Genomic DNA, 144,179 nt, shown 5'->3' on the forward strand with positions numbered 1-144,179 from the left:
AAAAAAAAATCGGATGTACATTAAAATATTGTACATCTGTTATAAAGTTATCTTAAAACGATCAAAAGTTACCCTTAATGAATGAAAGTTACCCAGTATATATAAGTTACCCTAATATTAATAAAAGTTATTTATGTTGTATTGATAAAAATTACCCAAAAAAGTCTAAAAGTTACCCTAAATTCAATAAAAGTTACCTCAATGTACAGTAATATTACTGTATATTGGATGTATACAAAAGTTTTTATTCCATAAATAAGTGATAGGATATCGTATGTCTAAATATCCTGCTTTATCAAAAGCCAAAAAGTTTATCCTACAATTTTATCAACAATACGGGCATTGCCCGAGCAGAGACAGCGACACTTCGCATTTCAGTTTTTCGCAAGTGTTGGGCCACGCAAGTGATAAATAGAAATTATTGTGACACATATGATGCTAAGCTAGCCAATTTGGATAGATTTTTTAAGATAAAAACGTTGTATAGAGTTTTATTATCGATATACTTCTTATATTTCATATATACAAAATTATTATAAATTATTAATATATATCCTATAACTCGGTTCTATTTTCATCATAAAATTTAGTTTAAAAAGTTATTTAAAATAAGATCCATTTATAATATTTTTAAAAAATAATAGAGAATCAGTAAAAATAAGTTTTAATCTAATTTTAGTATGATAAAAATATTTTCAGTTTCATAAAAATAATTTTAGTTCAATAACAAAAATCTCAAGTCAATAATAACATAGATACCTATTTACTATTATATAAATATAAGTGATATGAAGGTCTATATTAACGTTTTTAACATTTAAGCCAAAAAGTTTATCATAAAATTTTATCAACAATCTGGGCTTCGCCCGGGCACAAAACTAGTCACTATAAATAAAGTCGGTCTCGCAGCCAGGCCACGAGACAACGACACTTGGCATTCCAGTTTTTCGCCAAGTGTCGCGCCACGTAGGCGACAAATAGGTTTTATTGTGATACATATGATGCTAACTAAGCGAATTTTAGATAACTTTTTTAAGATAAAATTGTTATATAGAGTTTTATTATCGATATACTTCTAATATTTCATGTATACAAAATTAATCACAATTTTTAATAAATACCTTATAACTCAATTCTATTTCCATTATAAAATTCGTTTTAAAAAAGTTCTTTAAAATAAGATCCATTTATATATATTTAATTTATTTAAAAATTAATAGAGAATTAGTAAAATTAAGTTTTAATTAGTAAAAATAATTTCAAGTCAATAATAACGTAGATATCTTATTTTATAGTATTTGAATAACCTGTTCAAAAAAAATATTATTTGAATAATCCTTTTTGATAAATTAAATATATTTTTTAAAAAAGTACACTATCATATCAATATCACTAATAAATAAAGCCGGTCTCGCAGCCAGGTCACGAGACAACAACATTTGGCATTCAGTTTTTCACCAAATGTCGTGCCACATGGGCGACAAATAGATATTATTGTGACACATGTGATGCCAAATAATCGAATTTTAGATAAATTTTTGAAGATAAAAATGTTGTATGGAGTTTTATTATCAATATACTAATAATATTTTATATATACAAAATTAATCATAACTTTTAACAAAAATCTAATAACTCGGTTCTATTCCCATCATAAAATTCGTTTTAAAAAGTTCATTAAAATAAGATCCATTTATAATATATTTAAAATAATAGAGAATTAGTAAAAATAAGTTTTAATCGGTAAAAATACTTTCAGTTTAGTAAAAGTAATTTAAGTATGATATCGCATGTCTAAATATCCCGCATTGTCAAAAGAGATTATATGATCGTATTTAACATTCAAGCCAAAAGGTTTATCCTAAAATTCAATATACAACCTAGGTATCGCTCGGGCACGACACTTGGCATTCCAGTTTTTCGCTAAGTGTCACACCAAGTAGGTGACTAATAGATATTATTGTGATAAGATTATATGCCACATTAGATTAGATTTTGTAAGATAAAAATATTGTATAGAGTTTTATTATCGATATACTACTAATATTTCATTTATACAAAATTAATCATCACTTTTAAATAATATCCTATAACTCGATTCTATTTCCATCATAAAATTCGTTTTAAAAAGTTCTTTAAAATAATTATCCACTTATAATATATATTTTTTAAAAAATAGAGAATCGATCAGTAAAAATAATTTTAGTCCGGTAAAAAAAAAAAAAAAATCAGTTCAGTGAAAAATAATTTAAGTTCAATAAAATTAATTTCAAGTCAATACATAGCTTTACAAACAAAGCTGCCAAAAGTAGACTGTTAAATAAAGGATATGACCTTTTTTAACATTCAAGCTAAAAAGTTTATCCTAAAACTTTATCAACTATATGGGCATCGCCCGTTTTTTCCCGATTTTTTAAAGAGCCATGTAGTTATTTAATTTTTTAAAAAAATTTAGAGCAACATGTAGGATTAGTATTTTTAGAGCGTTACATGGGATTATTAATTTAAAGCGCCACGTTGGATTAAAATTAAAGGTTTAAATTTATTATAAAAATAACTTATAATCTTGTAAATTTGAAAATTTTATCTAAGAGAATTTATTTTATTTCGCATATATGTACAAAAAAACTATTTAAATTAAAAAATGAAATTCACGTTCAATTCATTTTTTCAAAACAAAATTGGATTAGATAAAAAAAAAATGAGAAGTGATTTTAAAAATATTCTTTGCAAAATAATACTAATTAAAAAAAATATTAAAATCACGTTCAATTATGAAAATATCAGTTTTAGATTAGATACAAAAAATAAGAAAAAATCATTGAAACTAAATATATATGTTTTCTCTTTTTTCGAGCAAAAAAAAAAAAGTTCATCATTTATCATTTATTCGGCCAAAAGATTTAGTTCTACGTTAATAAAATTTATCATATCTAATAAACTTTATCACCGCTTTTAATTTAGTATTTTTTTAAATCCTATATAAACTCATCTAATGTTTCACACAATTAAATAGAAAACTTCTGCACGCAAAGAAGCATATTTTAGAATTTGAACACCATGAAATTCTTGAAAGGATGTTAATTTTGTAATCAAGGGGGCGAGTTTAATTATGCAACTTATCAAGTGGCACGATCAAGTGGAACTTATGTGAACCTTAATTATATAAGACCAAAAAAAATAGTAATATTGTGTATTAATATTTTGTTATTTAGATTAAATATTAAGTGTTAAGTTTAACTATGAATAAAACCCATGTATCGCACGATTCGCACGGGTTTAAATCTAGTATATACAAAAAGGGGAGTTTTTTCCCAAGTTTTTAGAGAGCCACATAGGATAAAAGTTTCTTAACACGCCATGCAGGATTATAAATTTTAGTTATAACCAATCAAATAAGAGATTTGTAAATTCTTTTAGAATTAAATAACTCAAATACCACATAAGCAAAATTGGCGAATGAGATTTTAAAGTTGAAATTAATTAAATGTAATATATTATCTTTTGAGATTAGGAATTTCATCTAAATGTATAATGAATGAGAGGAAATTTACAATTTATTTTAAAATAAAAATATTAAATGATATACTATGTACAACGAATAAAATAACAAATTTATCACATAAATACAAAAAAATATTTGTTTTAAAAAATACGAACAAAACGTGCGTCGCACGGGGTTCATCTAGTTGATACTAATACGGAGTAATAATATAGCTAACCAGAATTTTAATAAAAATCATAAAATGATGACATCATTTATAGTCTTGGAGGGAAATTTTATTAATGGGCAACATGACATGTGTCTGATTTTATAATAGGATGATATCAACGGTTGCTATTTTAGTATTTATCTATTAACCTATACTAAAAGCGAATCCTTCTATGACACTCGTCATTACTGTTTCGGGGTTTTCTGATGTCCTACGGGAGAGTTACAATTCCGAGACTGGAACCGGACGCCTGTACCTGCAAAACAACGGAGACTCCTGGTGGTGGGAGCTCCGCCTCCAACGGTCAAGTTATTACTTGATTAAGGAGTAATTAATGCGGAAATTAAAGTGATTAGGTCTCTCTAGGTGAGAGTGTTTAATGTGAGTTTTTAGCGTAATCTGCTTTGTTAGCGTGATCAGCCTGTTATCTCCGTAATCCCCCTTAATAAGGATTAAGGGAGGTATTTATAACCTTGGGAAACGTGCCAATCTTAGGTTTAGGTTAACCTAGGGCTGATTGGGCTTCCCTCGTAAGTTGGGCCTGGGTGGCCGGTTTCTCCATTAGGCATGGAGTATGCCACGTGTCATGACATAATAGGTCCAAGGTGGACGAATAAGCGTGTGCCACGTGGCAAGCCCTGACAGTTCCAACTGGGGGACACTTGGCAGGACCTGATTGGCCCACGTGGCGCACTCCGATTGGTGGGAGCAAAATCCCCTAATCATTTGCCTTGTGAAGGATTTTCCCACCTTTTTCGCTTTTTTTTTTTTTTTTTTTTTTGGTTTGTTTTTGCAAAATTTATAAATAAACTATTTATACCTTATGATATTTTGTTTCCAGTTTAACAATCATATTCCATATATACCCAAATGAAATATTTCTGAATATCTTTTATATACTTTATTTGTAATATTATTGTCAAAAATATTTAGCAACTTTAACCTAGTTAGTTATAGATTTTAATGTTTAAGTTTCGAATACTCTATCAATTTTTTATAATCTATATTTATAACTCCGTAGTAATCAAAGATATTATCAGTCAAAATATATTTGTTGTATTATAAGTTTTTAAGGATATTTTAAGTGTGATAAATGATGTTCATTATTTAGGAACCAAGTTAAAAGTATATGTTTTGTATTAAGCAAAGCTTAGTCTAATAGAAAAATTTGCATAATAAGTTGTTGGATCAAACTCCACTAAAGGTATTTTGGGATGAGATTCGTTCCTTATTCTCATCCCCATTCGCAAAGTGTCTACCTCGCTAACCCAAACTCAATAAGAACCTTTTCCTTACTAACAATAAATATGTTAAAAATATATTGAGGTGTATATATATATATATATATATATAAAGGGTATATTCAAAGGTATTATTATAATGACAAATTTATTAATTCATGCTGATATAATTACTCCTAGTAATGAGGACGCAGGATTGCAGGGATGAAAGGTGTTTTAATTTTTATTTATTTATTTTTTTAAATTTATTTTTTCAATCCACTTGAACCAAATTGAAAGGTGTTTTAATTTTTATTTATTTATTTATTTTTTAAAATTTATTTTTTCAATCCACTTGAACCAAATTTTCTAATTCAGTCCCCTCTCCTGTTTTTATCTCACAAGTTTTTGTTTTTCTTTGGATCAAACCAAATCACCCCAAAACTTTATAGCAAAAATACCCTTGTAAGTTTGTACGAAGGATATACGTAATATAATACTGTTAAATTATAAACTTTCTAAACAATACATGTAAGTGTCCCACATTGATAAAATAAGAAAGATTTATACTTACAACTTTGTAATGTTATGGAGCTTATCCTCTTATTCCCATATAGTTTTGAATGGTACCTCTTTTGAACTTGTGAAGTGGACTTTCTCTCCTAGTTGCAGGTGCGATCAAGACCCGCCAAGTCCTCATAACATAAATTCATACTCCATACATAATTTGTCTAATCAAATAGAAACGTAGCCACATGGGAATAAAACGAAATACTTCATAATCAAATAAGACCTATCCTAATGGTAAATATTTGATCGTGTAATTTCCCCCCTCATAATTCTAATCCGTGAAGAAGAAAATTGATTAGTAAGAGATATTTTAGTACAGTACTTATTTTTTTTTGAAAGAAAGATATATTTTTTTCTTACCTACATACACAAAAAATATAATTACTTCGACTTTCTATTTTTTTGATTTAGATGTAGCCGCCAATACATAAAATAAAATCATTACTATTTTGATTAATCAACAATCAAATATTTTAAAAAATTGACAATTAAAAAATATTAAGACAAATCTAACAAGTTTTCACATTTTTACTTAGTATTCATATAGTAAAACATACTCATATATACAAAGGGCTTGTTTGTTTGACAAAAAAAAACATGGAAAGTGAGACTTGCTAGGAATTGCAAGTTTTATGTGTTGTTTGGTTGACAAAAATTTGTTGAAATGGAGGTGAAACTTCCTAGGAATTTTGAGTTCCCACAAAATATAGGAACTTACTTACTTAACCCCCCTAGGTAAGTAGAAATTCCCATGGAAAGTTACTAACCTCATTGTTAACCAAACAATTTTATGAAATTTTCATGAATTTGATTATAGGAACTTAATTTCTATAAATTTGCAATTCATGGGAAGTTCTAATTCCCAAGTGAACCAAATAGCACCAAAATATATAATTACTCCGTACAATTGTATAACTATATAAAAAACGGAGAAGGTACGTTGCATTACCTAAGAGCACTAGCAATGGTGAGTTTTTTTTTTTGCTCATGAGCATTTTTTGTGAGGAAAAAAAATACTCAAGGCTTACAATGGTGAGGAAAAGGAAAAAGGGAAAAAAAGCTCATGAGCATTTATAAAAAAGCTCAAAACTTGAGCATTTTTTGGGATGAACAGTAACTTAAGTGGGCCCCACACGTGGCTGACAAAGCAAAAAAATTCGGACACCCCACCATCAAAACGACGCGTTTTGATGGAGCTGCCTCAAACCCACGCCTCAAAACGAGTCGTTTTGAGGTTGAAATTTTTAAAAAAAAAAAAAAGCTTCAGCTCTGACGCGTGCAGCAGTGACAGCGAATCCGGGCGCGACACGTGGCGTTGGCAGCAAGCTAGTCAATCAGAAAATACTAGCCGTTTTACAACGATTATTTATTTATAATGCATTTTCAGAAAAATATACTTTGTAAAAGAAAAAAAATTACCAACGGTCATAAAATTAAATTCTCTATAAATAGACATGCATTTTGATATAATTTCGTAAACACTTTAAAATCCTCGAAATTTTAATTTTCTTAAAAGTATCTTAAATTTGTGGAAGAATATTGTTCTTGCAATTCAGCCATATTGAGGTAAAAAAATTTTATTTAATTTTTAAAATCAGTTACATAATATAAGTAGTCTATGTGTGATTTTTTTTAAAAATAAAATAAAATTGTAGGCCATGTAATTATATTGCAATATGTAATTAAACAAAATTGTGTATATTTTGTCCATAAATTTCTAAATTTGTAGTTATTAAAGTGTTGCAATTATTGGTTAATTTTTTTTGCTATATATAAATGTAGTTACGTAATAAAATTAGTATATATTTGATTTTGTGGAAAACAAAAATTATAGGCCACGAAATTAAATTGCATTATGTAATTAAACAAAGTTGTGTATATTTTCTCCATACATTACTAAATTTGTAGTTATTTAAAGTGTTGCAATTATTGGTTAATTTTTTTTGCTATATATAAATGTAGTTACATAATAAAATTAGTATATGTTTGGTTTTTTGGAAAAAAATCAATATGATAGGCCACGAAATTATATTGCATTATGTAATTAAACAAAGTGGTGTATATTTTCTCAAGAAATTTCTAAATTCATAGTTGTTAAAGTGTTGCAAGTATTGATTAATTTTTTTCTTTAATATGTACATGTAGTTATGTGTTAAAATTAGTATATATGTTATTTTGTGAGGAAAAAAATATATTGTATGGCATGTAATGTAATTGCATTATGCAATTGAAGAAAGTTGTTGATATTTTTTTGCATTATTTATCATTTTAATTTGTTTTTTGAGTAAATGTTTGTAACGATATTTATCTTTTGTTTTTTTATGCAGAATCTTTTAATGGATCCAAACAACCCAAATTTCCGTCAACAATTTTCGGGTTTTAGTGATGATTTCCTAACTAATCCCGAGTTTCAATTGTTCTTGCAAAGAATGGCAATATGTCGTCGCAACCACCTCCACTGCATCAGACAACCACTGAGGTTCCCCTACAAAACCGTGCTAATGAAGATCGTACACCTGAAACTGATCTTGGTAGTAACACACTCTTCGATGAGAGCGAAGAGGAAAGCGTACCAAAGACGCCGCAGTATCATCCTCCACCAGTTCGCTTGTTGGAACCCAACCAGGTTCCTGCACGAGTTACCCGTATTTGGTCTGTTGCGGAAGATGAAGCTCTGATTGGGTTGTACTTGCAGATTAGCGAGGATGCTATTAAAAGTACAAGCCAAAAAGCAACTAGCCTATGGCGCAATGTACACGCAGCATATCAAACTTTGCATACGCAGAAGCCGCATATAATTCCGCCAAGGCCTATTAAGAGTCTGACGTCGCACTGGAGAAGGTTGGCAGCGGACACACTACAATGGATATCTTGCTATGATGAAGCAGGTAGACTTCCGGAGGGAGGGAGTGGTTACAATGAAGCTGATCGTATGAAAAGTGCGGCGAAGTTTTTTCATGTCACCCAAGGTCGCAATTTCACTTTTCCACACGCAATTGAAATGCTTAACAAGGATCCAAAGTGGAGACCAAAGCTGAGATGGTCAATGTCCTTGAAGGAAAGAAAAGCCGCATGTGATGCTGAGGAAGAAGGTAGTGCTGGAAGTGGGAAGAGGTCCAGAGATGATGTAGAGGATGATACCCCTACGGATGGTTTTTCATCTGGCGGTTTACAGCGACCCGAGGGTGTCAAGAAGGCAAAGGCGAAGCGTAAAGGGAAAGCAGTAGCAACAGAAAGTGGTTCGTCTGAGCTTAGCGAACGAATGAAGGAATTCGCTATAATTCGCGAGAGGGAGGCCATTCTGAAGGAAGAGAGATTAAAAATTGAAAAAGACAAGGAACAGAGGAAAAGGGAGGAACTTGACATCCATAAGATGAAAACCTGGTTTGATATGGTGCAAGCTATGAAGAATTTGCCTACGCCACTCACTCCTGAAGAAGAGTCGTACAAGAATTTTTTACTGGGTAAATTACAAGGCCTTTAAGCATATTTGGTTGTAGTCTCTTATTTATTAAGAACAATTTAGTCTTTTATTTTTAAGTTGTATTAGTGGTGTGGTTAATCTCAATGTAAGATGTACACTTGTATTCTGATTTTCCAATATTGAATGACAAGTTGTTTAACAAGTTGATTTAAGTTGCCATTCATACCGACATAATTGCTTTAAATCTTTGCCATTGTGTAGTCACAATTTTCTAATTTCACTTTATCAGAATGCTTTAACCTTGTGTCATTGATACCGACAAAATTACAATAAATCTTTGTCATTGTATAGCCACGTTTTCCTATATTCACTTTATCAGAATGCTTTACCTCTGTGTCATTGATACCGACATTATTGCACTCAAGACTTGTCAATGTCAACTAGCATAGTATACCTATTCCGTGGTTGAAAATTTGATTCCTGTACTTGGCGTGGTCATTCAGATTTGTAACCACATATTCATTTGATATTTTTGCTGTATATAGTAGGCATGGCACATATCCACAACCACACCCCTTCATCAAGTAACAATTTAATACGAGATGTATTCTAGACCATCATCAAGCTCAAGTTCAAGCTCATCTTCTTCAAATACTGAAGAATATGACCAACTTGTTGATGAACTCTTCACATAACCAACCCCCATCTGTCCTCATGCCCCAAACACAATCCCAACACTCTTCAAAAAAACCTAGAGGGGGTACGAATAGAAGAGATAGAGAAATTGGACATGCCAGGTTGTTTAATGATTACTTTTTCGATAATCCTGTGTACAGCACCACCCAATTTAGAAGAAGATTTCGTATGCAACGACCTTTGTTTGTATAATGAACAAGGTCGTTGAAGGTGATGTGTACTTCCAGCAGCGTAGGGATGCAGCTGGAAGGTTAGGTTTATCACCTCTGCAAAAATGTACAGCGGCGATAAGAATGTTAGGCTACGGCATGGCTGCGGACGCCGTGGATGAATACGTTCGGATCAGTGAGTCAACCGCTCGAGTTGCCCTTCAACGTTTTTGTACCGGTGTCATTGAGCAGTTCGGAACCGAGTACATGCGAAACCCTACAACTGATGAATTGGCCAGAATACTGCATCAAAATGAATTGCGCGGTTTTCCAGGCATGATAGGCAGCATTGATTGCATGCATTGGGAATGGAAGAACTGTCCAACGGCATGGAAAACGCAGTACGCCGGTAGGAACAAGAAAGCAACGCTAATACTGGAAGCCGTTGCAGATCAGGATTTATGGATATGGCATTCCTTCTTTGGGATCCCTGGATCTTGTAATGACCTAAATGTCTTATACCGTTCCCCAGTGTTCGATGAGGTTCTGCATGGTCGAGCTCCTCCGGTAAATTTTTACCGTTAACGGCCATGAATACAACATGGCATATTACTTAGCCGACGACATTTATCCGAAGTGGGCAACTTTTGTTCAGGGTATCACAACCCCTCAACTTCAAAAAGATAAATTGTTCGCTGACCACCAGGCTGCTGCTCGAAAGGACGTTGAAAGAGCATTCGGTGTTTTGCAAGCTCGATTTGCAATAATACGAAAACCGTCACTGGCGTACGATGAGGACATACTACGAGACATAATGAAAGCATGTATCATTATGCACAACATAATTGTTGAAGATGAGCGCCACAACTACACTCGAGCCGAAGTTCTAAGAGCCTTCTACGAAGAAGATCAACAAGAATCAACACCAGCATCAACATCTACAACGCCACCGTTTGAATTCAACGTAAGTCGACCTACCAACTTTGACTTCAACGCATTTCTACAACGAAAAGCTTCCCTCCGTGACAGAGAAATTCATCTATCTCTGAAACGTGATTTAGTCGAACATATTTGGCAACGATACGGGCCACGTAATTAGGGAGAATTTAGACGACTTAAATAAAGCCAAGTACTATGGCGTAGCTATTTTTCCGTACGCAGTCGAGTTATTTTTTAGTTGTTGTGTTTATTTTATTTCCTAAGTTTAATTACGCATGACGTTGCAAATGTAATTGTTCTCTAGTATTGTACCGCTTTTAAAATAAATAAAAACATTTAACAAATTATGAGCGATTTTTTACAATTTTTTTTATATAACATACTTAATTTTACGACAAATTTTAACGATAAAAAAGACAAAAATAAAAAAAATAAGTTACACAAATTTAAACTAGTTTTCATTTATTTGGAGTAACATTGTTAAAATATAAATGAAATAAATAAATAAAGAAGTGTTGTGTAGGAGAGAGAAAGTAATGGTGGGGTATTGAAAAAGTAAGAGAGAGATAGTGGTGGGTGAGCATTTTTTTTTGCTCACCATTGGGAGAGAAACTGTAAAAAAAATTTGCCCATGAGCAAAATTAATTTGTTGAGAAAGAGAGTGGGTAGAGAGAGAGAGAGTGGGTGAGCATTTTTTTTGCTCACCATTAAGAGTGGTCTAATCGTAATTATCGGCAAAAATTGACCCATGAGCCTATAAATTCAAGAGAGGTACAAGTACTCGTGGTAAAAGAAAAGGGCAAAAGTATAACTACCAAACTAATGCTACAAACCATAAATGTAAAAATGATGAGAAAATTGTCCACACTCTACAACGTACTACCCATACCCATACCCATACCCAAACCTTATACTAAATCAATTATTTCAATTTTACCAATCTCCATAAATTTATTCATTAAAACAGCAAATTATTTATTTTCCAAAATAATTAATTAAATTACTAAAAAAAAAAAAAAAAAAAAAAAAAAAAAAAGAGGGATCGCTGTCAAGTCCAAAAAGTAGTAATAAGGGTGGCGTCTGCAGATGCTCAGACTCCTCTCTCTCTCCTCCAAAAAAAAAAAAACAGAGCAAGAAAGCGACTTCTCTCTCTTTCTCTCTCCTCTCAAATTTCAATAAAAAATTAATTTTTAAAAATACTCAGAAAAAATAATTAGTAAATTTAATTTATTTATTGCTATTTTTACCAGCTGAGCTCCCCTATATACTACAAATTTAATACAATTGTCTGAGTTTTAGAGGAGAGAGAAAATTTGTAAAAAGCAGAGTACTAGCCTAGCTGTGTTGTGTGATAATAACCCAGAAATTTTGCAGAGCTGAAAAACTAGTCTTTTTCTTCTTTTTAATTATACAGTGACTACTTCCTTTTATCATAATTTTCTCTTTCTATCTCTAGAACATTGAATTGGGCACTGGGTAGATTTGAAGAGGAGGAAATGCAATGTACATTGTGTTTAAATGGGGATTTTTGTTTGTTGTTTTATGAGAGAGAATTTCCCAATTAATTAAATTGCCAAGTTCTTCGTGATTCTTCTGTTTTCACTCTTTCTCTCTCTTAAAATAGTAAACCCAGTTGATAAATTGTTGATTGAACTTCATTTTACCCAGAATTCTGTTGTTTTCTTTAGTGGGTATTTCTAAAAGTTCAAAAAATGGTGGGATTTTTTCTGGGTAGAAATGGTTGATTGAGCTTGAGAAAACCCAGAAAATTGTGGAATTTTAGTGGGGTTTTTTAGCCTTTGTTATTTAAAAAAAGTGAAAAAAATGGAGGTAGGATTTTTCTGTGGGTTCCAACAATGGCGGCATTGTCTTCCAGCTTGGGTTTTTCTAGCTTCTCTTCTACTCTGTAGTTTGGGTTCTGTGAATTCTGACGATGGTAAGTTCTAATAATCTTCATCTTCTTCTTCTCTCTCATATCTGAAATCATTTTTTAATTGTTTTTTGTCTTTGTCTAAACATTGTTAATTTACCTACTTTATGTGTGATTAATATAATAATGTCACTTTTTTGTCCTAAATCATCCTCTTGTTTTGTCCTTAATCATCTTTTTAATTAATGGTACGACTCGTACCAAGACCTCGGATCGAATCCCGTCTATGTTACTACCTTTGCGGCTCTATCCGCTTACTTTTTTTAAAAATAAATTGGCTTTTGATGGATTTATATTTTAGAAGAGGGGGTATAATTGTCGTTGATATAGGTAACAACAAAATGAGCCGTTATTTTAATTTTTTAAGAGATGGAAGTACTTATGTTTAGTCTTATCATTTGAGAGTGATTTTTAACTCTATCTTTGCTTTTTAGATTTGTCAAAGTTTTATGTTATTTTTGCTATTTGTTTCCCTTTTTATTTGGGTAGGTGAAATGCCTTTTTCTGTCTAGTCATTTTATTTTAGTGAAATGAATTTATTACTTTAATTAAGTTGTTAACTTGTTTTCGCTTTTGGGATTAATAAAGGTGCAACACTGTTGGAGATTAAGAAGTCAATTAGGGATGTAGATAATGTTTTATATGACTGGTCAGATTCACTATCATCAGATTATTGTGTATGGAGAGGGGTCACCTGTGACAATGCCACCTTCAACATCGTCGCCTTGTGAGTCTTCTAACTGTATCTTCTTCCCCGTTGGGCTCGGCCGGAATTAGTAGTCACATCGATGGTGTAATTTGAGCTAATAATGTGACGACTAATGCAGACATGATATATGTGCTTCTTGTTCTTATCTTATTAAGTTAGTCAAGCCAAGTCATTATCATTATATTTGGTTGTTTTGCATGCTGGATTTGTTTGTTGTGTAAAGTTTATAATGTTTGTCTGCCTTTTGGGTGGTGGTATCTATCTAGGAATATTTCAGGGCTAAATCTTGATGGAGAGATTTCACCGGCTATTGGAGATCTTAAAAGCTTGCTATCAATGTACATTGTACCACCTTTTGCTATACTTTTCCATTTTTCCTTACCTTGTATGATTGAGTGCTGATATATGTGATGGATTTTGAACAGTGATCTTAGTCGAAACAGGCTATCAGGACAAATACCTGATGAGATCGGTGATTGCTCTTCATTGACATACTTGTATGTTTTATTAAATAAGTATTGCCCGTTGATTTCATTACTTGGACCCTAGGATGCTAGCTCTTCCAACTGTCTTATGTGCAAAGGTTATCGTGACTAATTTGATGAACATCTGATCTTAGGGACTTGTCATTCAATGAGCTTTATGGAGATATACCATTTTCAGTATCAAAGTTGAAGCAATTGGAAGAATTGTAAGGAATTTTCTGAAGAACTGGTTGCTTTGTTATTTTGCAGAATAAACTTTTCTTATTTTTCATGTCTATTGTCTTCCAGGATTTTGAAGAATAATCAATTGACAGGCCCAATCCCATCCACCCTTTCACAGATTCCAAATTTGAAACTCTTGTAAAGCTCTTAACCTGTCTTTTGAGTTGCAGCCGTGTGCTTATCTGCACATAGTTGTTCAGAATTTGACTAAACTACTAATTCACCGATTTTCTACAGAGACCTGGCCCAGAACTCTTTGACAGGGGAAATTCCCAGGCTTATATATTGGAATGAGGTTTTGCAATATCTGTAAGTATACCAGCTTTTTGTCGAAGCTACTTTAGAGCAAGTTTATGGCTACTTGTATGATTGTATTGTCTATTTTAAATATTTGGCAATTAACAAATTATTACTACTTAATGAAATATTTATTCAATGAAATTTAGTGGGCTTCGAGGCAACAATTTGGGCGGATCGCTCTCACCTGATATGTGCCAGCTAACTGGGTTGTGGTACTTGTAAGTCATCTATAATGTTGGCTCTATAGGGAGTTTAAGCATTTTTGTCACCTATTTGTATTCTAATATCATGATTTTTTCTAAATCTTGCAGTGATGTTAGAAACAACAGCTTGACAGGAACTATCCCCCAGAGTATAGGCAATTGTACTGCCTTCCAAGTATTGTATGTCACTAACCTTCACTTAAGATACCTTATGTTTATTGCTCTGCGGCTCAATCACTGAAAGAAGTTTATCTTAATTATTCTGTAGGGACCTGTCATACAATCAGCTTACTGGGGAGATTCCATTCAACATAGGGTTTTTGCAAGTTGCAACTTTGTATGAAGATGCAATCTCAGCTCTTTAATTAATCAAATAAAGGTTTTTATTAAAATAAGTTCTAACCAAATCGCACTCCTTGGATAGGTCATTGCAAGGAAATCAACTTTCGGGGGAAATTCCTTCGGTTATTGGCTTGATGCAGGCTCTTGCAGTATTGTAAGTCTTCCTTTAAGTGAATCCAGCGCTCTTTATGGATATTTGGAGTACCTTTTTTAAGGTTGTTACTATTCACTCTTATCATTCTAATTTGCTGCTTTTTTTTTTTTTTTTTTCTTTTTCTTTTTCTTTTTTTCTCCAGAGATTTAAGCTTCAATCATTTGACTGGGACAATCCCTCCAATATTGGGGAATTTGAGCTATACTGAGAAACTGTTAGTACCCACTCAATTCCTGGCTATTTCATGTTTGTCAATCTGCTATATGGGCTGTTTGAGTGAATGTTGTATTTTGCAGATATTTGCATAGTAACAAGCTAACTGGTTCAATACCTGCGGAGCTAGGAAATATGACAAAACTTCATTACTTGTATGTGTTAATGAACTCAACAATTGCCAGATTTCTATGTCACAATTTCCTTGATTGTAGATGTATTTATATGTTCAACTCATTACTAACATTGTCCTTTCTCCTTGAATCTGATAGAGAACTAAATGATAACAAGCTCTCTGGACATATTCCTCCGGAGTTGGGGAAGCTTACGGACTTGTTTGACCTGTAAGTTGTATCATGCTAATTTCTGCTGAGCAAAGGTTGCTCACATCACTTCCAAGTGTCTTACACTGTTTATTTATAGGAATATTGCCAACAACAAACTCGAAGGACCCATTCCTGGCAACCTTAGTTCGTGTGCTAATCTCAATAGCCTGTGAGTTACATTCAATACGTTGGTCCCTGCAACTATTTAATGTCTTGGAACATCTATAGGTAACTTTTATCTTTTATTATGCGACAGTAATCTGCATGGCAACAAGTTAAATGGAACAATCCCAGCTGCCTTCCAAAGGCTGGAGAGTATGACATACTTGTGAGTGTTTAATCTGTTTGACTTAATGAGAATTTAGCGAGAAGAATTATTTATCTAGTATTAGTTTTCAAGTTCTAACATATCAACTTGGCGGAGCCAATCTGTAGGAACCTTTCATCCAACAAGTTAAGAGGTCCCATTCCACTTGAGATCTCTAAAATGGGGAATCTTGATACGCTGTGAGTTTCTATGTGCAGTCTCACTTTTTGAAATATCTTACTTGTTTCCTATAGAGGATGATACTTATGTACATTTTGATCTTGTTCAGGGACCTTTCTGATAACATAATCAGCGGATCCATTCCGTCACCTCTTGGGGACTTGGAGCATCTTCTTAAGCTGTATGTATGCCATGTGGTGATACTAATCCTTTCAAAGTTTAAAAAGTTCATTAATGTTGCTCATTTTGTTCTTTGTATTGTAGGAACTTGAGCAGAAACCATATAGGTGGATTTATACCAGCTGAGTTTGGAAATCTCAGGAGTATTGTGGACATGTGAGTTTCCTATCTGCAGTCTATTTTACTCTATTTAGATTAGTTGTTTCTCCTGACCTGAAGTTTTCCCGTGCGTTTCAGAGATCTTTCTAGTAACCATATTGCTGGTACAATCCCACAAGAGTTGGGTCAGCTGCAGAATTTGTTCTCACTGTAAGTTTTGCCTGATGATAACTCTAATTCTATGCTCCTTGCTATTTGTTCTGACTTATTTTCTGACAAAATGATGGCAGGAGTTTGGAATTTAACAATTTGTCTGGAGATGTGATGTCACTGATGAATTGTCTCAGCCTTGCCACTTTGTAGGTTCTTTACCAAGATTTTTACTTTTTTAGTCTTCTTGTTATGCCCCCTCCCCATCTTCCTCAAGAATTAAAGGCATCTCTAATCAAATATGCCCTATATGTTGACTTGTTGTGTCAGCTGCTAATCAATTTATGTGTTTTATTGCAGAAATGTGTCGTACAATGACTTAGTTGGTGATATTCCAACAAGTAACAATTTTTCAAGATTCTCACCAAACAGGTAAAAGCTGTTGCCCTGTAGGCTTGTACTTGTATATGTTTATCAGTTTATGTAAATCAATTTTTTTGTGCTGGGTTTACTTTGAATTTTACAAAATTTCTTCTGCTCTTCTCATGTTCTTATCTTGTAAGTTTCTTGCCATTGTTACACAGCTTCAATGGAAACCCTAATCTATGTGGATACTGGCGTGGTTCAGGTTGTCATGATCCCCCTACTGCTAGCAAAGGTAAATGTTTCAACTTCAAAGCATGTGAGCTGGAGAGATGTATTAGGTAGTCACGACTCATGTTTTGCATATTGTATATTATGTTATTTAGATATTTCTGTAGCTCTTCACCATGAGATCTGTATGGAAACCCTCTTGTTTAGCAATATTTAAATCTTATAAAAATCCTTTCGCTTTAAATTCTTTGTCAGGGTGTAATTTTATGTAATTTGACGGTTTTCCAATTCAACCCTTACCTCCTCGGATTGCCTTCTCTAAGTTGAATACATGATAGAAAAATAAAACTCTATCCATGTGGTACACTTACAAATGGCGATATCTGTGAACAAAAGGGATTTTCTATATGATCCTCTAATTGAAACAGTGCGGTTCCATGTGTTATTATAATCTGTAACTTTATCATTTCATATTTCATTTTACCGATCAGAAGTTGATTTCCATTTCTCATAGTAACCCGTGTACTTTTTCTCGTGATCATTTGTTTTTTCCTTGAATGAGTTGCTGTTATTTTTGTTTAACCTGAAGGGTACTTTGAGTTGTATTTTGTTTATTCTCTCATGTTCTTTTGGTGTGTTTGCAGTTTCTATACCGAAGGCAGCCATTTTAGGGATTGCTCTGGGCGCACTTGTGATTCTTTTAATGATTCTAGTTGCAGCTTGCCGTCCTCAAAAACCGGCTCCATTTTTTGATGGTTCGATGGAGAAACCAGGTTACTTTCGATACTGCTCCACAAGTTTAATGTAGCCATATTTCTTTACTGCAGCTCAATTCTTGTTTTGGGGATTGGGGTTCAGTGGGAATTCTTAAAAAGGGATGCACTGTAGCATAGATTTAGGTTGATAGGGGTCATGCATCTTGCCAAGGTTAGCAGTAGGTTTGTTTGGACACTACAACTATTAAGGATAAGAAAATGGTGAGTAGGTCTATCTGATACTCTGATATTACTGATGGGCATCATTAATTATACATTTAAATAGGAGAACAGTAAGATTTTGTTTCTCTTTTTTCAGTAAATGTCATCTAAGGGTTTAATGCTTGAAATTTTAAACTTGGTAGAATTATAGATTGCCATGTTGCTTGTTCTCTCATACTTAAGTTGTTTAACGCATGATTACTGCCCAATTTCAGCTGTGGTCAGTTATTCTTCACCAAAGCTAGTGATCCTTCACATGAACATGGCACTTCATGTATATGATGACATCATGAGGATGACAGAGAACCTGAGTGAAAAATACATAATTGGCTATGGAGCCTCCAGTACTGTGTACAAGTGTGTGCTGAAGAACTGCAAACCTGTGGCTATCAAAAAGCTTTACTCCCACTACCCTCAATCTTTAAAAGAATTTGAGACAGAGCTTGAGACAGTTGGGAGTATAAAGCATCGTAACCTGGTTAGCTTGCAGGGATACTCCCTTTCCCCATCTGGAAACCTACTTTTCTACGATTACATGGATAATGGGAGTCTCTGGGACCTTCTTCATGGTAACCTTTTTTCATTATCCTTACAAACCGAACATGTCATTTTTCCATCTGTGCAAGTCTTTGTTTCTGTTGAGGCTGTGTTCCCTTTTTTCTTTTTCTTTATTCATGTCTAGGTTCCTCCCCCTCACTTGGTCAGTTAGACCCCCTAGTTTCCTAGTCACATTTGCTTTTATTAGTGGACTTTCAAATAATGTCGCTCAGATTTATGCTTATGATGACTAGCATTTACTTGATGTTTGGCCGTCTCAAAAAAGTTTATATAGCACCTTCACTTAATGTGTATTATTACTAATACTACTGCATGTCTAAAGGGTGACCTTAGAATTTTGAGAAAAATGATGGCACTTTCATCAGTCATTGTGCGGCTAATTTCTTCCTTCCATTTTCATTGTATTTCCTGTTGCTACTTGAATTATGGAGTGATTTGCTCCACCATGTTGCACTTAATATTGTTGGACTAGGTTTTGATTTTTCTGCTCTTTGGTTTACCTTTTACCTAGGGCACGCAAAGAAGAAAAAGCTAGACTGGGATACTCGTCTTAGAATAGCATTGGGAGCTGCTCAGGGACTTGCATACCTTCACCATGACTGCAACCCTCGTATAATCCATAGGGATGTGAAGTCATCTAACATCTTACTTGACAAGGACTTTGAACCACATCTCACCGACTTTGGTATTGCCAAGAGTGTGTGCGCCTCAAAGTCCCACACATCAACCTATGTGATGGGCACAATTGGATACATAGACCCTGAGTATGCTCGCACTTCACGGCTCACTGAGAAGTCTGATGTTTACAGCTATGGGATTGTTCTGCTTGAGTTGCTGACTGGAAGAAAAGCTGTGGACAATGAATCAAATCTGCATCACCTGGTCAGTTTAGCCGTCTATCTTTAATCTCCTCAATGCTTAGTGTTCCATTGTCCTTTTTAATCAAGCATGTATGCATATTGAATGAGATGAAAAGGACTTTTATTCCTTGAATCACAATTCACATCTTGCTTTACTCTTTCCTTTGCTCACATTAGGATCCTCCCGGCCTAAAAAACAATTTCATTACCATATCAGCCTCATCTTTTAAATTAACCCCCACTGCTTTTGGTCAAGTATCTCCTAGTTTCCGTGATTAGTAACTAAAGGGACCAAGGGGAATATGAATCATATCTCAGAGAATTTTAGTACAAGCAATCTTTGGGATTGACCAATTGTCAACTGTCAACTCACAAATAGATAAAAGACTACAAGTATCTTTTATATGCTCTTGATTTTGTTCTTTTATATACTTGCATTGTCCAACGAAGAAGTTTGCGTAGGGGTAGATAGCTTTAATCACCTTAAATCAAAATTCTATACATCCACATTCTTTGACTCCTTTCTCGCATGTTTGAAAGCGATGCTTGTGTGGTAGATTGTAAAATTTGTTTCTAACCAAAAGTTTACTGATGTGGAGATGTTTATTGGCTAGTTGTTTCATAGTAGTACTCCTAAGTGTCTTTAAGTTAGTTTCTTTCTGCTTCATCTATTATTGCATAACCTCTAACAATTTTACACCAAAAATTTGTAGATCTTATCCAAGGCAGCAAATAATGCAGTCATGGAAACTGTTGATCCAGAGATCACAGCCACCTGCAAAGATGTTGGAGTTGTTAAGAAGGTTTTCCAACTCGCGCTCCTCTGCACCAAGAAACAGCCCGGTGATCGCCCCACAATGCATGAAGTTACCCGTGTACTCACAAGCTTCGTTCCAGAAACGCCAGTCAAACAAGCAGCTCTTAACCCATTACCTCTGCTCCCACCATCGCAGATGCCCTTGTACATGAACGAGTATGCTAACCTCAAAGCTCCGCACATGGTCAACTGCCCTACAATGAGCACCTCAGATGCCCAGCTTTTCCTCAAATTCGGCGAAGTAATATCCCAGAACAGTGATTAGATATATCTTAGTAATATTAAAACTAGACCCAAAAAAAAAACAATGAAATGTGTATATTTTGGTACCAATTATTGCAAGCTAGGAATCATCAAGAGATTTAGTAGTACTTTGTAGGAGAAATATCAGATATCTAAAATTATCACCATGTGGTGTAAAAGGCTGTAAAAAAAGGAAACATTTTAGAGATACCATACCAACTGATGGTAGTTTTTGTAGTACTCCCTAGTTTGAAATTGAATATATGTGGGGTCTCTATTCTGCTAAATTCAAGCTTTTCTTGTGATCATATAAATTATTTTCTGACATCTGATTCAGTATGTTATCGTATTATGAAGTGCAGTGCAGCAATAATGCACTGTGGAGCCCTAAACTGTAAGTACTTCACTGGTAAATTTTGTTGTGTTACATACAAATAAAATGCAAACTGCCATCTTGTTACCTCCCAAGATACCACCTTAGTATGAGTCATGAGCTGTTTGTTATTTTCTGGCAGTAAACAGTAGATAGCCATGTTATTTCAGAGAAAATGCCATTTTTACTAATGATCTGGTATCTTAAATGCTTTCATCATTTTGACCATATTTGGTTATTGAATGTAAAATTTTGAAGGATTGGATTGCAGGCTGTGAATTGTGTAAAATGGTGGGTTTTTGAACCTTAACAAGTTACATGTTAAATGGATGAGTAGATGTTGATATATGTCAATACTCTTATACTCCTATAGTCCTATGTGTTGATTTAGCCAACATACTCCCTAAATTTTATCAATGGTTTTGCTTGCTTTTTCTTTTCTTTTTTTTCAATTATTTGTATTTGTATTTTTTTGGGTAGATACTCGCTTTGTTTTTATTTAAGTGTTATGTAAAATTTTGACTCTAACATCTTTAATTATCAATAACTATAAATTATAACAATTGAATATTAATAAACTATTTATTGAGATAATTTCGACAAATACCAATAAAGCTATATATTTTCTTCTGCATATCACTAACATTGGTCAAACTATGTCAGATGAGTAGTGCAAAAAGTCTAAATGGATACACTTGTTTGAGTAGCACACTAATTGATTATACGAGTAATTGATGATCATAATTAATTGAACATATCACATGTGAAACTATTTTTTTGCCCAATAGATATTTGCACCGATAAGTCTTGTGTAAGGCGGACTTTATTGTAAGACGGTCAATATAAGGGTGACTTTAACAATTTTTATGGTAACTTTAATTCCTGTAAGGGTAACTTTAATTTGTAATGAACTTGATTGCATTTTAATATGTAATTTCTAATGGATACAACATAATATGATTAATCTAATACATTATAAGTGTTTTTTAAGAACAAAATTTATGTTAGAAATATGGTAACTTTTGTATATATAAGGGTAACTTTAAAAATAGTTTTAGGATAACTTTAACTTGTCTTAAATTAAGTTATTAAAAGTCCGTCTTAACCATAGTTTGTGTATTGTACAAAGATTTTATATAAGTGTAAAAGTAATATACTGGTGTCTAAATTATAATTGCCCAAAATACGCCTTCATTTAAATAACAATGTAATGCGAATTGTTTTTTTTTCATATCTTTTTGGACAGTTGAGCAGGTTTGGGCTTTAAAGTGCTCTAAGGTTCAATTGGAGCCCAAACTATAGAGTTAGTGGATTCATACCTTAAAATGGAATTGTTACTACTGTACGATATATAACCAACATTGGGGTTTAACATAATACAAATGTAATTTTCAATTGACAGATCTCCAAATGAACAAAAACTGAGTATATATTTATGTTGTCGATATTTACTACGAGGTATTTAGTTGAAATATAATGTGTGACGCGATACATCGCCATGATGGTTTTTTATTTTTTATTTTTTATTTTTACAATTACGGTGTATAGACAGACAATAAATTTTACCTATAGACAATAAGTCATATATAGGAAAGTGAGTCTAATGCATCAGGCAATGGTTCTCAGATTTTGGTGATGAGTTTTGGATTTTGGATTTTGGTTTTTGAGTTTTAGGCCACGAGTATCGTATATTGGAAAATGAGTCTTAGACAATTAGACATTGAACATAAATTAACAAAATATCTCTGATTTTAAGCATCAAGTCTTATATAGTTATATATATACTAGATTTGTTTCGGGGTTTTTCGGATGTCCTGCGGGAGAGTTACGTCACTAAGTTTGGGTCCTCGCCGGCTATACCTGCAAACAAACGGAAGATCTGGGGGTTCGGAGTTTCGCCTCCGATGATCAAATTAGAAACGGTCGAAATGAAGTAAATGTGCGAAAAGTAAAAGTATCTTCTCGGATCCCGAGATCTAGTTTTTTCTCTGATCTGATGTGAGAGAATTGAGTGTGATGTAATAAATAAACGTGTCCCCAAATGGGGGTAAATCTCCTTATTTATAGGGTCATAAGAATCAGTGCCCCCTAATCTAGGTCATTAACCTAGATAAATTGGCCGCGCCATTTTAACGGCGTTCTCGGGATTTAGGCCTTTGAAAGCCGCCTTTTCCCCTGATGATTGAGAATGCCACATGTCAACTGGTGATTGTCTTGACACGTTTCCAACTTTTCATTACCACGTGTGCCAACTAGAAGTGATATAAAATCGAGTCGAGCCGGGCCTTTGGATGAAATTTTGTGCCCAAACCCACAACATAATGTCGGACCTGCTCACCAAAATGGGTCGCATTCAGGCTTTGAACTAAAAATGTGTTTTTATGTACTTTTTCGGATCGGGTCAAATCGGGCCACCAGGCTGGGCCATTGATGATGATCAACTCGAAAACTTAAAAAAAAAAAAAAAATAATATTAATAAAATTTACACCGAGATGATTCAAACAAGATGTCACAAGATTATGTTTTATCGTAGCTATAAATCACAAAACAAGTCAAAGTACAGTTTGTGAATATTGTCAAGGCAACCCACGTCAATTAAAAAAGATCGGAAAAAGTATAATTTAGATAAAATAATAATACCTTTGTTAAATATTAGTTTTATATCTCACAAATAATATCCAAAATTGCAATTAATATTTAATGGAGGTAGTATATGTCCAAATATGTTTAGACAAAATAAGAATGAACTGACGAAAATACAATTGTACTCTGTCCATTTCAACATAAATGTATCAAATTGTCTTTTATACTATTTATATGTGCAATTCTCACTTCCGTTTATGCTTAATATATAAAATGAAAATATAATCATATGAGTACTTTTTGGAATCGCTTCAATGTATAGTTTTTTAATATCAACTTATATATTCCGTAATTATTGATGATTAAATATACGCAGTATTACTTTTTTTTTGTTTGAAAAATATACGCAGTATCAATACTATATACTAAAGTATTCACCAGGATTCTCCATAAAGTACACGTGTTGCGTTTACAATAAAGTTTTTCCTACCAAAACCTTTTTTTTTTCCCTTAAATAAAAAGAAATTTGATAAAAAGAAATATGCAACCTACAAAATAGAACAATAACAACAACATAAATAAATACAATATTTTTTAATCATTAATCTATAAAATGTGTATTTCCTTTGAATCTTTATTTGTATAAAACGTATGGTTCATTTGCTACTACAAAAAGATTTCAACTCGGTTTTAAATTAGAGATACATACTCTACATTAGTGTATCTAATCTATAATAATTTGATAACATTAATAGATATACACAATTTATAAACAGATACTTCGTACAAACTTATAGTAATTTATAAAAATAATTTTTTTTCTTGTGAATATCCGAGTGTTCGAGCGTTAAAGAACTAGTTACTGATTATAAAGTTTTGCGTTGGCAAATATATCAGAGCTTGTCGACATTTTCGGGCAACATTAATTTTGAATAGAGAGAGTACTAGCAAACTCTACGTTCAACCGAGTATGATATCGTGTGTAAGAACTCCGTATTAATACAGTGCTACCGACCACATCATCCTTTAAAAAGTCTAAACAAAACGGGCAGCAGGATTTGCAGAATATTTCAATCAAATTTCAAAAATGTTGACGTGTCTCACACGAACATTTCTCTATTTTCATTTTTTATTTTAATTTTTCTCTCTCTTCGTCTTCCGTTTCGTATGTCTTTGCCCATTTGTTTTGTTTTTGAGGGCGGGAACTTCACACAACTTTGCCCCTAATTTAACCCCCATTCTCTCTCCTCTAGGGTTTATTCAACTTCCAATTTCCCCCAATTTAACTTGCAATTCTACTGGAAAACTGTCGAATTCTAGGGTTTTTGATGTTTTGAGGAAATTGTGGAGGAAATTGTGAAGTATTTTGCTGAAATTTGAAGGATAAAAAATGAGTAGTATTCGAAAAGGTGCAAATGTCTGGGTTGAAGATAAGGAATTGGCTTGGATTCCAGCTGAAGTCATTGATTTTATTGGAAAGGATGTTCAAGTTCTTACTTCTTCTGGAAAGAAGGTGAATTGCTTTTTGTCTTTGTTTTATTCTGCTTGGAATTATTCTGATTTTCTTAAATAGTTAAAGTTGATTTATGTATAAAAAGTTGATATAATTATGTTTTGATATGTGAATCGTGTGATCAATGATTATGTCAAAAGTAAAAATTAGTTGGAGAGCTGAAATTGACTTCTGGTGGTTGGCGATTTTAAGTTGAAGTGGTTAATTTTGCGAATTGTGACGCATTTGGTGAGATATAGTTAGTGGTTCGTGGTTTAGTCGTTATTGAATTCGAAGAATATTGATTATGATGAATTTAGTGGACTACATGTCGAGTGCAATCAATAAAAAGTACAACGGACATTGCTGTTAAAGCACAATAAGCAACAAACTTTGTATTATTGGAATCAGTTTTAGACTTTATACCTCGGACTAGTTAATGTGGGATAATGCGGTGATTTAAAGTTGTGCGGGAAAGAATATCGTGTGATTGGAAACTAATCTTCTGTTCTTTGATGCACGTATGCAGTATGTCACTCCTTTTGATTGGCTCTCGTTAACTTATTTTATCGACCAATCAAATGAGTGGTGTGGCCTTAATATTTTGTATTGGTGTGAATGCTAAGCTAAAAAAGTACGATATAAGGTTTGGATTTGATTTATTGATGGTGTTACCTGCATGTGTTGTATGAAGCGAGGGCGCTCTTGTGGTTACGTACAAAGAATTTAGATTTACAAGAGTTACTTAAGCAGTGCTTATTAGTAGGGCTGTGAGGTTCCTATAGCTACGTAAGTCATTGATGCAGTCGAGATGAACCAACATGGTAGTTAAATTGCCATTTCAGTATTAGTACTAAGCCAGTAGGGATATAATGCAATTGAAGTGCATCACATGTCTTCTTAACAATGAGATAGTCAGCCATTTGTCGTCGTATTGTAAGTTGTCTATGAACTCATGGTACCAATGGAGTGCGTTTGTCCTGGTATCTTTGGATTACTTATAGCCTTAATGTCAGTTCTAGAAATCTTGAATGGTGGAAAGTTACGTGGCAGTCTACTTTGGCTGTCATCTGGTAATATAGTTGAAGAGGAATGATATGGTTTGTTTTCTACCCAAATTTTCGAAGTTAAGTAAGTGGTGTGTCTAATTATACTTCGGTCCCATGCTCATGCAGTTTTCCTGGAATGCCCTTGTTTGATGTGGAACTTAAGTTGCATATATTATATGAAGTAAATTTTTTGAATTGTTTGTAGACCCTCCCTTTATGTAAGCGGTTCTATCATTCAATGGCAAAGACAAATTGACAAATTTATATTATCAATAAGAAAAATCCCTAGTGCCTTAAATTAGAAAGATTCCTAATTGCTAACTGAGATTTTGAAATTAAATAAGTAGACTAACAATTTACTGTCTGTCTTTAATTACAAGTCTTGATCTATTTGTTTTTACAATTCTACCGTGGGCATTTATCTGTAGTTTCCCTCCAAGTTTTAGCGAGTTTGGTTTTGTTTGTCAGGTTCTATCTTCTCCAGAAAAGTTACTTTTAAGAGATCCAGATGCCGATCTTGGTGGAGTCGATGACATGACCAAATTGACGTACTTGAATGAGCCTGGAGTTCTATATAATCTAGAGAGAAGATATGCATTAGACACCATATATGTAAGTTAATTGCATTTATTGGTCTTTTCTTATACTTCGGTAATGGTATTTGAAATAAATATTATCTGAATGACATACTCTGGTAGTTCCTATTATATACTCTTTGTCCTTTAAAAGATTTCTTGTAATTAAGGAGGCATTAATTATTATGTCATCAGATTGTATTAAATTGTTTTATTTGCTTACTTTCACTCGTATTTCTTTTCATGAAATGTGACTAAAATAATGATATATTCAATGGGGCAACTCATTGAATAAGGGCCATTTGGAGATCATATAAGATTGTAAATTCTTTTGCCATAGTTACAAACCTTATCTGTGTTCTTGAAGTATGTAGCATAATATTAATAATTTGATTGTGATGGGAGGTTTGAGGAGGCTGGATTTGGAATGATAAAATCAGTGGACATTTAGAAGGATATTTTAGCTGTTTTGAAATCTGAAATGTCACAACATGGTGACCACAGCATAAATAATTCGACGGATTGCTTGTGGGTCTATTTTACTTTGCTTCTTAGCTGGTTGCTTGAATATAGAAATTAAGACCTTTAGTGACATTCTTGACTTAGCGCATCCTCTATATCAAATCCTTCAGACCTCATATTTATATATCTTTATATTTGTTTTATTTATTTATTTATTTTTTAATTTTTAATATATTAAATTTGTCCCCAACTATACTTAATATCTGAAATGTTCTGTTCTTATTGTCGTATAAAAGTAGATTTATGTATATCACTATAATCTATGGTTGACTTCTTTATTATCGAGGATAAAGAGACATGTATTTTTTTTTTTTTTTTTTTTGGGGGGGGGGGTATGGGTTTATGGATAAATTCAGTGTTTTTGGGATAACCTCACATGCAATTTTGTCCTGTTGTTTACATTTTCTTTTTTGTTTGTCTCAGACTTACACCGGAAGCATTTTGATTGCCGTGAATCCTTTCACTAAACTTCCACATCTTTATAATGTGCACATGATGGAACAATATAAGGGAGCACCGTTTGGTGAGCTGGATCCCCATGTCTTTGCAGTGGCTGATGCAGCATATAGGTATCCTCTAATAAAACATAGATATTAGACATGCTCATTTGTGGAATTTTACCTATGAGAATGAGATGATTGGCGCTTGGATTGGCCCTCATAGACAGATTAACTTGTAAATTACTTCAGAGAATGATGTACTTGGATTTTGGAATGGCCTTCATGATGCAGAGCAATGATTAATGAGCATAGGAGCCAGTCTATATTGGTCAGTGGAGAAAGCGGAGCTGGGAAAACAGAGACGACAAAACTAATCATGCAGTATCTTGCTTATATGGGTGGCCGTGCTTCTAATGGTGAAAGATCAGTTGAGCAGCAAGTTCTAGAAGTATGTCTTCAACTAGTCTTCTTTTAATGTTATGAATTTCCATCTTTTAGGGTGTTAATTGTTAATATTTTCTGTATGATTTCTGTTTTGAAAGTAAATAAAAGCACTCAACCCTCTTGGCAGTAAATTTATGTTTATTTGATCCTCTGTTTCACTTAGGGAGGACTCTGAAAATATGAATTTAATGATGCTCTTTTGTATTCCTTTTGCATTCGTGTAAAGTAGTTGAGATACTGGGACTTGTAGGAGCTCTTGTGGCAACTCCCACGCACTTCTAGCCATTAAGTCAGCTTTTCAAGTGCTTTATTCCTCTGATAGCTGGAGGTTTGCTTGATGTATTGCATGTGTCACTTAATATGTTTAAATTGCTAACTTATGTGTTTTTTGGGTGTGTGTGTTTAGTCAAATCCACTCTTGGAGGCATTTGGTAATGCAAGGACTGTGAGAAATGATAACTCAAGGTCTGTGTGCACGTTGTGCTTTGGTAACTTTTTTTGTTGTATATTTCTACTATATTTTGTGTCGTATATGTGGTTTTCCTACAGTCTTTTGGTTTTTTTTAATGTGAATTCAACTTAGTTCCTGTACCAATTATCTCTATATCCATGCATTGCACCTCTTTAACTTTAACGGAACTTATTTGAAGTTTTTAGAATTTATCTGCCCTTTTGGACTTTTTTGTATTAAACAGTGTTTATTTGAGTTGGAACTTATTTTCCCTAATTTTTTCATGCTAAGGTGAATAGTTAAAAGTTGGAATCTTTCCTTGCTATCATTAATTATATATTTTTAGAAAGGATATTATGGTACTTATGTGAGCACCTTTATAACCTACTCCCTCTGTCCCTATTTTTTTTGCCCCATTTGGCTTTACACGGTCTCCAAGACGCGTTTTATAACGTTTATAACTCCATTTCTATATGCTTAAAAATTATAAAAACTTGATTTTAATAAAATATACAATGAGACAAATTCAACAAGACCCCACTTGACTATATTATCTCGTATAGAATAATGAGAATTTACGGTCAAAGTATTTAAAGTTTGACCCAATAATTTGCAATGGGGCCAAAAAATAGGGATAGAAGGGGTAATGATAGGGAGTTGCAAATTTAGTTAGTGATAATGAGTATTCCTTCCGTCCCTATTGTTTTGCCCCTTTTGTGTTTTTTTGGCTTCAAAAAGTTTGAAAACTTTGACCACAAATACTCATTCGCTAATCTATAAGAAATATAGTCAAGTGGGGTCTTGTTAGATCCGTTACAACGTCCTCTTTAAGAATATCAAATTTTTACAATTTTTGCGCGTATAAAACCGGAGATATTTATGTTTCAAGGCATATCTTGGGGACTGCAAAAAATCAAATGCGGCAAAAAGTTAGGGACAGAGGGAGTATTTAATCTCTTATGTGGATGATCCTGGTCGTGAATCTCTGTCCTCTAGGACATTGTATGCAACTTTCCACATATACTTGTTAGTTGTTCTTGTTACCGTTCTTTCAATTTTCAACCCTCTACTAATTCGACAGTTGGTGTAAATTGTTGAAGGAAGTAGGCTAAATGGGTTTGGCTATATATATGTGCATGAATGGATCCTATCCCTTTGCTGCAGAGATATTTATTGCAATTTTTGATAGTTGGTTGGTGTTCAATATTTGATATTGATTTTGCATAGAAAGCAAAAAAATTCGGTTATGTTCAATAGTTAATATTGATTTTTTGGTGTGTGTGTGTGTGGATGTTTTTTTTTTCCTCTAAATGTGTTTCTATTTCCAGTTTATTATCTTGTTTTCCTTTATTTTACTGGAAGTTGGTTATTCTTCTCCATTGGTTTTTGCAGTCGTTTTGGCAAATTTGTTGAGATACAATTTGACGATAATGGTAGAATATCTGGTGCTGCAATTAGAACCTATCTTTTAGAGCGTTCTCGTGTTGTTCAAATTACAGATCCTGAAAGGAATTATCACTGCTTTTACCAACTTTGCGCATCTAGAGAGGTAATTTTGAGACTTTTCATTGACATTGATGACTGTGAAGGTCTATTAGCAATTGCTGAAGTTTTCTTGAGTCTAGTAGGTTTGTCATGCTGTGATGTACTACCTCTGACTTTCTGAGTTTTGGTTCTGTTTGTCACGCTGTGATCTATTATCTTCTGAGTTGTGATTATGTTTGTCACGTGCCTTGTGTTCAATCATCTATTGTTGCTAGAGAACCCTTCCTATGCCAATAAAAAGAAGAAAAAGTAAATAAACATAAATGGTGCTTTAGGATGGCAAAAATAGCTAGATTTTGTACGATTAATATTCTTATTTATTTGTTTGTAATATACTTGTAGTTCTGTGAGCTTTCCATCTTTTCTACTTCCCTCTCTTCTTCCGGTTATCTTTTTTACTTATTAACTTATTGCCTCCTTCCCTTGTTTGAATTGTTTGATACAAATGGTTGCCATATCATTTCTCATCTGAATGTTGTTTGTCCCATGCTTAGAATAATATTGGATTTTTTTTCCCCTTCTGTTATAATGCTTTGTTCTGATCAAGACTTGGCTTTTTATTGGGGAAAAAAGTTGCTAGTTCAAGGCCTTGATACCTCTTCCTTCAATTCTTCCTTGGAACTGCTGATTTTGCAAGGAGGAAGGTTATTTAGGTAGCTATTCTTCATCTCTTGGGTGTGTTGGGTAGAGAAGAGGTCATGGTGTCACAGTTGAGAAAGTAGCTAACATCTACAATTTTCTGTACAGAGATGATGATTCCATGAGCTTTATGTTAGAGGGTCTAGTTGCTCTGTTCATTTGTCATTGCTAGTGAATTGGTACTTGGTTTATTGGAATACTTATAGGAGTAGTGAAGTGGAAGTGGTGATAAAGCATTACACTCCATTGTTTGTGATACCAATTTGTTGTACTTGCGTGAAGGAGAAAGAATTGTATATGAAATAGAAGATTTTCTAAAATGGTATGTTCAAGATTTTAAGTGCCAATATCCTGTTATCTTAATGTAGCATGTATATTATTGTTGGATCAACAAGTCTATATTTATTGCTCTATTCATCTGAGTGGGGGTGAAAAATGTTGCAGTTATCTTCTCTGTGACAGATTGTTGATTTCATTACTACTCTGCTTTCATCTACTCCTGTTGCTCTTTCTCTACTGTTAAATTTGTTAATTACTTGCTGAATGGACAACAAATTTAGGGACTGGAGTGCTTGGCATGAAATCTGACTCAAAAAAAAGGAAAAAAGTTGGATAGTAATTGCACTGCATACTGTATAAAGAACATTCCAGAAAAATCCTGAAGCAAAGAGCTTCAGAGAAGCAAAAAATTGAGTCAGTATGACCGGGAATAAAATAAAACCTGCCTATATTTGTCAAGATGGCAGGATGGAGCTTATTTCCTTCTATGACCAAGTTAAAACCTTATGGAGCTAGTGCTCATAGCTTCTCCATACTTTGGTAGCTGTTTAACGTGTTAGTGCCAAGTGTAGTGGGATGCTGCATGACATACTTTCTCGAGTTTGCTATCTTTGGTTGGTAGAACTAGAATCCTGCAAATTCACAAGCCTTTTAGATCATTCTCTTGGTGTGGGTTGCTTGTGGTTGGTCTGTTGTTCACCAATTAGCCTTGTTATCTGTGTGCAAATGAGTGATCATTTAAGTGATACGACCTATGTATGCTGTCTTTTATTTTAGCTCACATATATTGATTGAAAGTAATTGTTCGTTAAGGATTGAGGAAGACATTTGATTCCCTTAATATCACTATGACATTGCATTTTTATGTGCCTCAAGTCATTTCTATGTGGGTTAATTTTTTTTTCCATCTTTAGTTGAAGCATTTAATGTGGACCTGTAAGCAGGATTCTGAGAAGTACAAGCTGGAAGATCCAAGGCAATTTCACTATTTAAATCAAAGTAAAATATATGAGCTAGAGGGGGTTAGCAATAGAGATGAATACATGAAAACTCGAAGGGCAATGACCATTGTTGGCATAAGCGAGGATGAACAGGTTATGATGGTTTTGTTTAGTTTGCAATCTTTGCATTATTTGCTCTTCAGTTTGCTTGATAAACTGTTATTTGTACAGGAAGCAATATTTCGTGCATTGGCTGCTATTCTGCATTTGGGTAATGTAGAATTTTCTCCTGGAAAAGAGCACGACTCTTCAATAATAAAGGACCAGACATCTAGCTTCCATCTTCAGATGGCTGCTGACCTCTTTCAGTAAGTTCTTTTTGCCGAGCTATGTGTGAGTACATCTCTTAAAACAAGTATAAGCTCTATTATTTGTACATGAACATTCAGCTTTTAAAAGTTCCTATAGTGAACTGAACTTGGCTAATTTTAAATCCTGATCTGTCTGGAAACATGATTGAGCAGAAAATTGGTCCTTTAGTTTAAAAAGGTGACCTGATAATTGGCCTTTAGTTTAAAAGAATGGAGTCGGTCTTTATGACTCTGTTTGTCTGGACAGAAGATATTTGCAACTGAAAACAATTTTCAATGAAAAACGTATTCTAAAAGATTATGGAATTGAAGATTGTTTTTCCTTTGTTTGGTTGTACAGAAAATTTTCGACTACAGCCATCTCAACTCCATCTAGTTGAGTTGGTAAGCAAGAAGCAGCAATCTTGACAAAAAAGTGGCATTCCTCCTAATTGGTTTCCTTTTTTCATCCGGTTAAAACCAAAAAAGGAAAGTTGGAAAAGAGTGGAAAACACTTTCCTCCAAGTACAGCCTAAATAAAAAAGATGTTAGAATCTTTTATAGCTAAAATATCAAGTAACAAAAAATATGAACCTTTTGTGCAAACAAGATGAACCTGAAAACTGAGATTCTGTTAAAAAAATTTATTATTGCACCTGCTGTTAGTTTTTAAAAGTTAAGCCTGCTGTAAAAAAAAAAACCTTTAGTTAAAAAAGATAAACTTTATGTACTCATCTTAAGAAATAGGTTTCCTGTCTTGTTTTGATTGCAGTGCAATGTTTAGTTTTTCAGTTGATTGTAATGAATAGCTATGGCTCTTACAGGTGTGATGTTAATCTTTTGCTGTCATCACTTTGTACACGATCGATTCAAACTCGTGAGGGAACCATTATCAAAGCCTTGGATTGTAACGCTGCTTTGGCTAGTCGTGATGCATTGGCTAAGACTGTTTACTCTCGTTTGTTTGATTGGTATGCTTTCCATTTTGAAGTAGTGGAAAGATGTGATTGGGGAAATGGAGATTGAAACTTATGTTTTGTGGGACTTGTTCAGGCTTGTTGAGAAGATGAATAGTTCTATTGGGCAAGATTCGAGTTCTCGTATACAAATTGGACTCTTGGATATTTATGGCTTTGAATGTTTTAAGCATAACAGGTAGCTGATTTTGTTTTAATATTTTGCAACTGATATAGCCGAGATTATTATGGTCTTTTTCCTAGATGTGCTGTCATACTTTTTAGTTTTTGTGTTATTGCCCATAAGCATGTATGATTGACAGGGAAGTAATCTTCTGTTGTGTATTTTAGATGAAGGCAGTTTCTATTTTGATCCACAAATACCCATGTACATGCACCTTCAATTTTACGACATACTACCTCCATTTAAAACCTTAAATTGTAGCACTTGGACTTTAAAAGCTCATAAATTTTGGAAAAAACAAGGCTAATTATATATAATACTCCATACTGTTGTATGAGCTACACTTTATTATGTGGTTATAGGAAGTGAAAAGAAGAGCAATAATGAATATATCAATCAATCATGCATTGATTTTGTAAAGAAAATAAAGGTACGATTTACCATTTTTGCAGAATGTAGGGAACACATAATCTTATTGATTACTTCGTATTTATGATATAATTCCCAAAAATGAAAATTTGCACCTCCAGTAACTAGTTTACATTTTAACATGTTTTAAGGCCTTTATAGGATGAGATTGTAAGCGTGTCGTTTTCTCAGGGCTGAAATTAGGACTGCCACCCTTCCCCCCAACCCCATGAATGACAAAGCTGGGAGCTAGGTACAGAAAATGAGAGACATCCTCTACTTTCAAGCTTGTGACTCGTTTTATTGGACTTTTATTCTCTTAAACAACCTTGAATATTTTGGTTTTGATATGCTAGAAATTTTATTGTACAATCTTGTTTTTGTTTTTCAATTAGAATTTTGTGCTGTGTTTGTATTTTGTGAGTGTCTGCAATTCTGCATTCCGATTATATGCTTTTCATATATTTTTTTTTTCAAATTTGTCCTTGGTTTTGTGCTGTGTTAAAAAGACTTAGATTTTCATTTCCTTTTTCAAGTTTGTGTGGCTTAATCTGCTTTTGCACAATCTTAGATCACCAATGCTTTAATTCTGCAGTTTTGAGCAGTTCTGTATTAATTTTGCAAACGAAAAGCTCCAACAACATTTTAATGAGGTATGTAGTGATGTTAACTTGAATTCTCTATGGCCCATCTGTTAATGATATACTTCTTTCCATTAAATTTTGTAACTGCTTTTCTCTTTTCCAGCACGTATTTAAGATGGAGCAGGAAGAGTATAATAGAGAAGAGATTAATTGGAGCTACATTGAGTTTGTTGATAATCAGGATGTTCTTGACTTAATTGAGAAGGTTTATCTTCCCATGCTTTTTTCTCCTTTCGTTTGCATGTTTTTAATAAATTTTTCTTTTTTAGGAAGGTGTGGGTTTTTTGGCCATTACATTGTTCCATATTCTTTTGTTGTCCCATTTATCCTTTACGTAATTTCCTCATAAAGTTATGTAATTCATACTCTGATGTTATGAGCTTATCTATAACCTGATATGTAATTTGAAACATCACTTTGTAAGCTTTTAGACTAGTTATAAACTTATAATATTAGGGCCTATGCTTTGACCAGGCTTGACGCTGAAGGTTTTGTGTACCATTTTTGGTGATATAATATTAGGGCCTATGCTTTGACCAGGCTTGACGCTGAAGGTTTTGTGTACCATTTTTGGTGATTAATAATTTTCTACGTAGTACTGATCTGCGTAGTGCATATAGTGTTGCTTCATTTGCTTATGAATTTTATGTATCTAATTTGCAGAAACCAATTGGGATAATTGCTCTTCTGGATGAAGCTTGGTACAATTTTGTTTCCTGCTTGCTTATGGTTATACATTTCTTGAAGGAGTTTTGCTCTTTTTTTTTTTTTTTTTTTTTTTCTTTTGGTTATTTTGGTCATTTTCCTGGTTCTCAATTTGCAGCATGTTTCCTAAATCAACACATGATACATTTACTACCAAGCTATTCCAAAATTTCCAGTCACACCCAAGGTTGGAGAAGGCAAAGTTCTCACGTACGGATTTTACCGTCTCTCATTATGCTGGCAAGGTCTGGCCGTGATTCTATTGCTTATTAATTTTTTGTTCTCAAGTTTGTTTTAATCTTTTCAGTCTTGTTCTTATAAGCGTTGCAGTAATTTAATATATATATATTTCCCAAATATCTGGCTCTTTGTAGGTTACGTATCAAACTGAAAAATTTATTGACAAAAACCGTGACTATGTGGTTGTGGAGCACTGTCATGTTTTATCCTCCTCAAAGTGTCAATTGATTGCCGGTCTTTTTCCTTCTATATCCGAGGAGACAACACGTTCATCATACAAGTTTTCTTCTGTATCCTCGAGATTTAAGGTATGACGTATTAGATCACTTCTCTAATGTTGAGTGTGAATTTGATAATTATGTCCATGTTGTCTACAAGAATTTTTTTTCAAAGAAATACTTCATCTATAATTGCTGGAAGGCTTAATGATCATTTATTGAGCTGGTATTGAATCAATCAGACTAAACAATTTTTATTGGTTGCAATCTATATGATTTTCTAAATTACCTGTTGCATAAATGAAAACAAACTTTAGATGTGGTGGTTGATTTATAATTTAAAATGTCCGGGAAATCAATAAACTGAATTTTAGGTTCAGGACGGGGAATTATCTTTTAAGAGTATTTCTGATGGATCCAGAGGGTGAAGGAAGAGGTTTCTAAATCATGTATATAAAAAAAGTAACTTTGTCTGACTGAAATTTGCAACCTTGGTTGGTGCAGGAATGTTGTCTTCTAATGCAATTAATTAATATGTAATTAAATTGAGCTTTTTATCTGATTGCCTCTGATTATAGATAAGAGGTATATGACATTTTCTTTTATGATTGACACATTTGCATGATTTACCTCTATGACCATCCAAATCATTTTTTTTTGGCAATCATGTCTTATTTCTCTTTTCTGTGTAGCAACAACTTCAAGCGCTGATGGAGACTCTAAACTGTACGGAACCTCACTATGTTCGTTGTATCAAGCCAAACTCGTTAAATCGACCCAGTATATTTGAGAATCGGAGTATATTACACCAATTGCGCTGTGGGGTGAGTCTCAAGAAGCAACTTACAGCTTTGAATGATATTTTCGATGCAATGCATACCTATTGTGTATAAATGAGAAATAAAAACTCTTGCTGTTATACTCCAATAAACCTTTTTTTTTTGTTAAAAAAAAAATATTTATTTATTTATTATTATTATTATTTTTATTTTATTTATTTATTATTTTTTTATTTTTATTTTTATTATAGGAAATACATTCTACAAAGTTTTTAGCTTTTACAAATATTTTGGTCTGCCTTGACTTTTGGGGAGTTAAGACAACTGCTCCATATTTTTTCACTCTTTGTTTATTACTTCCTCTGTCCCAATATGAACGCTACCCTTTCTCTAACACGCACATCCCTACTTATTTTCTACATCTCTTTTTGGCCCACTAATATTATAACTGTGTTTTTTTTTAATTGACATTGGCACACCAATATATTTTGATACCCTCCTTCCTTGTGAAACACACTATCTATTTTCAAAAGTGGTCCACATGCTATTCCTACGATATAAAATACTTTTCTTTAACTATCATAGCTAGTACTCTATTATAATAACGATAAGTATGCTAACCACAATTTATCTTTTGAAGCTCTGTAAAAGCTGGTGTAGAAGTCAAATATGGGACAGAGGGAGTAGATTTTCGTTGTCGCCTAGTCTTTTTGCTTTGTTTTAAATGATCACGAACTCCGTATCCAATTGATATGCTTATGCTGTCTCACTGTTTCTTTAATAGCTTTAAGAGCTTTAAAGCGTAAGAAAAGCCTTTAAATTCACTGGGAACCTCTCTCTTAAAGCATATTTAAAGAGTGGGATTAGCTAAATTGAATATGCTAATCTAACTGTAAGATAGTCAAAGAAAAGCTCCTGAAATTGTCGTAGGGGATGTTGCTAGTGATATCGAACTACTGCTTAAAGTGAATTTATTTGCATCGTGACAGAACTCAGATTATGGTAGAACACCCCCTCCTTTTATGAGTGAGGAGGAATTGTTGCTGTCAGAATTTCGTTTGGATGGGAAAGAGCTGTCGTAGGAGCTTATAATGGAATATCTTTGTTTATTCTGTTTCAAAATTTATGTTGCAAATCATATTTCACCAAATGTTACAATAGTCGAAAAAAGTAGCATGCTTACATTGCTTGTAGTTATTTTTTCATTGCATTCGATATTTAACTGCAAAATACCTGTTTTTACCTTGTTTGGCTTTAACTCTGTATTCACATATGGCTGTCACATCAAGCAAATCAGGCTCCTCGATGTCCTAGAATGGTGACAGCTTTTTTTTTTTTTTCCTTTCTTTTTTCCCTGGTTTATATTCCTGTCACTTACTTTTTGATGTCTATGTTTTCAATTTGGGAAAGCTTAGTGGTCAGTTACGTTTTGACATCTATGTTTTAAATTAGAGAAAGCTTAGTGTTGCCTCAAAAACTGTGGAACCCCTTAGGGTCCATATTAGGTCTAACTTCACATTCCGCTTGTATATCATGTTTGAAGTGGCTTAATGCATTAATTATATGCAGGGTGTCTTGGAAGCAGTGCGGATAAGTCTTGCTGGTTATCCAACTCGAAGGACTTATGCTGAGTTTGTTGATCGCTTTGGTCTTCTAGTGCCAGAAGTTATGGATGGAAGGTTTGTCTATCACTTTATTTTGTTTCCATTCTATTTCTTTCTCAAACTGAATGTGATGAAGCCATGCTTTCCATATTTTTTCATAATCCTAGTAGGCTAGTAGCAAGATTATGAAATCAGCTGTTTCTTCACTTGATAAGTATTGTCTCATTACCTTTTCATTTATTTTTGTATGTATATTTTTGTAAGGTGAGCTAATAAAGCTTTTTGCCTCTGATTCTCTAATTTGGCATTTTTTTCTGTCTATTGATGATTTTCTTTCTTGAAAGTCTTTATATCTTATGCGCATTTTTCTGTAGTTTTTAAGTATTGTTGTTTTATGTCATATAACCGTTTTGAGTACTGAAACCTTAAAGTTTTATACCCTTAACTAAAATTTTATGTACTTGTACTAATAATGCTAGCATCTTGCTCTTTGATATATATATTTTCTACCTTGTAATTTATATTCTTGTCTTATATTATTCTACATTCTTTTGCAGTTAAGTTTAAGTGAAATAAATTGATCTGTGCTATACTACCTCCAATATTTTTGTTCTACTCGATTGCTGTATATACATAGGTTCAGAAAATTCTTAAAATTCTGAAAGAGGTGGATAAAGTAAGAGAGATGGAGTATAAAGGTCGGTGAGTTTAATAAAAAGGCAGATAAAGCAAGAGAGATTGATTGGAAAGGCGTAAATATTGTGGGGGTAACTGGTGTTAGATAGTATAGGGGCTTTGCTAAAATTTGAATTAGGTAGAAGTGATTAAAACCAAAAAAATAAAATAAAAAAAATACAAAGATAATATTATGTTTTATTTTTCTCATTGATTATAGTTTAGCTTTTATTTAAAATAATGTATGATTACACAATCTGTTTAGAGATAAATGGTATTCCTTATGTTTCTTTTTTATTGTGTTATTTCTGTTTTTGCACAATTTTCAATACACAAATTCAAATGTAATTACTCCCTCGGTTTTTTGTAAGTATTACACTTTAACCGGCACATAATTTAGGTAATTTAATTGACTTTAATATAATAAGATGTATGTATGGCAGTCGGCGAATTAAAAATTCATAAGAAAAAATAGTGGAGTTAATATTTATTGTAAAGTAAGGGATGTGCGAGGGAAAGAAATCTTTTATATAATTGCAGAGTCATTTAACTACAGTCCTCCAAAAGCCCAATTCTCAAATCTCTTGCATTTTAATTTATTTATTTATTTATTTATTTTTTTTTGCTATAACCTCCAATTAAATAACTTCCACTTCTCCATTTTTTTATTTTTTTTTATAACTTCCACATCTCCTATTATTTTTCTTTCCAAGTATACATGCTACGTATATACCCGTGGGTTTGGGTGGGGATCATGAGAGGAGAGATGTAGAATACTAAAATTTAGTAGTTTGCCTAAAATGAAAGTGTAACACTTAAAAAAACCGCCTCATTTGTTACGGGTAACACTAAAAAAAAGGAACAAGTATCTTCAATTATGTATTATAATCATAAAAGGAAGTTTATATTTTGCAACCACATCGAGATGAATCAAACAAGATCTCACATGATTACGATTTTCATTGTATATCTGTTGAAAGTATTAGATTCCATTTGCATGATAATCTATAAAGATTCCAAGTAGAATGGTCAAAAAGAAATGGAGGGTATTGATTATGCTAAGTATACTTCCTCAGTTTCGTTTTTTGTCATATTAGGACTTGCTTCTATGTTGTGAATGAATGGTTTTGCCAAACATACTTTCCCCTTTTATGTGACAACTTTTTTTTCGTTTGTGGAATAATAATAATCGAAAGCATTGAAACCTTCCAGTCATGTTTGTAACCAACCGCTTCATAACTCGGCCAAAGGGGGAATATTACTCCATGGTAATTCTCAATCAATAAGGTACTTTAAGGACTTGTTTGGTTGACAAAATAAAATGGGGGTAAGTGGAGAATCATGGGAATTGGTAATTTGTATAGTTGTTTGGTTTACACAAAAAAGCAAAAATACTGGGAGGAAGGGAGAATTTATGGGAATTTCCACTTTCCACAAAATATAAGACGTAACCGAGGTCCCACTTGGTCAATCAAAATTCATGGGAATTTCAACTTTCCATTGTCAAAACCAAACAGTTTAAGGAAATTTCTAGGAATTATTTCCCATGAATTACATCCTAGAGGAATTTAATTTTCATGTCAACCAAACGAGGCGTATTAAGGGGCACATTATACTATATATGGATCATTATTTAGCTTGTCAAGTAGGCAGATGCTGATTAACCTAGGGACTAATACATATCTTAAAATGGTATATTCGACATGGAATTTATGACAAAAACACGAGTCAATTTGTGTCATTGACTAATTTGTTTTTCTACATTGGGATATACTTCCTCTGTCACGAAATAATTGCATCTTTTTAAAATGGCACATTGTACAAGGAGGACTGGGAATGTTAGATGACAACTCCATCCTTGACCAACCAACTCACCACAAAAGAGGCTGCCAGCCCTTCGTAAATTATGATCCACCACCATCTTATACAAAATCTAACCGCCATTACAATTCCACCACAATCTGCTCTACTACACTCATCTACTCAATCCAGCCACTATTACCTTTAAACTGCTGCTGTGACCTTTATTTTTAGGGTTAAAAGGTGGGCTTTTACATGTAGCAACTGAGACGATTTCTTGTCCTTAAATCTTTTTGACAAGTTCTTCCCCCTAATCGAATGGCTCCGATCTGGTGTTGAAACGGATTGAATATGCGGAATTCGAAATCAAAGGAGTTGAATTATGAAGGAATTGATGAAGTTTGAAGTTCATGGCGGCGGCTTGTTGGTGCTTTGAGGTGAAGGGGAGTTGGTGCTACTGACGTTGCTTTTAGTGTGACCAGGGGGCGCGATGGCGGGGCTGAAGGTGGTGGTTGGAAGTAGTGACATTGCTTTTGGCGTGAAGGGGGTTGGCGGTAGTGGCAGCTTTTTTAACAGTGCTGGAGGTGGTGGCGATGCTTTCTGAGGTGAAAGGGGGTTGGTGGTGGTGTAGCTGGGGACTGGGGTGAGGGGGGCTGGTGATGATGTTGGTGGCAGCCATGGGAAAGGGGAATGGAGAGGTGAAGAGGGTGAAAATGCAAAGAGGGGAGTGGAAGGTTAGGTAATTAAACTAGGAAGTGCACTTTGGTCTCATGATTCTTATCATTAAAATTATACTAGTAAGTAATGGTGCAACTATTAATTAATGAAGTTTCCAAAGAAGTAATGTGGTGTGATTTGATTGAAATGGAGGAAGTGTAATAAATTCTTAAACATAGCTGCTCTAAGGGCTTTGTTTACGATTATAATATTAATGGTTATGGTGTGCTTTGGCTCTGCTGATAGGGGTTCTGAACTGCTGCTGTTTTTCTTAAACACTACTATAAACATGTAGAATGAGAAACTAGAAATAATTAAGTATGATGGTTCTTAGATATCATTAAAAAATTATTGTAACTTGGTTTTTGAATATGTAGTAAGTGTTCTATTTTGTTTCACTTTTCCCATATTATTTTATAATACCTGGTATTCGCAATTCAGAGATGAAATTTATGCTGTTACTCTGTTGATGTATCTCCTTTAATGTGCTGCAGCTATGATGAAAAGACCATATCCCTAAAAATCCTTCAGAAATTGAAGCTTGAAAATTTCCAAGTAAGTTGTGTGTTTATAGTTATAGATATGTAACTTGGCAATTCATTTCACATATTACATATCCAATAACATTCAAAGTTTGTTTATTTGTGTTATATTTTATACTTTCAGGTGAATTGTATGCTGTTTAATCAGCATCTAGCTTTGTAATATGTTCTAGCATATATTTTAATGCATTTGCAGGATATTTTGCCATCGTATCATGTTGGTGCATTGGACTTGTGTTTGTCAAAAACTGTTAAATGCTCTTACAAAACAAGAATTCATAATTTTGCCGTGCTCTTTTCCTTAAGTTTACATTTTTTATAACTATATCACGTTATAAGAATGGTTGGCACATATTGCAACTTCATATGTAGAGTAAGAAAATGTTGAATAAGGTGAGTGTAAGAAATTTTTTGATAAAGAGAGATGGGGTAAAAAGGCGGGTGGACATTAGAAAGAGGTAGATAAAGTAGCAAAGAAAGTGTGGAAAGGTGTAAATTTTATGGGGTAAGATGTAAAGGGGATAGGAGTTGCCAAAAATGGGATAAAGGAGAAATGAGTAGAAAAGGCTGACTTCCACGAAAGTGAGTTGGTAAAAAACGGAGGTAGTATACGTTTTCAATTATTTTGTTTATAATTATTGATATTTATGGAAAATCAATTTTAAATTTTGGAACTGAATATCTTCTACTTTTCTGAATATCAGACTTAAAAACTTCGGTATTTTTGGTTCTGTTAAAAGTATTATGAAACATCATTGATCTCTATTTCTTTACCCTTTTTCTCTCTTGTTCTCACAGGTTTCGTTAAATGATTTATTTTCTTTTCTGTTTGCTTAGGATGCATGGTTTTCTGTATTTACCTCATGATCTCTCTCTGTTTTCTTGACAGCTGGGGAAGTCAAAAGTTTTTCTCCGAGCAGGTCAGATTGGAGTACTAGATGCTCGAAGGACTGAGGTCTTAGATTCTGCTGCCAGGCTTGTACAGGGTCGTTTTAAAACGTACATAGCACACAAAGATTTCATTTCCACTCGAGCTGCCGCATTATCTGTCCAAGCATATTGCAGAGGTTATATAATATCTTTACTTGTGCTCCGTTAGCATGATGCTTTAAATACAATTGTCCACATTACTTTTGACGATCAAAGTTCTGGCCTTAAATGATTGTTGTTGGTTGGTTTATGGAAATGAATAATTTTAACATTCTGTGCCTCTTACAATACACCTTATATGATTATGACTAAATTAATGTTGACTCCTGAAATATTGAAATAATTTTAATTGTGTTATGATTAAATTAATGTTTACTCTGAAGTATTGAAAGCCTTTGAAATCATATTAGTGTGCACCGAACTGTCTCAGGTTTCTTAGCTTTAAAATGTAATCTCTGTTTAATGCTTTGTATCAATCATGTGCTTTATTGTTTCACTGTGGCATACGGTCATCTATTCATCTGTTTTTAATATTTAACTAATTTGTACATTACCCTTCGTTATTCAACTCAAGCTTAATTGGGGATTATATGTAATGCTCTTTTGATGAACGTCTCACTTGGCTTTTGTACTCACCTTTTGATGTATCTGTAGGCTGTCTTGTGAGAAGGATGTATGCTGAAAAACGGGAGACACTTGCTGCTATCTATTTGCAGAAATATGTGCGCGGATGGCTATCAAGAATCGCCTACTTACAGCTGTACAGCTCGGCTATTGTGCTTCAATCTTGCATACGTGGGCTCTCAGCTCGACAAAGATTTTTGTTAGGGAAGGAACATAGAGCTGCAATACTCATTCAGGTCAGCATCTTTCAAATCATGGTCTGTCTGTTATAAATTGTTGTTCTCTCTGCATCAAGAACTCTATTTGTTCTAATTATATGCCTGTAAGAGATGTTTAATAATTTGCGTTTGTTTGCTAGATCCCCTTCTTCGCCAATTTTTTTTTGGGGGTATTAGATCAATAATTCAGAGCAGTATATGCTAATACGCTACTATCTTAAATCTTAAACAAAGTCTTACTTAACTCGTCTGCCTAGTGTAACCAATTTTCTTTGTTAATGTCTGTTTATATACAGAACTCGAATTCCCTTGCTCCTGCACAAAATAAGGCCTTAATTAAAATTGCTACCTAACTGGTCCGTGTTCACATATCTGCTTATCCATGCATTTCCTGTGATTATTCATATTTGTGAAATTATTATTGTTACTGCGCTAAGTTGCATGATTAATGAATGCTATGTCAAGTATACAAACTATGTAGGGACTACTTAGCTTCTACGCAAGGTACGGATTTGGTAAATTTCTGTGAGTTCGGGAATAGGCATATGATGCTTATGATGAAGCATTGATACCAATTGTCAAATAACGAGAAAAAAGGATACCTGAAACAACAATCACCCGCAGAAGTTTCTGTCTCCTCTAGTGTTGGTTGACCTAGATGTTGTTTTTGGGTGGTTGGATTACTGAGCACCATAAGCCTAGATTTGGCCCTTTTATAGACAGCACCTGAATGACATAGATTCCGGAGTCCTTGTGATTAATGGCGACGATGATGAAAGAAGAAAGGCTATTGTGGAGGAGCACTGTGATAGATGAGTTTTGAGGTTGTCTGAGTTGGGAAAGCTTAGGTGATTCGAGGATCATGAGGTTTTGTTAATCTACCAACTACAAACTAAACATGTAAACATAGAGAATGGAAGTAATTGTCATTTTTACTTCCCAACTCCAAATGAATGGCCCCTTAGATGATCCATATTTGATATCTTCTTCAATTCTTACCTTTTCCTTCACTCCATATGAATGGCCCCTTGATGATCCATCGAGTGGTAGATTTGTCTTTCTGTTATGGCCTCACCTTGTGGGTAAAGTTATTCTGATTATCGATGTTTTAATCAACAACATGCTATGCTATCTAAAAGGCATTGCTGGCAGATTTTTGTGCGAATTGCCTGTAATGGGTTTGTCATACATTGGATTTATTGTAGTCATAGTAACTCTTTAATATTATTCCCTCCATTTCATATTGTCTTATTGTTTACATTATGTAAATTAATTACGGATCTGGTAGCTACATAATTGACTTGTTATATTTCATTGGTGCTTTTTAGTGACAAATTGGTAATTTATTTGCATTGTGAATGTATAACGGGCTTCGCGGTAGATATGGTTTAAAATAGCTGGCATAGTGAACGTTGTGGAACAGAGGGAATAGTATTCTTCTGAACTTGTATGGAACATGTGGTCAATGCTTAATATGTTCTGGAGTTGGGGGATTTATGTTATTTTACCTTGGCAAAAGAGGTGATACTTAAAGTTGAATGAGCAGTGTAAAAGCTTCATTTTTCGAATTTGTTATGGATTTAATTTCTGTTTTATCTGTATATTCGGTTGTGTTACTGAAACAGCATTCTTGTGTGTGTCTATATATCTGTTCTTTAGGCGCGATGGAGAATGTTCAAGGTCCGATCAGCTTTCTGTCAACATCAGAAATCAATTGTTGTAGTACAGAGTCTTTGGAGGTGTAAAATGGCAAGGCATATGCTTAGAAGGCTCAAGCAAGTATGTCTAACTGTTTTTCAAGTGTTGTTTGACATTTAGCATTTTATCGTTCATTTTCTCTTCCGTGTCTTCTGCACTGCAACCCAATCAACGTTACTAGATTTTTGCATAAAAATAACCTCATATTCATTAACAGCCAGAAAGGTGTATTGGACAGTGCCTTTATTTTATTTATTTGGTTTTGATCTCATGTGGTTACTTTTTCCTTTTTACCTTGGTCATGTATGAACTAGGTGTACTGATGATGGTGCATTAGTGGGTGAAGGATTCTCAGCATAATTGGGGAAGATTATTTATTTTTTCATTTTCATACTAAAGTTTGAAGTTGAGTGATATGAGGGGGCTGGTTTTCTGTTGATGGTTGAAACCCTTAGGGTCTTTAAAGCTCTATGGGAATTTCTATTCTATAAGTGTTTAGAATTCAGGTTATGTAAATGTGTATAATTAAAAATTCTAAGGTGGATTGTATGATCTCTACCTACATGAATTAGGGGAGAATTTTCTGAGTAGAATTGACCTTGGTGAAAAGGAGAGATGATTCTGAGGAAGAATGGGTATTGGTATGGTTGTGATGTTCCTCTCAAGAAGGAAATGGCTTTTAGGATGATCAGTAGTTGGTACAGTCATAAATAAATGAATGAGATGCGGTAGCTGGACTCTTTCTCCCTATAGTGCCCTGGGAAGAAATTTTTATAAGTATTGTAACTGAGAGCACATTGCTCTATTAGTGGATTCTTTGGTGAAGTAGCAACTTCAAAGTATTTCTCCCTCACTGTAATAGGTTGTCTACTGTTCATTGTACTCTTATTATTGCTTGGTGGGGAGTGGGACAATTGCCTTGATTCTTTTAAATATAAAGGAAACCATCTTGTGTGGGAGTAGGGACAGAGTATAAACTTGTTTGACGTAGTTTAATCTTTTGTTTTGTTGCTTTGTCAAGTTAGTATTCGTCGAGCTTCTTTTTCAGTTGTCTTGTTAGAGATACCTATAATATTCCTAACTCGCAGCATTCTTTTATGGCCACCTTAATTAGAAAGACTATTGTTTCAAAGTGGGTATTGAATTGGGTCCAAGCCTCACATGGTTGCTAACTTCCTGTTAGCAAAGAAATTTAATACTGTAATTCTTTTCTATTTTAGCTAATGGAGATATGGGAAACCACATTGTTGTACTGTGGTACAGCGTCTTTTTTTGTTATTGTTGGATGCAGTATTGGAGGATTGGAAGTTGTAGGGTACGTTTTATTTTGTGAAACAGTAAAATCTGCTGGGGTTAAGTGTCTTCATTGATAGGCTTACAGTGTCGGCCCTGTTGGGGTGGCTCTTTTGGATGTAGCTTTAATGCTTGATTGGAGATCATATATGTCGTATTGCTTTAGTTTGGTGTACTTCTGGTTTCATTTTCTTGTGTCTCACTTTCTTTTTTTCTTTTCCCTGTCTAACTACGTTTTCTTATCTTAAGAAAATAATTTGGAAAGTTGGGTTGGTGGGGGAAGGGGCAAAGGAGACGTTGATTAATTTGACAATATCTTTTTAGTAACAGTTTTTTTTATAAATAATTTAAGAAAGGAATATTGTCAAATTTCGTAGTTAATTAGTACAAAAAGTCAAAAGGGTAAGATATTGTGGGATAGAGGGTGTAAATGATGTAAATATTGGTCAATTTTAATTGCAGGTGAGGAATAATTTCTTTGATTAGCATTTAGATATCCACTTTACCTGTATAAAACAAGTTATGTCTAATTGTTAATTTTTCAGGAGGCCAATGAAGCTGGTGCCTTGCGCAAGGCAAAGACTAAACTTGAAAAGCAACTTGAAGATCTTACCCTGAGGTTGCATTTGGAGAAGAGACTACGGGTATTGCATTCTCAACTATTTACTGCTTCTCTTCTTATCAAACACTGGCACCTTCAAATTCATACAGTTGAGTATGATTCTTGAAAATTAATTTCATTAATGGGCCAATGGGGACGTGGTGAGGGTTTCATTGTGTGGCTTGATTTGTGCCTAGTTTCGTTGGCTTTTTCTGTTTTTCTCTTTTTGGTGCCTATTTTTGCTTCTCAGAATCTGAGGATCACACACCTGTTTTTATTTGTTTATATATTTAAGTGCTTTTTAATTAAAGGTATCTGTAGCAATATCTAGGAAACTATTTCATAGCATTGGTGTTGAATTTGCAGAGTTCTTAGGTGGCTATTACATACCAAAGTGTTTGTTATATCCTTTTTAATCAATCGTGTCTGTTGACAGTAAATAGCGTCAATGTTGGAGGAATATTTGATTATTTGTAGTTTGTATATATTGCTCATTTGTAACCGTGTGTGTCAGAGGAATGTTTGTTCATAATGGCCATTTGTAACCAAATCAAATTCCCAAAATACAGGTCTCAGTGGAAGAGGCAAAGGTGGCTGAAATAACAAAACAGCAGAGGGTTATAGAAGCTTTAAATCTTGAGTTAGAGGAAGCTAAGTCACAGACCGTTAAACAGGGTAGTAAAAATGCGCAGCGTCAGAGTGACTTGGAATTTTCAATGAAAGAAAAATATGAGCTGCAAAAGCAACTTCAGGACATGGAAGATTTCAAGAAGGAAAATGCAATTTTGCGGGTCAGTATCTTTGTTGCATATATCTGATGAATAATACAGGACTATGATAGTGAAATGTCAAAAAAGACAAAATCATTTTGGCTGATGTAAATAAAGCTATCTTGGATGCAAATGTTCATTGAATTGCCTATTGTTTATCTAGCACTTTTTGCATTTTTAAAAAAGAGCAAAGCACTTTCAACCATTATGTGGGGGTATAGTAGTACACAGCTGTGGAGGACGGGGCCCATAAATGCCACTCCAACGTCTTGGTCATCTGTTTAAACTAGCTCTACACAATAGTTGCGGCTTAAAATTGATTTTTTTTTAAAATTTTTTTTTCTTTTTTCTTAATACCACCAGGCACACCTCAAGACCTCTCTAATAATGGGTAGTACTGTAGTAAAGCAAGTTCACCTAAAAGATTTTTCATTATAGAAATGATGCATGTATTGTAAAACATCCCAAAGCAGAGTACTCGTATATATCATGAATTGAGAAATAATCAAGTATTCCTTAATATACCCAAACTATTGTTTCAAACTTTCTGGTAATATCTAAAAATAATATTTAACATTCCTAATATGATAGGAGCTAAAAAAACCAAGAGTATAATTTTCTCTAATATGTATAATGTGATAAGAGTCCCATTTTATTTTTGTGAGCAAGAGGTGAGTAAAACAGTAGGTTCCTGGATGGTGGAAGAAGTGAGTAGACCAGAGACATTGCAGATGGTTTTTTTTTTTTTTTGTTCATTTTCATTACTTTCTTAAAATATTTCATGTTTATTTCTTTTGGAACTTGTGTTACAAAAACTTCATAGTTGTGTGTTTTACCTTTTTTTACACAGACATACCTCCGTAATTCTAAACATTACATGTTTGCCTTTCATTGTCTTTTATTAATTTTTAATTATATCATCTTAGTTTCAAGTACCTGTGGTTAAAATTATGATGTAAACCTTTTGCAGAGCTCTTTAGAAAATTTGGAAAAGAAGAATTTATTATTGGAGACTCAGCTGGCTAGTGCTCAGAAAGAGAATAGTCATACCATGCAAAAGTTGCGTGATGTTGAACAAAAGTGTGAACAACTGCAACAAAACTTGCGAAGGTCCATATCGTGACTTTGCTATTTGAAAGTATACTATTGAGATGCATTTACATATCTTGGTTGCATAGCATATCGTTTACAAATTCAGTTGAGTTTTTAACCCTTCTTGCTATTTTCAATTATATTATACCATACATTAAAACTGTAGGCAGAAAGCCATTAAATCAGATTATTTGTTTCTTAGTCTCAACATCAAATGTCACCCCCCCCCCCCCTCTTCTGTTAAATAACATTATGAAACTGGCAAAAAGGGAACATGTTACGAAAATTATAAAACAGAGGTAGTATTTATGTTTTGTTGATGAAATAGTTTCGGGAACAATATGAAAATTATCTGGCACACTAAATCATGTTGTTAGCATTTTATATTTTTTATGTTATTTGCTATTGATTATTTAAAGATCTGGATGCTTATTTATTTGCACATCAATTTTTTTTAGTTGACGAGATTGAAGAAAGACCATATGCATGGAATCGATATTTAGGGGAGAGGCATATTAGTCATAATCTTTTAGTAGTAACTTGGGGAATAAGCTAAATAGGCCTCATTAGGAAGAATAAGGACATGCTGAATATTGAGTGGTTTGTAATTGGGAGAGAGTGAGCCTCTTGAAAGCTCATATTAGGAGAGAATCCACCTCTCAAAAGTGGAATTATCATTCGAATTACTGTAATTCTCATATATCAATATAATCACCATTTTTCTTATGTTTTTCTGCCATTATTAGTGCTGTAATTATGTCAGTTCCTAGCACCATATGATTGAGTTTGTTTAGTATCTTTGGAATTTTGGTAATGATGCCTAGCCGCCTCTGAATGACAATACATTCGTATGTTAAATCGATTTTTCTTCTAGTCTTTTATTTAAGCTTCCCATTTCTCGTTTGGTGGGTAGTGGTGGTACCTTGTCGGCTGCTGTATGGGTTTTTTTACTCCCTCACCCACTTAATTCAGGCTTCTTTCTGTTTGGTATCATGTACTCTATATTGTTTTAATTAGTGCTGACAAATGCAATGAATTTCTCTGCTGTAGTATGGAGGACAAGGTGTCAAATTTGGAGAATGAAAATCTTGTGTTGCGGCAAAAAGCACTGAACATGTCCCCGAAGAGAAATCGACCAGGTTTTGTGAAATCATTTTCTGATGTAAGTATAGTCACTCAGCTTTTTATGCATTTTTTAAAAATGTTTTAACATTGTATTTGGAAAAATCATAAGTCAAGTTGTGTTGTGCAAGGAAACAGAACTATGGAACTTTTGTTTCAGATCTACTACTATTGTTTGCACTGTATACCCAACAATATTTTGAAAGTTTGCACTAAATTATTGTTTTTGTGTAAAATTGTATTGTTGCGACCATATCCTTTTTCAGCTGTTTTTCCCCTTCATGCTGCTTTTATTTACTGTCTTGTAGATTTTACATGCTTTGTATTGAGATGTTTTCACCATTTTGTTGTTTCCCCAGATGTACTCAAGTGCATTGAGTCTTCCATATCAGGAAAAGAAACCCATCTATGTAAGTTCTACTGTAGCTGCGTTTTCAATTTGAAGCTTTCTGATATAGGTACATGTGTTTATGCTTAAGGGTTGATTTGAACAGGAGACACCCACACCAACAAAACATATCCCAATTACTCAGGGACTATCAGAATCACGTTGGTCAAAACAAACTGTTGAAAAGCACCAGGTTGATGTTAGTCATGATTAAATTATTTGTTTTCCACGATTGAACATTTCATGACCAATGTGGTAAAGCAGAACTTATTCTTCTAATCATGTTAGTGCTTTAAACTGCTGTCTTGTTTTGCAGGAAAATTATGAATTCCTCTCTAAATGCATCAAAGAAAATATGGGATTCCAAGATAATAAACCTGTGGCTGCTTGTGTCATCTATAAATGTCTTCTTCACTGGCACGCCTTTGAATCAGAGAGGACAACCATATTTGACCATATTATTGAGGGCATCAATAATGCCTTGAAGGTAAGATGTCTGGGATTTGTCTCATCTTTACCTAATTCTAGATGATACCTGAAATTGGTTTTCTCTGCGTGTTGTTGATTGATTCCTCTTTCACATAATGCTTTCAGGTTGGGGATGAGAATGACACATTACCCTATTGGCTATCTAATGTATCCGCACTTTTATGCATCCTTCAGAGGTGTTTAAGGTCAAATAGTTTCTTAAATTCAGCTTCCAATCGAGCTGCTGGATCTGCTGGTATAAGTGGAAGGTTTGCACAAGTAAGTGCATTGTTGGTAACTAGTTTTTAAATGACTTTGGCTGTTTCATGCATCTTTTGTGACTCAACTTTTCCTATTCAATGCTGTTCCCAGATAGGTATGTGGGAAAAAGATGCTACAAAGGGAATTTACTTTCTGTACTTTTCAAATTTGAGGCATCTATCTGGAAAGAATTATTGTTTTTCAAGTTTGTGGGATGTTGATTATTTAGAATGGGAGTTGCTGATCCCTTCCATCATTTGGGCCTGTTCATGAAAGCCTTAAGATCATATTAGGAGGGAAACTATGATTTAGCCTATATAGAATTTGCAGAGGCACATTATTTGAATACGAAGAGGATAATTAGAATTATGAATAATAATAGTTATCTATATTCAAGTTTCTATATTTATGCTCAATTTTTATATGATAGGGTATGAAGACTCCCCTGAAGTTTATTGGGTTTGATGATGGTGTATCGCACATTGAAGCAAGATATCCAGCGATCCTGTTCAAGCAACAGTTGACTGCGTCTGTTGAGAAGATATTTGGCTTGATTCGTGATAATTTGAAGAAAGAAATATCTCCTTTGTTAGGAGTTTGCATACATGTGTGTATATGCCCCTCTGTAGTTATGGTGCTAAGACAGCAAATAAGTCTTTTTTTGTTGATTGTTAATTGGTAATTTACTGAAGTATTTTTTGTAGGCTCCAAAAACTGCACGAGGTGGAAAGTCATCCAGATCACCTGGTGGTGCACCACAGCAGCTGACAAATAATCAATGGGATAGCATCATCAAATTCTTGGATTCCCTCATGAGTCATTTACATAAAAATCATGTATGTGGCAATTGTTGTCCTTATCCTTATTGCTAATATTCCGGCGTAGTTTTCTTTGATAACGAGTGTCAACCTATATGCTGTTTAAAATGGAATATGACTGACATCAATGACATTTCCAATGCATAATTGACAATTGAAGAGAGATGATGCATGTCCCTCTATTTCTTTTTAGTTGACACATTTTTTACTTTTGGCACTTTTCACAATAGTTACTTTGACTTCTATTGGCAGTTTATTCTAAAAAAACAAGTCATGTGGGGTCTTGTTAGATTCATATTTTCATTTCAATGTCTATTTTCCAATTATAAAATTATTATATATTTTGCTTATAGATAATTAAGCTATTAATATATGTTGTGCGTTGCCCAACGTGTCTAAAAGAAATGTGTCAACTAAAATGAAATGGAGGAAGAGTGCGCGCGCGTACATGTGTCTGTGTGTGTATGTGTGTGTTTGCGTGCGCGCACGTGTTTGTGCGGGCGTTTGTGTGTGTCTGTGTGCGTGTGTCTGTTTGTGTGGATGCAATCGTCTACTAAATTTTTATGCTGATCTTGAAACTTGTTTTAGGTGCCCTCCTTTTTTATCCGCAAGCTCATTACCCAGGTTTTCTCTTTTATCAACATTAATCTATTCAATAGGTAAGTACTTTTATAGGTTTGTCTTATGCTGTTACAGATGTAGTTCTGCTTTTTATGCTAAAGGAAATGTTTTGCAGCCTACTATTGCGACGTGAATGCTGCACTTTTTCGAATGGTGAATATGTAAAATCTGGTTTGGCTGAACTAGAGAAATGGATTGCAAGTGTGACAGATGAGGTAAAGGCCCCCTTTTGGCTCTTCCTTTCAGTTTTTGATCTTTACTTAATAGAGTGGCTATGTCATACTGAAACTTCTTTACTGTTGGTATTGTAGTTTGCTGGGACTGCCTGGCATGAGCTGAACTATATCAGACAAGCTGTTGGTTTCCTGGTATGTTTTGTGTAGTAGTAGTAGTATGTTTTTGTTTTGCATCTGGGTTTATTAAGATTTCTAATGTATTGACTTGTGGAATACTCAATAATAATCTTTAGGTAATACATCAAAAGAGGAAGAAGTCTTTGGAAGAGATTAAGCAGGATTTATGCCCAGTACGATCCTTTACCCTTTTAGTCTTATATTCAGATCTTTTCCTCTTATAGTTTTATTTTCCCGTTTTTAACCGGGTCTTGCTTCACTATTCATTTTGACGTTGGATTTTGGTGGAAATATTTTTTTTACCCTTTTTCAGGCCTTAACTGTAAGACAAATCTATAGAATAAGCACCATGTACTGGGATGATAAATATGGCACCCAAAGTGTTTCCAACGAGGTTAGCTGCATTCCTGGTTCTTTCTGTTTAAATGATACTGCCCGTGTTTTGGCAACAACAAATGGATTAATATTGTAAATGTATTATCTGACTTGTTGCCTGGCATATTGTCTAAAGATTTTCATTTGAAAATGCACATGAGCTTGGCAATAGTTTTGTGTTCCGAATATGTAAAACTAAAGTATTGTGGGCTTATTAAATTGGCTTTGGCTGTCAGGTGGTGGCTCAAATGAGGGAGATGTTGAATAAAGATAACCAGAATCTAGCCACAAACTCATTCTTGCTGGATGATGATTTAAGGTATATGTGCTTTTTGCAGTTTAATTCACTCTGAACGTTGTTATAGTTGAGCTGCTCGAGTGCTGGGTATATTATGTCCCAGTTGAACCCCCCCGCCCTCTCTCTTATGATCTAACAAATTAAACTGTTTTATCTTTTTATGTCGTTCATTGAAGCCTGGTCCTTCCTTCGTTGACTTCAATATGAACACCGAAAGCTTTATCCACTCTAAGCTTCTACAACAGCCTCCCATTTAGTAGCTACATATGTTGAACAGCAACACACCACAATGCCAATTTCTCTCACCAGAAAATATCAATTCTACTGTACTACCATCCCAAATCAATTAATTCCCTGACTTTCATGCTGGGAAAAGAGAAATGATAAATTATAAGAGGATTCAGTTCATAAAAGTGTGAAAAAAATTGTGAGATAAATGTATGTGAATAGTATGCCAATTTAATAGGGACAAATTGTAGTAACAGGAACAAATGCACCACTTATGTGGTTACTTTAACCTTTGGGATGAGAACCTTTAAGATGGATTAATGCACCACTCTTGTGAGAGGAGGAACTTTTTTACGTTGTAGGGTCCCACATGTGTGGCTCTGTAGGAGATGATCCGAATAAATATTTTATCATTAAGGGGATATAGCAAAACTCAAATAAAATAGATGAAAACGGAAAGTGAGTAGAGCTCGGGATAACTGAGGCACTACTCCCCCGATCCTAAATAATCTTCCCATTTTGAATCGAGTCACTATTCGTAACTATCTTCAAAATTCTTTCCAATACATAAGAAAAAGGTCAAGTGGGGACTTGTTTGATTCGTCTCGACAAGTACTTTTAAAATTTCAAACTTTAATAAATTTTTACAAACATGTAATTAGAGATATGATATAATGTGCATTGGCAAATGTGTCAAAGTAAAATGGGAAGAACATTTAGGATCGGAGGAATTATAAATAACAACACTAGGTTTTATGGTTTTCAATTATTGTTAGACATCGATTTGGCTTTTGGCCTTCAAGGGTGAAGGCCAAAGTGCCTTGAGTTGCTCTGTAGGCTACCACCTATAGGCGATTCCTGTACCAAGTCCTTGACTAACTCTGGAAGCATTGACTGCAAATTCAGAGTTTACTAAAGCACTCTCTTTCTGATCATCAAACTCTTGATGAATTTCATTTTGTAAGGTCGGCCCTATTACTTGTTAATCCAAATGCATAAACTTTCTAGTAAACCCCCAGTAAACCATGATGGCATCGTGGTATTGAATCAACAGTAAATCAACCTTACAGTAAACCATAAGTCGCATACCATATTGAATTAACCGAAATCTTTCTGGCATTATGATTAACTTCTTGTGAACTTCCTTGCTGATCTGATGTGAAATTATCTATTGCTGCCGATTGACCTTGTGTTTATTTCTGACTTCTTCTGCAGCATACCCTTTTCTACTGAAGATATATCAAAAGCTATCCCAGCTACAGATCCAATGGATGTCAAAATCCCAGCCTGCCTATCAACTGTTCCTGCTGCTAAGTTCTTACTCGAAGATACTACAGAGACTTGTTTGACACCTCTTGCTGCTACTTGAGTCAACAGTGTACTTTCAGAGGTATGATCTAGCTCTGTATGCAGAGCTCATGACACTTATTCTTGTACAAGTATGTACATGGAAGACAACAGGGAATTCACTTATTCTGGATAAATCATAACAGGATAATGGTATATCATTGGCAAAGCCTTTCTTCTGTGGTCTCCCGTAGCAAAGTCCTATTTGATGAAGGGAGAAAGGGTTTGCAGGTTTGGATGAAGTAAATTTGTGTTAGGAATTGTCAATATTGTGAGGTTTATTTCGGTTCCACAGTGAAAATCAAGGTTGACCGTAGTTTTTTATCATGGCCAGCCTTATAAATGAAGTAATATCTAGTGTTCATACACCAGATCTGTAATTTACTTGTCAATTTGTCTGTACATATACTTAGGTATTGCAGCAGCATTACTTTGTAGAAGAATAGGTGTATGATTCTAATGTAAATATTGGCGCATTCAATATCAGGGAAATTCGGATACGCTTGATGCTAATGAAGCTTCATTTCATCTTCACTAGCTTGTATGAAATAGGATCTTACTCCTTGCATTCTTTCATTTATACCATTCTTTGGTCTCTGAACTTGTAACTTGTTCAGCAAAACCTGTTTGTGCACATAATTTACTGTAATAAAAATTCTAGAAGCTACGACTAAGGTTGATGATGCTTTGTTAGCATTATTTGAAATTGTTTGTACCAAAAATCTATCCGTTCTTGGTTCATCGTTCACTAGCTTGTCTGAAATAAGTCCAAACGTTATGCAGTTATGCATTTGATAAAAAAAATCTGGTTTCTCACTTTCTCCATCTGAGGGGAAATTTTTGTTAGCGTTTATCTAACTGTTAGCATATGCTTTTCATCTAATGTAGCCTAATTACCAGTACAATTGAATACGATTACGTTTGATTCGATTTAATGTGAATGGGTTGAGTTCAGTTTTACTAAAAGAAGTGTGGAACGAGAGATTATCAGTTCAAACATGAATAACCTATTTTTGGTTCGATTTGGCTACCAAAAAAGGTGAAAGAGAACGCATTTGGTTTCTTCTTTTATCAAGTAACCTTTATAAATTACTAAAGTAGTTAATTTGTAGGATAGTTATACAAGATAAGAAGAGATTTGGTTCTAGATAAGCCACTAAATAGAAAAGCTGTCTAAAAAGCACTTTACTTGTCTGATCATCTGATGTTGTGTTAGGTTCACATTTCAATCCATGAGGCAACTTGTTATAGAACTACTCTAGTTTAGACCATCAATCTACCTATGCCACCTTATAGAGATTATTATGAAGCAGTTAACTTGATAAACTTTGTGATCTTCACCTTCAAGTCTTTGATTACTCGTATATAGGTCAGTAGGTAAAAAGTCCATATACACCTGAATATATGCATGTAACATGGCAATTGTGTGTTTTAGTGCTCAAACATGCAAAAAGATTGTCATGATGTGACGCTTTGTATGAAAGATATGGATTAAGGAGATAATAGTGAGATAAGGATAAGAAATTATTGTGAGAGGATGATATGATTAATATTCTTTGTTGTTGGATGTTAGTTGGAATAAGATAGGGATAAGCAGGAAAGTAATTTAAATCTATTGTCCCTTCCTAATGATTTATATCTTATTGGTAATTCGAATATATAATCTCCGATTGAACTAGATTTGAGTTAGACAAAGCCTCAAATGAACTGAGATCTCTTTCAACAAGTAGTGTAGATCTTAGGTCCAAATTTAAAATCTCTACTTAAAGTGTGTTCTATTCATCAGATTTTCAATTATCAAAACTTATCTTATCTGAACATAATAGACTTTAGTTGAACATAGATAGTCTTTATCAAAACTTATTTTTTCTGAACTTATCTTATCACATGTGATTAAAACATGCCCTGAAATTCAATAATTCCCTTGTCATCTAACCCATATAATTATTTGCACCCGACAAAATTTTGGTAAGATATGCCCTTAAAAATGGTTTTTATCAACATCTCCACCCCTATCCCATTATTATTCCGAATAAAGAACAATGTCTATGATAATTACTCTCAACTCCATAATTATAAACTATTCACATTCTTCATATACTCATTTCATTATATTAGGAACAATGATGATTTATAATGAAAGAGGTTGTTGAAACTTCAAAGTATTAATAGTTGAAATTATGCACTATTATCAAGCATGAAAACAAAGTATCTCAAGCACTATATATATTATGATTCCAAATTTTGAAAGGTTAATCAAATTTATAGAACCTGAACTAGTTCTACAAGTGGTAATCCTAGAATTAGATACTTCGTCAAATATTTAACCTTTATCAAGCTAAATAAGCACTTTCAACAGATGATTTTGCCTCGAATACTAATACTGTTGTGCATAAAAGTCAACATGCAGGTTGAACACTGCCTACTATATATGATTGTTAAATGTCATTAACAAAAGCCTACATTTATCTGTCAAGATACTTCATCATGTTTATTCCTTTTACCAATTAAAGGTGAAGATAAGTTAGAGTTCACAACACTAGCACTAACAGCGCAATGCTGCAAATCAGCAAGGGAAAACGACCGCCACGGCGCAGGAGGAAGAGGAGACAATGGTGAGGAGGGTGAAGTGTTTTTCGCCTCGCTCCTCCCATTCGTTTCAGTAACCGGACCATCTTCATCGGCATGAGACTCACAGTTTTTCATAGCAACTGCAAGTGCCAGTGTGCTCCGGCTAGAGTTGGTTGGTCTTTTTGCTATGCCACCTCCAATCCCGGAACCTACTTTGAACAATGATGTCCTGCCATTGTCACAGAGAAGATTATATGCAAGAAGGTTTTTACGTTTCCGTGAATAAGCATTCTCTGGTTTCGTTATCTCTTTGATAGACGTACAAGCTGCATCGGCTAAACTCGCAAATGACTTAGATTTACCATTGTAGAAATTGGATATTCCTCTCCTGCAAAATTGGAAAAATAATTTCAAACATGTTAGAGAATATTCAGAGGATATATACCATTCAACAACAGGCAACGTTATTAAAACAAAAAAGAACAAAAAATAAAAAACCAAATTTGAGCAATAATAGAACCTAAAATGAGGCATTGAAAGTTCTTTTCCTCAAAAATAATATTCTTTGGTGACCTTTTCTGAAGAAGGCATCATTCCTTCAAGCATTTTGATGGATGCTCTTCAAATTATTAGTGACCATTTAGACCATAAATGGTCAGAATCAATGGATTAAACAATACCCAATATGAAATTTTACTAAATCTATTCGCCGCGTCGAATCAGAGTCATTTAGACAGATTCCTAGTAATTTTCATTTTCAAATGCACAAAAAGAATCAAAGCCAAGGACATTATCACTTCAAAGATCTCAATTTGATTGTAAATTCCCAGTCCAAATTCTGGGGTATAGAATGAACACCTTACTAAACATCAATTAATTGAACATGTAATAAAGTTGTCACATTTATTTTGACTATTGATATCAAATTGGTAAAATTTCTACAATTCACAACCCCAAAATCATATCAGTTCAACTTGTTCTAAATCAGCAAAATTCTAACTTCAACCAACAAAATTAGTAACCCTTCAATTCTATCAAAATTTAACTCCAATTTCCCAAATTAACACTCAAATTTTCCATATAAGCATAACAAACCTCAAAAATTCCTCTATTTTTTAAAGCTACAAGATAATTACAACAATTCAGCCCCATTTCAGATTCAGACCAGCAACCAAATTAAGAACTAATTGGACAAAATGAAAGGACAGCTTAATAAACTCTAATCTTACAATAAAACTCATTAAGACAATCAATCAAACCAAACAAATCTAACAAAATCAAATCAAAGCAAATCACAAAAGTTAATCTTTAATTCCAAAATACCCAGGAAAAAAAAAATCACTTCAATTTAACAGGATAAACTTCATTACAATAAGTAAATAAAATGAAAAAAATTACTGAAATAAACAAGCAAAATCAAATTTTTAACAAAACCCCAAATCAAAAAACTCAAAATCAACCAAAAAATCGAAAATTTAAGGAAAAAAACCTGATGGGTAAAGCTTGTTCTAAAGCATCAACAGCAGAATCAAACGAAGTATTATTCAATTTACTCTCAACTTCATTTTCTTCATCAATTTCTTCATCATCACTATTCATTCCAATCGAAGAAGATGAACTGCATGGATCTGAAAACCCATTTTCTCTCTCCTCCTCTTTCACAACCACCCTTATCGCCGCCCGATCGCCGGAATCTAAAATCGACGGCAGATTGTACGGCGGAGACATTTTATTACTCCGTCGCAAATACCCACTTGAAATATGTTCAACACGATTATTACCCAAAGCAATTGACATGATTTTTTGGATAATTTATAGATAATAATGTAATAAATTTTTGGAAAATATAATAAAAAATTGGGAATTTTATTATATTTTGGAGGAAATGTTGAAGAAGAAGAGTAAAGAAGAAAAGTTTACTAACATAATTTCTATTTTAAGAGAGAGAAAGAGAAAGAGAAAGAGAGGAGAAAAGTGGGATAATTTGAGGATAAATATAGGGTGTGAGATAAAAATCTAAAAGATTTATGTAAACGAAAATAAAATAAAAAATAAAAATGGTAGAAATAAATATTTATTGCAATAAAATAAAAAAAGAAAAAGGACACGATGTGGTGTTCTTATCCATTAGACTTATCCACTTGCTTGCCCCATGTTAGACGGGAATAAATTAATGACGATTTTTTTTTTTTAATTGTTAATTTGATGGATTAAATGTTAGGTTTAGGATGATTGATTGATGAGTCATTAGACACATCGAGTCGTTGTTTTTTTATTTTATTTTTGGAAATTGTCTTAACCAATTAGGATTATTTCTTAACATATCTTATTGAAATTATATATCGACATGTCATGATTATTATATCCGGATATAATGGGAAGTTAGAATTTTGGATTCACTTGTTTATACTCCCTCTCTTTATTTTTGCCCCATTTAACTTTGTGTGGTCTTCAATACACAAGTTAAAACGTTTATTTCTCTATTTTTACACGTGTAAAATTTGTAAAAGTTGAAATTAATTAAATTTACAATAAGACGAACAAAATAAGATCCCACATGATTATATATATTTTCTTTTGTAAATTAACGGAAATTTATGGTCAAAGTTTATAAAATTTGACCTATATTTTGACAATGAGGCGAAAAAAAAATAGGGAGGGAGGAAGTATTATACTCCGTATCATTGATATGGAGTAGATTTGTATTTGTATTTATGTACATGATTAACTGGTAATCTTAGGATAAATTAATAAATTACATCCTAATAAAAATACATTTTCTTGTGAAATATGTAAATTATTATGGATTATTTGAAAGTTATAATAGATTATTGATTTGATTCCAAAAATATCAACTGCTAAATTTATGGCAAATTATGATGGTTCACATATAATCGGAAGTTATATAGATAATTTTTAATTAGGGTCTTTTTTACATCCTATTTTAACTTATTTAATCTTGTTTCATACAAAGTATAAAATAAATTTAAGACGAACAGGGCCTTGTTCACTTTCCCTTAAAAAACAATATTCATATAAATAATTTTAATTCAGTAAAATTAATTTCAGTTCAGTAAAAATTATTAACTTTAAAGAACAATATAATAGATAATCAGAAAAAAAAAATATTTTCAGTTCAGTAAAATTAATTTTAGTTCAATAAAAATAACTTTAGTTTTTGTAAAGATAATTTCAGTTCAGCAAAAATAAGGTAAAGTGAACAGGGCCTAACTTCGGCTAAGTTCAAAGGAAATAAGTTTTGAAAAAATCACTTTAAATATAACAAGTTCACCTTATCTTTACTTATTTCATATCAGATTTTGAAAAATAAATTTAAATCAGATCAGAAAAAAATGAGTTCAAGTCGATTAAATAAGTTCTGACATATTTTATCGTCTTATGTGTGATTTTTAATCTCTAAATATTTTTATTTAATTGCTTATTTGACCTTATCAATGTTATTGTCTCTTCTTGTAAAAAAAAAATGTTAATTGTCTATTTTCTTGAACTCTTAAGAATAATGTGCGGACATTTATACCTCAATTTTTTATTTTTATTTTGAATTCTCAAGAATAATGTGCGGACATTTATACCTCAATTTTTATTTTTATTTTTGTTTACATATTTTCCCTCATTAATGTCGTTAACAACTAAAGTTATGCCATAAGACCAAATCGAAAGAACTCCCTAAACATGAATTATTATAGCACGCATCGCACGTGTTAATCATCCTAATAATGTCAAGTTTTTGAGTTACGAGTACAATTCTTACCTCTATTAAGGAATAATAACATGCTAAGAATTTTAACTAGGCTTTCATAAAAAAAAATTAAAAAAAAAATGTTAATAATTGCAGTAGACTGTTACAACAAATTTGTGTCCAACTACCACCCCAAATACTTTTAAGTTTTTATATATATTGACTTATTATTAGAGCTTATTTAGTTATTAGTTTATTACAAATATCCAAACAATCCAAAATTTGGTGATCGCAGCAAATCATTTGACTATTTTAATCAACCGATCGGTTTATCACCTCTATTTATAACGGAAATTTTATTTTACATGAGATTAGAAATAAACTACTTTGAATATTTTTTTGTTTAAATATAATAGGGATTCCAACGCACGTGTCCTTTTAGAAGAACTATTACCGATGTTCTTTATATCCTATGTCTGTTTATATAATATTTTATTAAAACTATTTGCACATAGACGATAAATGTGTTGGATGTTGTGTAGTGGTGCAATATTCTAAACTTTAGTTGAGTTACTTTGATTTAGTGATTAAACGGTAAAAAGATATTGAGTTCGATGTAGAAATATAAATGTTAAATAAATTCTAGATAGGAAAATTAAAACAAAAAGAAATAGAGAGAGTAAAAGATGGATTTAAATATTGAAATAAACATAAATTTTTAAATCAACTAGGGAATCAAGAGACAATTATAAGGCTTTTGAAATCAAATGAGGGAGAATATGTTAAAGAATATTTTTAGGGATATAAATGTCCAGCACTATTTATAAGAGTTTTCTTAAAAAATTTATAAGATAGGGATAGAGATATACAGTATAGGAGTATAATGTTTTAAAATAGGAACATTTTTATGCTACATACACCCTTTGTGTTAGAATATAGTGTCTATTTCTATTTTAGATTTATGGTCATCAAAGCTTAAAAAATTCTTGCCATCAAAAAGAAAAAAAAGCTTAAATTTTTTTTATCATAAATTCCTCATTAATACATTAAAAAAATATAGTCATATCATATGAGAGTTTGTTAGATATATGTTTTAATGTGTAGATTTAATTATAATAATATCAATATTTTAGAGTTTGTGTTAATATGTACGGAGTAAGTGAAAATGTTTATAGTCAAAGAAATACTCTACCACATGGCATTATTTTTTTTTTTTGAATGTGTGTCTTAATTATGTGATTCTTGTTGTCTTCCTTCAATTCTTAGCTCCTCTATCTTCCTCAACCTTTCAAATTCCAACTCTCTTAAATTTCTGTATTTAATTTGCATCTAATGAAATTCAAGTGAGGAATAATGAATATATTTTAGAATAAGAATTAAAATTTTAAAGAAAAATAAAAAAAAAGCACAAAAGAACAAAGATTAGGGCTTTCCTCCGATAAAATTCAATAGAAACCCCTCCAAAATTCAAAATTTTTAATTTTGTGGCCTTTCTAGCAAATTTCTTTTAAGGTTTGTTAAATGCAAGTGCTGAAGGGACTCTATAATTTGTTGCCACTTTTTTGTTTTGTAACATATTATATTGTGTGTGATTTTTTTATTTTTTATTTTTTTCATAAGGATTCATCGACTTTGCACAAATCACCGAAACCAGTGGCTTCCGCCCATCGGTATGCAGTCATGCATCCAATAATAAATCCTACTATAAATTCGATCAATAATGTATAAATAAAATAATTTGTTCTATATAGGTACATCATGATTAAGATTTAAGAAGTATATATGACTATTAACTATATTTAACTACTTTTCTCTAAAATAAAATAAGACTATTAAACTTATTGGGTATGGCCCAAATTTTATAAGCCCATTATATATCGATGGAGTATAATCTAGAAGCTTCATGAAAAATCAAGATCAGAGAAGATTGCACTTGATTTTTTTAGAGTTATCTACAACCTTAATATTCCCTAGAATATTCTAGAGAATAATTAAAAGTGGAAGCCACTAGAATAAGAGGCATAATTATGGGGAAATTTCCATAAAAATCTAGAAACCTCCATCATCACCTATAAATATTGGTCAAGGGCATTCAATCAAAAGAACAACAACACAACACAAAAACACAACACAAGAAGCCATACCAAACACAAGCCTTTCTACAAAATATCCTCCCTCCTTGTAATATTCCACTAATATCATAATACTCCTTGTGAGTTTCTTATAGTGAGAGTTCTCTTGTAATAATCACCCTCAAGGGTTCTTGTACTCTCCTATTTTTCATATAGTGGAATAAAAGTGCTTGTTGTTACATAAAATCGTGTGTTCATTTATATTAATTATCTTGCCAAATTATCAATTCAATTTATACTTCTCAATCAAACACATCTTCGCTTCCGCTATGCACTCACCAACCCTAACAAAACTAAAAAGAAACCTATCCCTGTATATTGGTATGCATTAATTTTTAGCAGAAAAGAATAATTCAGTGTGGCTTTAGTCTTTGTATGTTTAGATGAAAAACTTTCCATTTTTAAGGAATTAATTATACTATCTATCTTTTAAACGTCCTCAGGCACATTGGCATGAATTAAAAAGCGATTACTTGTGAGTCCTAACATATGAATTTATGTTGAATCCATAAGCAAATTCACATGTGAGTGGAAGTGTTATCCCATATTAATCGAGTGTAAAAATAAAAGTGAGTATTGAGATATGTAACCACATTGAAGAAAAGAGAAAATTGTATTCACTTTATAAGGGTATGAGGCTACTTTCCTCATTGTTATATGTTTTTTTGGTGGAAGTTGATGAATCTCCATAGATTTATAAAGTGGACACTTGAGCCTGTTCATCAATTTATACTATATACTTCCTCTGTTCCAATAATTTGTAATAATGAGACTTTTGCACTTGTTAGATTCGTCTCATAAAATACTTTTACAATATCAACTTTTTTATAATTTTTACTCTTATACAATTATAGATATTAAAAATATAAAATGTGCATTAGGATGCGTAATTTCATCCTTGTTGCAATATTATTGGAACAGAAGAAGTATATGTTATGAAGTATTTTATATGGGTGTGATCTATTCACCTGATTTTTACTTATTTGAACTTAACTTAACTTATCTGAACTTATTAAAACTTGAGGCTTATTTGTTTGACAAAAAAAAACATGGGAAGTGAGACTTTTTAGAAATTGCAAGTTTTGTGTGTTGTTTGGTTGACAAAAATTTGGTGAAATGGGGGAAGTGGGACTTCTTTGGAATTTTGAGTTTCCAAAAGATGTAGGAATTCACTTACCTAATCCCCCTAGGTAAGTAGAAATTCCCATAAAAAGTTACTTCCCTCATTGTTAACCAAACAATTTTAGGGAATTTCCATGAATTTAATTATAGGAATTTAATTCCCATAAATTTGCAATTCATGGAAAGTTCTAATTTCCATGTGAAGTTGTGAATCAAACGACACCTTATTTTAGTTATAATTTGAACTTAGGTAACCCTTATTTGAACTTATTTTTTCTGGTTGAAATCCTAGAATATGTTTTATACTCTATCATGCCCCCTCACATGAGAGCCCATTGGACTTAAAGTGTGAATGTAGCATGTGCCCCGTCATACCCAGCATTTTATATTCCACTTTGAAAGGAGTGGTGGATGAGATTCAAACTCGCACTTGTATCACGCTGGCTCTTGAAACCATGTTGAAAGACTATCTCAACCAAAAACTTAAACTTATGGTTGAAGTTTTTATATTTTATCGTGAACTTATTAGAGTTGAAATAAGTGAAAATAAGGTGAATAAAATAGTATATTTTTTAATGTTCGCACTGTAACAATGGATACGCAAAGTTTTTAGTTGTTACACTTGTGAACATAATAATGGTCTAACACGGTATCATTCTTTCTTAAAATTAATTTTGATACACCCATAAAGATAGCAATTTTTTTTTTTTTTTTTTTTTTTTGGCTTCTTGTATGGGGTGACAATATCCATTTCTATTTTTTTCTTTATATGTATTTTCTCTCTTACAAATGTTACAATACTATTATTTTTACCCTAAAATAGACACCATTATATATATTTATATATAATTAAAAAAAAAAAAAGTTGAAAGGATAAAGTAAATGGGATTAATCATGATTGAGGTGGTCCCTTTGTATTATTGATGATAATTGATAAAATGGTAATTGTCGATGTAAACATTTTGGAAAGACATAAACAAAAGAAGCAGCCACCTGTCCCAAAGACTAAGGAACTATTCAACTAACTATCGCATATTCGTTATTTGCTTCTAAACTATTAAGTCTCTTTCCTACCTCTTCTTTTTGGCTTTCATTCATTTTCTTATCCCTTCTTTTGAAAGTTATTAGACACTGGTGTTTTTTTTTTCTTTTTTGGTGTTTAGGGATTGGTGTAGTTTTATGTGGTTTGGAATCGAAGCTGTAAGAATCAAGAGGGATAAACAAGTTGTATACAAATACACTCGTATGTAAGATATCCTGATTGTATTAGATTGATTGCGTCAATTATATATATAAATACCAGTGATTTGATAAAGTAGGATAAGGTTTTTAAAATGGAGCTTTTCTATAGTGATCCCTAATCTATGCAACAAAACCAAAAGCCAAAGGGAAGATAGGAAAATATATTTATAAATATGAATTATAAAGGCATCATTAGGAAATTTAGCTTAAATTTTTCTTGTAAGTGAAGAATTCATATGCTCTCCTATCTTTTCAATGATTTTTTTTTTTATATATATATATATTAATATGGGGGGTGCCCCTCCTACCACAGCCACAGGCAGGGGTGGCAAACGGATCAGGTCGGGTTCGTGTTCGGGTTTTCGGGTTTCGGGTCAGAAAACCCCCAACCTGAACTTGATCCATTTAAGTTTTCGGGTTGAAAACCCCAACCTGAACCTGATATTTTCAGGTTCGGGTCAACCCGAAAACAACCTGATTTGACCTGATTTTTGTTATTTTTTTTTAATTTTTTTTTTACCTGAATAAACTAATTTTTAGCCAGATTTTGTGTTTTCAAACAGTTAACAAAACCTGATTTATTTACTTAATGTTTTCAAACCTGATTTCTAAACTTCAAATTTTCAAGAAAACCAAATAAAGTTAAGTCTAAAATGCCTAATTAACTATTACACACCAAAATAGTCTTAACAAATTACAAACCACAACTAAAAAGAAATAAATGTTTTTTAATAAACTTAATAGTCTTCATGACTCAAACAATGTTCGAAGAACCATTCTCATCAAATTCTTCAAGTTCCGGCGAGGTTTGTGGTGTGTCATCGTTGTCCCCCACCTTAAGCTTCATAACGGATCCACATAGCATTGCCATTTGAGGATCCATATTATCTACAAGAAAAGATAGCAAATTACAATCAACACATGTACTAAAAATAGAAGTTAGAATTATTGTATTACTTCATTACTTGTAAATTAACTCATTTATTACCTTCCCCAAAATCTCAATCCCTTAAGCAAATTATAGCCTCCACCGTTTCTGATTTTAAAGAACTTCTATAACAATCAAGCACCCGACTCCCAGTACTAAATGCTGATTCGGAGGCCACGGTTGATACGGGGACAACAAGAACATCCTTAGCAATATTAGCTAATATAGGATATCGGACCGAACAAGTTCTCCAATAAGACAAAATATCAAGGTCGGTGCCTCGAGGGATAAAGGGCTCCTCATAATACATATCAATTTCAGATTTGATTGCTCCATAGATAAACTATCAAAATCCTATATACCAAGATTAGATTACATGAGTAGCATGACACAAAAAATCAGAAAATAAAAATCAGATTATAATACAATAAATTCAGATTATACAAGCTGACAATCTAGCCATTGACAATCTGGCCCAAACCATCCAGATAGATCAGAAATTTAGGATTACTAACAGTAAATTTCATACAATCTTGTGAAAGGCAGTCAGGCATGGTTTAGCATAAGAGGAAACTTAAAAGATGCAAACTAAAAGCTACTGAGTTATATCAGGATTTGTTTCACTTGCAATAAAGGTAAATGCATCAGAAAGTTGTTTACCATCATAAAATCATCAGAAGCTTCATTTGCAGCATTGGAAGCATTAGTAGTGGGAATAGCTTTGCTTGATGAAGAATGACAAGATGCATAAGCCTCGTACAACCTCCGTAGAGCGTCCTTAACCTTAGAAAACTTAAGCTCATATTCAACACTATGTTGACCATATATCCTCATGTAATCCCAATTGACACATTACAACTTATATCGTGGATCCAACACAACAGCAACAACCATAAATGTACTAAATTCTGACCAATACTTTCCAAATTTCTCATACATCTTACAAGCCATTTTTTGCATAAAAAGATCTGAACTTTTCATTTCACTTTGTAACAACAACCTAACTTGCAAGACTCAATGAAAGTAGAGATTGGAAGTTGGATATTTGGTCCCAGAAAAGGCAAGTGTGACATCATGGAAAACTTTCAAAAACTTGCATATTTTCTCAACTCTACCCCATTCTTCGGCAGAAGGACAATGCACATAATTGGCATCAACTTTTTGAAAGTGAATTAAAGCTTTTTTAAAATACAATTCACAATCAAGCATCATGTAAGTTGAATTCCATCTAGTAGGAATATCTTGTTGTAAAATTCTAGTAGATTTAATTTCAACATGTGATACACAACTTAAAAACCTTTGTTTCCTAGCTTGTGAACTCTTACAATACTTGGCACTCTCTCTAATCTTATACACAGCCTCATCAATCTCTTTTAAACCATCTTGAACAATTAAATTAAGAATGTGAGCACAACACCTTACATGAAAAAATTCCCCACCACTAATCAACTCAAGTTCCCCTTTTAGATTTTCAGCAAAAACATCATTTGAAGAAACATTATCTAATGTAATTGAAAAAATATTTTTTTGAATACCCCATTCCTCTAACAAACCATACACATGATCACATAAATGAATTCCTGTACGGGGGAGGACTAATGTAAGAAAAGTTCAAGATCTTTTTTTGCAAACACCAAGACTTGTCAACATAATGAGCTGTTAATGAAATATAACCATTAGTGGTTATAGAAGTCCAACAATCAGAAGTCAATGCAATTCTACTACAAGTTGAGCCCAAAACCGCTTTTAATTTTTCTTTCTCTCTTTTATACATCTTAAGAACATCAGATTTGATAGTATTTCGAGTGACAGGTTTGAAATCAGGATGCAAATAATTAAAACATCTCCTAAAACCCCTGAACTCTACAAACTGAAATGGCATATCATGCTCCACAATAGCAAGAGATAATAATTCACGGAAATAATTAGCATCAAATTCACGCAATCTATTTCCTAAACTAGAGGATGTTTTCTCTAATATCATTTAACCAACATCCCTAAAAGACCATCGTTGGCAATTTTTCACATGACGATGAAGATTCCCAGTTCCATTCTTACTATCAGCATTAAAGCGTATACCACACTTTGTACATTTGCAAATTAGATTACCATTTTCATCAGGCTCGTCTAAAAACTCAAAATGCACCCAAACATCAGAAGAAAGTTGATGTTGACATTTCTTACCAGTAAGAATCACACGAGGTTTATCAGAAGAAGTTTTCTGGTTTTTACCCTTTCCTTTGTCTTTTGTTGTTGAGTCAATCTCCTCCTCTTCCCCGGAAGAAAGTTGTTGAACATCGGCATCCATAATTACTGCCAAAAATTATAACAAAATAAAACATTTAAAACAAGAGACAAAAATTGATCTAGTAGTAATTAGTAATTGACTTGTAATACAAATACACAATAATTACATTCTCATAAACTTGCAAAATATAATACAGAAATAGAGTAATAAACTACAGAAATGATCAAATGAACATGAAAAAAATTAAACCTAAAAATCAGAAATTATTTGGACAAGAACAACAATATAAAATAAACAACAAGTCAACAACAACAAGCTAGAGATATAATCTAAATCAGAACTAAAAATTAAAAAAATCAAATGCATGTCATAGAGATATATTCTTGCTGTAAAATTGATTAGGAAAAATTGGATTATTGTGCTAGAAATTTACAAAGCAATCAGTCTCTAACTCTGATTGTACATAAAAATATTCAGTCAAATAAACTTCGTTCCACTTATAATTTTATAAAATCATACGTTATATGAACAACCCATCATCATTACTCTTAGATCGAGCATAATAAACAACAAAACAACACAAATCTACCATTTCCCCGTGTAAAAAAAATACAATCAACAACAGAAATTAACAACACAAATTTTAGGCATATTAAGACTATTATCAAGCAAGAACAACAACAATAATCAAATACAAAAACTGAATTTAAAAAAAAAAACGAAACGGAAACACAAAATTACCTTTGAGGTTTGACGGCTTGAAGGAGAGGAAGATTTGAAGATTAAAAAAAACGAGAATGGAAAATTCAGAAATCAGAACTTGAGATCCAAAACAAAAACGAAACGAAAACAAAAACAATTAATAAACATTACCTTTCAGACGTTGAGGAGTGAGAACGAAAGATTAGAGGACAAAAATGTGAGAAGAGTAAGAAAAGTGAGAAGTTGAGAACGAAATTAGGGTTTTCAGACTCAGTGAGAAGAGGGAGAAGTTGAGAACGAAAGAGTGAGAACAATCCAGAACACTAAGAAGTTTTAAGAGAGAGAAAATGTGAAAATATGAGTGAAAACAGCTGATAGTTATTTTTAGGATTTTATGTTTTTCTAGGTTTCAAACTTTCAATTGGGCTTGGGCCATCAAATTATCAAAATGAATTTTTTTTTTTGAAAAAGACTTTTTTCTGGGTTATAAGGTCGGGTTCGGGTTGACCCGACCTTATTTTGACCCGAAAATAATTTCGGGTTACGTGGATCATTTTCGGGTTGAAATTTTCAACCTTAACCTAACCCATTTAATTTCGGGTCGGGTTCGTGTCAACCCATTTAAGTTTTAGTGTCGAAATTCTCAACCCTAACCCGCTATTTTCGGGTCGGGTCAGTTTTTGCCAGCCCTAACCACAGGTAGGGATGGCAAATTGGCAATGGGTCCTGGACCCGACCCATATTTTAGGGTATGGATCCTTAATTTTTAGACCTGATGGGTCTGGGTCGGATCTGGGTCTAAGTTTAATGGGTCAGGTTTGGGCTTGGGTCCAAAAAGTGTAGACCCAGATCCGACCCACATCTGACTCATGAACCCATTTTTTATTTTTTTTATAATTAATAAATATATATCAGATATAATATTATTAAAAAGGAAAATTTGGCCGCAACAACACCAACTATTACAAAGGTACGTGTAGCAGCACAACCTTTCAAGGGTGCGATCTACATCACAAAATATGTACTTGGGTCCACATAACAATATGAATGATACCAATGAACTAAGATTTCATGGGAAAAGTGAAATCTTCATTATTTTATTATTGTTTATATATTTTTTAAACTTACCTGATTTTGCATTACGCATGACTAAGTTAGCCTTTACTTCTATTAAATATTTTCATTTAAACACTTTTTAACCTTCACCATTAAAGCGAATTCCTTCAAAAAATTTCACTATTATTTTTTTTTGTTCGCTTCATCAATTACTTTTTTTTTTTTTTTTTTTAATATATCGATCTCATGTGATTGATTTAGTTACTTCTCCCCCTCCATTAGTCAAATACTAAGTTGATAAATATAAGCAAATCATCCGAAAATCATTTCGTTCGTTCCTCTAAATTTTAGGAAAAAAAGTCTATTTCTAATACCATGCAAGCCCACAAAATGTTTCAAAATACTTAATTTTTCGAAAACAATTTCAGAATAAGATTTTAGGATAGGCCAAATTGATTATATTGGTTTTCAATGTAGACCACTTTAATGGTGGAGGTTGAGAGAGATAGTAATTTAAAGGAATAAAATTAAATACAGGAAGAGGAAACTAAGACAATCACGTGAGATGTTAAAAAAAGTAACCGAAGAAGCAAACGAAGGAAAATAATTGCGAAAACTTTTTGAAATAATCCCTTTAGTGATGGAGGTTGAAAAGTAATGTTTAAAGGAAAACAATCAATAATGGAAGTGAAGACTACATAGTCAAGTGAGATGAAAAATCAAGTAGGATGGAATTAAATAAAAATATATTAGATTATGTATAAAAAGCATTAAAAATATTAAACGAAAATTCCACTTTTCAATAAAATCTGAGTTTAGTTGGTGACATTTATGATTTATGCTGGTATTTACACCCAAGTGCATAGTTTGTGATGTGGAGTGCACCATCGAAAGGTTGTACTACTGCACGCACCTTTGTCATAGTTGGTGCTGTTGCGGCCAATTTTTCCTATTAAAAAAAACCACTTACTCAGATATACTAGATTAATAATATACGGAGTACTACGTAATTAGAGGTTGAGAAGATAGACTTTAGAGAAAGTCAACAAGCAGCCATAAACTTAGTTTGTAAGATTTTTTTTTTTTCATGCATTGTCTTTACTTTTTAATGAACAAATTATTTGTGTGTCAAAAATATGAACAAATTTTTTTAATGCATCTTTTATTGTTTTCAAGTACTAGTATAGTTATAAACTTATAATATATATAAAAGATTATAAAAAATTAATAAAAATCATAGCTAGACCCGTTTTGGACCCGTTTTAGACCCGAGACCCGCTAGACCCAATGGATCTGGGTCTGATTTTTTTAAACCCAGTGGGTCTGGGTCGGATCTGAGTCTACCTCCAAAATTCCGGGTTTGGGTCTGGGTCTTGGTAGACCCGACCCAGACCCAACCCATTGCCATCTCTAATCACAGTAAGGGTGCTATCTTTTCAATGATTGATACAAGAAAATATATCTTTTCCATGACAAGTTATTTCCCTTGATCTTCAATACCATCTTAGTTCTCAAACATATAATTTAGCGTTGTAGAAAAAATCTTGAATTTTCAAGTAAATAAAGTAGATGAATTAGGCTAATATGGCACCATTGAATGAATGTCACATCATATGAAGACAACTAACAATCAATGGATCCTAATTTTCTAATTTCATTATTCTTCCCTGGACTATATATCATTCATAATTATCAGGTGTAAAGCTATTTATTTCCTTTCTGTTATTTTCGCACCCATCATTCGGAGATGAGATATGGTTTGTAATACTAACTCGTATTAAAACCGCATTACCATCATACGAGTGATAGTGTGATACTACCATTTTTGCGAGTTATTTGGAGTGTGACATATCCGATAAGGTGGAAGCGGAAAAAAAAAAAAAAAAACAAGAATTCATACGAAGTATTATCTTAACTTATGAGCTCCCAAAAATAAGGTGCACCTTGTTTATTTGGATTGATGTTAGTCGTGTTATCATCAAAATTTGTTTCGAGTAAATCGTGGCTATTACACAAAAAGTATTTGGGCCAACGCCAGAATGATCAAGGGCCCTGAGTTTTGGCAATGGGTCAAACAAGCAAGTGGCAGGCCTAATTCGTGACATTTACTTGTTTATTTATTCATTCAGAAAGATGGCATCACAATGAGAATCATGAGATAACAGAATAAGAGGGCTGCAAAACCACAATACTACAAATCTGCAATAGTTAGCAAACTTAAACTTATGTAAGTTATGTTCATGTAACAAGCTTTGTTTTATCCAAATTTCTCTAATTGTGTATGAGGTCCAGATTATATTCAAGATCTTGAAAAATGCATTCATATTCATTTTCTCCCGAATTACTCGCACTAAATGATCTTGTAACTGTTTGATGTATATAACAAAACCCCCAAATCGGATTATAGTTAATTTTGAATGCTATTCAAACCAGGTAGTCCCATTGTTTGCTTTATTCATATTAAAAGACAACTTTGTTAAATAACGGGCTGGGCCGCACCCGAAAATCAAGAGAGAGAGTCCGATCCACTTTACAAGTCCAAAGGAGATTCCATCCCAAAACCATATGGCAGTAGGAAGAGTAGCCCCTTAGGCCTTAGCCTTATAAAGTGATTAACTTTATATTTTTCAACCAATGTAGGACACTTACATATGATCATACTTGGAAGGTCTATTCTTCAACAAACTTTGCGATACCTTTCACCTCAATGTTTGGCATTTGTGCAAGTGTACAACAACATAATATATTGGAATTAGCTTACCAATTAAGTAGTAAAGTCCAGGCCATTAGATATCGACGTATTTTAGAGGCAACCACAAAGTTAGTTTACACCGAATTAACACTCAACTCTAATAAAGGTTTAATCTCCCCAATAACCTAAGTAATATAATGAAACTTCTACAATTGGAAAGTATTGACTGTACAAACAATCAACTTGTTCATTAAGCGCTTAAACCTCGGGATTTTTTTATCATTTCTAAGAGGATCTAATTTTAAGAAAGGAATTAATAAAAAGTACTTAAAAAAAACACAAAACTTGCCGTTGAAGGTGTCGTGGTGTAGTTGGTTATCACGTCAGTCTAACACACTGAAGGTCTCCGGTTGAAGTCCGGGCGACGCCACCTTCTGCCTTTTATCCTCAAAATGAATATGAGCTACATTATTGCTACATATATTTTTGATGCATACATTATTGCCTACATATTTAGTTCAATGTACAAATACACAAAAACTTTACCTAATAACATAATAATTTTTCGTATTCTTTTTATTGTTTGTGAGGGAAAAATAGAGCGGACATTTTATTATCTGTACACTATAATAATGCTTATGATCACACTTATTTACAAACATGAAACATCATCAACATTCCTCCATAAATTGAATATCGGCTACATTTACAAATACTTCATCAATTTACAATTTTACAAACACACAAAAACTAACATATACTGTAATATATAATCATGCATATACAAAGTACTTCGGAATATATAGTTTTCGAGGGAAAGAGCAAACATTTTATTATTCGTTTTAATCGTATACTATAATGATGCTTACAATTACAATTATATGCAAACATGAACAATATTCAAGGATATTGAATGATCAAAGGGCGATTACAAAAAGAGCAAAGAAACTTGCGTTTGGTACGGGTGTACAAAGGGACGTACCACAAACGCCATGCTTTCTCAACATCTAGAGCCTGGACTTGACCTCCGCAGTAGGGGCACGCGCCGCCTGCTGCGTACCGCCCGATCACCTTCTCGTCTTCATCTACAATAAACACCAAACACATAATGATATTTGAATTTGATGGTCAAGTTTTGTTTGATTTATTTTTCAAGTATTCCAATGTAGTAACGAGTTAATTTTTTTACTGTTTTATTGAAGTTTTCCTATATGTATAGTATAATATGATGGATTTGTTAATGGGAAGAAATAATCTGGAAGGTTTGAAGGTGAGTCTAGAAGATTCTCAATTCACAAAGATAGACACAAACTAGCTAGGATTGAATTGAATCTTGGAAGCGGTGTTGTTCTTATTCGTGTTGTAACCGTGTTAGCATATATTCTTATGCTGACTAGCTAATGGAACATGTCCAATTTCAACTATTTGAGTAAAATAAGGTGATTAATGTTTCAAAAAATAAAAATTGATTAAAAGAGGTGAATGAACAAATTAGCTAATATAATTTAAACATTGATAAGAGAGTCGTGTTATGTTATTGCCCTATTGGTGCTAAGTGTTTGGGGTTTTTTTATGTGTCCTATGGGAGAGTTACAATTTCCTAGTATGCTCCTTTCTTCGCCGGTACCTGCACAAATAACGGAATACTTCGGCTGGGGCTGGGGTGTTCCGCCTCCGAAGATTAAGTTAGTCTCTTTCTAAATATGGAAATAAGACAATAAATGCTTCTCGATTTGAGAGCGTTTGCAAAGGGATTTGTGTTTTGTTGGTTTGTGGGAAAATGATTCGATCCCCATTAATGAGGTCCGCCCTTACTATTTATAGTAGGGAGAACTGTACCTCAATTAGGGTACAATGACACGTGTCACAAAGGGATTGGGCCTTTGCTGACCGTTGCAAGCTTGACACGTGGCAGGCCTTTATTGGGCCACGTGTTTTAGGGTATTTTTACCCTAAACACTAAGTTATTTTTAGTTATTTTGTCCGTTTACTTTATTTAACACGGGTATTTGTATGTATCAAACATGATGTAGATCGAATGTGTTACGCTTATTAAAAAATTTCGAAGAATTATGGAAATGAGACTTTGTACAATATAGAGGGAGAAAGAAATACTGATAACTTGTGTGTTTATGTACAATTACTACTGTTAAACATTGATATTACATAGGTGATCGAGCTAGTGCATAGGGGTGGCAAGAAAAAAAATTACTGAGCATTAAATTTAAACGAGATGCTAGTGAATGTATACGTTGTTTTTGACCATAACAGTATCCTAGCTTTGAATGTCCAAATTTTTTTTTTTTTTTAACAAAGATGTTCATATTTTAATTGAGTATTAATTATATATTGCCTCATTGAAAACATCGATAGATAAAATCTTTTGGGATAAAACAAAGGTATCACACACTATGATCTTGTTCTTTTGAGCTTCTGAGTAGAATATAGTTGGGAATTATTATCCACTTTCGTTATAGAGGTTGAATCACATACAAGAGCATCATGTCGGATTTTACATTAAAGTAAGGATAATTGATTATTAAATTTAGAGAGCATTATTAATTCATCCAATTTTCAATTATCTGAATGGAATAACATTAATTGGACTGATCTTAACTCATTCAGCTTATTTTGAATGTAATAAGCCATTGCATTGCTTAAACTAGAAAAATAAGCCGTTAAATTACTTATTAAATGAATAGAGTATAAGCAGATATGAGTTAAGATAAGATGGACAATGTATCAAAAAACTTATATATCTTACTGATCTTATTTTTTCTATATAAGTAAAAAAAAAAATGAATAGAATAAGATAAAGGTTCGAAATCCTTTAATTTATACTTCATAAAATATAAGGCATTAGAAAATTCACCTAAAATTTTAATATTTTCCTCCTCGCATTATCCATTATATGTACCCGGTACCCACATTTGTACTTTCTAAAATTTAACTACTCACATAATCTACACATGAACATGTTATCTTTTTTATATAAGAGGGTGTAACTTAACCTCAAACACATGTATCGTCACCTATCTAAATAGAAACAAATAATATTACGGCGTATTATACATAACTACTATATGAAGGGTCATTATTTCATCAACATATATTATGGTTTTTTTATTTTATTTTATTTTTATGGTAAGAACCCTGATCGAACCTCAATCCTCGCAATTTTTTTGGTTTGGTATTTGCGGGTCAGACACTTTGAGAGTGAAGGGGGAAGGGGATGGGTAAGGGTAAGGGGTCCTTTCCCTCAAAGTGCTTCTAGTGAGAATTGAACATTTAAACCCCCAAGCTCAAGGGTGGAAGGTACAATCTTTTCCACTAGACCAACCTTAATTTGGTAACATATATTATGGAATTACTTGAACAGAATTCTTCCAATAAAACTACTCCGCTCAACAATAATAAAAAGTTTGCCAGTTACTTGAACAGAGTTGACATTACAGCCTAAGGCATTTCTTCAATTTATTTATTTAGGAGTCGTTTTTTCCGGTTTTCCCAACCAACTACTGTCTTAGATCAGGCACACCTCATTAGTTTTGTTCGAATCCTCTTTCAAATTATCGTTTCTAACTATATGATTTTAGGTTGGATAACATAGTTTCAATATTAAAATTCCAATTGTATACTATAATTAAATGTAAGATTCAAAATAATAACATACTTTCTGAAAAAAGAAACTTTTTGTATTGAACTAAACAAAAAAAGGAATTATATGGCTAAAATTTACTCTATTTAGGGATCAGATCATTATGTCATTTTGTTACCAAGACGACACAAAATATATAAAAATAGATAATGTAAGAATTTGGAGAACCTAATACATATAAAATTTGCTAAGAATGTTAAATCTAAGTGTGTGTCTATTGAGTAGTCTTCCGATCCCTTTGTCTTTGTTTAAATTCTAACAAGGTTGAGTATTTATATATAACAATTGTAATCTTTCTAACATGATATTTTTTTTATCTAATTCGAATTGTTATATAAAGTAAATAGATGTATTAGTTTCACATCTCAATAATTAATAATATATTTTATTAATTGTCCATCGACTCAAACTTGTGTGTAACTAAATAAATTGCGATTTTTTTATTAGACATGATCGAACTTATTTAAAGTGGAGAGTGATGAAAAAAAAAAGACTTCATGACATTACAAGCTTTACAAGTTTAAATAATGTGAAATTTCTTTAGTATTTGTTCATTGCATGCTACCATAAACATGCAATTAGAAGGCCAGCCAAATTTTGCCTTCATTGAAAATTATTCCACTCAAACCCAAATTGCTCTACAATGTCTCAAAATTGACCAAAAAAGATGAGCTTGTTTCAAGAACAAATCTAACATTTTATAATAAACTATCTAATTTATTAAACACATATCATGTTGTGAGCAATTCAGATGAGACTGAGCCTCATGCATGTGAAACCTTGTTGTGCTTTCATCTAAGCCAACTTTTAGTTATTTCTACATGATTTGTCATCTAGCTCAGCGTCATACAGTCATACCACAAGTCAGCCCAATCTAGTGCCACAAGACACATAATAATTCAGCGTATTCCCAACTCAATCAAATCCTACCCAAACAAATGCTAAACCAATTGACTATCACTTTATACAATCTTAACTAAACTCAATCCAATCGACTATTACATAATATAACCCAAACCAAATTCAATCTCAACATCTCATTTGCCGCCTCTATAAATCGGATTACTTCATTCGTTAGTATGCACAAAACAAATTTCAGCAGAGCGTTCTAACTGAAATCATGTAACTCATGTTGTTCAACATTCAACCGACACCCCATTCCAAATTATTATGAGCAAAAAAGTAACTATGCACATGTTCACATGCCATTCCCTTGAATTTCCAGTCCTAAATCCTGACATCATAATTCATATCTTCATTAATTACTTTACCTAAATATAACGCCAATTAAATGCAACCAAAATCCATTTTCATCCACCAATATTTTGCCACTTTTACTAATTTGTTTATGTAAATAAATTCACTAATCAAGCAATCAGTTATGTAAGTTAAGAAAAAATAGCAACTTTTTTCTCTAACATGTTATTCCCTTTTTATTCGCTCCCTAACATGGGAAATTGGCTCATTTAACAACTAACTTTACTCCATTATTATTATATAAACTTCGATTACAACTTGCTAATCACAATTATTTGTAACCTCAAATTCAATAAAAAGAAAAATTATTTCCTCAATAATTTATTTATTTATTCTTTATAACATAGAAATTCTACTATATATATACCAAAATTTGATAATCAAATACCCATACCAAAACCATAAAGTAACGCACATTCTCTTCTCAATTCTTTCAACCAATGGTAGCTAAGCTAATAATTGCTTACTTTTTCTTGGCAACATTATTTATATTATCTTCATTGCCTAAACAATGTTTAGGCTTAGAAAATAGAAGGCTTTTAACTTCTAAGGATACAATAAACCAATACTTAATACCACACAACAAGGTTAGAGCAAGACTAGGCTTGCCACCCTTAAAATGGAGTGAACAACTAGCAAGCTACGCCCGGTGGTGGGCGCACCAAAGGCAAGGCGATTGCGCAATGATACATTCGGGTTCCGATTACGGGGAAAACCTCTTTTGGGGGAGTACCGGGAGGCAATGGGGCGCCGAAGACGCGGTGGCGTATTGGGCGGGTGAGTATAGATTCTACAATTATTACACTAATACATGTGCTCAAGGGGAGGAATGCTTGCATTATACACAGATTATTTGGAAGCAAAGTAAAAGAGTTGGATGTGCCAAGGTTATTTGTTATAATGGGTATACTTTTATTAGTTGTAATTATGATCCTCATGGTAATGTCCTAGGACAAAAGCCTTTCTAATTAAGGTCTCAAATATATGTATCATTGTATCATGATCCTCTGTAACAATATATCTGTATTGTATAAGATGATTAAGATCCCCTCTGCTCTTGAGTTGTGATGATACCTGTCGTATAGATGGGTAAAATCGATCAATCTCAAGGGCTATTCTTTGAATATAACTCACCTAAGCAAAATGTCGAGAATGTATGTTATTTGTATTTGTTTGAGATGGGTTTATTATCTTCCCTGCCTATCCTTTTCCATTTAAAAGGAGTTGTACTGTCTAGCATGAATGTAAATCGTTATTTAAAGTTTTGTCTATTACTAATTAATTAGCACAGTAACTTCTTGTTTATTGCAATATCAAAGTTTCACCAATTAGTAAACTATTACTTTGTACCTGATATGTTGAAAGTATATAACGAGACAAGCTAATAAAACCTCACATGACAATATACATAGCTCTTTGCTTAAAAATCATAACAAATCGATGATCAAGGGATGGTGGATGAATAGCGTAAAAGCTCGAATGTGCATTCAAAAAAGAATAAGGATACAAAAGATTGTAGAAGCCTGGCCTGTATGATGAGTAATATTGTACAAGCCTTATTAGCTTTTTATCATTCTTCAATTTAAGATTAGGGAGATAATGCACACCTACAAATCTAAGGAAATCTTTGAGCATCATCTATCTTTTTTTTGTCTATTCAATGTTATAAGAAATCTGCTTTTAAGTTCAAGCAACAGTAAGAGGATTGCCAACAATGAGGAAAAAAAGATTTCCTCATTCTCTCTAAAATCCTCATTTTTCTATGAGGAAATTTGAGGAGAAAATTTTATCCCATCAATAATCAATAAAAAAAATGCTCATCACTCTCTCTCTTGAGGTGGGGTCAAAGAACAAACTCCCCCAAAACTCAACGTATTGTGGTGCAGCTAGCAAAACAAATTTAAACAAGTAGTAAGTGGTGGGGCCAACTTGCTACTGTTCATTTTCATTTTTCCTCAAAACTGATTTCCTCATTGTTGTGATGCTCATGAGGAAAAATTTCCTCATTAATTTTCCTCATTATTGTGACTGCTCTAACAATCAGACATCTATCTCACAGGCTAGCCAAATGGTGCACATATATACGAGCTTAATATACAAAAAGTGCTTTTAAAACAACCACCCACTTCATTAATTTTGTGAAACGCTAAACATCGCCCACAAATTACCATATAAAGCCCACAAATATGTTATGATTTGACCATTATGCCCTTTTGCTAAAATTGAGATAATCTCGGTGTAAAAAATGTGGAGCCGTATTGGCTCGTCGGGGGAGACCGGATGGCAGGCCGGAGATGCGGGGGACGCCGGAGGTACGTCGTCGTCGACGGAAAACGAGGTAAGTGACCGCTAAAATTCACGATTTACCGTCGTAGTGGCTACGTCGCCTAGGGTGGACGCCCAAACCGTAGCCTGGACGTCCAAGCCGGACGCCAGAACCACCAGAGTGGCGTCCAGGCTAGACGCCCAGACCACCAGAGTGGCGTCCAGCCCAGACGCCCAGACCACCAGACTGGCGTCCTGGGCAGACGCCACTCCACTGGGTGAGGCGGCCCTGCCAGGCGCCAGTCCAGTGGGTGTGGCAGCCCTGGCAGACGCCACCTTTAATAATTAAATTTTATTTTTTCCTTTTTGATTTTGTTGTTGTTTTTTATTTAATTTTTTTGTGAAAATAAAAAATCGAAAATGATTTTTTAAAAAAATTCGAAATGGGTTTTTTGTAAATTAAATTTGAAAATTCGAAATAGGTTTTTTTAAAATTAAATTTGAAAATTCGAAATGGTATATTTTTAAATTTAGTTTGAAAATTCGAATTGGGTTTTTATAAAAATTAAGTTTGATTATATATAATTATGTTTTTTTTTGTGTTAATTATGTGGAAATATAGAAATTAAATGTATTATCCGTTAAATGTATTTATTGTAATATATAATTGATGCAGGAATATGGTGGAGACGGAAATGATTACAGTGAGATATTTGGACATGATGGTCCATTCGAAGAAGCTCAACAGGCGATTGATTGGGCAAAACAGGTTGCAATTGCAGCTGGATTTTGCTTGGTAGTAGCAACTCATAAATCTCAACGGGATGGTAGAATGGATCGCATTTTGAGATGTGACCGTTATCGCAAAAGAGAAGAAAGAGATTTTCGTACAGCCACTCGGTTTGACACAAAGCGGAAAGGTTGTGGGTGTGAGTTCAGAGTAAAGGTTCGACAACTACGGAGTCGTGACGGTTGGGAAGTGATAGGTTACTCTAAATGGGGGTATCACAACCATGAGATGATAGTATATGAAGAGGGTCATCGACAACTGAGCGGCTTAAGTCCTGCTGCGAAACTAGTTGTGAAAGAAATGAGTGATGCTCAAGTGAAGCCTGCTAAAATATTAGCATCTGTGTTAGAGAAATTTCCAGAAGACCATCCAAACCGAAGACACATCTACAACGTCAGACAGCAACTCAGGTTTGAACGGTCAGAGGGAAGGAACCCTATACAGCAGCTGCTACACCAGGCACAATCACGTGGTTACCTGTTCTGGTTTGATTCTGATGAAGATACAGCGGAGGTGACTCATCTTTTCCTTGTGCATCCTGATTGTGCTGATATGATCAAGTCTTGGCCATTTGTGATTTTGATCGACTCAACGTACAAGACAAACAAGTACAAGTTCCCTCTGGTTGAGATGGTTGGGATGGCTCCAACGAACCAGAACTTTCTGATTGGTCATGCAATCATCAGGGATGAGACGGCTCCAAGTTATTATTGGGTTTTGGAGAAGCTGAGAAACTACATCGGGCCTAATGTTCATCCAGCAGCCATCGTCAGCGACTGTGAGGGAGGTCTCTTTGCCCCCATAGCAGAGCTGTTTCTCGAATCGAACCACTTATTGTGCACATGGCACATCAACAACTGCGTGAAAGTGAAAGCCTACAACCTTTTCAACAAGAATTTGGAAATGGCAGAGAGATTGGTGAATGGTAAGTGGCGGAAGATCCTACAGGCTACCACAGAGGAAGCGTATGAGCGAGCATTGGCTAACTTCAGGGATTCGTACCAGTGGTGTCCGGCACTGGTGGACTATGTGATGCATCAATGGGTCCCTCATAGGGAAAAGTTTGTCAAATATTGGACAAACCAGGTACTTCATTTTGGGAACACTACAACATGTAGAGTTGAGAGCGCTCATAGAGCTACCAAGGACTGGATTGATTCATCGACCGCTGCTTTGGATACACTGTTCGCTAGACTGAACAAGTCAATTGAAACTCAGAAGAACGACATCAGGAACTCTCTAGAGGACTCCAGACGACGACATGGTACGATGTATAGCCATTTTATATTTAAGATTCTCCATGGTCGTGTGTCGCACTACTGCTTGGGGTTGATTCTCACTGAGCTGAACAGGGTGAGGGACTTGGCTGACGAAGTGTATACTTGGTGTGGGTGTACTATTTCAGTAACTCATGGATTACCTTGCGCATGCACCATTCATCGCGTTATTACAGAAGAAAGGGCGTCGTTACATGTTGATCAGGTCCATTCATTCTGGAGGACGCTTGTTATTGGTGAGCATGCAGACAATCAAACGGCCGACCGTGAACAGGAAGAGTTGGAGCAGTTCCGTTCGATGTACGACCGAGTGTCCTCCAGCCATCCTTCTATTATTCGTGACGCTACTCATGTGCTTCATGACATGTTCACGAACGGTTATATCAAAATTTAAAAACAGCACTGATAATATGTTTAAGTTGGAAGCTAAAAGAACAATCTAAAATGTTACAATTTTACAACATAATGTCCAACATAATGCTCTATAAATAAAATACAATAACCATCAGTAATCCCTCCTCGACGACGACTCCCACTGCGCAAGGGTCTGTTCCAGACTATCAACAACAGCTCTCCCTGTTGCACTCATGCTGTCCTTCTCAAGAGAGAGTTTCTGAACGTCTTGCATTATCTTTCCCATCCACTGCATACAACAAAAAACAGAAGATGAAATACAATAACAACAAATAAAACTTAATTAAAAGACAACGATAAATATAATAAAAGACATACCGCTTCCGTGGCAGTAGGCGGTGGCACATAATCATCATCGCTGTGGTCGAGATCAGCGATCAACCTCGGGTGCGAATACCGGTTGAACCATTTCATGTAGTAATGGTCACACATGGGAGTAACCCCAGAGGGCGGCCGCTGCAACTCCGCTGTCCATAATCGAGCCACCATCGGAAACTGGTCCCACGTCCCGGTCATGATATCCGGCCATTCCACGACGTACTCCCTCGACGATGCAGGTCGGACCGCCTTCATCGGGCACGCCGGGGGAGGAGGGACAACTTGGACAAATCCAAGTTGGCGAAGACAACGCTGGGGCATGTACGCTTCGACGATGTCACGATACTGAATGAGTCCCGTGTACAGGGTCCTGGGTACCCTAACACTAGGGTTCGGGCCGAAAGGCATCCAGTTCACCTATACAATTACAACATATAAAATATAATAACATGAATATAATATGTGCAAATAATAAAATGTAGACTCTATAAATAAACGTTACCTCTAAGGGGGACAGCCTGTCCATCAATAACCGTATCGATCGGAGGCGGTCAACGGACTTCTTCTCCGAGCGGGGACTCCACGCACAAGCACGCGGCATCCCCTCATCAATAGGAACTGGGTCACGATGTGGTCGCAATGCAGGAAAATACTCGTATATCCAAGTCTGCAATAGAGTCAGACACCCAGTGATACCTGCCGCGTCAGCCCGACTCGCAAATCCTAGTTGGCGATACAAATACGCCAACGTAGCCGATCCCCAGGAAAACTGGCCTACACTGTCGGGGTCACACGCCTCTACGATGTCGCGTGGCCTGAGCTTGTTTCCGCCGCTCTTATCCGGAAACAAGGTACATCCGAGGAGTAGAAAACATAAGCACTCAGCTGTGCGTCGGGCGTCCTACGTGCACTCGGGTACAAACACCGCTGCAACACAGATGCGATCTTCACACCTCCGTGTTCCCAAACACCTAGCGCCTCGGTGTACAGTGCAGCCCTGTCCACCGCCAACAACTCCGCCAGGGAATCTGCCTGATCCGCATCAGCCACAGCACAAAGTCGTTTACCCTCAACACGATTCCCCAGAATGGCCTCGACGTCATGTAACATGATCGTCATCTCACCGAACGGAAGGTGAAAAGAGTTTGTATCCGGCTGCCATCGCTCAATGAAAGCCGTGATCAGCGTACTGTCAATCTTATCGTGCATGGTGGCAGGAACGTGCTTCACCCCAGTTCCCTCCAGTCGCTCGAACATCTCGCTCTCCGCCGGCCAGGCCTCAGCCCATGTACGCAAAAAACTACAAGTCTTTTCCCGGGTATGACATTTCAACAACCCCGTAACTGAAGGCCTCTCCTGGTCCTCCCAAATACGGGCAGCTATGTGTCCTAGAAAGCTAGGAATCACACTCCCGTCAACAGGCCCACCGGGCACCTCACTCCTAACAACCCAAGAATCATTACCCGCCCTCGACCGTTTCCTGCTTGCCCCAGAGACAGTGGACGCAGATGATGTGCCAGATCTACTAACAAACCTACCACCCCTACCCTTACGCACCTCCACCATATGCGTCTCGTACATGTCATCAACCCTCTGACTGAATGGACCGTAATCATCATACGGTCCACTGCCATCGTCCACATCCTCATCCTCATCTGCGCCCTCCTCCTGCTCCTCCTCCTGGTCACCCTCCTCAGCATCATCATCGTCATCGTCATCCTCATCCCGACGGTGGATCCGTTCTCTACGAACTGAGGCCGAAATACCACGGGATCTGACATGTCTATGCCCCGACCTCTCCACTGAATAACTTCTACTAAGAAGCTCTATATTCTTCCCCCCACCATGACGACCCTACACAAAATTTTAAAATATATAAACATACAAAAATTTATACGATAAATAATCATCATCGCAAATCAAATACACTAAAAACAAACAAATAATAGTAAACAAAATATAAACGTAGAAAAAATACAACGAAATTGAAAAAATTTATAAAAATAAACAACAAAATATAAAAACAATTCAAAATTATATTACAAAAAAAAAAAAAAAAAATTTAAAAACAATTTTTTAAAAAAATTTAAAAAAATAAAAAAATAAAAAAATTGGGGGGGCGCCCTGGCTGGACGCCCAGCCGGCGGTGGTGGCGCCAGATGCAGACGCCGCCACCAGTTGGCTGGCGTTTGGGCTGGACGCCACTGCTACGGCTGCGGCGCTTAGACTAAACGCCACAACCGTGGCGGTGGCGTCCAGCCCAGGCGCCAGCCAACTGGTGGCGGCGTCTTCATCTGGCGCCACCACCGCCGGCTGGGCGTCCAGCCAGGGCGCCCCACCGCGTTCACGGCGGTTTCCCCCTTTTTTTTTTTTTTTTTTAATTAAATTATACCTTTCCACCTTGGGACATCCTTCCCTCCGCCGCCGCCGCCACTTCCTTGCCTTGCCGCCTCGACATTGCCGTTATTTTGAATTTTTTTTTTTTTAGAGAGATTGAAAGAAGATGAGCAATGAGAGTGTGAGTGATGAGAGTGTGAGTGTTTTTTTTAAGGTCAAGGGCAATTTTGGGAAACCAAGTGAATTTTGTGGGCTTTATGTAGTAATTTGTGGGCGATGTTTAACAAATCCCTTAATTTTGTGCATCATAAACACTTAAATAGGTTATATTTTGTTGCAATGAATGAATCCAAATCTAAATAAACTAAACTGAACTAAAATAATAATAATGCTTCGTAATACAAGTAATACTAATAAGGGCAGTGGGATTTTGACCTTTTAGTTTATCATTTTTCAATTCTATTCCATGATTTCCATCTTATGTTTCCTTTACAATAATTTTGTCAAAGATATATGTTGAGTGCGTAAATAACAAGCTCTGTTAGTTGAGTAATGAGCTAGTCTTTTAATAATTTTGTTTGAAAATTTTAATCACTCGTTTATCTTAATTAACCTAATCCTTTCACTAGGTCACTTGTAATATATGTAAGTGTGTAACTAACACTTTATGCACTTTATATTTTCAAAAGGCTGGTTTCATATGCAAGCCATATCTAATTTTTTTTAATAAAAAAAAAAAGAAAAAAAAAATTAAATTTGCAATTTGCCTCATGGCTTTTATCAAACAAGGAGCTTACCTTCAAAGGTTTAACCTTCATGTTTTTCGTGATATCAAGGTTGTAGGATCAAATCCTACATTGCCTTATCTTTCTCTATCATCAGTTCATCAGAATCATCATTCTTAATGCTTTGACTTCTAGATTGTATTAACAATTAACTCTGAAAGGTGTTAATTTAGTAGAATACTCTTTAACCAAAAATATTCATCAAGCTAGATTGAATTAATCTATGAATTGTGCCAATTTAGCATATTCCTGTGTAATTTTGGTATATTATTTTAAATGCATAACTCCGAAATATTAGCTAACCTTTAAAAGTTTTAATACAATAATTATATGTAATGTTGCTTATAAGATATGCATTAAGAACTGCTCAATGGAGGCAGACAGGCAGTAATTCTGAATATCTATGTATTGGTTCATTTTTTTCCCCATATTTAAACAACATGTAATATTGTAGCTCACTAGCTCACATGAAAGCAAGGTCGGATACAAGTTGTAATCCTAAATACTACCTCTGTTTCGTATTATCTGCAACAAAATAGCTTGCATAAGACCTAAGACAAAATTTCTTAAGCAAAGATCTGTAAAAAAAAAAAGAGGCATGTGATTAATTGGATGAGAGAGAAAGTAAACACCACCAGCACCCACCTTGTAACCACCCTCTCACCACCACTAATAACTGAAACCCCACCACAACCACCCAAAACCCATCCAACCAACTCGCACCACCACCAATCGAAACCCCACGTCATCAGCCACCACCAACGAACAAAACCCCATGTCACTAGCAACCACCAACGAATCAAAACCCCATGTAACCAGCCACCAGCAACGAATGAAACCCCACGTCACCAGTGACTGCCGACGAACCAAAACCCCACGTAACCAGGCCAACCACCACCAACAAATCGAAACAACCACCTTACCACCTCCAACGAACTGAAACCCTAACTAACCACCACTAATTTAGATTTGAAACCCTAACTCACCAACACCAAGGAAACGAATAGAAATCCCACCTCACCACCACCAAGATTTGAAAGGTAGCACCACCAATACCTCATCCCTTATTGCTTAAAAAAACTATCGAATTTCACCTTTCCCAAATTGCGAGTCTTAATTTGATAGACTGTATGAGGGGCGGCGACTTTGAAAAGGGAAAAAGAGGCGGCGGTGAACTGGCAAGGGTGAAGGTTAAAGGTGCGGCGTCTTGATCTAAGTGGTGGTGGTGGTGTGGTGGTTGTGAGAGAAGAGAGAGAAGGGAGAAGAGTGTTGCTGCTGGTGGTGGTTGAGAGAGAGAAGAGAGAAAAATTGGTGACGTTGGTGGTGGATGTGGTTGTGAGGGAGGGGAGAGAATGTGGGTTAGGGTTTTAATTATGGATAAATTAGTTTGGGTTAAAGAGTTAATATGTTGTTTATTGAAGTTAAGTAAAATTAAGTGGGTATAGTGGTAATTTACACAATAAAAAAATTACTAAAAGAGGAAACGTTTGATTTGTTGTAGATAATGTGTAGCATGCGTTTTTGGAAAATATTGCAGATAATACGAAACAGAGGTAGTATGTATGTATTGGTTCGTTTCCTCAAACCTTAATGGCTTGGTCGGAAATTGATTTAATGAATGCCCAAGCTATCTTTCTATAAAAAATTAAAGTATATTTTTCCAAAGGAAAAATTGCCAAGAATAATCTCAACTTTGTCCAAAATAATCCCAACTTTCGATTATTTTTTAATAATCCCAACTTTATACTTAAATCGCTCAAAACAGTCCCAAGTGACCGGTGACTTGTTAAACAAGTAATTTTTTTTAGGTTTAATGTATAAATGTTACCATGTGTAAATTTTTATTTTTATTTTTTTGTTTAGGTTTAATGTATAAAAATAAAAATATTATTAATATTAATACTATTAGTATTATTATTATTAACTAATTAATTAAAAAAAAACCACCACCATCCATTAGCACCGCCCTTAGGCGGGCCCTCCCCTCCGGCCGACGCCACTCAATCCCCCTCCCCTTTTCGGCGCAGGACCACCTTATAGGAGAGCGTATGTCGACTTGAGAGTTCAATTGGTTGAAGCTCTCTGAAGTGATATATAGAAGCGCAATTGGTCGAGATATCTTAATTGCTCAAGTAAATTGAAGCTCAAATGCTCAATTGATGTCATACAATTCCAGAATAATCAAGTGATATGAAGGAAAATATATGGCAGCAAGATGGTGTTCAGACTTTTCTACACCAATTCAGAATGTGAGTGAAATTATGAAATTAATCGATTATACGAACAATGGGCAACTATGACCAAAACGAGATCAAATAGTAAAGGCTTACATTTCAGGAGGGTGGTTGGGCCGGCGCCGAGGGAGGGGAGGGTGTCCTGGCGGCGGCCGGCGCTTGGAGGCAGGGGGTTAGGCTGGGTGTGTGGCAGTGAGGGTGGCTGAGTTCAAGGCTCTGGTTTTTTTTATTTTATATTAATATTATTTTTATTTTTTGATTTAATTATTTTTTTGAGTTTTTTTTTTATTATTTTTTATTTTCTGCTTTAAATTTTTTTCTAACCAATAATAAAATGACACGTGTTTGATAACTTGTAATAACAAGTTGAATGATTGGTTGGATTGTCTTTAGGCGGATGGATTATAAAGTTAAGATTATTAAAAAATAATCGAAAATTAAGATTATTTTGGACAGCTGAAGGAAAGTTGGGATTATTTTCGGCAATTTTTCCTTTTCCAAATTAAAATCTTAATTTTTCTGGTTCATAAATCATCAGCACAGTAGACTCTAAACACTAGACTCCAGCAGTTGAGCAAAGGTGTTTTGGACCCCACAATTCCCCGCCAATTTCATCAGCATTATCTTCTTCTCCGGATTCTCTCCTATCTCTGTTTCTCCAAACTTCTTCACATTCCGATTATGGGTAATGGGTTAGCTTCAATTTCATAAAATGCATTCTCAGATTAGCAAATTTCCAACCCATTTCCCCAATTTTCCCTCTATTTCTTCCCAAAATGATCATCATTTTTATACCCATTTTTCTCCAATCTTCAATAATCTTTCTCCTAAAAAACCCCGCAAATCCAATCTCAAGCGTCTTACTTCTCGTATTGTGCAGTTAACTCGTCGCAGGCAACTCAATCAGGTTCTCAATTTTTGTGAATTTCCGTTTTTTTTTTTCTGGGATAAATGTGAAATTTGAGTTGAAATTTAAAGTGGGTTTTTTGTAATTTGATGCGGGTTTATTGTAATTTTTGTGATTTGGGCTGTTTTTGTGTAGGTTTTTGAAGAAATTGAGGTAGCGAAAAAAAGATATGGAGGGATTAATACAATTGTGATGAATGCGGTGTTAGAGGCTTGTGTTCATTGTGGTGATATTGATTCTGCACTGAAGGTGTTTGATGAAATGTCTAAGTCAAGGAGTTGCCGTGTTGATAGTGTCTCTTATGGTACTCTGTTGAAGGTATTGAATCTTACTTATGTCATATAATTTTATGGTCTGTTTTAGTTGCTTCACCAAGGTTGATCATTTCATGGTTGTATCTTGTATACCAATTGACTCATAAAGTAGTTTCCTTTCATAGAATTATCTCTGGTCATGAGATGATCTTGTTAAGTAACTCTATGGTTCGATGTTTATAAATTGCGGCATTTGAATAAGCATAATACATGATACCAAATTATGAAATAATAATTGAAGTCGATTGGTGGATGATCTACCTTAGTCTGCCTCTCGTCCCATTTGATTGAAATCTGTTCTCTTACCCTTGCTCCTGATTGAAGTGTAGTAAGCGAGAAATTATAGGGAGAATGCCCTTGACCCTATTTTTATGTATGTAAACTTAATACAATTTGTGGTTACATTGTTGAGGGTTAGGGTGCTTGAAGTCTTTCAAATGTACGAGTTAGGTAGGAGTATTATGTTGCTTGATGTCTAAACCATACATGCATGATGCATCCAATGGTTTTTTGAAGGGAATCAAGGGATGCGCTCTCCATTCTTTTAGTGGGGATGGGGGTAGCGGAGGTGGGAGATGAAGGTTTATGATGTGACATTGTTGCGAGGTAGGTCAAATTTGAAGTGTATACCTTGATCGTGATGACATGATTACATGTTAAGCCACGGATCTGTATAAGGACTTTAACACGGGACCTAAGGTATCTGATATTTCAGTCTTGACCACTGGGCCAAAACTTCTTTGGTCAATGCTGTATATATATATATATTGGAATTGATGTCTCTTGTGAAACTGTGTGTCCTTACACACTTATAGGAAGTTTTGAAAATAAAACATGAAGAACCAGGCAATACCAAGTATTATAACTTTGATAAAATTAAGTCTGAAATTCTGAATGTCCCTTGCTTATATTTAATATATGTGACCCTTTGGGAAATATTATTACATGATGGATTTATGGTTTTCAAGTGTGTTAGTTTTTGGAAAATCTTTCAATTAGATGCGATATGGAGCTGATTTAAAGATCTGAAATATGATTGAGGGATTCCTTAACAGACCATATGTGTATAACTTATCAAACATGGATTCCCTGAATACATTTTGATTTAACTGAAGGGTTTGGGTAAAGCTCGACGAATTGATGAAGCATTTCAACTCCTTGAAGCAGTGGAGCGAGGTAGTGCCGTTGGGAATCCAGAATTATCAGCATCGCTTCTCCATGGTTTGCTTAATGCTCTTCTTGATGCAGGTAGTATTTCATGCAATTTAAGATATTCAACAGTTCTTCCCCTTTTTATCTTATAAAATTCTTGCCTTTTACCCCCAAAGTTGGCCTAGTGATGGTAGATGTACCTGTAGTTTTTAATTTTTGTATGAGTTTGAGTCTAACTTTCTGTAATCCATAGACAGACTCACTAGTACATACAAATTATTTTTATTACCGATGGAAAGGCAATTCTAAGGGCTAACTTGCTGGAATTCAATGCTTTGTGTTTCTCTGACCATTTCAACTCTAAAATTCTCAAAGGTTAAAATGCACTGTATGTTTCCTCTTATGTAATTTTTTCTGTTATTAGAGCATAGCTTAAGTGGGGATACCTTGAGAGTTTAAACCTACAGAAATATTTCCTTGCTCATTTTCTTCTTTTTGTGGAAACTTACAGAGATGTGACTTTGTGAGAGGGTAACAGAGGCAGCTGGTTTAATGGAGCACCATTAATTTTCTAATGAATACTTTGCTATTGGCTTAATTTATGATTTACTGCGTCAGCTCTTCCCAGTTGGAGAAACCATCTTTCTTGCTAAATATTAATTTTAATAAGATAATAACCTGTAAAACTTGTAAATGAACTTGAAAAAAATGACAAATGCTATAAGTTTGCGTTAAGAAATTCCTGGACAACGTGTTCATGTTCTCAATAGTTTACTGCAGGAGACTTACGCCGTGCCAATGGTCTTCTTGCACGCTATGGATTTGTGTTCCATGAAGGTGGGGGCCCTTCAATCTTGATATACAACTTGTTAATGAAGGTGTGATACTGAAATTATCTTCTTAATGCAATAGGAATATTTACATATGCTTTATGTTCCTTCTTTTGTTTCTTACTTTATTGTTTTAGCACTCTTTACTTTTTTTTATTTTAACCGGACAATGTCTTTAATATATTCGAAGTACATACTAGCCATAAACTTATTAATAAATTCCTACTTTGGCAATAACCATCCCCTCTTCTTTCAGGGATACATAAGTTCAGGCTCTCCCGAGGCTTCATTTACTGTACACAATGAGATGTTACGCCAAGGCTTAAAACCGGATAAGCTTACCTATAATATGCTTATCCTTGCTGCAGTGAAGACAGAAAAACTGGATTCTGCAATGCAATATTTGGAGGAAATGAAGGTCTTAAGAAAGTGTTGAAAGGCCAGTTTAGAGCCTCAATATCATGCTGAGCCTGAGAGTATGCAACCAGTTACTCATATCTCCCCTCTTTTTCAGGATGCTGCACTGAAGTACAATTCTGACTATCACTTTCCGGATAATGTAACATATACTACTCTATTGAAGGTCAGTAAACTTACCTTATATAACTGTTTTGGAAATTCTTCCGTGTTTTCTAGACTGTAAGTGTTGTTTGGTCTAGTTAATAATAATTGTGCTGTTTATGACTCTAACCACAGTGTTTGGAAAATAAAAATTATGCGAGGCCATTACTCTTACTCCTGATATAGTTTTCAATTGTATCGTTGCTACTTACAATTGTTGTTTACAGGGTGCTGCACTTGCTAAAGATATCCATCTGGTTCAGAAGATAATGATGGAAATGCAAACTTCTGAAAAGTTTTCTACTGACCGAGTTGCCTATACTGCACTTGTTGATGCTCTGCTAAGCTGCAGCTTAATCAATGGTATGATTTAAACCAAATTTGAAAAGTTCTGCTGTCACTAGGCTTATTATAATACTTAAAAAAACCAGGATTTGGTGACAAAACATTACCACCTTCTGTTCAACAAATTTTAAGATCTAGAGTGAAAATTAGTGTGACTACACTGGGCTGTTTTTCTCATACATTGTGGTCTCCAGTCTCAATCAAATATTGTTGATCCTCCCAAGACCTGCAGTCATAAAGTCTACACAGGGCTGTTGTAAGCATTGCTAGTAAATTGTATACAGATTGTAGCATAAAGAGTGAACTATAGGATCTAGTATCTGTTATAAATGGAGAGATGGGACAGGAATGTGAGGAGCCAAGTAATTAAGATGGATATTAAACCCTTGCCCCAAAGCAAAGAGGCTTAGAGGCTTATGATGCTATAATTACTATACCTTAGCCATTGTCCAATTTCTTGTCATATTGGTTTTTGAAAGTCTTATAGGATTGGTTATTGTTTAGTCGTTGCCCTCATGGGACCTTTTAAAGTTTTCCAACAATATTCCAAATTCTGCCTTTGCTGACCTTGGCTGAATATTTTTAGTGGTCCCCTGAATTGGACTATTCCTCAAGCTGGAATCTGATAGAAACAGGAAAGTTGCTACTAGACAATGACAGAGAGCTTGATTAATGAAAAAATTACAATTGCGATGATATCACCAAGAATACTTGTGGAATTTAAAATCATCACCTTTTGTCATGAAACAGAGTAAAACATGTCTTCAATCGTTACCATTTTGGTTTACTGCACATGGCTTGGGGGCGAGGGAGAGAAATCTGTTGTTTGCTGAACAGCTGTATGTTGTTCCTGGATTTTGGGTTTCCTCTGACGTGGAGACATAGTTTCCTGTTGTAATATACAATTAGTTTGTGACAAGTAAACATTTATGGCTTTCTTAGGTGCTCTATGTGTTTTCGGGAAGATATTAAAGAAGGCAGGAGAAAATTCAGATCTGCGGCCAAAGCCTCACCTTTATCTTTCCTTGATGCGTGCTTTGGCTCACATTGGTGATTTTTTGATGGTGGAGAACTTACACAATCGCATGTGGCTGGATACCTCAGGAACCATCACTCCTGCAACTCAGGAAGCAGCTGATCACTTTCTAATGGAAGCTGCTTTAAATGCTGGCCAGGTTCTTATGCCCTGTTACTGATCCCAGAATATTTGTTTTGCTCTTACTGAGAAGAAAGTTCCCATAAATAGATGTTCTTCCCTTTTATACCATCCTACATATAGTTGTTTACTCTGCTTCTGGTTTTGTATCTTGTCAGGTTGAAGTTGCTGTACAGATACTTTCAAATGTTAATGCTAGATGGAAAGGACTATCTTGGACAAGTCCTGGTGGCCTGGTGAGTATTACTAAAATTATGTTTTCTTTTGTACTAATTTATTCACCCAAACCCTATATGGGTAAACAGGGTTTTACTAAAGAGGGAGTACCGAGGGGGCAGGGGCGGGTGTATAAGTTAAATTTTTGGGTGAGCATCTCTGGGCTGAATCATTTCCTGCAATTTATCTTGACTAGTGTGTGGCCCTAACATTTGGAAGTCATATTATTGAGTTTGGCTTTTGTATTTTGTTGATCATTATCCAAAACATATATTTATCTGTTTGAAACCATACAGTTGCCAAGTTATTTGCTAACAAATTTATAATGTCTTTCAATCAATACCTAGTGGAAAGTTATTAATGCTTAAAGTGATGCATTGACAAGTAGAAAGTTGCAATGGAAAATAAACAGAGGATGTATTAACACTCACCAAGCATAGCTGATATTAAGCTGAGATGGTAAGACTTCTTATTTAGGTCTTGTTGGTCCGGATCCCATGTTCAAATCCTACAATAAGAAATTTTTATTGTCGGTTGTAGCACATGTTTCTTGCTGAGTGAATGACATGGCAAGTTTTAAGTGAATGAGTGGGTTCCGCATGGCATGCATATATATTTTTCAGTAACACATTTCATATACCTTTCTTATTAACAAAAAATCCTACAATAGATTAATACCTCACATCATAATTTCTATTTTCTTTCTCTAGAAACTGTTATTAAATATAGTTAGACATCTCTGATTCGTAGCTATTACTTTTCTTATTTTCTAGCTATGTTGATGTCTATGCAAATGCAGGCTGCTGTACGCCTTGAGGCTTTGTTGGGCTTTGACCGGTCCATATTTTATCCCTATATTCTGCCCCAGGTATGTTGTGCTTCTCTCCTTCACTCATTCTTGGGAATTGGGAATCTTGGGATTACTGTACTTTCTATGTAGATTTGGTTATTTGACTCGGCCTTCTGCATTATTGACTTTTTATGAAAAAGAAAAATACGAGTAGAATAGAAGTTTCTTTAGTCTAATATGATATTGTTAGAAGTATTTTCTTGTTAGGATTTTTTTGTTCCTCTTCATTGATGATCGTAGTTATTATTTAGGAAATTTTTTAAAAAACCACCCCCAAATACACCAATGGTTGAATTTACCACCTGTTTTTTACGAAGTTAAAAAATATCACCCCCAAAATGCAAAACCAGTAGGTATCACCACCCCCTCCTCTATTCCGGCCTGTTACAAGCTATTTATGATTTTATACGAGCAGTTTGATACTCTAGAACTGTCTTAATAGTCAGTTGTCATAATGATATATTGATATGACACAGAAACATTATTACATATTCAAATGAAGAAAGTTGTACTTTTTTTGTTTGGTAGAAACATATGATTCATACTAAGTATAAAATAAAGGAGAAGCTCTACAGAAGCAATACATAAAATTAGGAGTGTATACTTTCTTGAACAGCTCCTCATATCCATATTTGTGTATGATCACTTGCCACGCCTACAGAAGACAGTTGCCACAAAGTATCAGCATTAATTTTAACAACTCAGTCAAATCCTAAACTTGAACTTGAAGAGACTAGAACTAAACTCATGAAGCATATTATTATTATTATTATTATTATTATTATTATTATTATTATTATTATTATTATTATTATTATTATTATTATTATTATTATTATTATTATTATTATTATTATTATTATTATTATTATTATTATTATTATTATTATTATTTATTATTATTATTATTATTATTATTATTATTATTATTATTATTATTATTATTATTATTATTATTATCTATTTATTGCTATGTCATCTTTAGCTTTTGTGTGTGTGTGTGTGTGTGTGTTTGTGTCTACTGGTTAAAGGCATAGATTTAGTTGTGTTTGTTGTAACTTTTGAACGGTGATGCCTTTGGTTACCTAAAGGGGATGATGAACATGAATGATCATGAAATTCATGATAGTTCACCGTTCCTGTACATCAATGCTGCTAGCTAACTCACCTGTGCTTCACGTGTTTGAACTCTTTCCGCTAATAGGTATCAGTAGATGATACAGTGGAAAGTATCATGATTCCATTTGAAGAAGCTCGCCCTCTACAAGCTACCTTAATGCTCAAGGAAGTGACCATGCGTTTCCTGGAGGAATCAGTTGTGCCGATCATAGATGATTGGGGCAATTGTGTGGGACTACTGCACCGCGAAGACTGTACAGATGTATGTTACTTTTGTGTGAAAACTTTCACTGATTTGTCTATCTGTTTAAGCTCATCCATTCTAATCTTTTGGGTTGCGTCATCCAGTACAATTGGGTTTAGGTCAGGTCAGGTCACTTTTGTGACCTCTTAAGTACTCTGTATCAAAAACTTAGATATGATGCTGTCCTAAAATGTTATATTAGCCTTGAGTCACTTGCTCTGAACCTGTCTACTGGGAAGTCTATGGATAGTATTCATACATAGTGTGGTTCAGTGCTACTTTCAGAGTTCGTCATTGTTAATTTTTACTTGTGTGTTTGATTTGATGGTGCAGCTAAATAAACCACTATCAGCAATGATGAAGAGCCCTCCTTATGTAGCAGCCTCAACCTCCGCTGGCCGTGTGATTGACCAAATCTTGGAGAAACGGTACGAGATGGTGATAGTTGTAACATATAGCAACATGTACAGTTCTTCCGGCTCTAGGCCTGTTGGAGTGTTTACTTCTGAGCAATTACACAAGCTTATTAATAAGCCTGCTTCAAAATTGTCAGAACAAAATTCTTCACTATATGTAAGACCTTCATAAACTCATAATATACCTTACTTTTCCTGTAACATTTTGCAATCATCTACACAATTAGTAGTTCAAGCTAAGTAATTTTAGGAATCATTGGCATAAAACAAAAGGTTTACCTACATATAGTTATAACGTTTCAACATGGTTTAATCTTTTAATTAAAGGGTGATGAAATGAACAAATTAAGAAATCCATTTCAACATGGTTTAAATTTGTTTTTTCACTGTGAAATCGGACTAGTTTGATGTATGATTTTCGGCAATATCTAACAAGTATTGCAAGAACTTATTGTGAGATGAGGCTTTTTATTTTTTTTCAATCTCCAAGTGTGATTGTGTGAACGTTTGTTTTTTTTTTTTTCTTCTTTTTTTTTCATCCTTTTTTTCTAGGATGAAATGCCAATGCATACAGTAACACTTGATATTTAACTTTTTCTCTATAGCAAATTGTTAATAATAAAGAAGTAAATAATTTTTTCCAATAAATTTTTTCTTTCAAAAAAATAAAATAAAAGAAGTAAATGAAAGTAAAGATGGGGATGTATGATGACTTAGATATTTGATTCTTACAAACATAACCAAAGTATGAGAATGTCTTGGTTGTCCATGTCTTATTTTGCGTACATCACGTTCAATAAAAAATCTTAAGCAAAAAATGAAAGTTATAGATAGAAAGAAGGAAAGAAAGAGGGGAAAGTAGCCTAAAAGGTAGTAAATTTGCTGTTATCCAAACAATTTTGGGGGTGTTAGCCGTTAGTTTTTGAGCTAATTTTAGTCGAGCAACATCAGCATGATGTATTGATTTTCTTTAGGACTAAGGTATATCATATATGTATATTTATGGAGTACAGTATCATTCATCTTGTTTATTTTTTTTATTTTTTTTTATTTTTTTTTGATAATCTTGTCGTTACTTAAATAATTGTCACATTATTCGAACCTCTAATTTTAAGAATATTACAAATCAAATTTTTTTATGGGAATTGATTTAATTACACTCTATCGACTCGTTTTTAGTATGAATATTTTGCCAAAACTAATCACAAAATTTTCAGATATTCTAGAAGTATACGGAACTATGAGTATTATTTGATTACACAAGAAAAACATTTATGAATCATTAATAACTATTATCATATGATTCTTATCTAGAAGTTTTATACAACTTGCGACCCTATATAACATGTCGTATTACAAATAAGTCCGTCTCAAAATATAGTGTGGTTCCTATACTTTAATTACTTATATTAATATTTAAGCCTTAGTACCTCTTATCAGCCTCCAACAACAGCACAGGCTGGGTCAAGTAATGCTGCACCTGCAACTGCTGTGTCAAGCCAGCCTGCAACAAGAACAGAGCCTTTGCCAACTCAGCCTGTTACCAGGAGCAACAGGAGCCTGAGTCAGCCCACAAGAGTGCCAACAACTACTCCTCCCAAAGTCAAAATACAGACCAGGTCCAAGCTTCATGTAATGACAAGCAAGAAGGACAAGGATCTCAATCAACTGTGACCCTAGGTCTACTCATTAGTATTTTGTAATAGACAACCAAGTTTATTTGGTAGTTGAACAATGATAGTTGAACAATGATTTTGCACAAAGGTGCCTTAACTTTTGTCTCAGCCAATGTAAAACAATTTTAAACATTGTGTTGCAAGTACTAATACGAATTGTGATATGTTTCTACCAAAAAGTTCCATTTCTCATTGATGTTGTTAAAAGTAGTACAAGAAATGTCATCCCAACATCCACACATAATAATTCAACAAAACACAACATAAGTTGGGGATTTTTTTTGTTTCTAAGCATTCCTAAATGAACCTAAGATCTAAAATACATAGCCAGTACCAAACCAAAACAACAAAACACAACAATAGCATGTGCTGTGAGCATTTTCTTTGTTGTTGCATTGCTGCCATGCACTTCCTTGATCATCTTCTTCCTGTCTGAGCTAAGAGCTTTGCATTTCATCTTCAAGCTATCAATCTCATTGAGCAAGCACCTCCTTTGTCCACTAACATCATCAACTTCCCTCTTCATGTCATTCAGCTCTCCCTTCATTAGTTACTTGTCCAGTAGCAAGTTGTTAATCACCTCTGTTTGCCAAGGTGTTCCATCTGGTTGATCCACCCACTCAAAAGCTTTACACCCCCTTGACTCAGTCACAGGATCATAGAATTTGCAGGTCCTAAACTTGCGTCCTGGGTTCTCCCTAGTCCAAGCAGTCAGCCTAGACATTTGAACTCCACATTGGCATTTTTTCTCCTTTGAGGGTGACATGCTAACTGAAGACATTCCCTTCTGAAATTCAGTAAGTACAAGAATGAAATTAATTGTATTTGAACACAATCACCATAATATAACCCTAATTTCAGTAGCCAATTCACATAACAAAAACCCCCAATCTAATTTAATCTTACATGAACCCTAAGTATTTTAATTCAAATTGGGGTTTAATTGACCTCACAAAACGCCCAATTTCAATTACTCTTACCAAATGCAACATAATCACGCAACGAATTGCCAAAAAATTACAACAGAAATCACGAAAATTGCTAGAGAATTAACGACAATGGCTTACCTATTTGATGCTTGTTGTCGAGGAGTTCAATTGATTGTTTGATAATTAGAGGGTTTGGGATTGTTAAGGTTGCCCAAAAATACTGATTTGTGAAGAAAATCGCAAAAATTAATCTCCAATCTGCAAGAATTTGGTGTACAAATGAAGAACTAGGTTTAAATAAAAGGGAAATCGAGAGAAATTTGGGAAAAAATCAAAAACTAGCCGTTATGCTGGGCCCCACAAGCGTTTTCCGTCACCTGAGCTCAGATGAGGTGGTAAAACTGATGTTTAATTTTTTTATGAGGTGGTAAAGTAAATGTTTTTTTTTTTGGAGGTGGTAAATTCGACAAAGTCATTATTTGAAGGTGGTAAAAATGAAAATACCCTATTAATATTTAAGCCTTATTACTTCAATTCCTTATTACAATTAAACCCTCATCATATCTAAGATTGATTACACATAGTGTAGTTTTACCAAACAATCAAACAGTAATTTCGCAAATCAAGGAAAAAAAATGAAAGATTTTGCATTGAGATTAAGGTTGAAACTTACAAGGCTCTCAATATAAAGAAAATGTGGCAACCCTTTATTTATTTCTTAACGTTCACTTTAATAATCAGTTACACATAAATCCCCCTTCAATCTAAGTACAACTTCTCTCATTATTCTATTAATCAATTTTCAACACGCTTCTCTCATTTAAACCGAGTAACTTCTTTCACAAACTTTTCTCTTTCTTATTTATGTAATCCTATATATATTCCATTACTTCTTAGCTTGTACACAAAAAATTACTTAACAAAAATGACTCATAACAATGCTACCAAGAAATGGTCTTTGCTAAACAAGCTAAGGAGGGCTGTTAAGAAGCTTAATGTTATCTTAAGTTTGACGTTTAAGTATAGCCAATGGAGCTTGATCTCGATCCTACGTGCTCCATCGAGTGCTAGAAGACGTTACACTCGTCATTTGAGCTTTAATGATGAGTTAGGAATATACAATGGATGTTCTGAAGATGTGTTATGTAATGGAGAAAGTAATGGTAGTGATAATAGGCGCGATTTGTGTTCGTTTAGAAGTTTGGGAAGGATGAATTATAATAACTATGGTACTGAAGATATTGATAGAAGGGCTGATTTGTTTATTGAGAATTTTCATCGTCAACTTCGGATGGAAAGACAGATTTCTTTGGAGCTTAGATATTGCAATAATAATGACAATATTAATAGTAATTTGGAGAATAGTGTTACAAACTCTAGGATATGAATTTTTGATTTGTTTTTCCTGAATACTATGAGAAAATACAGTATTAGATTATGCATATGTATACTGTTATATTATTAGTAAAGGGATATATTTATATATAAATATATGTATGAATGTAGATCTTTTGTCATTTTTTTTGATATGTCATCCTTATAATTTACCCTGTGTTGATATGCCTTAAAATTTGTTTTCCGCTGTATGTAAACATAGCTAACACATTGTTGGTGAACCACATACATATGTTTTCTGTTTCTTCATCATTTCTTGCATTCGATTTTTCTCCTTGTTTCTTCCCTGATCCCGTTGTTTTAATAGCTATGTTATTTGTCTTGTAAATATATATTGCTAATTAATAATCAATGTAGGAGTTAATCCAAGTCAAGGAGTTGCAGAATCACAAAAATGTTTTCATTTCAACTGATCATAATTCAAACATACAATGATACAAAAGACTAGTAAAAATTTCATGACTCTTCACTATATATGAATTTCTAAGTTATTTTTGTCTTTCCTTGCAATAATCTATGAAAAGTTTTTTTTAATAAAAAACCGAAGATGAAAAGAACAAAAATTGAAATTAAGAAGGAAGACATTGTACAAAAGCAAAGCAAACTGTTTCCCAATTAATTTCCAACCTCAATAACAGCTGGTCTAATCCAGTAAAAGAAAAACAATAAAAGGGAAAATGTAATTGACAAATTAATTAATGAATAAAACCAATTTCTTTTCTCTTCTTCTCACTCCCCAGCAACTCGAAATCGACTCCAATCTATAAGTATGATGATGATCAGCTCTTTTTAGTGTCTTGCAAAGAAATGACAGTCTCGAATGCACCAGCTAAGGCCAAAACCTTGTTCGGCCTCTTTGAGCCGCTGGTTCCCATAAGCTTAGTTGCAGTCTCTTCAATCACATTATTATAATCTTGCTTATCTTTCTTTTCGGCCGCAGAAGCCTGTGTTTTTACTGGTGCAGCAGCAGTATCTGCAGGCGGACTGCTAACAGCTTCTTCTACCAGCTTCTCATCCTTTGCTTCTGTTTTTTCCTTTTCCTCTTCCTTTTCGGCTTCTGGCTCCTTTGGTTCCTCTACATCTTCCTTTTTTGTTTCTTCGACTTTTATTTCAGGGGGATCCACTTCTAGTACCTTAATGTCAGAGTCATCTTCGTAATCCTCTGCACCCTCTGCCAGATTCTGTTCTTCTGCAGGCTCAACCTTTGGCTGATCATCAACTGATACTTCTTCGACAGTCTGATTCTGATCTTCGGATTTTTCACTCTTCTGTTCTGCTGCAGTTTCCTCCAATACTGCTGCAGGCTCCTCCATTACCTGTTCAACAACTGTCGATTTATCCTCATGATGAGGTTGATGATCTTCCTCCACAATGCTTTCCTTTGGATCCTCTTCAACATGTTCGAGTTCCTTCACCTCTACATCAGAAGGATCAGCCAGCTCACTATTACTATCAGGCATCTCTGACATCTCTGGAAGAGACTGAACCTCACTATCATCAATATTCACAAACTCATCCTCAATGACCAAACGATCAACTGATCGACTCTCACAATCTACACTTGATTCCGAAGTTACACTTCTAGGAGGCTTCTTTGTAGAAGAGGAAGATGATGATGTAGGCCCCCTTTTGGTACTTGGTGATGACAATGTACTCTTTTTGATACTCCAAGACTTACTCATCTGCGGTCCTACCTTCCTATCCTTCAAGCTTGAGGTCCTAGCATAGCTTTTTTCTGAGGATGACTTTGTAGAGGAGGAGGAAGACTCAGAGGGAGTGACTGATTTATTCGAAAAAGAAGTTGATCGTTGAGGCTTAATGTCACGAGTTCCTGCAGGGGGACCGCGAATGGCCTTATTGACTTGGGATGCAGGTGGGGGGCGCTCAAAGGACCTCCTCCTATTGAGAGCCGGTTTTTGGGCAGAGACTTCTGTGCTTGATTTCTTAGGAATCCTGGAAAAGTCAAGACTCGAGCTCATGGTAGGCTTGAGATAATTAGGGACAGGTTTGCTGGTGTCTGTAGTTGAGCTGGTTTTTTCATCACTTGGATTAGATGATGAAGGTTTAGGAGATTTCTTGATAATAGAACTTGAAGGAGATGATGTTCCCCTCTTTATTTCCTTTCCTCCACCATTTCCCCTTAATGTTGCCATGAATTTTCCCTTTTAATTATCAAATTTAAACTCAACCTGCATATATATAGTAGCTTAATTTTTAAAAATAAAATTAATACAAGAAGAATTATCAGTATAATAAACCAGTTTAAATATATAAATGAAGGTCAATGCAGAAAATAAATAAATAAATTGGAGAATAAGGCAGACATGATCAACTTTGACATTCATTTTTCTCCTGAAAAGAATATATATACATGGTTACCACTACTATGCTTTTTGACCATTTATAATCAGGTTCTTAAAAATCTTTTTTGTGATTTTCGAATGTTGGTTGTTAGTTGTTGTATGATGACCAATTATGCATTATCATGCTTCACACCTACAAACAGAACTATAAATTTAAAATGATATAAATTTTGATGGGCTATGTAATCTTCCTTTTGTCCTGAGGGCATAGGTTGCACACCTAGTTGTTTGCACATATTTATTTTAGAGCATCTATTATGCACCTGGGTGTACCTCACTATAGCCTTCTAGGTGCACTCCCTCACATTTAATTACTCACATATCATATTCATGAACTCATGGCTTTTTTATTTTTTCAAGTGAGAGAAACTGCACCTAGCTTATTCCCAAGTGTATATAATAATTTCATGACTTTTATGGTAAAATCTTGCTATCTTGAACCATGTCTTTTTAATATAAATACTTACAAATAAATTTGTCTTAAGCTCCTGACCATTACTACTTTGAGAGCTTAAACTCTTAAGTTTGATTCTTTATAATATAGCTCACATATTTTGAAACTCGCAAGGAAAGACAAGAGGAAATTGATAGGAAAATCTTTTCATACAATGAATGAAATCCTACACACTAAATGATCAATTCATACTATTAACTCCGTATTTCTTTACAAGGAAAACACTTATTGGCGCTTTTGCGCTAAAAAAATTGTTTAAGTACATACATATAACAATCATGTATCAAGAATTCAAGACATTGGGGAGTTTTTCTTATTTAAGCGACACCAATATTCTTTTCATTGTAATTTATTACTATTAGTGGCTAAGTTATTGTGATTTGTTATTAGTCCATTTCTTGGATGGCACAAACATCCATCATAACATTTTCTAATACCATATAGAGAAACAAATCTGTTAGCATAATTTGTTTTCATTCCAAAAATTGCACCTTTACAATACAAATGATATTGCATCACTTTTATGGAATGATGAAATTGGTGCATTAATCTATCAATTATAGTGAAAAAAAAAAAATCTAAATAAAAGCAATCAATTTGTCAAAGTCAAAAAAGAGGAATAAGTCATGCACAAAGATTGATCCTGTTTCAGCATTGGTCATTTGGTATTGAGAAAAAAAAAAAAAGTAACAAAATCAATGGAATTTAGGCCATACGATTGAAACATAGTTGTCACATTTTAACATAAAATTCAACATTTAATAGTAAAATGCATGTTTTAAAAAAATAAAAATTGTTCGATAAAATAAGATGGAGATTAATGATCATTGTACATTTGGATGCATTAAGAAATGTTATTCAAACAACAACCTTATTCATAAACATGTGAGTTTTAAAGTCATCAAAACATATCACAAACAAAACGTACGTAAGCTCCTTCAAAGGATAATATTAAAACTATGCAAAATTTGCAACATACTAAAAAGAGCTAGATCCTCCTCGGTAGGCCTAATTCTCAAAAAATGGAAGAATATGCCTGAGGAGATGAAATAGGAGGTTTGGGGTTTATTTTTTTATTTCATACGACGTAATAATAAAGTTTTAAGACATGAATACAATGAACAAATAGATAATAAAGAGGGTGTTACGAGATATAAGTACCTCTTATCTCAAAAATTTCTTGGTTTTGTTGAGATCAACAAACAAATGAAGCTCTAAATCTCCATTGATGAAAAAGAATAACAAAAACAAGAGAAGTTTAGAGAAATGAGAAATATATGAAGAAGCCAAACAAATAAGAAAGGTGGGAGAGGTGATTGAAAACAAATAAAGAGAGGGGGATCAGAGAAAGAGTATTTGCTGTCTTTTGATTAATTAATTCCTTAAATGTTGTAATAAATATTATAATTGAACTAAATCTAATTCTTTAAAAAAAAAATGAAAATAGGTGGGGAGCAAATTACGCATTAGGTTATCAACCAATAATATCCTGCCACCTAGGATAGGAAGAGGCGTTGACCTTTTCAACCTTATTTGAATTTTTTTTATTTGGATAAAATTTAATTATTTTGAAGGGTGGATAAAATTTAATTGGTTGTTTCTGATGTGTTGAATTGTTGAATATATTGATATATCTTTCATAAAACAAAAAATAAAATAAACATAAGCCCTAAGATAAAAGTCAAGTAATGTGGTAATTATATTATGGAACGAAGAGAATATCCCATATTTATTTTAGGAAAGTAAGAATAATTATCTCTATTAAGTTTTAACGTTTAAACTCCACACAAGTCAACTCAATCTGATTTAATGGGCTATGCATTTTGACAATGCGAAGGGGGCCCTTTATGAGGTGAACCATGCTTAGCCTTATTTTATTTGGACCAGCTACTAAATGATGCATTTCACGTATCTTCCCTCTACCTTTCTCAATGTTCTTCACTTATTTCTAGGGTAAACTTTCCTTCTTCATTTTAAAACTTTCCTAATTTCTTAATTCTCTCTTTTCTCTTCTCTTCTCTTCTTCTCAAATCAATTTCATTACATAATTTCTCTCTCCTATGTTCTTTCATTCTCTCTGTTTTGATTGATTTCATTGATCTCCATGGATATATATAGTTGTTATACCTGACTAAACTACTCCCTTCATATTTAAATAAGTGAAACGTTTCGTTGTGCACGTATGCCAATGCAAAATTTTGACTGATAATGTATTTAATTATCAATAAGTGAAAATTATAACAATTGAATATTAATAAACTATTCATTAAACGAAAAAAGTACCCACAAAATTATATTATTCTAAAGGCATAATTGTTACGAGTATATAAAATCAGATGCATAATCGGGGGTAATTTACAACTCTGTGGTACATACTCATACCAATATCGTTTCCTATTTCTTTGTCCCTCTATTTAGAACTTTGCCATGTTATGCAACTACCTATACATAACAACACTACTTCTTCCTAGAATATATAACCACGAACTCAGGAAATTCATACTTAAGTACTATGTACGGAGTATGAATATTTACTAGAGGGGGCCATCAAAGGTCTTGGCCTTTTTGTATCTTGAATAGAGATCGATAGGGCTCAAGGACGACATGCTTTTGGTTTTATTACTTATGAGGCTATCATAACTTTAGGGTAAAGATTGAATACTTTAATTGAAAATTAATGCAAATAAATAATTCTATGTCATCATCATCTCATTAACAATAATTTCATTCAATTGATTAAAATGGGATTAGAACGATGCAACTATATATGCAAATTGTTTAGGATAAAAATACCCCTGGTCCACGTGGATCAATTGCATGCTGACACGTGTCACCCTCAGAGAGGTTTTGGAAGAACCAATTCTCTGATGACACGTGGCAGTCCAAGTCATGAAAGGGGAGCTGATCCTCGAACCCCATAAATAGGGAGATATCCCCATTTATTTCACATTAAGAAATATTCACAAATCGGAGCAATATTAATTGCAGATATTCTCTCTCGGAATCCGAGAGAAAATCTTTACATTCCGCACTTTTAACTCCGCCCGTACACATACTAATTTGATCGTCGGAGGCGGAACTCCACCCAACCGGAGTTTCCGTGGTTTTGCAGGTACAGACGATCGGCATTCATTCTTGGAATTGTAACTCTCCCGAGGGACTCCAAAAACCCCGAAACATTTGGCACCGTCTGTGGGGAGAGTACTTCTAAGATGGCTTCCCGTGAGTCTGTACCGCCCATTAATGAGAAACGGCCTACGGCCGAAGCTGAAGTCCACACGGACCAAGATAGTGGTGACGACTTTGAGGTCGATACCTATATGGCCCCAGACGGGTCACTTAGAACAAGACGCACTCGTTCGAAGGAAACAAGGGAACAGGGCGAAGAGAAAGCTGGTCCAAGTAACCCAACCGTCAAGCCGGCTGGACAACCCTAGGCGGCGAAGGGTGCTTCCCTTGTTACAAGAGACGAACTCATGAAATTCGTGACAAGTTTCAAAGGGGAAATCAAGGACCTGATAAACAAAAAGACGACTGGCACCAACAGGGGTCAGTCGGCCAAGAAGCCTTCTCCCTCATGGAAGAAGCATGTGAAGGACCGTAAGCCTACTCCTTACCCTAAACCAAAGGGGACGGATGGGCCCATGATTTATTAAAATTTTGTTTTCCTGAAGCAGGGAAAAGGAAGGTCATCCGGGAAGTTAAGCCAGATGGATCAAAAAAGACTTACTCGGATGCACGGATGTTAATCCAGCAGAAGGGAAGTTAACAATTGTCTGAGTCGGCTTCAACGTTGACTTATCTAGACAGTTTCCCGAATACTTCGATGAGGTATTCGGAAACAAACCGAGAGAGTCAGTCACGCGGCATGTCCACACGTACTGGCCCTCAAATTATCCAGTCGGCTTCGTATGTGCCCCAACAGCCATACATGTCATATGGATCACCCTACATGCAACCGACCCTCTTTGGGGGCCAGGCGGCACAGAATGTCCAACCAATGGACTGGCAGCTCCGGCTGCTAAAACTTGGAGAACAACCGTCGGCGTTCTCCAGGAAGATAACCGAGGCGGCTCAGCCGGCCAAGGTTAAGAATGCGTTGGTTGGTACCTATGACGGTACCACCAACCCGGAAGACCACCTAATGGCGTACACCAACCTCATGTATCTACAGGGGTTGGATGATGCCACTTGGTGCCGGTGCTTCGTGGCGACATTGAAGGGCATAGCCCAACGATGGTTAAGAAATTTGCCAGCCGGTTGCATCAACAATTTTAAGACGCTTGCATACCTGTTTGCGTCCAACTTCTCTATGAACATCCCCGCCAAAAAGATAAGTCTCGACTTGGGAGCTATTCAGCAGGGAGATAGAGAAGGGCTAAGGTCCTACGTCAGGCGGTTCAATCTGATGAGAATTCAGATTCAAGGGTTGTCTGACGAAGTTGCCTACACAGACTTCTTCAAAGGTCTGAAGGACGGGTCGACCTTTAAGTTCGACCTCGTCAGGAAGAGGGTTGCCACCCTCTAAGAGACTCTGATGGAGGCGGAAGCCTATATACAGGCGGCTGAGCTTTGCGCCATCAAGCAGCCGTCGGACCCTAAAAAGTCCGATAAAAAAGAGAACCGGTTAGCTCAGCCGACTAAAAAAGAAGAGAGCAAGAAAAGGAAAGAAATCTGGGTGGCGGACAATTCTGGTCAGCCATCCCAGAAGAAAAAGAAAGAGTTGAAACCGTACGTCCCCAAGTACGAGTTCAACAAGGATTGTTACTTCATCCTCATGGAGATTAAAGACCGGGTGATTATTGAGAAACCGGCTGCAATGAAAAGTTTCGCCAAAAGTCGGGACAAAAGCAAATAATATCACTTTCATGAGGATATAGGCCATGACACCAACGATTACTATAGCCTCAAGCGGTCGTTGGACCGTCTGGCTGACAAAGGGGTACTGAAGTCCTACATTCTGAAGTCCACCCTCAAAACAAACAGTGGACAGTCGTCCAAAAAGCTTGACCAGCTTGCTATAAGCACAGACACTGATGAAGAGCAGATTTATACTATAGCAGGCAATTTTTCCGGAGGGGGTCCTACCATCCGGGGCACCAAAGACAATATCAGAAAGTTAGAGGTCAACTCAATGGATGAGGGCCAGGCGTCAAAAGACACCTTCCCTGAGGTCATCATCTCTAAGAAGGACCAGGGCAAGGTCAGGCGGCCACATGATGACCCTATAGTCATCGAATGTAAGGTTGCTAATCAACGAGTGGGCCGGATCCTTAAATTATTGATACCGGGAGCTCTTCTGACCTTATAAGCTACAGGTGCTCGGCAAAGCTCAAGTGCAAGCCTAGCAGCATGCACAAAGTCTCTCACCCCCTAGTCGGTTTTGGGGGTGGAGTAATGCATCCGGTGGGGAGGATTGACCTACCCATCCAACTAGGAGAAAAAGGGGAAGGACGCCACATGGTCGTCAAATTCTTGGTGGTTGAAGGATTGACCGCCTACAATCTGATTTTGGGCCGTCCAACCCTCAATGAGTCCAAGGCAGTCATCATCCCTTCCCTCATGCTGCTGAAATTTGAAAGGGATGATAGGTCAGTGGGTTCCCTGAATGGGGATCAGAAGACAGCAAGGGAGTGTTATCTCTCAGACGTCAAGCCCACTATGGTCGCAGCCAGCCAAGGCGAAGAGCTCATTGACCTTGATGATTTCAATGAAGCCACGCCTGCTCCTAAGGTAGCCGGCAAAAAGAGGAAGGTGAACCAGTTGGTGGCCGTCAAGAAAGAAAAGCAATAGCAATCACTGATCGGGGAGCGGTTAGATGATCTCCGTCCCCAGCCGGCTGGTGAGCATATTGACATCCCTCTGGATGATGCACGTCCAGAGCGAACTGTTAAGGTGGGGACGACTGCTTTTGCAAAGTTGGGTGTCGACCTGCACCAACTGTTGAAAGAATTCAAAGACATTTTTGCCTTTAAAGTGGAAGAGATGCCAGGCGTTAGCCCGGATCTTGCTGTCCATAAACTCGCCATGGATCCAAAAAAGAAGCCAGTTAGGCAAAAGAAAAGAAATCACGGCGAGGAGAGATCTTAGGCGGCTGCCGCCGAGGTCAAGAAGCTGATGGATGTCGGGTTCATTCGGCAACGTCATTACCCGGATTGGGTAGCAAAACGTTGTTCTTGTGAAAAAGCCGAATGGTACCTAGCGCATGTGTGTTGATTACACAGATCGAACAAGGCATGTCCGAAGGATAGCTATCCACTTGCAAAGATCGACAGTCTGGTCAACTCTACAGCCGGTCATGCCTTGATGAGTTTCATGGACGCCTACTCAGGCTTTCATCAGATACCCTTGTGGAAAAAAGATCAAGAGAAGACGGCATTCGTCACTGATCAAGGGTTATTCTGTTATACGGTGATGCCGTTTGGGCTGAAGAATTCGCCTGCTACTTTGCAACGAATGATTAATACAGTCTTTATTAATCAAATTGGGAGGAATGTAGAGGCGTACATTGATGACATGATAGTCAAATCCAAGCTACAGACGGATCACCTTGCTGACCTCCGAGAAACATTCACCACCCTCAGGCGGCACAAGGTCATGCTCAATCCCAAGAAGTGTGTCTTTGGTGTTGAGTCTGGGAAGTTTCTCGGATTTTTGATTGATCAAAGGGGGATAGAGGCCAATCCAGAAAAGGTACAGGCGGTAATTGATATAAAGTCACCCCGCACTGTCAAAGAGGTTCAAAAATTGACCGGTTGCCTGGCGGCATTGGAGAGATTCCTCAGCCAGTCAGGTGACAAATGCTTCTATTTCTTCCAAGCAATCAAGAAGAAGGCTAGATTCGAATGGGGGGAAAATGCTGAGGCGGCATTTCAGAAATTGAAGGAGAACTTGCACTCGTTGCCAAGGCTGGTTAGCCCTCTAACCGGGGAGGTTCTTTACATGTACTTGGCCGTCTCATATCATGCCCTCAGTGTTGTTCTCCTAACTGAAAGAGACGAGATTCACCTCCCGGTCTATTTCATTAGCCATGTTCTTCGAAATACTGAACTGCGGTACCCCTTGGTTGAAAATTTTGGCCTAGCCCTTTTCATGGAAATCAAGAAGTTGAAACCTTACTTCTTGGCACATCTAGTGGTGGTCTACACAGATCAACCCCTCAAGCGGCCAATGACAACTTTGGAGTCATCCGGTAGGATGCTCAAATGAGCTATTGAAATGCAAAGCCTTGAAATCACTTTCGAGCCTAGAAAGGCAGTGAAGGGTCAAGCGTTTTTCGAATTCATTGTTGAAATGACGAGGCCGGCTCAGCCGGAAAATCTTGATCAGGTTTGGAAAGTGTATGTAGATGGGAGCTCTACTATGAACGGCTGTGGTGCAGGAATAATATGCCAGTCTCCGGAAAGGGACAAATATGAATATGCACTACGGTTTAAGTTTCAAGCCTCGAATAATGAGGCGAAATATGAGGCCCTGCTAGCCGGTATCCGCATGTGTAAGGCGGCAGGAGCAAGAAAGGTTAACGCCTACTCTGATTCTCAGTTGATCGTTAGCCAATACCATGGTGACTACGAGGCCACCCATTCGACTATGATCAAATATCTTCAAGCAGTCAAAGACGAGGCCGGGACACTTGACGAATTTCATCTAAGTCAAGTACCTAGGTCAGAAAACAATCAGGCGGATGCGCTCTCTAAACTGGCATCATCCGCCTCCTGTGATACGCCTAGGTCAGTCTTTTGGGAAGTCATGGAAAAGAGGAGCATTGAACATGATCCCATTGGATTTCTTGACAGAAGCTCGACCTGGATGGATGGCATCCGGGTTATCTTGCAAACGACACTCTACCAGATGCTCACGCAGAAGCGGCTACAATGAAAAAAACGTGTCGCAAGCTTTGAAATTCATAAAGGAGAGCTCTTCAGGAAGGGTTACCTGCAGCCGTTGCTAAAATGTGTTACCCCGGAAAGGGGGAAATAAGTTCTAGAGGATCTGCACTCGGGCTTTTGTACATCACATATAGGCGGCAGAACTCTAACAAAAAGGGTCAAGCGGCAAGGCCACTTTTGGCCCACTCTTGAGGCAGATGCCATGGAAATGGTGAAGAAGTGTGATAAATGTCAAAAATTCGGCAAACTCATACACCGTCCGGCTACTGATTTAACGGCTATCTACAACCCAGTGCCATTTGCCAAATGGGGCATGGACATTCTGGGTCCATATACGCCTGCTACAGGCGGACGGATGTTGGGTAGAGGTAGTCAAGGGCATAAAGACAAAGGATGTCATCTCCTTCATTTGGAGGAACATTGTCACCCGGTTTGGGGTACCTATGTCAATGGTCTTTGACAATGACCCTCAGTTTGAGACGCCTACCCTCAAGAGTTGGTTGGGAGATCAAAGGATCTCAAATTGTTTTGCATCAGTCAGCCGTCCTCAAGCAAACGACGAAGTTGAAGCCTTTAACAAGCTCATCTCAGACGTCATTAAAAAGAAAATTGAAAGGGCTGGCGGTCTATGGGCGGATGAGTTACCTCATGTCCTATGGGCCATCAGAATGACTGAAAAAGGGGCAACAGGTGAAACCCGTTCCTCATGACCTACATCACTGAAGCCGTCCTGCCTATTGAACATTATGAGCCAACACTTCGAATCATGCTCTGTGATGAAGAGGCTAATTGGGAGGCCATGCGGCTAGCATTGGATTCACTCCTAGAGCGCAGGGGCAACGCCGCCTTGCGTCATGAAATTTACCGTTTGAGAATGACGAGAGCCTACAACAGAAGAGTGCACAAACAGCCCTTGAAAGTGGGGGACTTTGTGTTACGAAAAATGGAGGCAACCGGTAGGGCCAATGAGCAAGGAAAGCTAACTCCCAATTGGGAAGGCCACTACCAGATTTATGAAGAAGTTAGAGGTGGCACCTACCGCCTGGAAACTCCAGACGGCAGGCAGCTAGCCAGAACTTGGAATGTAGATAACTTGAAAAAGTACTACTTCTAAGACTTGTAAAACTTTTTGTAGATAAAGTTTATAAATGAAAAGATGCTTTATTCACATATTTATTCTGTATAAATACCGCCTGTGCAATGCACAAACGGGCATGTAAAATTTTACGTCTGCTCCATCATGAGTAGGTATAAGCTAAGTCCAACAACTTAGCAACTATTTGCGAGGCCAATGGTCGGATAACCTTCAAACCGCCTGCTCCAACATGAGCAGGAAACCGGCGACGCCCATTCGGGTGAATTCGTCGAAGAGAGCATCTCCCATTTGGGTGGTACATTGTTCTACAAATCATAATTCAAGCGGCTTTAACCGACTGTCTAGGTTAAAGATAGCTCACGGCCGTTTGAATAATCAATGAGACTTAGATACAGCCGGTCGTTGCTCCAAAGCAACACAAATGGTAACAGATATCTTGGTTGGATATAACCGGTCTTTGCTCAAAGGAACTACAGACGGTTACAATTAAAAAATAAAGCAAAGTCAAAACTTTAGTAGCTAAAGCGTAACTTGGTTATGGCACCTATGCCCGGCCAATGGCCGCTTGCTATTATGCAACTGGCAAAGACTGATTACCCTAGGGGGTAATTCATAGCCAGTTAATCGAGTCTTCTAGGTTGTAGCCCAGCCAAAACCGTTTGCTATTTCAACTTGGGAATTAATTTGCAAAATTGCTAAGGAGGTGGTCGATGACCGTCTGATTTTCTGTCCGGATGCTTGTAGGACGGCTGCCTGTCTGGAGCGGGGTCATAACCAGGCAAACAACCGTCCAGGGGCAGATAAAGCCAATGCATCCAGTAAACCTCATGTGTTAGGTTACTTGCAAAAATATTCGTGCATACTGAAGAATTGCAAAAATTAAAGCAAATATATCACACAAATATAGCAAAACGGACACAGTCGACAAATTCTATTAAGACTTGGCAAAATAGCCAAGAGCCATTGTTAGCCGGAACTACGTCCGGGGAGGAAAGAGAACATATTAAATACTCGGCACGCAGGCCGGAAATAAAAATTAAAGTTCATTGCTGCTGAGGATCGGAGGTGGAGACGTCTGGCCCTGGCCGGATGGAGGAGCGTCCTGAGTTTGCTGAGGTTGAGCTTGATTAGCATCAATCGGCGCTGATCTTCCGCCTGCTCCTGATCTTCATCCGAGCCTGTAATGCTAGCCCATTCCTCGAAGGGAGCCGGCTTTTCAAGGCCGAGAGCTTAAGCATCGTACACCTCGGTGGCATACTTGTACCTCAGCTCGAAGAACTCCCATTCGCAGTCCGGGTGGACGAGGGACCATGCCATCTTCATACAAGCCTCGCAATCTTGCTAGTTTTCAGCGACCAGCCAGTCCTGCTTGGCCGCCAGCTCAGCCTTGTGGTCGGCCTGCGTCTGGGCCAGCTCGTTCTTCAGCCGGGAGACGTCTGCTCTGAGCTGGGTGTTCTCCTTATCAGCATCCTCCAGTGCCATAAGATCGGACTTGAGGTTATTTACTTGCATCGCAAAGTCAGACGCCTTTTTGTTTGCCGTCTCCGCAGCCGCAGTGAGCTCCTTGACCAGCTCCTCCTGTTTCATATCCCGGGCTTTAGTTTTTATTTCATACATAAGAGTGTTTTATTGAGCAACATCTATTGTGTCAGTTGCCCGCCTATTGGCGTCCCTTACCTCCTCCTGTTTTTTCCTCAAGGGGACCTTGAGTCCATCAACCCTCAGCGTTACCTGCAAGAATTAGCCGGCAAAGTGTTAGTTTCTCTATGATGACACATCCGGCAAAAAGAGTAAATTATACAAAAGTACCCCAACCGGCAAATTACCTCAGCAAGTAACGAGTTGATGCGGTCAATGTTGACCTAATGCACACCCAGCACCGCCTCCTTCTCAGACCGGGTGAGGGTCCTCAGCATCCTCTTCGCGTATTTTTGGAGGTCAGGCCAACGGGAAGAGGCGTTTGCACCAATAGAGTTACTTGCTAAGTAATGAGCATAGGCGGCACCTATATTCTGCCGGCTGTCAAAGGAATCCCCTGATTGGGTAGCTTGGGACTTGACTTGCATAGGCCCAAGCGGCCAGGGGGGGTCAAAGGTGAAAACCATACCTTCATTTTCAGGCTGAGGGGTCACCCTACCCCCAGCCGCATTGGAGCCGGTTGCTGCAGCAAGATGCCAGCTGGAGAGCGTCTCAGGCTCCCTCGTCTCAAGGTCAACCGGCTCGGTGTTTAGACCGAGGTCCTTCAGGCTCTTGCCTGCTGAGGTTGGCCTGTCGGATACAGGCAGCCTTCCAGAAGTGGAGGGGGCAGCCGGAACCTTCCTTGCCTTGGAGGGAGCCTGGGAGGGTTCCTCAACCCTCTTTTTTAGCATTTTTGAGATAGAGCGAGGAACATTCTTGCTCCCAACCTAAAAAAGAAACAAAACACAACCGGTTAATAACTATATTAACATCAAAACTATACAGACGGTGAAAAGGAAGTAGCCGGAGCTTACCCCATCGTCCTTGGCCACCAGTTGGGCCTTTTTCTTTTCTAATTGATCCTTCCGGATCTGGGTAGCAGACTTGGCCGGTGTCTTCTCAGGCGGCACCATTTCTAAGCCTTTTTCTGAAACAAGAAAATTGACAAGTTAGGAACAATATAAAATCATATAGACAGCAACAGAGAGCCGATTAATTCCTTTACATAGGTCTGCTAAAAAATGTGCTAAGGCCGCAGGCGCAGAGGAAAGCCTCATCCTTAAGCCAGTCCGGATGGGGTACCCAATTCTTGGGTACAATAATCTCAGACCCGTCATCTAAGGGCATGGTATTTCTCTCAAATAGCCCCACCTCTATTATTTGCGTATAGGCCTTGTTTCGGGGTTTTTTGATGTCCTACGGGAGAGTTACAATTCCGAGACTGGAACCGGACGCCTGTACCTGCAAAACAAACGGATACTCCGAGTGGTTTGGAGATCCGCCTCCAACGGTCAAGTTAGTACTTGTTTAAGGAGTAATTAATGCGGAATATTGTAATTGAGTCTCTCTAGGTGAGAGTGTTTAATGTGCGTAATCCCCCTTAATGAGGATTAATGAGCATATTTATATGCCTAGGGAGGCGTGCCAATTCCTAGGTTTAGGTTAAACCTAGAACTGACTGGGCCTCCCACGAGGATTGGGCCTTATTGGCCGGTTTTCCCATTTGGCATGGGTGGACACGTGTCGCGTCACAATTGGTCCATGGAGGACGTATCTCTGATTGACACGTGGCAGGCTCCTATTGGCCTACGTGAAGGGCACGTGGCGGAACTTGGTTGGTCCACTTGTCAGATGGTGATTGGTGAATAAAAATCCCCTAATCATTTGCCCCTCACAGGTGGCACGTGACTGGTCACGTGTTACCTGTGACAGGTGTCGCACCGTAACAGGCGACGGCCTGCTACAAGTGTCACTTGATGAAAGGCGAGAGGTTTCCCGCTCAAATTTTGAATTTGGGAGTGACCCTTCGCCTTCTCATTTTGCCTATATAAGGGTGTGTTGACCTCAGTCATTTTCACACTTGTAGCATTCGGACCCCTGAACCTGCTCTGACATTCCGGACACCTTCTGCCTACCGCCTGCTCTGACAAGTCGGCTGTTTACTCAGAATTTTCAGAACTTCATCAACTTCTCACTCGTTCAGGTAACCGTCGGTTCTCTCACTCTTTTTAACTTTTCTTTATTTTTTCCTTTTTGAAATGGCACCACGGAAGCACACGACACGGCCTAGGTTAGTGATCAGCCGGTCACCGGGGACGGCTGAATCTAGGACTAGGAGTGCCGCCTGCCCTTTTCCGAACCAATCTTTGCCCTTTATACAAAGTCCGACTGTCTCTGTGTCTATGCAGAACATAATGGCCAGAACAAAAAGAACTGCTAGGATCACAAACTTAGACGGCTCCTCCTACCAGGTGCCGATTAGTGAGACATCTGACCAGGCGCCAGATGCTGAAGTGAACCAAGGCGGCTTGACCGCCGACAGCTCTGAGGGAGGGGTCAAGGTGGTACCCTCCCATTTTACCGTAGACATGTCTACACTTTCTCCTGCTCCTATTGAAGGAGAGGAGGCGGGCCCCTCTGGAAGAGGAGAGGAGTCGTCCTCTTCGGACTCTTCAGAGGACGAATCCGAATCTAGTTCTTCTGGTCATGCTTCTCTAGACACAGAAGAGAAAAACAACCGCCTACAAGAGGCGAGGCTTTCTCACGCAGTTGAGAAAGGGGACAATTGGGCGGAGCCGTCCGCCTCCTATAGAGAACAAAACACCCCCTACTACTGCACAGTTCCGAAAGGTCGGATCAAGGCCATGCAAGAGAAAGTGGGGAGCTTTATTGCGAACCACGTAATGGGCCCTGGCTTTTTAGTTTTTGTGCCAGACCCGGAAGACACAGTCGTCTGGCCGGCTGGTACCAACTACGATAGCGCTTGCTTTGGCTGCTATGAGGCGGCCATCAGAGCTGGGCTGCGCTTCCCCTTACATCCGGCTGTTCAGCGGATCCTGGATGGGTATGAGTTGGGGTTATGGCAGCTAGCCCCAAATTCTTGGTTCAACGTTCTCGGCTATGTGGCCGGGTGCGAAATGCACGGGGTGGAGCCAAACTTCGAGGCTTTCGCCCACATGAACTATCTCAGCCGGACCCCTAAGGCAGGCGGTACCGGCTGGTACCAATTGACGAGCCACCGAGGCTACCTCATGACAAGAGGTAAAGAGAACAAATGGAAGGATTGGAAAAGCACCTTCCTTATCATTGAGAGTTCAGACACGGAGCTGAACCAGCGCTTCAACAGGTGGAACAGAGATCTGCCTCTTCTTGCAGGCGGTCGCAGCATGCCGCCTGTTCCCCCAAGAGCTCAGAAAGAGATCCTGGACAAAGGACTCTTTAATGTAGAGACGAGGGTCGACTCTACTACAGGGGTGCGAGAGCAAGTACCCTCGCACTGCGTCCCGAGCTTCAAATGGCTCTATGACGAGTACTTTATGGCCGCCTGTGGCCTTAGCAGTCGGTGCTCAAGAGGTAGCCGGCCTGACGAATACGCTCTTTTGCAGAAATTATTGTTATGATTTTTTGTTAACTTTGGTATTTATTCCTGCAGCGGACGCCATGAGCAAAATTACCGCCTCAAAGACTGCGGCTGCTATGTTGCGTGCTTCTATCATGCAACAATCTTCGGCCGACTCCCCTAACAAGGAGGCGCCCTTAGTAAGTTCCGAGCTTTCACCCTTTCCCCCTTTTTATGTTTGAGATTGGGTTCCTACATATACTGACCGTGTGCTCTTTCTCTTTTTTTTTTTTTTTTTTTTTTTTTTTTTTTATAGACGGGCACACCAAGAACTTCTTCCTCCCAACATCCGGACTCCAAGACCCGGAAGACGACTGTTGCGCGCTCTCCTGGCTCTGCCAAGAAACATGCAGCGGCTGAGAAACAGCCGGCCACTCCTTCTCAAACTCTAAGCAGGCCGCCTAGAAGTATGAAACTGCCATTCTAGCTTTGAACCTTCTTTCCTTGCCTTTTATCTAACATTTTTGTTTATGCTTGATGCAGCCGGCCTTCAAGAACCAGACATGGCCGAAATGGCCAAGTCCATGATCAAAGTCGTCCCTCCGGCTGAGAGAGAGACGGTCAGGGGTGTCGGCACCCTTGACCTGGATGGAATTGCAGGGCTCCTTGCTGAGGTATACTTAGCATATTTTTGTTGTTTAATCCCAGGGCGCCTGTTTTTTTATTTGAAATCTGACGCCTGTTTTCCTTGATTCAGTCCCTGCTCCGAGTAAACGGCCTTCGCAAGCCTATTAGTGCGAAGAACAAAGAGGTAAAGGCTGCTAAAGCTATGGCCGCCTCTGACTGTGATAAGGCAATGTTTCAAATTGCCCAAAATGAAATTTTGACAACTGATATCCTTTATTATCAGGCGCAGGCTACTTCTGCTATCCGGGCTCAGTTGGAGGCGGCCCAGAAGAAAAATAATGAGCTGGAGGCGACCATCAACAATCTCAAGGCCGAGCTGAGACCTCTTCGCTAAAAAATGTCCTCATACGACACCTTGGAGAAATCCTTGGCACACGTTAAGGAACGCCTGGTGACCCAGGAGAAGAGTCTTACTGCGGAGCTTTCGGCAAAGGCCGAGCAGGAAAAGAAGGATCTGGTCCGAGAGATGATGGAAGACTCGGCTCAAATCCAGCGCCTGACCTGGAGCCGCCTCTTCCCAAATGCCGACTTCGCCTCATGGGAAAAAACGTTTCGCCAGTGCTCTGAGAGATATAATCAAGAGATCCTGGCGGCTGCTGAGGACGAGGCATTGGAGGAGGAGGATCCGGTAGTGGCCCTAGTACCGCTTGGGGTAGATGCGTCGAAAAAAGATGCAGCTGAGGCCGAGTCAAGCAAGAAGAATACTGACCAGGCGGCAGCTGCTATTGTTGAAGATCTGCCCCCATCTTAAGATTTTTTCTTTTTCTTCGGCCTGCGTGCCGTTTGTTTTTCTTTACCCGGCCAGGGGGCCGGGATTCTGAATATTTTGCCGGTCTTAATGGCCGGCTTCTTTTTTGTATCTTTACCCGGCCAAGGGGTCGGGGTTTTGAATAGTTCGCCGGTCTTTATGGCCGGCTGTTAATATAACTTAGGCGACCATTATTTCAGGTCGCCTTATTTGCCAAAATGTTTCGAATTTGTGCTTTTGTTTTGCTAAGTATCAAAACTCTGATATCCAGTTGCATACTATACCGACTGTTTTGCATGGCCGATAGTTGTAGACATGTAAGATGTAGCCACACTGCCTATGCCCCTGGACGACTGGTTGTCTGTTTCCAGGCTAGGCGATCAGTCGGCCATTTATCCAACCGGTATCTAACTCATTTTGAAGACTGGATCCCCTTTAGGCAGGCGGTCCTGTCATTTTTAGAATTAACCAAGTAGGAAGGTGATTTCCTACCTGCCATGGTTTTAAGAAAGAGACACTAAGCGGTCTAGGCCGGCTAGTCCCTGCTGTATTAACTTAGTAAGAACAGGCGATATATGAACACCTTTTTTAGTTTCACACCAAGTTTTAAGGAGTGACTAAGTAAACATGATTGTTACTTAGTCGCCGAATGACTGAGTAGTAGAGGTTTCAAGCGGTGGGTACCGATTGTTCCCCTTTATTCGCGAATGTTTGTTGGCTATTAACTCATAAGGTACCGGCTGTTCTTATCCCAAGTAGTTCAGTCGGTTATTTGACTCGGATGGTTACCGCAAACACTTGTTGGACCTGATTAGTCGATTAAGTGAGAGGTATCCTTGTCTGAGAAACGGCTACGTGGTTGTCTTGGTTAGACAGTCGTATAGGTGCCGTGTAATTATTTTATAGAACAATGTTCCACCCAAAAGGGAGCTGCTCTCTGCGACGAATTTCATCCGGATGGATGCCGCCGGACGCCTGCTGTGATGTTGGGACAGGTCGGATTAGTTAATATTTGGATCAGTTGGACTGGCGCCTGGTCTGATCATTTCGGCCATGAGCCTTTGATAGTTCTTGGTGAACTGTGTTATGAGAGAGTAGCCGGTTGTGTGGAACAAGCGGCATGCCCCTCTTAATTAAGCGTGTAAAAAATAAAGCATTGAGAGTAGCCGACTGTTCATCAGCAGGCATGCCCCTCTTAGTACAAATTAAATGGAATGAAATAGCAAACTTTTATTAGGTAGCTCTCGGCTATTTACATCATTCAAAAATAATACTTCTTTAAATTGTCTACATTCCAGGTTCGAGGCAAGGGTTGGTCGTCTGGTGTTTCCAGGCGGTAGGTGCCGTCCCTGACCTCTTCATAGATTCGGTAGGGTCCTTCCCAATTGGGAGTTAATTTGCCAGACTCATTAGCCCTACCGACTGCTTCCATCTTTCTTAGCACAAAGTCCCCCACTTTGAGTGGACGCCTGTGTACTTTTTTGTTGTATGATCTGGTCATTCTCAGGCGGTAAATTTCATGGCGCAAGACTGCATTGCCTCTCCTTTCTGGAAGTGAGTCCAAGGCCAGGCGCATGGATTCCCAGTTCGACTCTTCGTCGTATAACATTACTCGAAGAGTCGGCTCGTAGTGTTCAATTGGAAGAACAACTTCCGCACCATAGGTTAGGAGAAATGGAGTCTCTCCAGTCGACCCTTTTTCAGTCGTCCTAATGGCCCAGAGAACATGTGGTAGTTCATCTGCCCATAGGCCGCCTGCTCGTTCAATCTTCTTCTTGAGACCGTTTGAGATGATTTTATTAAAGGCTTCTACTTGGCCGTTTGCTTGTGGACGGCCGACTGATGCAAAGTAATGTGAGATACCTTGGTTACCCAACCAGCTTTTGAGAACAGGCGTCTCAAATTGGGGACCATTATCAAAAACCATAGACATGGGAACCCCGAACCGAGTAATGATATTTTTCCAGATGAATGAAATCACATCCTTCGTCTTGATTCCCTTGACAGCCTCCGCCTCTACCCATTTAGTGAAGTAGTCGACTGCCACAAGTATGTACTTCCTACCGCCTGTAGCAGGCGTATAGGGACCCAGAATATCCATGCCCCACTTAGCAAACGGTAGTGGGCTATGAACGGTAGTGAGGTCGGTAGCCGGACGGTGAATTAGCTTGCCAAACTTTTGACACTTGTCACATTTTTTCACCATCTCCATTGCATCTGCTTCTAAAGTAGGCCAAAAGTAACCCTGCCGCCTTGCCCGTTGAGCAAGCGACCTGCCGCCTACATGGGAAGCGCAGTAACCAGAGTGGAGATCTTCTAGGATCTCTCGTCCTTTTTTTGGAGTAACACACTTCAAGAAAGGCTGAAGATACCCTCTTTTGTGAAGTTCTCCCTTTATCATTTCAAAACTGGCTGCTCGTTTTTTCAGTGCAGCCGCCTGGTGATGATCATCCGGCAAGGTGCCGTCTGTCAAATATGCCCTAATTGGATCCATCCAGGTTGAACTTCTATCTAAGATTCCAATAGGGTCTTCCTCGATGCTTCTTTCTCCATCACCTCCTAGAAAACAAATCGTGGAGTATCACAGGAGGCCAAGGATGCTAACTTTGAAAGAGCATCCGCCTGGTTGTTTTCAGACCTTGGTACTTGAATCAAATGGAAATCCTCAAGGGATCTGACTGCTTCTCGTACCGCCTGTAAATACTTGATCATTGCCGGATGGGTTACTTCGTATTCACCATTGTACTGACTCACTATCAATTGTGAACCAGAACAGGCGCCTATCTTTCTTGCCCCTGCCGCCTTGCACATGCGGATTCCGGCTAGTAAAGCTTCGTATTCTGCCTCGTTGTTTGAGGCCTGAAAGTTGAAGCGTAAAGCATACTCGTACCTGTCGCCCTCTGGCGACTGACATATGACGCCTGCTCCACAACCATTTGAGGTGGAGCTCCCGTCCACATATACCTTCCAGACTTGGTCTGGAACTTGAGAATGAGGGGGACGAGTCATCTCAACAATAAAATCAGCAAAGGCTTGCCCCTTCACTGCTTTTCTGGGCTCGAATGTGACTTCGAGACTCTGAATTTCTATAACCCATTTGATCATCCGGCCTGACGACTCCATGGTGGTCAGGGGCCGCTTGATAGGTTGATCAGTATACACAACAATTGCATGTGCTAAAAAGTAGGGCTTCAGTTTTTTGACGGCCATGAAGAGAGCGAGGCCGAACTTCTCCACTAAGGGATACCTCAACTCGGCATTTTTCAGTACATGGCTGACAAAGTAGACCGGGAGCTGGCAGCCGTCTCTTTCAGCAAGAAGGACAGCGCTTAAAGCATGATCTGAGACGGCCAGATCCATGTAAAGCACTTCTTTGGGCAAAGGACTGACCAGCCTCGGCAAGGAATGCAAATGAACTTTCAATTTTTGGAAGGCCGCCTCAGCATCCGGCCCCCATTCAAACCTTGCTTTCTTCTTTATGGCCTGAAAAAAGTATAGGCATTTGTCGCCTGATCAGCTTAGAAATCTTCCCAAGGCCGCCAGACAACCTGTTAGCTTCTAAACCTCTCGGACGGTGCGAGGCGACTGCATGTCAATGACCGCCTGCACTTTCTCAGGGTTCGCCTCTATTCCTCTCTGATTGATAAAGAATCCGAGAAACTTCCCAGACTCAACCCCAAATACACATTTCTTGGGATTGAGCATGACATGGTGCCGCCTGAGTGTGGCGAAAGTTTCTCGGAGGTCCGACAGATGATCTATCTGAAGCTTAGACTTAACAATCATATCATCAATGTATACCTCGACGTTCCTCCCAATCTGATCAAAGAACACAGTATTTATCATTCTCTGGAAGGTGGCCGGGGCATTTTTCAGACCAAACGGCATGACCGTGTAACAGTATAACCCTTGATCAGTGACGAAGGCCGTCTTCTCCTGATCTTTCTTCCATAAAGGAATTTGATGAAAGCCGGAGTAGGCGTCCATAAAGCTCATCAAAGCATGGCCGGCTGTTGAGTCGACCAGATTATCAATATTAGGCAGAGGGTAGCTGTCCTTGGGGCACGCCTTGTTTAGGTCCGTGTAGTCCACACACATTCGCCAGGTACCATTCGGCTTTTTAACAAGCACTACATTTGCAACCCAGTCTGGGAAGTAACATTGCCGAATGAACCCTGCATCAAGTAGTTTCTTTACTTCGGCGGCTGCCGCCTGACTTCTTTCTTCGCCATGGTTCCGCTTCTTCTGCCTTACCGGCTTCTTTTTTGGATCCACGGCCAGTTTATGTACCGCTAGGTCAGGACTGATGCCTGGCATTTCATGGACTTCAAATGCAAAGATGTCTTTGTATTCTTTCAAAAGTTGATGGAATTCTCCACCCAGAACTCTCAGAGCAGTCGTCCCAACCTTTACTGTTCGGTCAAGGCGCGAGTCGTCTAGGATCAGGTCCGTATGCTCACCAGCCGGCTGAGGGCGGAATTCGTCTGACCGCTCCTCTGCCAATGATTGCTATCTCTTCTCTTTTCTTGCGGCCCCCAACTGGGCAGTCTTTCTTTTCTTGCCGCCTGCTTCTTGAGCAGACGCATTCTCCTTGACAACATCAAGGTCCGATTTTCCACCACTTGACCCAGCGGCCATGACAGTGGGTTTGATATCCGAGAGGTAGCACTCTCGGGCCATCTTCTGATCTCCCCTTAGGGAGCCGACTGTTCCGTCATCCCTCTCAAATTTGAGCAACATAAGAGACGCGATTATAACAGCCTTTGAATTATTCAGGGTTGGTCGTCCCAGAATCATGTTGTAGGCCGAGAGTTCCTCAACTACCAAGAACCGGACCACCATGTGGCGACCTTCCCCTTTTTCACCCAGGCGGACGGGTAAATCCACTCGTCCTACCGGGTGGACGACTCCTCCTCCAAACCCTACTAGAGGGTGGGATACCGGGTGTATGCAATCAGTCTGGTATTTGAGCTTTGACAGACATTTGCTACTGATAAGGTTTGAGGAACTGCCGGTATCTATGAGGATTCGGCCAACTCTCTGGTTGGCCACTTTACATTCAATAACAATGGGGTCGTCATGCGGCCCCCTTACCCCTCCTGAATACTCTTCAGTGATGACAATTTCAGGGAATGAATTTTTGGAGGGTCGTTCTTGGTGAACGGAATTGACGTATAGCCGCCTGATATTGTCTTTGTTGCCCCTGATAGTGGGGCCGCCTCCTGAGAAGCCGCCTGCAATGGTGTAGACGACTGCATCATCTGTATCAGAGCTGTCGGCCTGTTGATTCTTTTTTACCGACTGCTTTTTCGAGGAAGTGTTCCCCTTAGATTTCTTGACATAAGAGTCAAGATCACCTTGCTCAGCCAGGCGGTCCAGATACCGCATGAGACTGATGCATTCGTTGGTTTCGTGACCAACGTCTTCATGATAATGACAGAATTTTTCCTGGTTCCGATTGCTCGCAGAACCCTTCATGGGGGTCGTCTTCTCAATTGAGATCCGTCCCTTGATTTCTTTTAGGATAGCTTGGCTATCCTTGTTAAACGCATACTTTGGGGAGTATGGTTTGAATTCTTTCTTCTTTTTCTGACCCGTCCTTGAGACCTCTGAAAAAGTCAGTATAGGCCACCTCATCCGGTAGCCCCTGAATCTGTATCCTCATCAGGTTGAACCACCTGATATAAGAACAAAGCCCCTCTTTCTCGCCCTGCTGAATCGTCCCTAAATCAAGAGTCTTCTTCTTTGCAGGTATGTTCATGGCAAAATTAGAGGTGAATAAGTAAGCAAGCGTCCTGAAGTTGTTCACACAACCAGTCGGCAGGTTGCCGAACCATTGTTGTGCGATCCCTTTAAGAGTCGCTGGGAAACACTTGCACCAAGTGGGATCATCCAACCCTTGAAGGTACATTAGGTTGGTGAATGCCATCAGATGTTCTTCAGGGTTAGTAGTGCCGTCATAGGCGCCTACTAACACATTTTTAACTTTGGCCGGCTGAGCGGCTTCAGTAATTTCCTTGGAGAAAGCCGACAGTTGTTCCCCAAGTCTAAGCAACCATAGCGGCCAGTCCATAGGTTGGACATTTTTTTCCGCCTGTCCTCCAAATAGAGGTGACTGCAGAAAATATTGTTGTTGCGGTACAAATGGTAAGTTTGGTACCGCCTGGTCACTATGAAAACCAGACCGACGGGAGGTACCGCCTGTCTGACTATCATGATTTGACTGAGTATACCTCATAGAGGTATTGCGCAGACTATCTTGAAAATCTGAAGTAAAGGCCGATTCTGACAGTCGGTCGTTCTTCTTCTGCTCTAGCAATAGCCGAGCGTCTGTGTATGTTTTCTTCGACCCATCCGCCTGTATATGACGAACGGGCTTCCTCTTTCCTGGAGTAGGAAAGCGGTACTTTGTGAAATCAAGCACAGGCGGCTCCCACTTCCTAGAGTTAGGATGAGGGGTCGCCTCTCGTCCTTGAATAGGCTTCCTTTTCCTTGAAGAGGAAGGTTGCTTAGCCGACTGCTCCTTGGCCAGAGCAGGCATCCTTTTGTTGATCAGTTCTTGAATCTCTCCCTTGAAGCCCCTCATGAAGGTCATGAGTTCGTTTCTTGTAATGGGAGCAGATCCTTCAGCCGGCTGCTGCTGAGCAAGCGGTGCGCCAACTGGATCACTGAGTCCAGTTTGAGGATCTTCCCGTTCTCTCCTTTTGGTATGACGAGTACGCCGGGCCCTTAGGGTCCCGTCTGAAGCTGTATGTGCTTCAACTTCAACCTCTTCTTCGGTATCATGATCCGACTGAACTTGAGGGTCGTCCAGGGGACGCCTCTCTTCTGGAGTTGGTACAGACGTGGATGCCATCTCAAAAGTACTCTCCCCACAGACGGCGCCAAAATGTTTCAGGGTTTTCTGATGTCCTACGGGAGAGTTACAATTCCGAGACTGGAACCGGACGCCTGTACCTGCAAAACAAACGGATACTCCGAGTGGTTTGGAGATCCGCCTCCAACGGTCAAGTTAGTACTTGTTTAAGGAGTAATTAATGCGGAATATTGTAATTGAGTCTCTCTAGGTGAGAGTGTTTAATGTGCGTAATCTCCCTTAATGAGGATTAATGAGCATATTTATATGCCTTGGGATGCGTGCTAATTCCTAGGTTTAGGTTAAACCTAGAACTGACTGGGCCTCCCACGAGGATTGGGCCTTATTGGCCGGTTTTCCCATTTGGCATGGGTGGACACGTGTCGCGTCACAATTGGTCCATGGAGGACGTATCTCTGATTGACACGTGGCAGGCTCCTATTGGCCTACGTGAAGGGCACGTGGCGGAACCTGGTTGGTCCACTTGTCAGATGGTGCTTGGTGAATAAAAATCCCCTAATCAGGCCTCCTCCAAGATGCGAGGAAGGGCACATTTCTTCCCCGGAAGAGCCAGATCCTTATTATAGTGCCGGAGCTGACGGTTCAGGCGACGGGAAGGAGATGAGACTAAGTAAAATTTGCTCTTCCAGCTGCTCCATTTTGACGGCTTGTCAAGCATCATCATATATTCCGGGTGCGTGGTCAAAGTATACCACGCACGCCAGCTGCCTGGGGCACGGCTGAGGTAATGCATATGTGCAAACGCCTCCCAGCTAGGCGTTATGTCCTGCATCTCGCAGGCGGCAATATATCCTAAAATGTTCACCCAAGAATTGGGTGTTAACTACTAGACGCCCAGATCATAGCCTCTTAAAATGGCTCTGATGGCGTTGTGGAAAGGGAACCGGAGGCCGGCTTTAAATGCCACCTCATAACAGCCGAAATAGTTGTCGGCGTGATCAATGTCGTCATCCCAGACGACGGTTGCCTCTATAGGCAATACTAATACCTCCCACCTATCCCCAACCGGGCACTTCTTAATAAAGGCGGAAAGGTGGCATTCTAGGTAGCGATGTCCTTGGCGGACATGTACGCTTCAGTGGGATTGTTGATGGAGGGCCATTTGTTTGCCTCTTCATCCTCTTGGAAGGCATCCAATTCTAATGATGTTGACTGCCCTGAGTCCGACTGTTGGACGGTGTCATCACCGCCTACATCAGACTCCTCTAAAATATTGTCACTTGGTGTACTGGGTGCACCCGAAGGGTCAAAATATTCTATATCAGCCGGCGCTTCTGCTGAGCCGTCTGATCTGTAGTCGAGGTCAACAGCCGTCTGCTTCGTCCGAGCCATCCTGTCCTGCACATGCACAGAGACGGTCAGATTCATGGAAGAGAAAGGGTAGTCCAAACACCCTCAGACAACATCCCCAGTCCTAGACTCAGCCGTATCAAGTGACCGACTGAGAACTGTCCTAGGCCGTGCCGTGTGTGTATTGGGTGAGTCCATTATTCTTTACAAGGTATACAACCGGAAAAGCTCAAAAAAGTTGCAAAGGTAGAGACAGTACCTTGAAGATGCTTTAAAGATGGAAGAGGTTGACCAGCTGAATCAGCAGGCGGATTTGTCAATTACTTGCTAGATACCCAAACGGTTGCCCGGATGTATCTTCTTGGAAAGCAATCAAAGATTGTTGAGGAACCCAGGCGTTTCGCTGAAGCCTTGCTTGATGCACTAGTAGAAAAAACTAAATAGGCACCCCCCTATAGCACCGGTTCTTGAAAACCGGTGCCAAATAAAATGAGCGGGATGTAAAATTTCATAGTTGGCACCAGTTCTGAATTAAACCGGTGCCAAGTACGCTATTTAGCACCGGTTCTAAATTAAACCGGTGCCAACTGTTTTTTTTAAAAAAAAAATTAAAAAGGTTAGAGTTGGCACCGGTTTAAAGTGAACCGGTGCCAAATACGCTGATTAGCATCGGTTCAAACCGGTGCCAACTGTTTTTTTTTTTTTTAAAAAAAAAAAAAAAGAAAAGAAAAAGGTTAGAGTTGGCACCGGTTAACCGGTGCCATTTAAAAAAAAAACCCGGGTTTAATTAGGGTCCTGTTCAATTCGTGTTTTCTTCTTCAATTCATATTTGCTAAGGCGCGTTTTTCATTCATACCCTCCTCTCTTCTCCTATTCCTTCTCCATTAAAGTGTACTCTTTGCTCTTCCATTGAAGTGCTGCGACATTCTCACCTCCATTGAAGCAGCTAGTTCGTAGCATTGCCTCCCCTCCACGTACAAGCAACTCCGGCCATGTAACTCCCTCCATTGAAACGGCTTCAAGCTAAGGTAAGTTCGTAGCAATTAGGTTTTACTTATATTACTCCATTGATGAATTCCTTCGAGTTTTTGGTGGATTTTTTTTACAATTTAGTAATTATAAGCTTCTTGTAATCTAGTGTTTGTGAATATAGATGCACATTGCCCCCCCCCCTCCACGTACAACAACCTTCTTGCTCGCTCTCATTGTGGGTCTAAGGCGCCATTTAAGGTAATTGTTCGAAACCTGAGAAGAGTGTGTGATGTTTTGTGGTTTCTCAGGCAACATAGAATGGGATTGTTTGGTTTGTTAGAAACTAAGGTGAAGGGGAAAATTTTTCTGTTAAAAATGCAAGAAAATAGCAGTTTTGCAATTTTTGAAGTATAGTACGATGCACTATTTAAGAACGGGGTTAAGATTTCAATGTTCTCAACTCAAACTTCTAATGGAAATATCTGGTTCGGAGAAAAATGAAATAGAGGTTTAAGTCAGAGGGTTTTTGTAAAAGTTGATTGAGAAACTTTTTGGAAGAGAACCTTGTGAACTTAGTGATGAAATGATTACTTTCAAGTTTCAACTAAACTACCAAGAATTCTAAAAAAAATCCCAATTTACATATTTATGGCAATAAATATTCTTATTGGTTAGAATGAACCATTTAGGGGGGCATAGTTTCACATTTGCTTGCTAACTTTAGAGAATCTCTCGTTCTCTTTAATCATATGCCCCTATTTGTATTTATTATCCATTTCTCATACATACTTACTAACTTTTAATTCGTTTTTTGTTTTGTTTTTTCTTTTTTGCGTTTTTATAGGTTCATATGTGAATTGAAGTTCAAGTGTAGTTTGAAGACTACACATTAATTTAGCTCAACTGGGAAGTTAGAAAGAATACATCTATTGTGTTGGTATGAATTATAAACTTTTCTAAGCTATAAATATTTGTTTATCTCTATTATTGTTTTAATAAACGTTTTTTTCATCCTAGCTATTAGATTCGTGTATTATATAATGACAAACTAAATACAACAATAAATGTAGGAAATAGGCATCCTAGTAGTGAAAATGGCCTTACTCGGGCCATTTTGGTTGAAAAAGCGTTCTACAACCCCTTAATTGCTATTTTCTTGTAATTTCAAGCCTTGGACACCTATAAATAAGTGATAAAGACATGTTATGACTATTTATGAGTTCACTTGACAAGAAATGTAGTAAATAGGCATCCTAGTAGTGAAAATGGCCTTACTCAGGCCATTTTGGTTGAAAAAGCGTTCTACAACCCCTTAATTGCTATTTTCTTGTAATTTCAAGCCTTGGCCACCTATAAATAAGTGATATAGACATGTTATGACTATTTATGAGTTCACTTGACAAGAATTGTAGGAAATAGGCATCCTAGTAGTGAAAATGGCCTTACTCGGGCCATTTTGGTTGAAAATGCGTTCTACAACCCCTTAATTGCTATTTTCTTGTAATTTCAAGCCTTGGCCACCTATAAATAAGTGATATAGACATGTTATGACTATTTATGAGTTCACTTGACAAGAAATGTAGGAGATAGGCATCCTAGTAGTGAAAATGGCCTTACTCGGGCCATTTTGGTTGAAAATGCGTTCTACAACCCCTTAATTGCTATTTTCTTGTAATTTCAAGGCTTGGCCACCTATAAATAAGTGATAAAGACATGTTATGACTATTTATGAGTTCACTTGACAAGAAATGTAGGAAATAGGCATCCTAGTAGTGAAAATGGCCTTACTCGGGCTATTTTGGTTGAAAATGCGTTCTACAACCCCTTAATTGCTATTTTCTTGCAATTTCAAGCCTTCGTCACAAATAACTAAGTGATATTGACATGTTACGATTATTTATGAGTTCACTCCTACTAACTTACGTTTTGTGTATGTATTCCAAGTTTTGCAAGGGACAAACGGGAAATCCGTTCACGAGTGAGGAACTCAATGTAATTCGAGACATGTTAGCGGCCTACATCACATTTAATTTGTAAATATCATTTATTTCTGTTTTAACTAGCTTAGTGTACTACATTATTACTAATTAATTTTGTTTGTTTGTAGTTTTGACACATTTTTCTAATTAATATCATATTTTGGGATTGTTATCAATATTTATGTCCTTGTTATTATTTTCAATTATTGTTGTTATTAATATATTAATAATACTAATTATTATTAATATTAATATTAATATTATAATAATAATACTTATTATTATTATTAAAATTAATAATAATAATAATAATTATTATTAATAAATTATTATTATTATTATTAATTATCAGGTATTATGTGCAGGATCTCATTATTATTATATTTATTAGTATTAATATTAATATATATCATTTCCGGAAAAAAAAAAAAAAAAAAAAAACAAGTCAAAGGCACCGGTTCATGCTTAAAACCGGTGCAAACTACATTGAATTTATTGAAAAAAAAACTGGCGCCATTTAAGTTGGCACCGGTTAACCGGTGCCAAATGGCTTAATGGCGCCAGTTTTTTTTAATCAAAATCAAGGTAGTAACCGGTGCCAAATGCTTTAGTTGGCTCCGGTTTTGAACCGGTGCCAAATTTTTGAGGATTTGGCATCCCTCAAATCCCCAACGGTTCAAAACCGGTGCCTTAGGGGGGGTTTGAACCGGTGCCAAATTAGGATTTTCCTCTAGTGGTGATACCCCAGACGGTTGACCGGCTGTGGGTATATTGAAGGCAAAGGAAATCAAATTATGCTCAGACGGTTATGAAAGAAATGGCAGCCGGTCTCAGAGCTCTCTTTCCTTACTCTCAGAAAAATTTCTCAAGAATGTCAAAGTGAGGAAAATGAGGGGGGGACTTCTACTTATAGAGGAAATCCCCGAGAAGGCGAACCATCGCCTCCAAAAAAAAAAAAAAAAAAAAAAGAGAGAAAAGGAGGCGAATCGTCGCCTTCTCAGATGGTGACACCTGTCACAGGTGCCACGTGGCAAGCCACATCACATCTGTGAGGGGCAAATATTTAGGGTAAAAATACCCTGGTCCACGTGGACCAATTGCACGCTGACACGTGTCACCCTCAGAGAGGTTCTGGAAGAACCAATTCTCTGATGACACGTGGCAGTCCTAGTCATGAAAGGGGAGCTGATCCTCAAACCCCATAAATAGGGAGAGATCCCCATTTATTGCACATTCAGAAATATTCACAAATCGGAGCAATATTAACTGCAGATATTCTCTCTCGGAATCCGAGAGAAACTCTTTACATTCCGCATTTTTAACTCCGCCCGTACACATACTAATTTGATCGTCGGAGGCGGAACTCCACCCAACCGGAGTTTACGTGGTTTTACAGGTACAGACGGTCGGCATCCATTCTTGTAATTGTAATTCTCCCGAGAGACTCCAAAAACCCCGAAACACAAATCTTAGTCTAAACATCAGTTATTGATAAGCCCTTTTGTCATGAAAGCTGCTAGTTGAGATAATATTTCTTCCAAAACTTTATTTTTAAAAACAAATGGAACTATCTTAGTGGACTTTTAGCGCTGAAATGACTCAAATAATCTAATCAATTATAGCAAATGACATCAAACCCGGCCCTTATCAAAGACATCGTTCAAAGTTTGATAAGTTTGATGTTGATAGTCTATTAATTTTCACGATAAATAATAGAGTTAATTAAGTAGTAATTGAGGCTATTGAGCTTTCATATATGTAACATAACTAAGCTATTTATGTTTCATCAATATTACGAAAATTTAAAATACACTATGAAGTACAATATCTTTTATTTTAGGTTTTAAACCTCGATAATTATAAAAGATTCTGAGAAATTTTCTTATTAGAATCAGGATTGGACAAATGAAAGGAATTTTGACTTCTGATTGGCTGATTATGTTATAGGTAATATGTTATGTGTGACCAAAATATAGCTATTTAGTCTAGCTCATAAATTTTGAAGGAGAACTTTGTGAGAAGTTTGACAAAGTTCTTACCTACAATTATCAATTGGTATGTAAAAAGGATAAAAGCAACGTTCAACTTGGATTCTTTTTAAATTCATCACGTTTCTGACTAAAAGCAAAGTATCCAATTTTACAAGCTTTTTTTGAAGACAAATAATAGTGGTTTGGATACCTCACAATCAAGCAAAGTTGTCAAATTATAAAACTTCTCAAGATTCAGTGTTAGACGACAACTCGTCAAAAGTAAAATACTTCGTCCAAAGTAGTTTAGTTTCTATTTATACCTTCCTCCTTCAACAAAGAAAATACCAAATACACTTCCGTTGTGTTAAAATAGTTGCTATAGTTGACTTTGCACAAATTTAATGTACAACTTCAAATCTTAATATCTTGATAAGTATGCACTTCCTTTATTTATGATCGAACATATACATGTAACAATTTGACTTCAAATTCTAATTAATATATTAAGAAGAAAAAAAAGTTTATTAATTGTAAAAATGTTGCTAGTCTTATAATCTGAGTATCAATTTCTCATATTTTTCTTACTAATATTATATTAAATGATATTGATTGTCAAGATTACACATTAGCAAAATTGAATAACAAATTGTTGTATGTCACTAGGAAAAAAAAATTAATAAATATTATATATATTGAAACAAATTTAACGAGCCTCACTTTATTTTGTTTTTTTCTTTTTACAAGTATATATTAGTTAAACTTTGACCGTAAAAAGTCAACTACATCCATTATTTTGGAATAGACGGCTTATGTGTTGTGTCGTACTTGTGTGTGCTTTTTGTGCTTTTTGGTTTAATGGCTAATTCCATAAAGGTAATTACGGAGTAATACTTTGTACTTCATAAGTTGTTATTAGTCATGCATCCATATAAAGAAGCTATTTTATCCTTGTGCAATGAAATTACAAATAATACTTCCTCCGTTTCAATAATATTGCAACAATAAAGAAATTATGTATTCCAAAACACATTTTATATGTTAAATATCTATAATTGTATAAGAGTAAAAATTATAAAAAGTTGATATTGTGAAAGAATATTATGAGACGAATCTGACAAGATTCCACATGACTATATTTTGCTTAACGTATGAATCATATTATATAGTAAACAAGAAGGAAGAATAGTGCAAAAGTTTTATTGTTGTAATAATATTGGAACGGAAGGAAGTATAAATTATCTAGAGATATAATTATTTAAACAAAAGGTAGGATTATTCGATAAAACGGACAAAAGTTGATTTATCCTTGTTAAATTTTCCAGTAAATTTGAATAGATATGTATCATAATTTTTATTATATTATTGCCATAAGGGCCCATAAGGCCATAACCATTAAACATGTCCCAAATCCCTAAACTAAATTCTATTGTACGGAACATAATTGTATGTTCACGTTCATTTTTTTTAATTTATTTTTCAATTAGCAATTTTATTAGGACACGGTGTTGGGTTGGAAGGCTAATTTCAATTCCCATTGATTAATAAAAAAAATGAGTGGTTAGCAACACCAATTATTATATAGGTGCTAGACTACATATAAGGATTGAATTTAAATTGTTGATTTTCTTAAGAAGAAATCTAAATTGTTAGTTACTTTAGCATCATAAAAGTGTTAAAATAATACAAAACGTAAATACCTATTATAAATTTATAAAAGTGAGGGTGCCAAAGAAGAAAATAAAAGAGAGAGGATAAGGTCAAATCAACATGATGGTTTTGCAAAATCTGGGTAACTTTAACACATAATTACTCAAAAAAATTACTAAGCTAGATGTGTAATCTAATTTAATTTCAAGCCAATTTGAGTTTTGAGTTCGTATTGGATTAAATTAGTTTACTACCTCCGTTAATTGTTATCTGCAACTTTGGAGTATTATTTGTGAGAGATAAAATATTCCAAAGTTGCAGATAACAATTAACGGAGGTAGTATATTGATTTTTGAACAGTGATTTATGCAAATCGTGATATTTCAGTAAAAGTAATAATGTAGTTGTAGACTTTTTTGTACCTATCAATTTTTAACAAGTACAGTATATTGGTCTACCTTTTGATGTTTTCATGACTTAAGATATATGTAGTAAAAAATAATATTATAAAATTATGAAAAAAAAAATTGGTGAGTCGGACTCACGGTGAGTCCAATATATCTGACATTTATTAGATTATCAGTGTCAGATATTATATTTCTCATGTCAAATATTAGATTATTAATGTCAAGTATTAGATTATTAATGTCAAATATATTGAACTCACGGTGAGTTCGGTCTCACGCAAATCGTTTTCTAAAATTGTTGAGTCATTTTTTTTATCAGTATAAACGAGCTTGAGTAGTTTTGAATGAAAACAATCAAAATTTGATCATTTGGTTTTTAGATATGATTGGGTTTTTTATGGTCAATTTCAAATAATACTATCAAGACAATTCGCTTTTAATTTGTTTTCATACTAAAATTATAGTGTTATAAAACCTTTTTTTTCCCCTTATGATCATATAAGTGTCATTTAATATAATTAAATAATTTCCACTAATCAAACTACTTCTGTCATTTCCTATTTGAATTTTTAAGAGATATCATTACAAATCAAATAAAATAATCTTGGTTTAAAAAAAAAAAAAAAAAAAAAAAACCCTTTAATTATAAACATGCTCCAAAACATAGTCAATCACGTGAAATTTTGTTATAAACGGCTTGATTTTAAGTTTAATATATTAAATTTGTATTTTTTTTTTTTTTTTGTAATGCGTCATAAGAAATATTGTTATTACAACATTAAATTAGTTAGTGTACAAGACTTTTAACGAGACGATCAAACTAATTAAACACAAGGTGTAATTTACATAATTCGAGATAGATACTACCTAAATTAAGTATTGGACAAACTAGGTCGATTTCTTGAAGACAGGACGGGTTGAAGTTAGTCGTGGAATTGGAGCTAGTCACGACTACCCACCAACACAAAACCACATACCACGTCCAACAACTACAATACCCTCACTATTGTATCACCACCACAAATTGCCTAACTACAACTAAAAAACTCCAATAATCCAAAATGAGTGATGAACACAATCCCACTAATTTAATTCATTTATAGTTTTATACCAAACTTTGTTAAGTAAAAGTACCAGAAAATCTCCACACTATTCATGCCATTTGGCCAAAACTCCCTCAATTTCAGAGAGAATCTTTTTATTAATACTAGTACTAGTTTAAACTTGAAAGTGCAATACACACAACACAACTATTATGTAATGTCACAATCTAAAGAATCCCAATTTTTTAAAATTTGTCACCCAACAAACACTTAACAATCCCCAATTTTTCCTTTATTTTAACTAATTGAACTTGTATATTAAATTCATTAATCAACTAAAGATAACAACCTTAAGATAAAGTGGGAGAAGTTTGGAGGAATGGAGGACAATAAACTTTGGGTTAGCTGTCATTGTGGGGTTGGTCCAAATATTTATAATTTCTTAAATGTGTTGAACAATATTAAATTTATTATTAATTTATTATATATTTATAATTATTCTTTATAATTTATGTGGCTTTTGGTTTTAGGTAGCTCAATCGATACTCTGTAAATCTTGAATGAACTGTACCTATTTTGAGACAAACCTCGTTTAAATTTTGTTGAGAATTTTATAACGATATTTACATAAGTAGTATTGTATTAACAATTCTTTAGGAATTACCATACAACATCTTCGACAACTTAAAATAAAAAAAAATAAAAAAAAATAAGAAAAATAACTTAAGAGATTAAACTTTTACCTATCATGAGTCACCATCTTTTATAAATCACTATTAGGAAATAAACTAAGCTTACCAAAATCAATGAAGTTAAATTCGTTTTGGAGAAACATATTTTATATGGTGTATCTTTAATTTATTTGTTTTCTATCTTCAATTCTATGCTTTCCTACTTAACCATGATTGCTAAATTAGCCTATAAAAGAGTACTATGCGTACTAAAAAAGTATAATGATTCATTAAGGAGGAAAATTAGAATTTAATAAAACAATATTCCGCATTATTTGAGGTAGAAAATCATTTCCTAACACTTTTTTTTAATTGTATTTTGCTATTTGTGTTTAAGGGTGAATTCCCAAATTATTTTTCGTAGCACATATTTCATAACAATCTGTACTCTCCATTCTCATTGATAATAATATGATGATTTCTTTTATACCATCGAATGCTTCCGAATTTTTTTTTTCAATTTGATTTACATTATTTCCCGCAATAAAAATAATAAATTTACTTCGTACTATTTGAGTCCACAAATAACAACATATTATATGGTTATGGCGTAATACCACAAGAATATGAATTTATCTTTCTTTGGTACTTAAAAATGACGTAAGTCATCAAAAAGCCGTTGATAATTGACGTCCAACTACATCCAACGGCTGTGATTTCACCAAACTTGATACAGTATTGTTTTTTGGTAATTGAAAGAAACCTTTTATTAAATTGTTAGGCCTTGGATCTTACATCACACGTCTCTCTCTCCTCTTTCTTTGTGCGTCTCTCTATTTTACACGCTTTTGTTGCTATCTACCTTCTTCCCTTCTTGTTTAATGGTATACAAACAAAATACAACACAATTACTTAAAAAATTATTATCCAAAATACCCAGAAATTCTTCTCAATTATTACAAAGTTTCATTTTAATTATTCTCTTTTCTTGTTATCCAGCTATTTTTATGAGGTGGGCCTTTATTTCCCATGTATTTTCATTATCTCAAACTTTTTTATTTTATTATAAATATGGGCAGTCATAAAAATCAAATCTTTTTAAGTTGTTAATGTCAACTAGTTTAATTGGTGCGGCTTTTAAGTAGTGTTGAATGTGGAAATCGAATCCAGTCTACATTATTATTATTGTGCTCCGTGTATTACTGTACACCTAAAGTATATTATCTAGTGACTTTGGTGATATGGGTTTTGTTTAATTATCAATAATTTTCCCTTTTTTGTGGTTTTAATGTTTATTTGTTTGTGTTGAAGAAAAATATTTAAGGTTGTGAAGCTTAATAACTTAATAAGCCCCTGAAGTTGCGGATAAAAGTGATCTTGGTCATAAATAGAAATTATATATAAATTGATGATAAAAGAGATTGTCTAAAGAATTGTTCAAAGAAAGCTTCTTTACCTGTCCTTCAATAAAGGTGGTGAACAAGTTTTAGAGAGAGAAAGAGGGAGATAGTTAGAGAGAGAAACAAGGCCGCCTTCTTTTTTGGGTGGAATTCATGAGTTGCTGACCATGTGGGTTTTTTTTCTCTCCTTTCTTCTAATCTTAGTTTTTGTCTTTAATTAATTTTTAGATTAGGATGATCAGAAATTGTCAATGAAATTTTTAGCTTCTTTTTTGTCAGAATATATTTTGTGTTTTTCTTTGGTGATTTTGTTATTGATTATTGATTACAGGTGCTTAATTAATCTTTTGTTATTTATTCTTGTCTTTTGATTGGAATTTGTAGTTGTAGTTTATGTTGTTTGATTGTGTTTAGTTTATGACATGGATGCTTTTTTCTTGTTACATGTCAGAAAACCTTTTGGTGGGAGGTTTCTATTTTTGTTTGGTGTGACTTTATGTTATGAAAGGGTTTTTGATGGTCTATTATCTATTTTTAGAAATTTTTAGGTAGCTACCAAATGATTCTCCTTTGTGTAGGAGTTTTTTGGGTAATACAAAAGAAGAAAGTATGATATGATTTGCTGTTGGTTATGCCTTGCAAAATTAGTATGAATTAATAAGCTTTTGAAGTTTTGAGGATATGGGAATAGCTTGTTGAGATTGGTGCACAAATTCGAGGTGATTGTTGGTGATACCCTTGTGCACTTGGCTTTTGTTGTTGGTGGAAGTAATAGTTAGGGGCACATACCTTGAATTTCCATGATCAAAATATGGCCTCAACCTTTAGAGCCGCGTTGTTGTTGTAAAGGTAAGGAGCTTAAGAGCCACTTTAGGAAGGAGTCCTTTTTCGGCCAAGGATTTTCTTTGGAAATATTGGAGTATTTCTTATGCTGATGTTGTTGTTAATACTCCTCCGTCTGGTTGAGTACTGGGCATATGAGAAGAGAAATGTGTTGAACCATTTGAAGTGGTGAAAATTTGAATTTGTTGACGATTTTCAATGATTATCAAATCATTTTGGATAGTTTTGACAGGAGGAGGAATTGTTTGGCCCGTCATTTGACTATTACTAATAAATTTTGTGCTGATTAATATGTGGTGTTTCTTGTGAAGGCTTATAGTCACCGAGTTGACTTCTTTCATTACCAAAGTAGAGAACCAGAGACTGAGTTTGTTTTCTGAATGACACATAAGTAAGATTGAGCAATGTTGAAGTGGAGTGGAGTGGCTCACTTGGTGCCTTTTCTTTCTGATGGTCCCGGTGAAATCTGTAATCTGTGATTGGCTGGCTTTTGGTGGCGACTATCTACTTTTTCTGAATTTATCAACCGTTGAATTAGATTGATGTATTACCCTGAAACCTGCTGAACTTCTATTGAGTTCATAAATCAAGATTATCGCCAAATTTGTAACCTTGGGATTTCAACTGTTTTTATGATCTAATTCTATTATTGAAATTTCTTTGTGATTAGTCGGTGAATGGAAGAGCTAGTTGCAACTTGCAAGTCCATGAAACTGACATATTTGAGGCTGCTTTGGTTGCAAGGTTTTTTTTTTTTTTTTTTTCTTCATGAAGATAAACAGCTCTTTTTTTTTTCTTCTGGTTTTAGTTTCTTTGATTCCAAGTTAAGAATTTGTGTTGAAAGAAAGTTTAAGGGTATTTTTTGGTACAAATGATGGCCCTTGTGCCCTTGGGTGTTCCCTTCTTGTTATGTTCTATGAAAGGAGTTTTTTTCCTCAATTGCTAATTGTACACCTTTCTTCTGAAAATTTTGGTTGAAAGCTACATGCCTTGATTTTGGCAGTTGGACTATACTGTCGATAGGAGAATTTTCTGCTCCTCATGTTTGATATTGTTTACGAGACAGTAGCAATACTGTTTTTTATGTAAAACTTGTTATGAATTTCATTTTGATTGTAGTTGTACGAATGGTTTTCCATGGTTAATAATTGCTGATTTGCTACTATAAGTGGACAAGGTTTATCTATGTGATGTGAGAACATAACTTTTCTCTGTTTAATGCCAGAATTGTTTTAATTCCATTCTTGCTATGCGGTTTTTTGGGTTTCAAAACCCTGCTATAAATCTTTACTTGTGATACTAATTGTACTGAGAGCTTATTCATAGTTGATGAGATAGTATGTTAAAAATTTTCCTATATGTTCTTAGTTGAGAAGTAAAATGCCTGAAACTATTTTCATACTATCCTGCAGAACTGAAACTTTGTAAGTCTACTCATGGATGAATATTCCAATAGAAGATCTTCTGGGGGACTCGCTGTCTCTAGAAGAGGGCCTAGCCTTGTTTTGAGAGAGACAGCTCAGAACAATAGAGATAAAAATGTTCAGGTTTGCAGTCGAATTGGATGTGGTAGCAGGCTGAACTCGATGAAGGATGCACAGACTGGCTCTCCCAGTAAAGTCAAAACTCCAAAAACTCCTTTCCGTTCATCTGCTTTAGGAAAGGAAAGCATTGGAACTTCATCCAGAACTCCTGCTTCTCCTAATACTTCAAAAAAGTCAATCTCAGGCTCAAAAAAGAAATTGTCTTCCCACCTTGACACTGATTCAGAAACATGCAGTCTACAAGAGGAATCCGAGAAAATTTCTGGAAAAACCCAGATGAGAGTTCATCCTGAGCCAGAAGATCATGAACATCCTGAAGCTACATCTTCTGAAGCTGGGAGTTCTAGCTCAGGATCCACCAGCAAATTTGCAAAGAAAAGTGCTCCGAGGTTTGGATTGGGGCGCCAAGATTCTGCTTCAAGTTCATCTACCTCATTTGGTTTTAAACAGGCCAACCAAGGGGCAAGAAATGGTGGGGCTAGTACAAGCAGGTATAATTTAAGGAATTTAAAATGCAACTCAATCTCTGACGTCGTACCATCAGGTTCTTCTCTCTCTCCTCAGTCAAATGTCAGTAAGAAGGGGGAGACTGGTGGTAGGAAGAGGGTTGGTGAAGCTGAGAGTAGTTTACCTGTGAGAGGAAAGAAGATGAATGGAACTATACTGGATGATCAAAGAAATGATTATTCCAATCGTGGAATCTCAATCTCTGATTCAAGACGCACCAGAAGCTCGAGCCCTGGGAATAACGACTCTGCCCCAGTTAGGACTCGGAGGTCATCTGCTAGAACAAGGCTTTCAAATCAAGAAAGTCGGGACAGATTGCCATTGGTTGGGTCACCTCGAATGAGCCCATCTTCTCCTCAACCTGACTTAACAACTGATGAAACTGATTTTAGTTCGGAAAATCAGTTCTCTGTCCAAACTTCAGCTAGTTATTCAAATCCTCTAGTCAGACAAGGTAGCGGCAGTGAACACATGCTTCCTAATAGGTCTAGTGACCCCTATGGTGCTGGCATTGCTCGTTCTTTCATGAATCGTGATGCTTTAAGACAGTACGACTTAGATGGGATTGCAGAGGTATTGTGCTGATACTCTGATAGTATGCTCATGTGTCTACTCTTTTGTTATTTAGAAATTGGTTGTTTAAGATATCGCTTTCTGGTACCATGCAGATGTTACTAGCACTAGAGAGAATAGAACAAGAAGAAGAGCCAACATATGAGGTAATTATCATAAGCTACTTTAAGATTCTTCAAAATTTTCTATTTTTATAGTGGACTGTTTTTGTTTACTGCTTTCACCTGATTTTGCAGCAATTGCTTGTTCTGGAGTCTAATCTTTTCTTAGGGGGACTTTCATTCCATGATCAGCATAGGGACATGAGGCTGGATATTGATAATATGTCATATGAGGTATATCTTTGATTTGCATCATTGCATTACTGCAAATTCAATGACTCCTTGGATAAAGACATGGATATATTTTGCCAGCCGCAGATAATCTGACATCACCTCTAATGTCAATGAAACTAGGTTTTTCCTCATTTGTGATTTTGGATAAGAACTAAGCACTATATTTTTGCTATTTGAACAGGAACTATTAGCCTTAGAAGAGAGGATGGGAACTGTGAGTACAGCAGTGCCAGAAAACGTTTTGGCTAATTGCCTTAAAAGAAGCATCTACCAGGGTATATCAGAATGTAGAGAGGATGAGAATGATGTTAAATGCAGCATATGCCAGGTTTCTACTCCTGATCTTTTTTGCATTTCCCTTTTTACTTGTCTATTTACCTGTGATCAGCTTAATTATTGGGCCTTTTGGATAACTACTTTAATTAGGTACATTGTAAGTAGTTTTTGTGTAATCAGTTCCTTTGATCTATTTCCCTCTGCTGTATTGCTGAAGTGAAGAGAGTTTCCTATCATTCCTAAACACCAAAAGAAAGCAGCCTTGCTAAATGATGGCCAACACCACTCTAATCCATTCTGATATGATAAGAACTGAAAGACGAGAGAATTGGTACGATAGAGGATTTTATCTAGTCATTTATGCTTGCTTTGGCTTTTCAACTCTCACTAATTGAAGGAAATTCTATACTAAGAATTATATGCCGAAACCAATTTTCTTTGCCACCTAATACCAACAGAATTCGGCATACATTTAGCCAGAAAGGACTCTGGAGCTTTTGGGATCTATCTGCATATTCGTTCAACTCGGCCACTACCACTAGTGTCTCTCTTGATTACCATACCCCCATAAATTATGAGTGTCTTCTCTTTTAAATACATTCTCCTTGTGTCGATTCCGTACCCTACATGGACAGGAATGCTAGCTGCAGGTTTTCCTTGTTTAAAGATTCTAGGAACTGCAAATAAGCTGCAGAAAGACTAACTTGATGGTCAAATGGGGCTGCTAGACTGTGGAGAGACTGTTTGTTCACGTTTGTTGTACCACTGGACAAAAGAACAGTGTGATAGGGTGTCTTTAAGGATTTTTCCTGTCAGGAAGTTGATCTCACAATTTAGATAGATTGCCCTCAATATTTTGCTTCAGAGTGGGGATTGAGGTCTCTGTGATGAGTGTGATCCTTAAAGAAGTTGAGCGTCAATGTGGAGAATTATTGTATATGAATTACGATGGACCAAGGCTTCATTCTTTTAGTTGACAACTCTTTATGAACTATTCTGAAGATTCTGGCTCTTTAATGAAAGAACATGAACATATTGATCCTTTTTAGATCTTAGTTGTATTTGTCAACAGAACCTGGTACTTTGGCAACCTTTATTTGAACTTATGTTTAAAGGTGGAGCGAACAATGTTAAAATTAGATGGATCAACAAACTCTTTTTAATTTCTTTTCTTGCTACGGAATGTTGAATACTGAGGGATTTTGCTTCTGTTTTTTGCCTTTAAAATTAAGTTATAAGATTCTATAGGGTAATAAGGGCTACTTGGTTCAATTCACTTCTAGAAATGAAGTTAGATAAGCCTAGTAACAACTTGATAAGTTTTCAGATGAAATGATTGCAATTTTAGTTGCATTTTGGATCAAGTGCCAACAAACTGCTTGCTATAGTAATGAATAAGGCTGAAAGAGGCAGTTCACTGTTGTGTGGGTAAGACTGCATTTGTCTAACCGTTCGCTACTACCATGGCCTAAAATAGAGTCTCTTTAGAGGGGTATTATATAGTGGGAATATATTAATTTATGAGCTGAAATTGTGTATAGAATAAGGTAGTGCAGAACGCGACACCCTTTTTCTTTTCAACAGTTTTACTCAAACAATCAAGCTAATGAAAACTAGTCATTTCTGCAGTTTTGCTTTTCTGCATATTTCCCATAATTATACTTTTTTTTTTTTTTAAATTTAGTTTTTCCACTATATAACCAAATTCTCAAAACTATAAATTTGTGCTGACTGTATATTTGAATGAATTGCTCGGTGCAGGAAGAATATGCAGACACAGAAGAACTGGGAAGACTCAGTTGTAATCACAGATACCACTTTGAGTGTATAAATCAATGGCTGAAACTCAAGAATTGGTGCCCTGTCTGCAAGAATTCTGTAGCGCCTCCGCCTCCAGCGTCCCTGCCTCCCTGAACTCCGCTGTTATGTTCTTTCGTCGTTTTCTCAGTTTGTACAGATCAAATTTGGTCTGCCTCATTTCTTCAACAGAAATTTGATTATATTTTTTTTTTTTCATAGTTCGCCACTTTTTCCACTCTTTTGTACATAGATTCTCTTAAATCCTTCAACTAATAATCCTAGCCCTCTTCAGAGGCTCCATTATGGGAATTGGTTGATTTCGCTTCCTTATTAATCATCAGATTCTCAAGTAAATATACACCCCCTCCCCAAATTTCTTCTCTACTTGCTCGTCCCTACTATTTGTTCATATTTCTGTTGATGAACATCATAATGGTCCTTGGTATATGTATATATATCTTCATTTTCTTCGCGATTACTTCTAATCAGAAGAAGCTTAAGCCTATCGAGCTAAATATTGATGCATTAGATAGCAAAATGGTCTCATGAAGCAATGTTACAAATAGAAAGTGTTTGTCAGTCAAACTATACAGCACTAAGTGGTTAGATTGAGTTTAGTGAACAACTTTATAAAACTCCCACATCGGACAAAAGAAACAATGGAGTTGCCAAATCTTACTATAAATAAAAACCAGCTGACAACATACAAAATTTAAAAGGGTCGGTTGG

At 36.1% G+C, this 144,179-nt stretch overlaps 11 protein-coding genes, 1 long non-coding RNA gene and 1 other non-coding gene across 19 annotated transcripts; 9 read left to right on the forward strand and 4 right to left on the reverse strand.

Annotated features, from left to right (window-relative positions):
- The first annotated feature begins 7,940 nt into the window (after positions 1-7,940).
- LOC110710209 (glutathione S-transferase T3-like) lies at positions 7,941-8,987 on the forward strand. The gene has a single exon (XM_021888480.1). It carries the CDS (start codon positions 7,941-7,943, stop codon positions 8,985-8,987), a length of 1,047 nt encoding a protein of 348 aa, XP_021744172.1.
- An 827-nt stretch (positions 8,988-9,814) lies between these two features.
- Positions 9,815-10,357, forward strand: LOC110710210. Its single transcript, XM_021888481.1, has one exon. It carries the CDS (start codon positions 9,815-9,817, stop codon positions 10,355-10,357), a length of 543 nt encoding a protein of 180 aa, XP_021744173.1.
- Positions 10,358-10,373: 16 nt separating this feature from the next.
- LOC110710211 lies at positions 10,374-10,871 on the forward strand. The gene has a single exon (XM_021888482.1). It carries the CDS (start codon positions 10,374-10,376, stop codon positions 10,869-10,871), a length of 498 nt encoding a protein of 165 aa, XP_021744174.1.
- A 1,038-nt stretch (positions 10,872-11,909) lies between these two features.
- LOC110710156 (LRR receptor-like serine/threonine-protein kinase ERECTA) lies at positions 11,910-20,847 on the forward strand. The gene is made up of 27 exons (XM_021888418.1): positions 11,910-12,647; positions 13,230-13,368; positions 13,617-13,688; positions 13,776-13,847; positions 13,970-14,041; positions 14,124-14,195; positions 14,295-14,366; positions 14,504-14,575; positions 14,669-14,740; positions 14,829-14,897; positions 14,985-15,056; positions 15,199-15,270; positions 15,353-15,424; positions 15,542-15,613; positions 15,693-15,764; positions 15,852-15,923; positions 16,031-16,102; positions 16,192-16,263; positions 16,347-16,418; positions 16,500-16,571; positions 16,652-16,720; positions 16,872-16,943; positions 17,096-17,169; positions 17,750-17,878; positions 18,298-18,651; positions 19,152-19,522; positions 20,214-20,847. Exons 1-27 carry the CDS (start codon positions 12,536-12,538, stop codon positions 20,580-20,582), a joined length of 2,982 nt encoding a protein of 993 aa, XP_021744110.1. The 5' UTR covers positions 11,910-12,535; the 3' UTR covers positions 20,583-20,847.
- Positions 20,848-24,560: 3,713 nt separating this feature from the next.
- LOC110710304 (myosin-15-like) lies at positions 24,561-55,920 on the forward strand. 2 transcript variants are annotated; one of them, XM_021888586.1, is made up of 39 exons: positions 24,561-25,030; positions 26,527-26,670; positions 27,579-27,724; positions 27,887-28,043; positions 28,446-28,504; positions 29,883-30,039; positions 31,898-32,047; positions 32,126-32,262; positions 33,069-33,215; positions 33,298-33,399; positions 34,388-34,445; positions 34,540-34,641; positions 35,100-35,137; positions 35,260-35,386; positions 35,516-35,689; positions 36,292-36,423; positions 37,948-38,057; positions 41,669-41,729; positions 42,606-42,783; positions 43,301-43,506; positions 45,148-45,267; positions 47,025-47,123; positions 47,650-47,871; positions 48,821-48,960; positions 49,993-50,104; positions 50,424-50,474; positions 50,559-50,645; positions 50,769-50,939; positions 51,047-51,199; positions 51,612-51,788; positions 51,886-52,017; positions 52,588-52,658; positions 52,736-52,835; positions 52,932-52,988; positions 53,090-53,146; positions 53,287-53,367; positions 53,585-53,667; positions 55,090-55,264; positions 55,368-55,920. In XM_021888586.1, exons 1-38 carry the CDS (start codon positions 24,908-24,910, stop codon positions 55,241-55,243), a joined length of 4,575 nt encoding a protein of 1,524 aa, XP_021744278.1. In that variant the 5' UTR covers positions 24,561-24,907; the 3' UTR covers positions 55,244-55,264; positions 55,368-55,920. The 2 variants fall into 2 exon arrangements, with proteins under 2 accessions (XP_021744278.1, XP_021744277.1); XM_021888585.1 differs by having other exon boundaries at positions 55,090-55,920.
- A 1,499-nt stretch (positions 55,921-57,419) lies between these two features.
- LOC110710190 lies at positions 57,420-59,756 on the reverse strand. Its single transcript, XM_021888459.1, has 2 exons — positions 59,282-59,756; positions 57,420-58,180 (listed from the first exon to the last, which is right to left on the reverse strand). The coding sequence occupies exons 1-2, from the start codon at positions 59,587-59,589 to the stop codon at positions 57,694-57,696; spliced, it is 795 nt and encodes a 264-aa protein (XP_021744151.1). The 5' UTR covers positions 59,590-59,756; the 3' UTR covers positions 57,420-57,693.
- A 6,127-nt stretch (positions 59,757-65,883) lies between these two features.
- On the reverse strand, positions 65,884-70,528 carry LOC110710317. The gene is made up of 5 exons (XR_002509149.1): positions 70,038-70,528; positions 69,906-69,921; positions 67,577-69,229; positions 66,977-67,270; positions 65,884-66,876 (listed from the first exon to the last, which is right to left on the reverse strand). It is a non-coding gene; the product is annotated as an uncharacterized LOC110710317 (long non-coding RNA).
- A 3,442-nt stretch (positions 70,529-73,970) lies between these two features.
- TRNAV-AAC lies at positions 73,971-74,044 on the forward strand. The gene has a single exon. It is a non-coding gene; the product is annotated as a tRNA-Val (tRNA).
- Positions 74,045-74,429: 385 nt separating this feature from the next.
- On the reverse strand, positions 74,430-75,160 carry LOC110710379. The gene has a single exon (XM_021888670.1). It carries the CDS (start codon positions 74,719-74,721, stop codon positions 74,515-74,517), a length of 207 nt encoding a protein of 68 aa, XP_021744362.1. The 5' UTR covers positions 74,722-75,160; the 3' UTR covers positions 74,430-74,514.
- A 13,497-nt stretch (positions 75,161-88,657) lies between these two features.
- Positions 88,658-98,860, forward strand: LOC110710166 (pentatricopeptide repeat-containing protein At5g10690-like). Of its 3 annotated transcripts, none has more exons than XM_021888428.1 (13): positions 88,658-89,856; positions 89,992-90,174; positions 91,286-91,418; positions 92,103-92,200; positions 92,409-92,570; positions 92,667-92,735; positions 92,941-93,076; positions 94,001-94,233; positions 94,373-94,450; positions 95,230-95,298; positions 96,485-96,661; positions 96,977-97,216; positions 98,487-98,672. In XM_021888428.1, exons 1-13 carry the CDS (start codon positions 89,662-89,664, stop codon positions 98,529-98,531), a joined length of 1,818 nt encoding a protein of 605 aa, XP_021744120.1. In that variant the 5' UTR covers positions 88,658-89,661; the 3' UTR covers positions 98,532-98,672. The 3 variants fall into 3 exon arrangements, with proteins under 3 accessions (XP_021744120.1, XP_021744119.1, XP_021744121.1); XM_021888427.1 differs by having other exon boundaries at positions 88,674-89,856; positions 98,500-98,860; XM_021888429.1 differs by lacking the exon at positions 88,658-89,856 and having other exon boundaries at positions 90,041-90,174; positions 92,093-92,200; positions 98,500-98,860.
- Positions 98,861-100,522: 1,662 nt separating this feature from the next.
- On the forward strand, positions 100,523-101,217 carry LOC110710398. The gene has a single exon (XM_021888693.1). It carries the CDS (start codon positions 100,590-100,592, stop codon positions 101,049-101,051), a length of 462 nt encoding a protein of 153 aa, XP_021744385.1. The 5' UTR covers positions 100,523-100,589; the 3' UTR covers positions 101,052-101,217.
- Positions 101,218-101,512: 295 nt separating this feature from the next.
- Positions 101,513-105,651, reverse strand: LOC110710402 (nucleolin-like). Its single transcript, XM_021888696.1, has 2 exons — positions 105,038-105,651; positions 101,513-103,248 (listed from the first exon to the last, which is right to left on the reverse strand). The coding sequence occupies exon 2, from the start codon at positions 103,210-103,212 to the stop codon at positions 101,839-101,841; it is 1,374 nt and encodes a 457-aa protein (XP_021744388.1). The 5' UTR covers positions 103,213-103,248; positions 105,038-105,651; the 3' UTR covers positions 101,513-101,838.
- Positions 105,652-137,061: 31,410 nt separating this feature from the next.
- Positions 137,062-143,834, forward strand: LOC110710463 (E3 ubiquitin-protein ligase RNF12-like). Of its 4 annotated transcripts, none has more exons than XM_021888766.1 (7): positions 137,249-137,741; positions 139,086-139,159; positions 139,828-141,039; positions 141,135-141,185; positions 141,276-141,374; positions 141,556-141,702; positions 143,412-143,834. In XM_021888766.1, the coding sequence occupies exons 3-7, from the start codon at positions 139,852-139,854 to the stop codon at positions 143,562-143,564; spliced, it is 1,638 nt and encodes a 545-aa protein (XP_021744458.1). In that variant the 5' UTR covers positions 137,249-137,741; positions 139,086-139,159; positions 139,828-139,851; the 3' UTR covers positions 143,565-143,834. The 4 variants fall into 4 exon arrangements, with proteins under 4 accessions (XP_021744460.1, XP_021744458.1, XP_021744457.1 ...); XM_021888767.1 differs by lacking the exon at positions 137,249-137,741 and adding an exon at positions 137,759-138,959; XM_021888768.1 differs by lacking the exons at positions 137,249-137,741; positions 139,086-139,159 and adding an exon at positions 137,062-137,184.
- Positions 143,835-144,179: the final 345 nt, after the last annotated feature.

This window comes from Chenopodium quinoa, unplaced genomic scaffold, assembly GCF_001683475.1.
Source record: "Chenopodium quinoa cultivar QQ74 unplaced genomic scaffold, ASM168347v1, whole genome shotgun sequence".
NCBI lineage: Eukaryota > Viridiplantae > Streptophyta > Magnoliopsida > Caryophyllales > Amaranthaceae > Chenopodium > Chenopodium quinoa.

Coding starts and splice junctions, on each gene's coding strand:
- LOC110710379 (XM_021888670.1), bottom strand. CDS start 74,721: ATGTGTTTGGTGTTTATTGTAGATGAAGACGAGAAGGTGATCGGGCGG.
- LOC110710402 (XM_021888696.1), bottom strand. CDS start 103,212: ATGGCAACATTAAGGGGAAATGGTGGAGGAAAGGAAATAAAGAGGGGA.
- LOC110710209 (XM_021888480.1), top strand. CDS start 7,941: ATGTCGTCGCAACCACCTCCACTGCATCAGACAACCACTGAGGTTCCC.
- LOC110710211 (XM_021888482.1), top strand. CDS start 10,374: ATGGCATATTACTTAGCCGACGACATTTATCCGAAGTGGGCAACTTTT.
- LOC110710463 (XM_021888768.1), top strand. CDS start 139,852: ATGGATGAATATTCCAATAGAAGATCTTCTGGGGGACTCGCTGTCTCT. Junction 141,040..141,134: donor ACTTAGATGGGATTGCAGAG/GTATTGTGCTGA, acceptor GGTACCATGCAG/ATGTTACTAGCACTAGAGAG. Junction 141,703..143,411: donor TTAAATGCAGCATATGCCAG/GTTTCTACTCCT, acceptor TGCTCGGTGCAG/GAAGAATATGCAGACACAGA.
- LOC110710166 (XM_021888427.1), top strand. CDS start 89,662: ATGCATTCTCAGATTAGCAAATTTCCAACCCATTTCCCCAATTTTCCC. Junction 92,201..92,408: donor TATACAACTTGTTAATGAAG/GTGTGATACTGA, acceptor CTCTTCTTTCAG/GGATACATAAGTTCAGGCTC. Junction 97,217..98,499: donor AACAAAATTCTTCACTATAT/GTAAGACCTTCA, acceptor ACCTCTTATCAG/CCTCCAACAACAGCACAGGC.
- LOC110710304 (XM_021888585.1), top strand. CDS start 24,908: ATGAGTAGTATTCGAAAAGGTGCAAATGTCTGGGTTGAAGATAAGGAA. Junction 34,642..35,099: donor TTCTTGACTTAATTGAGAAG/GTTTATCTTCCC, acceptor TCTAATTTGCAG/AAACCAATTGGGATAATTGC. Junction 50,646..50,768: donor AAACTGTTGAAAAGCACCAG/GTTGATGTTAGT, acceptor CTTGTTTTGCAG/GAAAATTATGAATTCCTCTC.
- LOC110710156 (XM_021888418.1), top strand. CDS start 12,536: ATGGAGGTAGGATTTTTCTGTGGGTTCCAACAATGGCGGCATTGTCTT. Junction 14,367..14,503: donor AATGAGGTTTTGCAATATCT/GTAAGTATACCA, acceptor AATGAAATTTAG/TGGGCTTCGAGGCAACAATT. Junction 14,898..14,984: donor TTTTTGCAAGTTGCAACTTT/GTATGAAGATGC, acceptor CTCCTTGGATAG/GTCATTGCAAGGAAATCAAC.
- LOC110710210 (XM_021888481.1), top strand. CDS start 9,815: ATGAACAAGGTCGTTGAAGGTGATGTGTACTTCCAGCAGCGTAGGGAT.
- LOC110710190 (XM_021888459.1), bottom strand. CDS start 59,589: ATGTCAATTGCTTTGGGTAATAATCGTGTTGAACATATTTCAAGTGGG. Junction 58,181..59,281: donor GAACAAGCTTTACCCATCAG/GTTTTTTTCCTT, acceptor CCAATTTTGCAG/GAGAGGAATATCCAATTTCT.
- LOC110710398 (XM_021888693.1), top strand. CDS start 100,590: ATGACTCATAACAATGCTACCAAGAAATGGTCTTTGCTAAACAAGCTA.